General features: G+C 16.8%; 1 non-coding gene and 2 pseudogenes across 1 annotated transcript; 2 read left to right on the forward strand and 1 right to left on the reverse strand.

Annotated features, from left to right (window-relative positions):
* Positions 1-9464: 9464 nt before the first annotated feature.
* LOC125290535 lies at positions 9465-10448 on the reverse strand (annotated as a pseudogene).
* A 14805-nt stretch (positions 10449-25253) lies between these two features.
* On the forward strand, positions 25254-66549 carry LOC125290533 (annotated as a pseudogene).
* A 35999-nt stretch (positions 66550-102548) lies between these two features.
* On the forward strand, positions 102549-102619 carry trnaf-gaa. The gene has a single exon. It is a non-coding gene; the product is annotated as a tRNA-Phe (tRNA).
* The last annotated feature ends 5584 nt before the right edge of the window (positions 102620-108203 follow it).

A 108203-nucleotide genomic window follows, 5' to 3' on the forward strand; every position in this document is an offset into this window, starting at 1 on the left:
ATAAAAAATAATAAGATATAAAATAGAAATATAATATAGATTATGATTCACTAAAACAAGTGAATGAAAAAAATTAAGTTTTTTACAAAAATACAATATTTTATTAATTTTATTTTTTGTGTTAAATATTTTTTATATTTTTTAATTTAATCCGATTTTATTCTGTAATCATTAGAATTTTTTTTTGTAAAATCATTAACAAAAATTAATAATTAACTATTTTTATTTTTTATAAAAAATAAATTTTTAACAATAAAAATAAACTTTATAAAGGAGTTATTAATTATATTTATAAAAATATAGAGGCAAAGTATAAAAAATAATAAATTTATTAAATTATATATAATTAATATTATTAAATCTTCCAATTACTATTTATTTTTATATTAGATGAAAGTCTTGATAATAATAATAAATAAATAGATGACAATTTTTATCAGAACAATTGATAAAAATTTCTATAATAATACATATTATTAAATTAGAATATTAGTCAAGAGGAAAAATATATTAAAATATTTTTTAGATAGATTATAAAAAAATAAATGAAATATTTATAGATAAAGTAATATATGTTGTAGACCATTGCGTTCAGTGTCCACTGGGTTCCTTTAATAAATCAAAGTTAAATTAAAAATAAAATAATAAAATAAATCTTATATTAAAGAATATAATAAAATCTATATTCTGTATTTTTTTTTTTTTTAAATAATTAAATTTTAATATTATTTTTTTAATTTAAAATTTTTAAAATCTCAAATAGTGGGTAAATCATTGTGTTCCTTCTAAAAAAATAATATTAAAATTTAATTATTTTTAATTTAAAAAAGATTATATTGAAGTTTAAATAATGAACTTGATTTTTCTTTTTTTGATTTATTAAAAATAATTAATTTTTTATATTGTTTTTGATTAATTTAAAATTTTGTAAGTTATACTGTGACCATTAATTAGGTTCTATAAATAATATAAAATATCACAATGTTAAAAAGAATTAAATTTACTGAAGAAGAGTATAAAATAATAGATAATACTATTAGTTATAATAAATTATCAAAAAGAAAATATAAAGATATTAAAAAAGAAGAGTAGAATTATTATTTAAATAGCAAAAGGATAAATATTTAGCTATGAAGAAAAAATTAACATAATTAAAAAAGAACATAATAAAATTCATTCATGCCGTTCTAAAATTAAATGAGTATTAAATAAAAAATATATAAATATCCAAAGAGATAATATAATTAGGGTATTAGATAACTGTATATACTGTCAAGTTAATAATCCCATAAATGTGACTAAAGAAATATTCTATAATATCTAGTCACTAGTTCCTCATTAGCATTTAATGATGGATTTAATATATATGAGAAAATATAGTAATAATAAATATAAATGAGGTTTAATATTAATATATATTTTCTCAAGATACTCTTGAGTAATACCTATATATAGAAAAACAGCAAAATATATAATTAAAAAAGTTAGAAAAAACATTTTTATTATTTGGAACTCCTAAAATATTACAAAGTGATAGAGGTAAAGAATTTATTAATTCATTAATAAAGGAAGCTTTTAAAATTTGAAATATTAAATAGATACACTCATCAGCACATACACCATATACTAATAGAAAAATATAAAGATTTAATAGAACAGTCAACGAGTGTATAAGAAAATGTCAATTTTTTGATTGAGTAAAAGAAATTAAATTTTTAAATCATAATTATAATAATAGCTATCATAGAGCAATCAAATCAACTTCAATGAAAATTTATTTTGGAAGAAATGTATCTAAATAAAGAAGAATTTTGAAATAATCAAAATAAATAATAAAAAAAGAGATCAGAAATTAAATATAAGAGATAACTGTATTAGTTAAAAGAAAAGAATATTCGAATAATCATGGAAATAAATTGGATATTTATGAAAACAGAAATTAAAAAGGAGAAATATTAGAAATTTTTGATAGAATGTATAATATTTTATTTTATGACACAAATGAAGAAAAAAAGTTGCTTTAAAATTAATAAATAAATAAATTTTAATTTATAAAAAATAATTTCATTTTAATTTAATAATTTTTATATAATGATAAGTAAACTAGAGCCAGGTTAAAGTCAGGTTCAATTTAGAATAAAATATATGTCATTGAATTAAGGATAAATATATTAGATTTAAAGTTAATTTAATTGGGGGTCGAATCTTAAGAATTAAGGTTTAGAGTAAAGGAACCCAATAGCCACAAAACGCAATGGTCTAACAACACATATATAATTAGAAATAAAATAAAAAAGAATTTGTATTATTATTAAAAAAATATAATAAAATATTAAATATATAAATTATTTTTTATATGTTGAACTAACTATTGAATAGTAAAAAATTTTTATTATTCTTTAACATAAAAAATAAAAAACTATGAATAGATTTAAAATTTTTAAAAACATTATATCAAAACATAAATCTATAACATATTTTATTTCTATAAGATAATTATCTAAAGATAAATTTTTTACAAGATTTTATAAATTAAAAAATATATAAAATAAAGATAGAGTACTATATTATTATGAATATTTGTTTATTAGTATATAAATTAGAAAAAAGATTCTTAAATAGAATATATAATTAATAATAAAGATTATAATTTATTTAAAAATCTATTTGATTTTATTATAAATACTTATAATAATATAAACCTAAAATGAAATTAATATTATTTTCTTTTAATAATATAAAAAATTATATATATTTTTTACTACTTATTGAATATAAAGAGATATTTTTGATATAAAATCTTAATGAAATAATAAGATTAATTTAAGTTAGTAGATAAAAATAAATTTATAAAAAATATGAAGAAGAACATAAGAAGTTTATTAATCTATATGTAGGAATTATAATAGGTATGAATATAAGAATATATTCTTTATCCCATTGAGAGCTAAAGATGTTATGTATATAATAATGAATAGAATAGATTGAAGATAAACAAGCTACTATTAAAAAAGAAGATAAGAATGATAATGCATATTTTAATTTATTCATACCTATTAAATATATATTAAATAATAATTATAATAAATTTTATTATTACAATTCTCATTATAATATAATTAGATTTTTAAAACCAAAAATTCAATAATTATAGTATAAAATAAAAAAATTATTGACTAATTAAAATCATTATTTTATAAAAAATTTATAATAAAAATTCATTATTAATATTCTTTATTATACTACTAAAATTTCTTTAATAATATTAAAGTTTATCTATATCTAAATATAGATTATAATTAATAATAATAAATTATATAACTATAAGAGTAATATTTTAGATAAGTATATACATACATATACATATATATAATTTAATTAGAAATAACTTAAAATTAATCTACTTAAAAACTAAATAAAATCAATTAGATAAAATATAATTATATATATCTTAATTTTTTTAATTTTTTACTTAAATTTATATATACATATTTTCATAAAGATAAAAAATATTAAATTTATGAAAAACACAAAGTATATAAAAATAAATAAGAAATGAATAACACCATTAATAAAAAAGCAAAAATAATATCAATAATAATTTTCTTCATAATAAAGATATTGTTAACAAATTATATTATTAATTATATATTGTTATATAGAAAATATTAGTATAACAGTGGTTCTGTATGAGAAGATTTGAAAATTATAAAAAAAGATACTAATATTATAAAAGTATAGAAAATATGATTATATTTATATAGAAAAACATATTTTATAATTATGGCTTTATTTAATATATTTAATAAAAATTTTTGATATAAAATATTTAATTCAGTATATGACTTTATTATTAATAATAAAAATTTTAAAAGAAAACCAATTGAAGAAATAAAAATAGTTGTTGATGATAGTTATAATATAGAGAATAATGAAATTAATGAAAATAACAATAATAAAAATAATAGAATACAAATAGATATGTAAATAAGTAAATTTTTAATTATTTTTAAATATAAATATTATAAATTATGTATGCAATAAGTATAAATACATAAAGATAAAAAATGAAATTTAATAAAGTTAATAATATTATAAAATAGGAAATGTACCTAGTTCCATATACAAAAATTAATGAGAATGAATGAAAAAAAATTAACATCATAAAAAAAGAAGTATCAATAACCCTTATATAGACAACCATTAATGTTGATTAATATAATATTTGCAGAAATGAATAAATATTATATGAATGGTTATAATAAAAATGAAAAATTATATAATGAATATTGAACTACAGAAGACATATCATATAGAGATGATTTATTAACAAATAAAATTTTACATAATTTCAATATACTAAGAAAAATAAGGAATTATAAGAATATAATGTTAATAAAATAAAAAGAATTAAAAAAAGTAAATATGTGAAACATAATAATAAAATGAAAGAACATAGAGAATGATTGATTCTTAATAATACAAGTAAATATAAATAATTAATAATAGTAGTAAAACCCCCAAAAAAACAAAAAAAAAGAAATAGTAATAGTATATATAACAGATACAGAAGAGAAAATAAATAAACTAATTGAATGAATAAAATAGGATACTAATAATAAATATATAGAAGGAAGTAGTAATAATGATAAAAGAAAATATTAAACAAAGAAAATAATTTTAATACAATATCCAAAGATAAATCAAATCATATATATAAAAAATTTAATTAAAAACAAAATTATTAAATGAAAAATTAAATATATGTTAAAAATATATTATATATAATTAATAATAATTTTTCTACTAATAATAAAATTTTAATATAGTAGTAATATATATTATTTTAATAAGATTATTTTTCATAATATTTTAAATATAAATTTAATTTCTAAAAAATATTTTAGAAATTAAAAATAAATATAAACCATTAATAATTAGCTTATTTTAATTAAATATATATTATTATTATAATAATAATAAATTAAATTAAATACATAAAAAAATATTCAAAAAAATATTTTTCTAATATCTCATAAAATTTCATATTAAACCTAATCTAATAAATAAATAATAATATTTAAAATTAAATTAAAAAAAATAATTGTAAAATTTTAAATTATTATAAAAATTGAAAATAAACTAATCTATAAATAAAAAGTTTATATAACTTAAATAATATATCATATAAAACAATTATATCATTATTTAATATATAATTTTTCATAATAAAAATTATATACTAAATCAAGCCAAAAATAGATGAAATATATAAAAATATACATTAGTTCAATAAGAAAAAAGAATATCTAAACATATATTAGACAATAACATATATAAATATAACTATTATAACATAAATATTTATAATAGTTTTTATAAACATAAATTTAAAAATAAAATACTCCATTTCTCTCATAAAAATAATCAATTTATACCAAAATAAATAATATATATACTCTTATTCTAATAATTATACCATAAATTAACTATTCCTTCTTTATCCTGCTCCTATTCAATCATATAAATAATTCATATTATCTTTCATATATAATATAAATATAATTTGTGATGATGATAATTATTTTATATTTTTAAATTTTATCTTAAATAAAATAATAAAACTTGATATAAACGATAATGAATTTTATAATTTATTAAAAAATAAAACATATAAACCTGTTATAATACTGTTTTATAATCCAAACTGCCCTTACTGTATTGCAATAGATAGTCAATATAATAAACTTGCCCATAAATATAAAAAATTTATATTAATAAAAAAATATAATATCACTATCAATAAAAAATTTGCCTCCATATATAATATTACCGGTGTACCAACAATATATCTTTTTAATGATAAATAGGATCCAATATTGATAAAAAGTAGAAATCCTAAAGAAATAATAAATATAGTAACAACTAATTGAACTAATCCCTTTAATATTATAGATAAAAATAAAAAAGATATTTTATTCTATTATAATAATGATAAAAAAATCTTCTTTCTAAATTTTAATGAAAAAATTACTTTGTTCTTTTTCTCAAAATATATAAAATTTAAAGGAATTACCAAAAATAAATTAAACATAAAAATAAATAAAAAATCAAATAATCGCTTATTCTTATTAAAAGATAACGTTTATTATTTTAAAAAGAAAAATAACTGAATACATATAATATATTTTTTATCTGATATCTACTGAAATCAAATAAAAAATAAAATAAAAATTAATTATTTATCCGATCCTATACATAAAAATATATTTAATAATAATCATATTATAATATCAAATGAAAATACAATTAAAAATATACAATTAAAAATAATAATTAATATTAAAAATATTTTCTTAGATAATAAAATAAAATATTTTATCTATTCTAATAATAAAAATCAAATAAATTATATCTTAATAAAAAATAATAAATCCTATATATTAACATTTGAAAATCTATTAAAATATTTAAACTCCAATAAAATTGATGGCGAAGAAATAAATATAGATAATTATTTTAATACTTCCCCTAATAACATAAATAATGATGAAGAATTATAATTTTTAATTTTAAACATTTATTTGTGTATAATAATAAATATAAAATATGATTTTTTTATTATTTGTTTTATTAAATTTTATTAATAATACTGATGAATCCATAATAAATAAAAATGATACCTTTTTACAATGAACAAATTTTATAAATAATATTGATAAAATAGTTAATAATTTAAATAATTATACAGATAATGAAAATAATATAACAATAAATAACTTATTACATGGATTCAATCAAAATTATAAAAATTATTTTAAAAATTCATTCCAATATGAAAAAAATAATCTTTTAATCTTCATATTAGATAATATCTCATTCAATAAAAATACTTCTTCTTTTTTAAAATTTAATACCAATTATTTTATTGCTACTATAGAAAATAATATCTATCAAAAATTCTCAACAAAACATATGGAAACATATAAAAATGAAAAAAGATATATTTTTAAATATCTTAATGATTTTATAATACCAAAACTTAACGCATCCAATGACGAAATACTAAAAATTATGTCATTTATAGATAAAAAATATAATTATTGAAATATAGTTTTAATATTCTCAACCCTAATCTTAAAATTTAATAATATATTCAGCTATCAAATAATAAATAATATAATAATTAATACTCATAATCTATATAAATATTATATTCGTAATTTAATACAAAAAATAATAATCGAAGATTTTAATTTTAAAGATTCAATAAAACAAAAAATATATTTAATAAATAATAATTTGCCTCTCCCTTATAGAAATAATATAGATTTATTAATTAATCATTTTAAATTAATAAATAATAATTAAATAATTTTTCTTTACTTTTCATCAATTTTATAATCCCCTACAATATATCTAATATTTCTAAAAAATAAAATATATACCTCTTCTCCTAAATAAAATTTATATCATAAAAAATTAAATAAATATTTTTATATATTATAATAAATTAATATAAATTTTTTTATGTATTTAATTATATTTTATGGATTATACATATATAAATGATTCTGACGATGAAATAAAAACTGAAATTGAAAATTTTAATAAAGAAGAAGAAAAAATAAATATTTTATTAATAATATCTTTAACAGCTGCTTCCATTGTTACTCTAATTTTATTCATAGTTTTTATTGTTTTAATAGTTTCATATATAAAATCGAAAATATTAGCTGATATACTAAGAGATGGTGTCGATGATATAATAAATAAAGAATTACAATGTCTCGGATACGGTACTCTCACATGAAGTAATATGCAAAAAGAACATAAAGTTTTATCCCTTGCTGAATCAATCAATATAGATTGATTAAATAGACATTTTCAAAATAAATCTCTTCATATAAATAAACAATATATAAATCTAATATCTAATTATTTAGTATCCTCTTACTGAATAGCTGTTTTTCTTAATTCTATAACCGCTATAGATACCGATGATTTAAATGAATTTAGAACTTCATTAGAATATACTTCATATGTAAATTCTATTGATATAATAAAATCTAAAAAATTATACTGAAATGAATTACCTAAATATAGAAATAATACTTCCGTACTAAGATTATTTCCAAATTTATTTAAAATAGATAATGAATTTCTCTCCCTAGATCATAAACAATCTATTCTGTTTAAAACCCCTATAAAATTTAAACTAGGAGAAAATATTGCCGTAAATTGAGATATCTGTGAAAGATTGAAAAAAGAAAATGATTTTTATATATTCTATTATCAAATAGATGCTTCAATATCTGTAGATGATTCTAATACTAACTGAAGTAAAATAAAAACTATAAATCTTGATAATTCAAATATAAAAATAATAGTCCTAACAAATAATTATTTCCTAATAAAAAAACCCATAGATGCTAAATTAGACATAAATGATGCCTATAATAAAGAACCAACATACGAATATCATAATTTTACCTCAACAACTCTTACAAATGTTAGAATTAGCTCTAATATGGTCATAGGTATTTATGAATTAATAAAAATAAAAGGTAAAAATATAAAAATTATATATAGATACGGAATAAAAATTATTCCCCAATCCGATAATTATTCTGATTTTAGAAAAACTAATAATTATTTAAATGAAAATGAAGACCTGTACTTCTATAAAAAATCAACCGATGAAAGTATGTGAAGAATGAACTATTAATTAATTATTTTGATAAATTTTAATAAATTTTATGTACCCATTATGTGACATATATATAAAGATACAAAGTCTTCCCATATAATAAACTCAGATGATGATTATAATTACGATGAATTTTTAAAAGAAAATAATAAAATAAAAGAAATTTTAAAAAAAGAATACTCTCAAAATATCTATAATAATTATATTGATATTGGAAAAGATGCTATATGAAAAATATACAATCAAAAAGAAGATAATGGCATAAAAAATCTTCTAAGTAATGATTTAACTAAATTCTGACAATCAAATGGGAATTCTCCCCATACAATAGAAGTACAATTTTGCGAACCAAAAAATATTAAAAAAATAATATTCTATTCTAATAAAAATGAAGATGAAACTTATACTCCTGTCTTAATAGAATTAGAATTAATTAATCTATATAAAGAATCTAAAATAATAAATATTTCCCTGATTAATAATTCCGGATGAAATCTTATAGATTTCTATAAAGAAAATCAAAATTTTCAAACTATTAAACTAAATATAAGAATTTTATTAACATATCAAAATGGTAAAGACGTAAGAGTAAGAGGTATAAAAATTTATAGTGAAAAAAATAATATTAAAAAAATATTTAATATAACAGGAATTACTTTCACTGATATAAATTTCATTTCCAATACAACAATTAGATAAATAATTTTGAAATTAATTAGTTATTTTAATCATCTGGATCACATATACCCTATTCCTATATAGAAAACATTGCTTCAGATTCCGGTAAACACGGTGAATCATATATTTTACAAATTCTATTATTTCCCTTTCCTTTTCTTAAATAAAGTCTAGTAGTAGATGCATGAGCCATTATATTTCCCCCTATAGGCTTCTTTAAATCTCCTACAAACATCATACCGCTATCAACCTATGCAACAACCTAATTAGTTATTAATACCGCTATCTTAAACTAATCCGCTAACTTTAATAAATTTCTTAAAAATGATGCTAAATGTATCTACCTAACACTTAACTCTCCTCTTCCATTATAATCTGTTCTATATAATGCCATAGCAGAATCTACTATTAATAAACCATACTTATTCTCCATCATAAGAGCACTAGCATGTATTAAAAGCTATCCCTAATGATCACTTGTATAAGCTCTAGCATATGTAATATTATTTAATACCTAATCATAATCTAAATCATACTTCTATGCTATAGGTACTATTCTATCTGGTCTAAATGTACCCTCTGTATCTATATATAAAACTTTATAAGATATACCATTTTCCTTCTTTAACTATGTAGTTACACATAAAGTATGACATAACTATGTTTTACCTGTTCTAAATTCTCCAAATACTTCTGTTATACTACAAGTTTCTATTCCTCCATCTAATAACTAATCTAAATCTTTAGATCCTGTAGAAATCTTTATAACATCTTTTCGCTATTCTAAATATTCACTAGCTGTAACATATCCCATATTAACTAACTTCATACATTCTATTAATATTTTATCAGCCTTATTATCTGATATTCCTTTTACTGTTAATAAATTCTTTCTTGGAGTCATTGCTATTCCTTCTACTGTACTAAATCCAGCTTCTTGTAATTTTTTTAAATCTGAACTTGATATTCCATAATTTTCTAATTCCATTATACTTATTGGTCCTTTATTTTCTTTATTTTCTACACTCTGACTGTCTTCTTTTTTTGATTTTTGTGCCATGAATATATATTTATAAAAATAAAATTATTTTTTTAATTCATTTTCTACTTTCTTCTTTAATTCTAATAATAAATTATATTCTTTATTTAAATAATTTAATGTATAGACTAAATCTTTTTTATTTATTTTTATAATTTTTTTATCTGACATTTTTTTTATATTTTTATATTTTTATTTTCTTCTTAAATTTAAAACAAAAAATGATAGAAAATAAAAAAATTTTATTTTTAGGTGATTTTAAAGTTGGAAAAACGAGTATAATAAATAAATACATATATGATTTAGAAGATGAAGAACCATATGAAACTATCGGTGTTGATCTAATTAATTGTACTTTAAAAAATGAAGAAGAATAGATTAAATTATATATATGAGATACATCGGGAGATAAAAGAAATATTGATTCTTATTTCTTTTATATAAAAGAATCTCAAATTCAAATATTAGTATTTGATGTATCAAATAAAGAATCATTTTATAGTTTAGAATTTTGATATAAACATATAGAAAATAAAGAAAATATTATAATAGTAGGAAATAAATTAAATGAAAAAATTTCTGTTTATAAATCTGAAATATTAAATTTTTTAAATAAGAATAATATAAATGTTTATATTGAAACATGTGTAGATTCTAATAAAAATATTTAGTTATTATTTTAGTATATATTAGATGTATTAAAGCAAAAAAATATAGAAAAATAGTTTATATTTATACAAGAAAATAATTTATTTTATTGTTGTTGTTATTAATCATAAATTATTAACAATTTATATTTATTAATTATTATATTATTATTCATTATTTCAAATTCTCATAGTATAATTTTCTAGAAAATATAAAGAGATTCATTTTCCAATTTATAAAATAAATCAATTGCAGTTATTTGTCCTAATCCATTATTTAAATTTATTTGATATAATTTTCTATTTTTTTCATTTTCATTATATAAAGAATTTCCTATATCTAAAATAGATTCAATTTGAAACATATACTAATCATTATATAACTAATTATTTATAAATAGATTAAAATTATTATCTATTTCTGATACCATATTATTCAAATCTTGTTTTAATATTAACATATATAAGTATTCATTAATATCTAATTTATTTTGTTTTATTTCATTAAAATTTTTATTAATTATATTTAAAACTCAGTTTTTATCTAAATATATATTCAATTTTTTATATATTTCTATTATATCATTACCAATAGTCTCCATTTAAATAAAAATAAAAATATTATAAAGTAATATGTTATATAAAAATATCACAAATATATAAATTTAATATAATGCAAATATTTGTTAAGACATTGACAGGTAAGACAATAACTTTAGAAGTTGAATCATCAGACACAATAGAAAATGTAAAAGCTAAGATATAGGATAAAGAAGGTATACCTCCTGATTAGTAGAGATTAATTTTTGCAGGTAAACAATTAGAAGATGGAAGAACATTATCAGACTATAATATACAAAAGGATTCCACATTACATTTAGTTTTGAGACTTAGAGGTGGTTTTAATTAAGTATTAAATTTTTTATTTTTTATTATTATTTATTTTATAAGATAAGGTTTAAATATATCGAAATTAATTTATTTATTTATTTATTTTTATTAATTAAACTATATAAATAGATATTTTCAATATTTTTTTTCTTAAATTTAAATTTATGAAAAGAATTAATTAATATATATCAGATTCAAAAAAAAATTAAATCATCAACATGATAATTAAAAAAATAACAATTATTTAATTTTTGTTTAATATATTTAATTAATATATCACAAAATTTTAATATGAAAAAAATTAATCTCTTATTTATTTTTATATTTATATTATTTATAACAAAAATAAATAATTCATCTAATAGAGAAAGCAGTTTGGAAAGACCTTTTAATATTAGCCCAACTTCTTCATCAGATGAAGAAGAAATAAATGAAGAATTTGAAAAATATTTAACTAAAAAAGATGCTGTGACTTTTGAACAAGAATTTATAAAATGGTTTGAAAGAAAAAAAAGATTAGAAAGGAATAAAAACAATAATTAATTTTTTTTAAAAATTATAAATTTAAAATATGAAAAAAAATATAATTTTATTTATTATTTTAATAATAGAAATAAAATTAATAAATAGTTTGTCAAATAAAATTAAATAAAAATTAATTTTATTAATATTAAAAGTATTAAAAATAATAATTAATTAATTTTTGTTTTTATTTTTAAAAAATTATAACTGAAAATCATAAATTTTAAATGAAAAAAATTAATATCTTATTTCTTTTTATATTAACAATATTTATAATAAAAATTAATAATTTATCTAATTCAGATCAGGTACTAAAAGTACCTCCTAATTCTCCTGAAAATTTACCGATAGAAGATTTAAAAAAATTAAATAAAAGAAAAAATAAAGAAAAAGTAGAATTACAAAAAATTATTGTATCAAAAAAAGCAAGAAGAACAACAAATAATTAATTTTTTTATTTCAATTTTTTTTAAAATCATAAATTTAAAATGAAAAAATCAATATCTTATTTCTTTTTATATTAATAATAAAAATTAATAATTTATCTAGATGAAATAAAGTAGTACCTTCTAATTCGACTACTCCTGAAAATCAACCTGAAAAAGAAATAAAAACAGAAAAAGAAGAAACTAAAAAAAACTATATAAAATTCAAAAGTTAATATATCAACTAGTAAAAATAATAAAAGATAATTAATTATTTTTTAATTTTTTTCATATTTTAAATTTATGATTTTTTAGATATGGTTTTTAAAAAAATATTAACGGAAAATTAAATTTTTATGAAAAAAGTATTTTATTTATTAATTTTATTTATTAAATATGGGTGTGGATAGGATAATGAAGGAGAATAGGAATAGAAAGGAGAATAGTAGGAAGGATAGGAATAGAAAGGGGACTAGTAGGAAGAATAGGAATACCCCCCAAATTCTATTTTTTCACCTGATACTTATAAAAATTTATATACTGAATATATAAATACACCTTTAGGATGACTTATTACTATTGCATATATAATAATAATATTTATATTATGTTATATATGTAATAAAAATAATGATTAGAATTAGTTATATAATATTCCTAATAATATGCCTATAGTATAGCCAGGAGGACAATATTCATATTATTAATCAAATATTTTTATAAAGTTTTTTATAATTTAATTTATATTATTTTATTTTAGAAAAACTTACAACTGTCTAAATACTTAATTAATAATATTAAAGTTAAAAAATTATTTTTTTTAACTTTTTTAACTTATTTCATTCTCATTTCTATATTTTCCGTTTATATATTTTACTCAAATTTAAAATAAAAATTAGAAAAATTTATTTATTTATTCTTTCTTCTCAGTAATATTATACTTTTCTTTATTTTTTATTATTAGATTTAATGGTTTATTTTCTTCTTCTTCTAAGTTTTCATTTTCTTCTTCTAAAATATTTTTTTTAGAAATAAATGGATTTGGATTTGTTGAAAAATTATTATTATTTGATATATTTTTTAATATTATCTCATCATCGTCATCGTCATCGTTTCAATTTATTGTCCAAATATTATTATTATTTGTTATACTTTTTATTTCTTTTAATATCTTTTGATCATTATATGGAATTGTAAATGAAATATTATTTATTTTTAATTCGTAGTCTTTATCATCTGGATTATTAATTTTTATTTTTTCTAAATTTTTATTTTCTTCTTCTGATAAATTTTTATTTGAATTTATAGGACTTGTTAACCAACTAGTATCTCTTCTTTTTATTTTTTTTAAATTTTTATTTTCTTTTTTTGGAATATTTTTATTTGAATTTATAGGACTTATTAACCAACTAGTATCTCTTCTTTTTATTTTTTTTAAATTTTTATTTTCTTTTTTTGGAATATTTTTATTTGAATTTATAGGACTTGTTGTTAACTAAATAGTATTTCTTTTTTTTATTTTTTTAAATTTTTATTTTCTTTTTTTGGAATATTTTTATTTGAATTTCTAGGACTTGTTGTTAACTAAATAGTATTTCTTTTTTTTATACTTTTTCTTTCTGTTTCTTCTATTTTATTATCTTTCGGATTATTATTAATTTTTATTATTGATTCTTTTCTAATTTCATTTTTTTCTAAATTTTTAGTTTCTTCTTCTGATAAATTTTTATTTGAATTTTTAGGACTTGTTAACCAACAAGTATTTCTTCTTGATATATTTTTTATCTTTATTACTAATATTAAAGAAATAAGTAAAATTATATTTTGTTTCATTTTTTAAAAATAAAAATACGGTTATATTAATTTTAAAATAAAATTGAAATTAATTAATTAATTATTATTTTTAATTGTATCATCTGATATATTAATTACTGCCATATTTAATTTCTTTTTAGTAGTATTTGTTTCTTCTGGTTTTTCCTCCTTTGGTAAATTTTTTGGAAGTTCTGTAATAGTTTTTCTTCTCGATGAATTATTTTCTATTCCTATTATTAATATTAAAGAAATAAATAAAATTATAATTCTTTTCATATTTTTAAATTTATGATTTTTAGATATAATTTTTTTAAATAAAATAATAAAATTAATTAATTAATTATTATTTTTCATTAATTATATCCAATGTAGTAATTTTATTTTTTTCTAATTCTTTTTTATTTTTTTCAATTCTCTTTATTTTTTCTAATTCGTCTTCTCTTGATGAATTCTAAGGCGATTTAGATGGACTTAATGGTTTCTAACTTTGATCAGATAAATTATTTATTTTTGATACAAATATTATTATTATTAATATAGAAAGAAATAAAAAACTAATTTTTTTCATATTTAAATTTAAGTTTTAAAAACAAAAAAATATTATTTATTTATTAAATTATACTGTTGAAGATTTGTTTTTTGAAGTTAATGCATTTTTTTCGGATTCTGATTTTTTTAAATCATCATTCATTGATTGTATACTAAAATTAGAAGATTTACATGTATAACTTGAAGAAAATAAACTATCTGAAGAAAATGAACTATTTGAAGAAGATGAACTATTTGAAGAAGATGAACTATTTGAAGAAGATAACGACTAACTTGGCATAAATAAGGAATTTAAACTACATGTTGTCCAATCTGAACTAGATGAATTTTTTATAAATATTATTAATATAGAAAGAAATAAAAAACTAATTTTTTTCATATTTAAATTTGTGATTTAAAACGGAAAATGAAAATAATTATTATACTGTTGTAGCTCTATTTCTTAATTTTGGCATATTTTTAATATATTTTAATTCTGCCAATTTTTCTGAATCATCACTTGATGAAGTTATACTAGAATTAGGAATACTTGATGTCTAACTTGAACTAGATGAATTTTTTATAAATATTATAAATATAGAAAGAAATATAATATAAATTTTTATCATCTTTAAAATTTATAATTTTAAAATGAAAAATAAATAAATAATTATTTATTCTTAAATTTAAAAAATGAAAAATATAATTTTATTTATTTCTTTAATATTAGTAATAAAGATAAAAAATATATCAAGAAGTGATACGCCATAATTAATAACACCTGAAAATTCACCTATAAATATAGATGATGATGATGAAAGTTTAAAAAGAGAAATATTTATACCTTTAATTAATGAAGTAATTACTCGTATAAATAGAACTTAGTAAATAATTATTTTATTTATTCCAATATAAATTTTATTAATTATTATAAAAAAATATTATTTCTGATTCTCTTTTTTTTTAATCATGACATAAATGCGCTTTCGAAAGTAACAATATCTTTATCATCTTTATTATTTGAATCCATATTACCATCTTTATTTGATTCTTCTTCTGATGATGAATTTTCAGTAGATATAGACGTAAAAGGTAATTCTAAATTATTATCTGAACTAAATGAATTTTTTATAAATATTATAAATATAAAACCAAATATAATATAAATCCTTTTCATTTTTAAATTTTGTGATTTTTTAAGCATATTTTAAATTTAAAATAAATAAAAATTATTTATATTTTCTTTTTAAAGTTCTTTATTTTTTTTTCTTCAAAATTTTCTTCATCAGATTCCGTTAATAAAATAATAGATCTTTCTCATAAATCTTCTTCTTCTTCTTCTAATTTTTGTTTTTCTTCTTCTAATTTCTTTATTTGTTCTTCAAGAATATCAATATTTATTTTAAAATTATTATTTTTATTAGATGAATTTTTTATTCTTATTACTAATATTAAAGAAATAAATAAAATTATATTTTTCATTTTTTAAATTTAAGAATAAATAATTATTTATTTATTTTCATTTTAAAATTACAAATTTTAAAGATGATAAAAATTTATATTATATTTCTTTCTATATTTATAATATTTATAAAAAATTCATCTAGTTCAAGTTAGACATCAAGTATTCCTAATTCTAGTATAACTTCATCAAGTGATGATTCAGAAAAATTGGCAGAATTAAAATATATTAAAAGCTATTAAAGATATGTTAAAATTAAAAAATAGATCTTCGACGGTATAATTTAAAAAATAAATAATTTTTTGTTTAAAAATCACAAATTTAAATATGAAAAAAATTAGTTTTTTATTTCTTTTTATATTAATAATATTTATAAAAAATTCATCTAGTTCAAGTTAGACATCAAGTCCATCTAATTCACCTGAAAAATTACTAAAAGAAAATTTAGAAAAAATTAAAAAAGAATTAGAAATAACAATTAATACAATAGATAAACTTAAAGAAGATAATTAATTATTTTTTATTATTTTATTTTTTTAAAAATTATAAATTTAAAAAATAAAAAAATATATTTTTATTTATAAGTTTAAATATGAAAAAAATTAGTTTTTTATTTATCTCTTTAATATTAATAATAAGAATAGAAAATACATCAAGAAAAGATACACCAGTAGTATCTCCTATTAATTCACCTAAAAATGAATCAAAAAAATTAGAATAGGAAGTTAGAAAAGAATTAACATTAGAAGAAATTAGTATATCAGAATATGATGAAATTGATAAAAAATAATTTAAATAAAAATAATTTTTATTTTCGTTTTTTTTTATTTTCTTAAATTTATAAAATGAAAAAAAAAATATAATTTTGTTTTTTTTAATATTTTAAGAATTTTTAGATTATTTAACTTCTTAAATTTAAAAAAAAGTGAAAAAATTAAAATAATATTTTATTTATTTTTTTAATATTAGTAATAAGAATAGAAAATACATCCAGAAGTGATACACCAGAATGAATAACACCTGAAAATTCACCTAAAAATGAAGAAGAAAATAAACGTAAAATAAAAGAAATATTTAAACGTTTAATTAATGAATCAAATACTCGTAGAAATAGAACTTAGTAAATAATTATTTATTTTTTTTATTCTTTTTCAATATAAATTTTTAGGCATTATAAGGAAATAATTTATCTAATTTTTCATATATTTCTAATCATGACATAAATGCGCTTTCAAAAGTAACAATATCTTTCTTATTTAAATCCATATTTTCATCTTTATTTGATTCTTCTTCTAATGAATTTTCAGTAGACATAAAAGGTAATTCTAAATTATTATATGAAATAGATGAATTTTTTATAAATATTATAAATATAAAACCAAATATAATATAAATCTTTTTCATTTTTAAATTTATAATTTTAAACGGAAAATGAAAAAAATATTTTTTATTTTCGTTTTTTTTATTTTCTTAAATTTAAAAAATGAAAAAAATTATAATTTTGTTTATTTTTTTAATATTAGTAATAAAAATAAAAAATACATCTAAAAGAGATAGTAATATAGAACAACCTAAAGATATAAGTAAAGAAGAAGAAGAAAATAAATAGAAATAGAAAGAGATACAAACTAAAAGAGACTTACATATGTCAACAATTAGTATACCAGATTTAGTTAAAAAAATAAATAATAAATAATTAATTAATTATTTTTATATTTTTAAAAAAATGAAAAAAAATATAATTTTACTTTTTTCTTTAATATTAGTAATAAGAATAAAAAATTCATCTAATAGAAATAATAATTTAAAAATAAATATTGATATCATTAAAGAAAAAATGAAGAAATTTGAAGAAGAAATCCAAAAATTAGAAGAAGATGAAAATGAGTTGTGAGAAAGATCTACTATATTATTAACAGAGTCTGATGAAGAAGATTTTAAAAAAGAAAATAATAAAACTTTAAGAAGAAATAAATAATTTTTTTATTTTAAATTTTTTAAATTTTTTAATAACTAATTTTAAAATCATAAATTTAAAGATGAGAAAAATTTCCATTTTATTTATATTTATAATATTTATAATAAAAATAAATAATTCATCTAGTTCAAATTAGACATTATTAAATTCAAATAATTCATCTAGTTCAAAATTCAAATATCTAGTTCAAATTAGACATTATTAAATTCAAATAATTCATCTAGTTCAACTTGTAGTACGTGTAGCACATGTTCAACTTGTAGTACTTGTACAACTTGTACTACAAGTTTTTCTACTTCTAGTATAACTTCATCAAGTGATGATTCAGAAAAATTAGAAAAAATAAAAGCTAATAAAGATACATTAACAATTTCAAAAAATAGACCTTCAACGGCATAATTTAAAAAAATAATAATTAATTAATTTTATTTTCCGTTTTAAAATTATAACGTTTAAAAATGTGAAAAATTTCTATTTCATTTCTTTATAATAAGAATAAAAAATTCATCTAATAAAGATAATAATTTTAAAATAAATATTAGTACTATTGAAGAAGAAATGAAGAAATTAGAAGAAAAAAAAGATTTATCAAAAAGAGATACTATATTATTAAAAGAGTTTGATAAAGAAAATTTTAAAGAAGAAAATAATAAAACTTTTAATAAGAAATAACTAATTTATTATTTTAAGTTCAAAATATACTTAAAAAATCACAAAGTTTAAAGATGAGAAAAATTTCTATTTTATTTATTTTTTTATTTATAATATTTATAATAAAAATAAAAAATATATCTAATAATTCAACTTGTAGTATTTGTAATTCAAATTATTCATTATTTAATCAATCTAGTTCATCTTCTAGTAGTTCAGATTGTAGTACTTGTAGTTCAAATTAGACCCTATTTAATTCATCTAGTAGTTCAGATTGTAGTACTTGTAGTTCAAATTAGACCCTATTTAATTCATCTAGTTCATCTAGTTTAACTTGTAGTACATGTAGTTCCTGTACTAGTTTTTCTAGTTTTACTTCAGACTCATCCGATGAAAATTTAAAAAAACTGCAATATGATAAAGAGAAATTAATTTTATTAAATAAACCTTAAACAGTATAATATTATATAAAAATAATTAATTAATTAATTTTATTTTTCATTTTTAAATTATAACATTTAAAGATGAGAAAAATCAATACATTATTTCTTTCTATATTAATAATAATATTTATAACAAAAATAAAAAACTTATCTAATAAAGATAATAATTTAGATTCATCTTCTACTTCTAGTATTCCAGAAGAGGATAAGAAAAAAGAACAAGAAGAAAAAATTAAACAAGAATTAATCATATCAAGAGCATTAGATAAAATCAGTAAAAAATAAATAAATAATTATTTTATTTTTTAAAAAAAATTTATAATTTTAAAAACTTAAATTTAAATATGAAAAATATAATTTTATTTATCTCTTTAATATTAGTAATAGGAATATTAAAAATAAATAATTTATCTAATCCAGATTAGACACCATCAAGTCCAACTGAATCACCTAAAAATTCACCAAGAGAAAATTTAGAAGAAGTTAAAAAACAAATAGAAACAGAAATTAATAAATTAAAGAAACTTAAAGAAAATAATTAATTAAATTATTGTTTTTTATTTATTTTATTTTCATAGTTAAACTTTGTGATTTTTTTAAACATATTTTAAACTTAAAAAATAAATAAAAATTATTTATTTTATTCTTCAAAATCTTTTTCATCAAACTCTGTTAATAATATAGTAGATCTTTCTCATAACTCATTTTCTTCTTCTTTCAATTTTTGGATTTCTTCTTTAAATTTCTTTATTTCTTCTTCAATAATATCAATATTTATTTTTAAATTATTGTTTCTATTACTTATATTTTCTATTCCTATTACTAATATTAAAGAAATAAAAATTATATTTTTCATATTTTAAAAAATAAAAATATAAATTTTAACGAAAATAAAAAATATATTTTAACGAAAATAAAAAATATATTTTAATATTTTTAAAAAATAAATTTAAAAAAAATAATGAAATTAATTTTTATTTATCTTATAATACTTATAAAATTAAATGATAATCCAGAATTTGTATCAAGATTTTCCTTAATAAAACAAGAACAAAATATAGTTGAAGACGACCCTATAGAAAATAATATATTCTTCCCATTAGTAATACAAATACCAATATCACAAAAAAAAGAAATAAATCAAGAAAATTAGATAATAGAAAATTATTTTTCTATTGATAATTTATCTTCTAGTCCAAAAAATAAAAAAAATAAAAAATTTTTTTAAAATAATTAATTATATGATTTTCTTAAATTTAAAATAATAATAATAAAATTATTTTTATCATTAATTATAATATTATGCATCTAATTCTTTTTCTAATATTTTTCTCTATAAATTCAAATTCTAATATAAGACCAAATACTATTAGCATTTATCCAAAAAATCAAAATGAAATTGATGAAAAATTTCAATCTGATACTCTTATATATTCTAAAAAAATAGAATCCTTATCCCCTATTAATGATACTATTAAAAATTTAAATTTAAATAATGATGATGATGAAAATGAAAATGAAAAAAAATAATTAATTATATCTAATTTTATCATAAATTTAAATTTTAATAAAAAATGAAAATTATTTTTATTCTAATACTATTCTTAATAATTAAAATTAATCCTTCCAGTGATAATAAAATCATAAGAAGAGAACAAACCCCTCATCCCTCAAAAATAAGAAAACATACAGTCTCATCAGATATAAAACAATCAGATATAAAACAAATAAATAAAATAGTAGAAAAAAAACAAGAAAAAGCCGCTATTAAAGATAAAGTTAATTAATATCTACTTCTTTTAAAATTGCTTCTTCCTCCCCTTATATATCCACCAAACCCTCTTCCCCTATTCTCTCCTCCTCTAGTTCCAAATCCTCCCCTAGATGAAGAATTAAATCCTCTTCCTCTACTAGAATTAAATCCTCCTCTAGTTCCAAATTCCCTATTCTCTCCTCCTCTAAATGAAGATCCTCTAAATACTCTTCCCCTAAATCCTCCCCTAGATGAAGCTCCTCTTCCTCCTCTAGTTCCAAATCCTCTTCCTCCTCTTCCTGTAAATCTTCTATTCCTATTTCTTCCTGTAGCTATAGGCTTAGAATTAATTCTTGCCCATAACTTGTCCTCATTCTCTGTTATTTCTTCAACCGATATTAAATTATTATTTACCATAATATTCTTATCTAATATAGCATCTTTAATTTTATTCCTTTCCTCTTCCGTATTATTTATAGAATATATCTCTGTACCATTCTTATTTCCAAATACAAATGAATTTATATGAACTCCATTCTCCTTTAATATCTTCTTTAATTCTATCTTTATATATCTTAAATTCTAATAATCTAATTCTAATGATTTAAATCCTGTAATTTTTAATAAATATTTCTTCTATTCCTTAATCTTATCCCTTAAATAAGACTAATAATCCGTATATAGTACCATACCATACTCACGGTTTATTTCCTCCTTTATATCATATGATTCTCCCTTATGTTTCTTTAAAAATTCATATAAATTATCCTTATTATTAAATATAATATAACACGCATATGCTAATTTAGTCTCATCGTCTCTCTTACATTTTACTGCTATAATATTTGAATCCTAATATTTATCCTTTATTATCTAATATGTAGAACTTGGATCTATATTAAACATAAATAATATTTTATCTGTTATTTTCATCTTCTCATCATATGGAACTTTTCTCTTAATTTTTCCATCTGCCATTATTAAACTATTAGATTTTTCTAATGCCTTTTCTATATCATCCTATGTATTTCCTTTAATATTGTTAAATTTTAATATAGTTTCAACTGGAATTCCTACTAAATCCTTCACTTGACTTACCATAAAATTGTCATTGAATAAATTTTCATCTGAAAAATAATACTCTATCTATTTCCTTAATTCTTCTTCTGTTAATTTCATTCTGATAAAAATAGAATTAATTTTTTATTTAAAAAATAAAAAATTTCTCATAAAAATTAAAAATAATTCCTCTAATTTTAATATTTTCTTCCTATAATAAAATTATTTATTTTCTTTTATATTATTTACATACTTTCTTATCTTCTATATTAATTCAATTTCTTCCTTATCTATATCTAAACATGTTAATTTATGAAAATAAGACTATCCTTTTAAAAATCATATAATATGCTCCATAAAATTAATAATTGTTCACTTATAAGCAGCTAATGCCCCTATTAATAATAATATTTTAATTAAACTTAAACTATATATATCTGCATCTACAAATACTGTTATTAATATACCATTATACTTATAAACTTTTCTTTTTATATTTATGTTATTAGATATAGATCCAAATATTCCCGCATATTCCTTTATATAAACAGGTTTAATCACTGAATATCCTTCTGTCTTAGATATAGCACTATCTTGATCTATTCTATTATATGTAGTCTTCTTCTAATAACAATATGTTCCTATTATAGTATAACAAACTATTTTCTTCTATATACTAAGTGCTAATCCCTTTTCTGGTATATTATTTATACCTATCTTATCTAATAATTCTCTTAATATTATAGTCTCTTCTATAGTCTCATTACGCTTCTACTCTGGATTAAATAATGGAATATATACTTTAGAAATTAATTTAAGTTTTGAATCTAAAATTCCTATTAACTTCTCCTTAATAATATTATTACTCTCTGAACATCATCCATAAATTTCACAAAATTTATTCTTTAAACATTTCCCTGTTAATATACCTTCATTTGTACTCTAATTTTTTATACATAAACTATCATTACTACATGCATAAAATTTAGATGAACATTTCATAGACTCTTTATTCTTAGAAATTCCCGATGAACTAAACTTTTCTCTACTCTAATAATCTGTTATACTATATCTTATAGGTATAAAAATAGTATTACTAACTCAACCCTTTTCTACTAAATCTAAACTATCATATTTTCTTTTACTTATATCAGAAATAGCATTTCCATGAAATTTAATTATAGTTAAACCTGATACATACTTAAAATAAAAAAAAGAATTTTCATAAATAACTGATATACTAAAAAATATCATAAAAATAATAAAAAAACTTCAATAAATATATTTTATTCTAGGATCTTTAGCTAATGTTAACTATTCAGTCTAATAAGTAAACATATAAATTTATGTTATTATAAACACTGAATTTTATGACAAATTTAATAATTTTAATAGGCTCTCCTGGTGCAGGTAAATCAGTTGTAGGAAAAGAAATTATGAAAAGAAATTAGAATTATATTTACTTAGCTACTGGTGATATTTTAAGAAATATTACTAAAAATCCAAATAATAGATATTGTATAGAAATTACTGAAATTATATCTAAAGGATTATTATTAGAAGATAAAAAAATATGTGAAATTTTAAATGAAGAATTAAAACAATATAAAAATAAAACAGTAATATTAGATGGATTTCCAAGAACTTTAATTCAATCTAAATATTTATCAAATACTTCACATAAAATATTATTTCTTTTATACATTTCATGTTCTAAAGAAAAATCTTTAGAAAGAATTCTTAATAGAAAAAATGATAGAATAGATGATACTTCATCTGCATCTATGAAAAGATTAGAATTATATGAAAAAGAAACTATACCTGTTATAAATTATTATAAAGAACAAAATTTAGTAAAAGAATTATAGAATAATAATATAACTATAGAACAATTATTAAAAAATTTAAATAATTTAATTTAAATTATTATTTATTCTTTGTGATAAATTATTGTAATAAAATAAAATGGGAAAAGAAATAAAAAGTCTTAAATTTAGTATATTTACAGATGAAGAGAAATAGAAATATAGTAAATTAATTATTAAAGAAGATAATATTTATTAGAATGGAACATTAATACCTGTAGAAGAAGGTGTTTTAGATAAACATTTAGGAATAAATGTAGATGATAATACTAAATGTTTAACATGTAATTAGTATGGAATAGATTGTTAGGGTCATTTTGGAATAATAAAATTAAATTTACCTATATTAGAAATTATGTACTATAAAGATATAATAAATTATTTATCAATAATATGTAAAGATTGTTCAAGAATATTATTAACAGATATAGAAATAATAGATTGAATAGAAAAAGTTAAAATTAAAAAATGAATAACAAATAAATTTAAGTAGTTAGTAATATATTGTAAAACTAAAACTAAATGTCCTTATTGTAATAAAATATAGGGAAAAATTAAAAAAGTAGCAAATTTATATAAGATAATACATATAAGACCATTATATTATAAGTAGAAATATAAAAATAATGAATTTTTATATTCTAATATAGATAATATAAAATATATTAAGAATATAATAGAAGTATTAGATCCTATAAGAATAAAATATTTATTTGAAAATATACATGAGAAAGATTTATGTATAATAAATTGTTTATAGAAAAATAAAAATATTAAATTAGAAAATTTATATATAAAAAATTATATTTTTGTATCACCACCATGTATAAGACCAACAGTATAGTTATCATAGATATAGACAAATGAAGATGATATAACAATAATAACAACAGATATATTAAAAATAAATAATATATTATTTAATTAGATATAGAAAGGAAGTAATTTATCTGTTATAAATAATCAATGAGAATTATTATAGTTACAATGTGGATTATTAATAGATAGTAATTTATAGGGATATGGAGATGGAAAAAAATCAACAAAGAATATTATATCATTATGTCAAAGATTAAAAGGAAAATTAGGAAGATTTAGATAGAATTTATCTGGAAAAAGAATTAATTTTACAGCTAGATCTGTTATAAGTCCAGATCCATGTTTAGATATAGATGAAGTTGGATTACCTATATTTTTTGCAAAGAATATGACTAGAAAAGTTATAGTTAGTTAGTATAATATGGAAGAAATAAAAAAATTTATATATAATAATACGGAAAATATTTATCCATATGCTGTATTTTATAAGAATAAAGATAAGAGTAATAAAATATTTTTAAAATATTGTAAGAATAAAAAATTTATAATTGAAAATTTAAAAATAGGAGATTCTATAGAGAGACAAATAATTAATGGAGATTGAATATTATTTAATAGATAGCCATCATTACATAGAATGAGTATAATGGGACATAGAGTAAGAGTATCTGTTGATAAGATAAATACATTATCATTTAATCCATGTGTATGTTCACCATATAATGCAGATTTTGATGGGGATGAAATGAATATACATATACCATAGACATAGAGAGCTATAGTAGAGATAAAGAATATAATGTCAGTAAAGTATAATTTAATTAATCCAAAGGATGGGAGTTTAAGTATACATCCTATATAGGATTATTGAACAGGATTATTTTTAATAAGTAGAAAAAATACATTTTATAGTGAGAATATATATAAGAAAATAATTAATATGATTTTTATGAGAATAGGATAGAAGATATTATTAAAGCCTGTAATTATTTATCCTGTAATTAGATATACAGGGAAATAGTTAATAAGTAATATATTAATTAATGATAGGATTAAATTAGATATGTAGATAGAGACTAAGTTATATAGTAAGAATAAAGAGTTTTGTATAAAGGATGGATATTTTAGTATATATAATAATAGGATAATATCTGGTACTATAAGTAAGAATATTATTATATCTAAGTATTATGGAATATTATATAAATTAGTTAAGGTTGGATTAGGATATGAATTTATGAATGGAGTATCTACATTAACTCATTATTATTTAAAAGAGTATGGATTTTCTATAGGATTATCTGATGTTATTTTCAATGAGGAATTTAATAGGAAGAAATAGAGAATAATAAGGGAAGCGATAAGGAATAAGAAGAATTTAGAGAATATTAGAGATATTATAAGTAAGGAATATATAAAATATTTTAAATAGACGGAGAATCCTATTACAGTAATGATATTATGTGGGAGTAAAGGATCTAATATTAATTTATGTTAGATGGGAGCAATATTAGGATAGTAGACTATAGGAGGGAATAAGCCTAAGAGTGAATTTAGAGCAAGTATTAATTTTAAGAAATCTACTAGTAGGACATTACCATTTTATTATGACAATAAGTTAGTTGAGTCAAGAGGATTTATTAATGCATCATTTTTATCTGGATTAAATTGTATATAGTTTTTCTTTCATGCTATGGCAGGAAGAGATGGATTAATAGATACGGCAATTAAGACATCTAAGACAGGATATATGTAGAGAAGAATAATGAAGGCAATGGAGAATATTATTATTAAGTATGACAATACGGTAAGGGATGTTAACAATAATATAATATAGTTTATATATGGGGATGATGGAATGGACAATATAAAGTTTAGTGGGGATTGGAAGTATGAATTTAATATGATTAAGGGGAAAGTTAATGATTAGTATAGGATGAGTATGGAAGAATTTTATTAGAAGACTATGAATAAAAAATTATATTAGGAGTTAGAGGAATATTTAAATTTAAATTTATTATTATAGAGGGAATATTTTATATATAATGTATATTAGTTATATAAGAGGTATTAGATAGAGCCAGGTACATCTGTAGGATGTATAGCAGGATAGTCTATAGGAGAGCCTACTACATAGATGACATTAAAGACATTTCATTTTACTGGAATAGCGGATATGAATATAACATTAGGGGTACCTAGAATTATAGAGATAATTAATGGTACAGTATTATGTAAGACACCAATTATTACGATTAAGGTTAAGAGTTTATAGGAGTGTGAGAGGATGAAGAAGATAATTAAGGGATTATATATGAGGGATATTGTAATGAGGATAGAGAGAATTATTAGTAATTAGAGGTATGAGATTATTATAAGATTATTAGAATAGGAATTTGAATATGGGGTAATAATTAACAATATGACTAGAGTATTAAGGCATAAGTATAATATTAAGTAGGAGAAGATATTAGTATATGAAGAGGATAGTATTAGGATAAATATGATTAGTTTAAGGTAGAAGAGTATTGAGATAATAAGTTTTATAGATTTTATATTAGGAATAGAGATATATGGGAAGATAAGGGGGGTTAATAAGATAGCATGATAGGAGGTTAATGAGGAATATAATGTATTTATAGAGTGTGACAATAAGATGGATAAGAAGAGGATGTTTAAGGAGATTATGTAGGTATTTGATTATAATTTTAAGAATATATTTACTAATGATATACATTAGGTTTATAATGTATTAGGAATAGAGGCAGCTAGGAGAGTTATTATTAATGAGATTTAGTATACTATGTATAATTATGGGTTAAGTATAGACATTAGGCATTTAAATATATTAGCGGATGTTATGACATCTAGGGGTATTATATTAGGAATGACAAGGAAGGGGATAAAGGAGATGAGTAATTCATCTATGATGTTAGCAAGTTTTGAGAAGACTATAGAGACATTATATGAAGCAGCTAAGTTTAATAGGGAAGATGAGTTAAAGGGAGCGAGTGAGTGTATTATTTTTGGGAAGACTATAGGATTAGGAACAGGGATGGTTGAGATAATAGATAATTTTTATGTTTAACACTAATAATAAAGAATGAGATATAAATTTAGGAATAATTATAATTATAGAGTGATTATTTTAAATTTTTTATATATAATTAATGGAATATGTATGATAGTAATTAATATATTATATGTGATTGCAATGATTAGAACATAGAAAAATGTTTATAATAAGTAGATTTGTTTATATGATTTAAGTGACAAGATTGGAGAGAGAATATAGGAGATTAAATTAAAGAGTAGGAGTATTAAAATAACTAATAATTTAAGTATTAAGGCAATAGATTTAATATCTAATATTAGTATTTAGAATAGTTAGTATTTTATTTTATTAGAGAGATTTTTATTGACTGGGGATTATTATTATGTATTAGTTATTAGGAATAAATTTAATGATTTAAAGGAATTATATGATAAATTAAGGAATACAAAAGGTATATCAAGGATAGATTATGATTTTAATAGGTTAATTGGTATATAGAATGGTGGGGTAGAATGTTTTTTTATATCTTTTATATAGATATTTTTGCATACGCCTGAGTTATTAATAAATGTGATGATAGATAAGAAGAATGACAATGTTATTATATAGTTATTAAAGAAATTAATAAATTAGTATTAGAATGAGAAAGGGAATAGTATAAGTAATGTATATGTTAAGGAGATATTAAAAAAGTTAGGATGAAGGGGAGGGTAGTAGGATTCATTTGAGTATATGGGACTTTTATTTGAAAATATACATGAATATATTAAATAGATATATTTTAAAGAGAAGAGAAAAAATATATGTAAAAAATGTGATAATACGACAGTAATAATTAATAATTAGTTTAATATATATTTATATATAAATAATGATAGTTAGGTTTTATATATGGATGATTTACTTAAGTCATATATTTCTATTTCTCTATTATCGGATTATAATTGTGTGAAATGTGATAAGAATACAGAAGGTGTATAGATATTTCAATTTAAAACATTACCGGATATATTAATTATTTATTTTCTATTAATTGATGATGAAATGAATAAGAGAAATATTAATATTGGGGTTATTTTAGAATTGAAATTAGAGGAATATTTTCCTAATGTTAAGGATAAGTATATGTTATTTGGAGGGATAGAGCATATAGGAAATAGTATTTATTCTGGGCATTATAAATCGTATATTAAGATAATGAATAAATGATATTGTTTTAATGATAGTAGTGTTAATTAGGTGAATGAGGAGAGAATATTAAATACGACTTTTTATATTTTATTTTATAGAAAAATTAAATAATTATTAATTTTTTATAATATATTTATATAAAACACTATATTAATATGTTATTATGAATAATTTTTATGATAATATTATTTAAATTTTATTATACTTATATAAATTAGGATTATATGAGTATTGATTTTAATATATTTTTTTATTTATTTTATGATTAAAATTTTTCTTTTTTTATTATATTCTACTATTAGGTATTTGATGTGGTATATAATTTTTATTATTAGGGAATTATATATTGGATTATGATGGGGATTATATTTATTTTTGAATTTATATATTATATGATTTAAATAATTCTTATCAATAATATTAATACTATTTTTATATTAATAGAATATTTTTCTCTTTATTTTATATATATATATTTATTTATTTGAGTATTTAATTTGAATAAAAAATATTTAAGTGACATAGAAATTAATTTGAATTATAGAGAAATTATTATTTATTATAGATATATTTTATTATGAAATAAATTAAATAATATAAAAAACTAGGCAATTTGAAAAGAAGTAAAATATAAATAACTTTATATAAAAAATATGATATGATATTTAATTATATATAGTTCTTTTTTTATATTATATAATTAAATTAGAAAATATATAATATTAATGAATAAAATTAATTTATTAGTTTAAATAAAAAATCAACATAATAATGGAATAATTTATAGTAATATGATCTAAAATATATATTAATTTATTTGAATAAAAGTTAAAAAAATACAATTGATATAATCATATATTAATGAATGAATAAGAATATAAAAAATAAATATTATAATTTAATCAATTTTTATATTATAATTTTTTCAAAATAAAAATTATAATATGAAACAAGAGAAAATAAAGGATAATTATTATATAATAGAAAGAATATAATAAGATAATAAGACATTTTGTTCTAAATAGAAATTATATGAATATGTATTATACTGATATAATATTATAACTATAACAGTATTTTTAAACATAAATTTAAATTACAATTGTAAATAAATATTAATATAGAAATAAAAATTTATATAAAATATCAATAAATTATTAAATAAAACTATTTAATAAATATTTTTTAATTTTATATTATTTTAGAAATAAGTATAGGATTATACAAAAGTACAAAAATAATTAAAAAATATTAATATATTATGAATTTTATATGAATTTATTTTATTTTTATTTTTTTAAATTAATAACTAATAACTAAATCTGTGTTTATTTATATTATTAAGAAAAATAAATAAAATAAAAATTAACAACATTATATAATCGTTAAGTATATAAATAAGAATAAATATATATTAAATATAAATATATATGATAAAATACAATACAATATTTTTAAATTTATGTTTTTAAATACTTTATATAAACAAAAGTTATATAAGTATACATATATAAAATATATAATCTAATATATAAAAATATTTTTTATTATCTTATTGAATTAATATATATTATTAATATATTCATCTATTCTATCTTGATTTAATATATAATTTTATTATTAAAAAATTATATTATAATTTCAGTTTAATAATCTATTAAAAATAATTAACTAATAAAAAACTGATATAGATATTAAAGAAATACAGAGTTAGATAATATATGTAAAATTATCAAAATATTTTTATAAGAAATAAGGAATAATAAGATAATATTTATTTATAATTAAGAAAAATCAACAAAAATTTAAAAAAAGATTTTTATTTTTATATATAAAGAATTTTGCGATAATATATTTTTATTTTAAATATAGAATAAAACAAAAGAAATTTATTTAGAATGAATTTAAAAAACAGTAATAACTTTATAAATTTTATTTATTTATTAAAATTTATAAATAGATATTATTATATATTAAACATAAATTCTATAAATTATTATAATTTAGAAATAATATGAAATTATAATATATATATATATATATATAAATTAAATAATTAATTATATTATATTATATTATAAAATGAAACATATATTTTCAATATTTTATTCATTTTTTTAATGTATATATATTGATTATATAAAGATATATATAATTTATTATTTTTAAATTTTTTTCATATAATAAAATATTTCTTTTAATTTACTTATTATTATAATAATATTCAATAAAACATTAATATATAATTTTAATAAAACTTAATTATTATTTTTATTTTCTATATTATTTCATTTTATATATATATCTGGAATATTATAAAAATAAAATTCATCATCATTTTCTAAATTTTCTAATTTTATATTATTCTAAGTAATATTTTCATCACACTAAAGAAATATAGAAATATGCATCTAAACATCGAAATAAAACTAATTATAAGTAGTATTTTTTTGTAAAAATACCATATCAATAATACAAATACCTATATTTTTATTATTATTATATAATATTTTATATGTTATTCTTCCCATAAAATTATTATTTTTAAATAATAATTTTTGTCAGTTTTCATTTATTTTTTTATTATTTATAATAGTAGTAATATTTGGAATGCTAATGGGTTCAATTATAAAATTATCATACTTCAAACCATAACTACAATTAACATACTAATCTTTCATTAGTAAATCATAAAAATATATAATATCTCAATCAACACTTTTATCTGTATATTGTATATTATTACTATAAATTTTATTATACTAAGGAGAATCTATAAATTTTGAAAATAATATTTCATTATAAATATAATTAGACTCTGGATTATTAAAAAAACCAATACTATATCTACAAAATCTATATATATTTAATATATTAGGAAAATTTAAATAACGGTTAATTTTATTTATTATTATAGATATATAATTATTATATTTTTGATTAAAATTTTTAAAATTTATTGGTTCAATAATTAATGTCATATGTTTTAATTCTATATTTTTTTTTCTTTCTATTTTAAATTTTTTATATAGTTTTTCTAAAATATCTTCATGTCTATCTAAAAATTCATTTAATTTTATAAAATAAAAACTAGTTTTTTTATTATTAGTTTCATGAACATTTATTAATTTTTTATCTAATATAATATTGTTATCATTTAATATTTTATATATTTCATATTTTCCCTTTTCTATAATATTAATATATATTACATAAAGTATTAAAATAATTATTGATAAAAATACTACAAAAATATTATATATTCAAAATTTATTTCATTTTTTTGGATTTATTATCTATTTGGTTTTCATAAAGTATTTTAGGATAATGTTTTTTATAAATTACGGATAATATATTTTATATTTTTATAAATTATATATTTTATTATTTATATTATTTTTAAAATTTATTTAAAAAATAAAATAATTAAAAGTTCTACTAAAATTATTTAATATTATTAATACATTATTCATTTCATTCTAGTTTATTCAAAATAATTTTAGTTTTTCATTTTATTTAAAATTTCTATTATTTGTTGATTATTATTCATATTTATAAAAAAAACTATAAGGTTTTTGTTGACTTATCTTTATTATTACCCTCAATTTTTATAAATTCTACAATAGAATTTATATTTTCTTTTAAGTATTTTATTTTATCATTAAATATTTCTAATAATTCATTATAAATTTCTATAAGTTTTACAATAGTTATTTCTTCATTATAAATATCTTTAATTTTTATATTATTTTTATAAAATATATCATTGAAGTTTCATCTAATTAATTTATAATATTCTTTATTTAATGTATCTATATCATTATATATAATTAATAATTTTTATTTTAAAATTTCATCCTATAAATTACACTAAGATGAAGAATATATAGAATTATCCTTATTTTTATTTTTTAAAAGTTCTGAATATTTATTAAAAAATCTAATTTCATCTTCTGGATTAAAACAAGGTTTAATTCTGATAAGAACATAAGATAATTAATTATACAATATTTTATTTTAATAGAATAAATTTAGGGATTATAAAATTTCATTAATATAATATCCGTAAAAAATGCTATCATTTTTCTGAACTAAATAATTTTCCAATTTCATAAAATATTATTATTAAAGGTGTAAATGAGTTTTGTAAAATAATCTAAATTTTTATATATATTTAAAATTAATAAATTTCTTTTAGTAATATGATATTTTAATTTTTCTTTATATTTTTTTATTTAATTATCTGATAATGATTTTCATATGTTAGTTATTTTGGATAATTAATATTGTCATTCTTTTTATTAAATAATTTTATAATTTTTATAGTACAATATTCATCTTCATTATAAATTAATGTATTAACTTTACTAATATTTATTTATTTTTCATTGAAGTATTCTATACTTCATTAAAATACTAGTATTGTTTTAATATAGTATTACAAGAACTAATGTAATCTTATAATTTACTATCTTTATATTTATTTATAAATTGCATTAATAAAGATTGGGGTTTTTACTATCATATTAAATTTTCTTCTATAACTACAATATTTTTTTATTTTTAATAAATTTTAAAAATTCTATCTCTTTTGATATATTATTAGTTTTTCATATATTAAAAAATTTAAAAAATTTTTTAACTTAATTATCAAGATTTTGTTAATAAAATTGTTTTAGTATCTTTTCTATTTTTTTTTTAATTCTTCATTCAATATTATCATTTCAATAATATATTTGATCTTTTATGATTATTGGAAATTTAAATTTTTTAAACTATGCTATTTTTTCATAAAAATTATACTTCTAATCAAAATTATATTTTTTATATTATATAATTTTAGGATTTATTCAGTCCATTAATATATCTGTTGTTTTATTATCTTGAATATTAATTTTTTTATTTAAAAAGTTTCATATAAATTCTTTACATGCATATTCATTATATAATAAGTTATTTTTAAATTCTTTTATATTATCACTAGTAATTTTATTAAATAAATTTCTATAAAATTCTCTATATTAATAATACATTAATAATACTATCAAAAATAATGTATATCATATAAATATTCTTTAAAGACTTCAAATATATTATATCTTATTTATCTATATATTTTTTATTATTCTAAATATCTAAATGTTTCATTAAAAATATTATTAGTAATAGTAATAGTATAATTAATAGTAAAATTTTCTTTTATTATTATATTAATAATTTAACTATAAATCTATGAAAGAGAAAAAATATTGGAATCTATCAACAACTTACAATTTTTTTTCAACTTTAGATTGAAAATCATTTATAATATCTATATCTTTTAATAATATTTTTACATTTCAATCATTATTCTAATATGTATTATATATAAAATATAAAAATAAATAAACTTTTATTATTAATATTTTTATAAAAAACATATTATAATTATCATTAAAATAAATTATATTCTAATAATAAATTAATTTTTTATATTTAAAAATAAAAATATAATAAATTTAATAAATATTATTATTTTAATTAATTATTTGTTTTATTATTTTAAATAATAATTTTATTCTTTTTCATTTTCCTTTTTTTATAAAATATAATAATAATAATAAAAATTATTCCTAATATAACTAAAGATCCTATAATCCATTCCTTTTTATTTATAATATCAAGAGATATATTCTAAATTTGAGAAATTTTTTCATCTATTTTTTCTTTAATATTTAATAAATTATTTTTATATGTATTTATTTTTTCTTTTATAATAAATTCTAATTCTTTTTCTAAAAAATCATTTATATGATAAGAAATATTTAAAAAATCTCATACAAAGTATCGATTATTAAGATTCTTAAGATTCTTAATAATATTATCATATTCTATATTAAATTTTTCAGAATCATCTTTATTTTTAGATTTTACACATTCTTTAACTCCATCTACTTCATCTTTTATAAATAAACAAAATCCATCTAACTTATCTATAAATTTATGCATTATACTATTTTCTTCAGATTGTTCTTTTATATTTTTTGCTATTTTATATAAATTACTATTCTAAAAATTATCAGGTTTATCAATTTTATTAATATAAATTTTTATATTTATCTTTTTTTGATTTTTAATCGATTCTAAAAAATCCATAATATTATTATTTATAAATATATTTTTAAATTTTTTCATTGTTTCTTCATTATTTAAAATATTCTTTATAATTTCTAATTTAAAATCTTTAAATGTATCATCATTAAAAGAAATATTTAATATTAATTTGTTTACTAATTGTTTTAAAGAATTTTTATATTGATTATAAGTTGAAAATTGATTCTTAACTTTATATTTTGTTTTTATATTATTTACTTTTATTTTCTATATTATTGAAATTTTATTACTAAATAATTTCAACTTAAGTATTAATGGTCTATTTTTAAAATCAAATTCCAGAGATTTATAATAAAATCCTATTATTGATTGATCTAATATTTCTTCTATTTTTTTCTATGATAATGTTCAATCAGATTTTTCATCTAATTTTATATTATTTATTATTAATAATAATTTTTCTAATTCTATTTTATCTTCTTTTTTAATTCCCAATAAAATTATATCTTTAATATTCTACTTAATATCATTTATTTTTTCTTTTATTTTTTTATGATTTATATTAGATGTTTTTTCATCATATCAAATTTGGATATTTTGAGATACATTATGTAAATTTCATTCTTCTTCATTTAATAAATTTTCATCATTTATTATTTTTTTCAGTTCATTTAACTTTTCACTAATATTGTTTTTATATTGTTCTAATTTATTTTTATCTGTAATGTTTTTTATCCTATTGATAAGGAATATAATTAATATTGATTTTAATTTTAACTACATGTTTTATAATAATTTTGTGTTAAAAAATTGAATTCATACAAATATTATTATTTTAATTAATTATTTGCTTTATTATTTAAAATAATAATTTTATTCTTTTTCTTTTTCCTTTTTTTATAAAATATAATTATAATAATAACAATAATGAAAATTATTCCTAATATAACTAAAGATCCTATAATTCATTTCTTTTTACTTATAATATTAATAGATATAAATATATTCTAAATTTGAGAAATTTTTTCATCTATTTTTTCTTTAATATTTAATAAATTATTTTTATATATCTTTATTTTTTCTTTTATAATAGAGTCTAATTCTTTTTCTAAAAAATCATTTATATTATAAAAAATATTTGAAAAATCTCAACCTGTATATTCATTATTAATATCTTTAAACTCCTTCATAATCTTATCATATTCTATATTAAATTTTTCAGAATCTTCTTTATTTATAGATTTTACATATTCTTTAACTTCATCTATTTCATTTTCTATAAATAAACAATATCCATCTAACTTATCTATAAATTTATGCATTATACTATTTTCTTCAGATTGTTCTTTTATACTTTTTGCTATTTTATATAAATTACTATTCTAAAAATCATCAGGTTTATCAATTTTTTTATTATAAATTTTTATATTTATTGTTTTTTGATTTTTAATTGATTCCAAAAAATTTATAATATTATTATTAAATATATTTTTAAATTTCATTATTGTATCATCATTACTTAAAATATCATTTTTAATTTCTGATCTAAAATTTTCAATTATATTATCTTCTAAAGCAATTTTTAAATATAAAATAGTTACTAATTTTTCTTTGTTATTTTTGAATTCATTATAAGATGGAATTTGATCAATAAATACATATTTTATTTTTATATCATTTATTTCTATTTTATATAGTAATCTAATCTGATTATTATCTATACCTAAAACAAAGTTTAATTCTTTATTATTTTCAAAATTCGTAATCAAAGATTCATCATAAAACTCTATTACTGCTTTATCTAATATTTCTTCTATTTTTTCCTATGACAATACTCAATTAGATTTTTCATCTAATTTTATATTATTTATTATTAATAATAATTTTTTTAATTCTATTTTATCTTCTTTTTTAATTCCCAATAAAATTATATCTTTAATATTCTACTTAATATCTTTTATTTTTTCTTTTATTATTTTTTTATGATTTATATTAGATGTTTTTTTTCATCATATCAAATTTGGATATTTTGAGATACATTATGTAAATTTCATTCTTCTTCATTTAAAAATTTAAATTTTTTTATCATTTTTATTATTTTTTCCAGTTCATTTAAGTTTTTCAATTATATTGTTTTTATATTGTTCTAATTTATCTTTATCTGTAATGTTTTTTTTATCCTATTAACAAGGAATATAATTAATATTAATTTTAACTACATATTTTATAATAATTTTGTGTTAAAAAAAATATAAAATTTTATTATTTTAATTAATTTATTATTTTAAATAAATAATTTTATTTTTTTCTTTTCATTTTTTTTATAAAATTCCCATAAAATAATAATAATAATAATAAAATTATTCCTAATATAACTAAAGATCCTATAATCCATTCCTTTTTTATTTTATAATATCAAGAGATATATTCTAAATTTGAGAAATTTTTTCATCTATTTTTTCTTTTATATTTAACAAATTATCTTTATATGTATTTATTTTTTCTTTTATAATAAATTCTAATTCTTTTTCTAAAAAATAATTTATATTATAATTTATATCTAAAAAAATCTCAGGAAATGTATTCATTATTAATATTATTAAAATTCTTAATAAGATTATCATATTCTATATTAAATTTTTCAGAATCATCTTTATTTTTAGATTTTACGTATTCTTTAACTTTATTTATTTCTTTTTTTGTAAATAAACGATATCCATCTAACTTATCTATAAATTTATGCATTATACTATTTTCTTCAGATTGTTCTTTTATATTTTTTGCTATTTTATATAAATTACTATTCTAAAAATTATCAGGTTTATCAATTATTCTAATATAAATTTTTATATTTATCTTTTTTTGACTTTCAATCGATTCTAAAAAATCCATAATATTATTATTTATAAATATATTTTTAAATTTTTTCATTGTTTCTTCATTATTTAAAATATTCTTTATAATTTCTAATTTAAAATCTTTAAATGTATTATTATTAAAAGAAATATTTAATAATAATCTAGTTACTAAATATTTATGCGGATTTATATATGAATTATAACTTGGAATTTGATTAATAGTTTTATAATTTATTTCAATATCATTCATTTCTATTTTATATAATAATGAATTTATATTAAAATATAATTCTATAATAAATAGTAATTTTTTATTTTTAAAATCCATTTTCATAATATCATGATAAAATCCTATTATTGATTGATCTAATATTTCTTCTATTTTTTTCTATGATAATGTTCAATCAGATTTTTCATCTAATTTTATATTATTTATTATTAATAATAATTTTTCTAATTTATATTTATCTTGTTTTTTAATTTTTAATAAAATTATATTTTAATATTCTACTTAATATCATTTATTTTTTTTTTTTTATTTTTTTTATGATTTATATTAGATGTTTTTTCATCATATCAAATTTGGATATTTTGAGATACATTATGTAAATTTCATTCTTCTTCATTTAAAAATTTATTTAATAAATTTTTATCTTTTATTATTTTTTCTAGTTCATTTAAGTTTTTAATTATATTGTTTTTATATTGTTCTAATTTATCTTGATCTGTAATGTTTTTTATCCTATTAACAAGGAATATAATTAATATTAATTTTAACTACATATTTTATAATAATTTTGTGTTAAAAAAAATATAAAATTTTAATTAATTACTTTATTATTTTAAATAATAATTTTATTCTTTTTCATTTTCCTTTTTTTATAAAATATAACCATTCCCATAATAACAATAATAATAATAATAAAAATTATTCCTAATATAACTAAAGATCCTATAATCCATTCCTTTTTATTTATAATATCAAGAGATATATTCTAAATTTGAGAAATTTTTTCATCTATTTTTTCTTTTATATTTAACAAATTATCTTTATATGTATTTATTTTTTCTTTTATAATAAATTCTAATTCTTTTTCTAAAAAATCATTTATATGATAAGAAAGCTCTGAAAAATCTCAGAAAAAGTATCGATTATTAATATTATTAAGATTCTTAATAAAATTATCATATTCTATATTAAATTTTTCAGAATCATCTTTATTTTTAGATTTTACACATTCTTTAACTCCATCTACTTCATCTTTTATAAATAAACGATATCCATCTAACTTATCTATAAATTTATGCATTATACTATTTTCTTCAGATTGTTCTTTTATATTTTTTGCTATTTTATATAAATTACTATTCTAAAAATTATCAGGTTTATCAATTTTATTAATATAAATTTTTATATTTATCTTTTTTTGATTTTTAATCGATTCTAAAAAATCTATAATATTATCATTTATAAATATATTTTTAAATTTTTTCATTGTTTCTTCATTATTTAAAATATTCTTTATAATTTCTAATTTAAAATCTTTAAATGTATCATCATTAAAAGAAATATTTAATATTAATTTGCTTGCTAACTCTTCATCTGGATTTATATATGGATTATAAGTTGAAACTTGATTCTTAACTTTATATTTTGTTTTTATATTATTTACTTTTATTTTCTATATTATTGAAATTTTATTACTAAATAATTTCAACTTAAGTATTAATGGTCTATTTTTAAAATCAAATTCCAGAGATTTATAATAAAATCCTATTATTGATTGATCTAATATTTCTTCTATTTTTTTCTATGATAATGTTCAATCAGATTTTTCATCTAATTTTATATTATTTATTATTAATAATAATTTTTCTAATTTATATTTATCTTGTTTTTTAATTTTTAATAAAATTATATTTTTAATATTCTACTTAATATCATTTATTTTTTCTTTTATTTTTTTATGATTTATATTAGATGTTTTTTCATCATATCAAATTTGGATATTTTGAGATACATTATGTAAATTTCATTCTTCTTTATTTAAAAATTTATTTAATAAATTTTTATCTTTTATTATTTTTTCTAGTTCATTTAAGTTTTTAATTATATTGTTTTTATATTGTTCTAATTTATCTTGATCTGTAATGTTTTTTATCCTATTGATAAGAAATATAATTAATATTAAGTTTAACTACATATTTTATAATAATTTTGTGTTAAAAAATTGAATCAATACAAATATCATTATTTATTATTAAGAAATATAAATAATAATTTTTAAAGAATTTAAAAATAAAAATTATAATAATTTTTTAGAATATTATAAATAATTTATAATTTATATATTTTTAATAAAAAAGAGAATAAATTGTTTTTTAAATTCAAAGTTTTAATTTTATTTAAATACATAAAATCTTGAATATAATTAAATTTTTAAATTATTTAAAAAACATATATTTTATAAGTTTAATAATATATAATAAATCAAAATTTAAAATAAAAAAAAATTAGAATATTTATGAAAAATATTTAAAATTAAATAAGAATAATAAATTATAAATATAAATTATATAAATAATAAAATAAAGATATATAATATTAATATAAAATTGTTTATTAATAAGATTTTAGACAATTAAATATTAAAAAATAAAAGTATTATAAAATTTTAATATATATATATATATATATAATTTATAAAAAAATATTAAAAAAGTAATTTTTTAATTTAGTAGTAAAAATTATAATCTTAATTATTAAAAAAAATATTTTGAATTTAAATTTAAGTTCCTAATTATTTCTAAAAATTGATTATTATTAATAAATTTCATATTAATTATTTTATAAAACATAATAAATATTTAGTTATAAATAATAAGCTAGATATTACTTATAACAAAATTGAAATTATTTGAAATTATAATTTTAAGTAAAGTTTTTTATAATAATAATCAAATATATAATAAAAAATTAATTATTCTATACTATTTAAATATGTTGAAAAAATATAATTTCTATTTTGATTTTCTAAACTTCCTAAATATAAAGTCTATATATTAATTTTGACTCTAATTTTTTCTATATACATCATTACATTAATAGAATAATAATATGCAATATAAAGTGTTATATTTTTATATTTTATTTTATTATTTTGACCTAATTTAAAAATTATATCTTTTTGACTTAATTTATAACTTTTTTCATTAATATTTAAATAGGAATCTCTATTATATAAAATACCACCGCTAAAATATTTTATTATAATTAAAAATTCAAATTTTAAATTATTACTATCTTTTTTATTATATTTAATAATAGATATATCTACTAAATGAATATATGGAGAATAATATAAAAAATCATTTAGAAACATTGCATCATAAATTTCTGAATCAAAATTTTTATATTCATTTTCTTTATAAAATCATATTCCATATTTAGCACTATTTAATGAATCATAATTCATATCAATAATTTTTATTTCTAATTTATATAAATTCTTTTTTGTATAAATATTTTTTATATCAAAAAATGATTCAAAATTATTTCAAGATCTATTCTAATAAAAACTATATGTTTTATCTGTTTTATAATATAATGAAATATTATTTACTTTTTTATATATTTTCAAATATTTTTTTGGTAATTCAAAAATAAATATATACTAATTTTCTTCATTTTTACTATAAAATACTATAATAGTTTTAGATAATGAAAATAATTGTAAATAAATTCTAGAAGATAATAATCCTCTATTCTAACTTAATATATAATTCTATTTACTATTTCAATTATGTGCTTCAAATATTATATTAATATTTTTAAATTTATTTAAAAAATATTCTGATATCTTATTTTCTTCATATAAATATACTATTATACTTGTATTACTTATTAAGATAAAAAAATCAATTTTTAATACAAAAATACTATTTCTACTATTTAATAAGATAATAATAACAATTTTATCCTTTATTAATGATTTATAATCATTTGTATGAAATAATAATAACTTTGTATATCCTCTTAAAATAATATATTTTTCATTTTTTAATAGTTCTTTATGTTCTTCTATTATTGTTTCATTAGAAGATATTACAAATATTGAACCATGCTTTTGATTTGTAGTTAAAATATCTATAAAAAATAACTATATAACTACTTTATCTGATAAAACTCAACAAAATAAAAAATCATTATTTATATCCTTATATCCTTTATAAATAATCTCTATATAGATCCTTTTACTTCACTTTCTTCTTCGCTAATAATATTATTTATTTTATATGTTGCTAAATAATTATATACATATCCTATATTATTATATTTATCATTAAATATTTTATTAGATATCATTATATTATGTATAGTCTTATTATTATAAACATCATTAGTATTATTTTTTATTTTTAAAAATAAATATAAATTCATATCATAGTTTAAAAAACTAAATGCTAATTTATATTTATAAAATAATCTCTAATTATTATATACTATATTATTTTTTGTATCAAATTTTAAAATTTCTCTATTTGTAATATTATAAAAAAAATATAATATTATTTAAATAATAACATGTATTTATATTATTATTTATTTTAATATTAAAATTTAAATATTCTTTTAACATAAGTTGATAATTTATTATTATAGTTTTCGTTAATTTTTTATTATTAAATATTTCACATATCTACCCTAATTCTAATTCATTATAAACATACTAACTCTTATCTGTATTAAAATAATTAATTTTTATATTTGTTATTACGGCTATATTTAAAAAAATAAAATATATTTTTAACATACTAATTATTTTAATAATTAATAACACTAATAATAATTATTTTATTTAATAATTTAAAACTACAAAAATATAACAACGATATAATTAAAGATTTATAATAATCTAATTTTTAATTTAATATAAATAAAATTATTTTAGAATAACTCTAAATATATTTATTATAATAGATTTTGAAATAAAAATAATAATTTCTATTTATTATTAAACAAATTAATTCATTTAAATTAAAATATTTTGTAAATAAATTAAGAATAAATAATTATATTTTTTATTTTAAACAAATCAAAAAAATAAAATAATTTAAAAATTTATTCTATACTATTTCAATAAGATGAAAAAATAAAATTTCCTTCTTTAACACTTTTATCACCTAAATATATTATCTGTATATTAATTTTAATCCTATTTTCTTCAATAAACATCACTACATTAACAGAATAATAATATGCAATATAAAGTGTTATATTTTCATATTTTAATTCTTTAATATCATCTAGTTTTAAAATAATATCTTTTTCTAATATTGTATATATATTATTATTAATATTTATATATGAATTTTTCTCATATGGATCTTTAGAACTAATATATTTTATTATAACTAAAAATTCTGGACTCAAATCATTTTCTTTATTGTCATATTTAATAATATTTATTTCTAATAAATAAATATATTGAATATAATATAAAAAATCACATAAAAACATTGCGTCATAAATTCCTGTATTATCAGAATTATTTTTATTTTCTTTATAATAATAAATATTATACTAAGCACTATTTATTAAATTCTAATTCATATCAATAATATTTATTTCTAAATTATATAAAAAAATTTTCTTTCAATATCTTTCAACATAAAATATAATATAAAATTATTATTAGGTCGATACTAAGAAAACCCATATATTCCAACAGGTTTATATAATAACATATTATTTATTTTTTCATATATTTTAACTTCTTTTTTAAATAAATCAAAAATAAAAATATATTTATTATCGTGATTTTTATTATAAAATACTAAAAATATTTTAGACGCTATAAATAAATTTAAATAAATTCTACTAGATAATAATCATCTATTCTAACTTAACATATCATCCTATTTACTATTTCATTTCTATGCTTCAATTACTCTGTTATCATATTTATACTAACTTAAAAAACATTCTGATACTTTATCTTCCTCATATAAATATACCATTACACTTATATCACTTATTAAAATAAAAAAATCAACTTTTAATATAAAAAACCTATTTCCATTATTTGATAAAATAATAATAATAATTTTATTTTTTATTATTTATTTATAATCAGACGTATGAAATAATAATACTTCAACATATCCCCTTAAAACAATATATTTTTCATTTTTCAATTCTTTACTGTATTTATGCTCTATTATAAAATAATTATTAGAAGATATTAAAAATATTGATCCTAATTCATGTTCTTTGTAAAAAATATCAGTAATCACTATTGTCTAATTAATTTCAAAATTTAAACCCCAACAAAATAAAAAATCATTACCCATATCCATAAATCTCTAAATAAATAATCCTTGAATTAATCCTTTTACTTCATTTAGTCTGTTTTTAACAATGTTATCTACTTTATATGTAATTAAATAATTACATAATACTCCTCTAATTATATAATCGTCACTAAATATATTTTTAGATATTTTTATATTATGTAAAATCTCCCCATTATTTTGAATATTTTTTTCATAATTTAAATAACTAAACGCCATTTTATACTTATAAAGAATTCCCTACCTCAAATCGAAAACTAAATAATTAATCGTATCATACATTAAAATCTCACTAGATAAACTATTAAAAAAATACAAATTATTACCGAAATAATTACATACATACATATTATTCCTTATTTTAATATTAAAATCAAAACCTACATTATCCATAAATCTATAATAATTTATTATTATAGACTCCTGTAATACGTTATTATTGAATATTTCACATATCTTATCTAATCCTAACTCCCCATAAATAAACTAATTCATATCATTATGAAAATAAGTAATATTTATACTTACTATTAAACTAATATTTAAAAGAATAAAATAAGCCTTAAACATAAAAAAAAATTATATTAATAAACACTAATGATAAACGAATACAATATAAAATCTAAATTCTTTATAAATAATAATTTAAAATAATTAAACTATTATATATCAATAATTTAAAATCATATATAAATTTTAAAATAAATATTAAAAGATTAATAAATACTCTTAAAAAGTTTATAAAAGAATAATGATGATTAATATTCGTTCCAAAATCTTCTTTCATAAAAATTTATATATTCAATTTAAATAATAAATATACTTTATTATTTTATATACTCTATTTAAAATATTTTTATAATATATAACGACATCTTTAAGTATTATTATATTTCAATATAAAAAATATTTCAAAAGTCTTTTAATTTTTATATTTATAAATTTTGATTAAAAATATATTGTTTATATAGTATATATTTTTATCAAATAATATGATTAAATATAATAAAGAATTCTTAATAATTAGTTTCATAAAGAATATTTAGAATAAATATATATTAAATATAAAAAAATATATTTTAAAATACAGGATCTATTAAAGACAAGTTAACATATAATATATCAAAAATATATTATAATAATTTAGAATTTATTGTTAAATGTTTTAATTAAAAGTTTCAAAACTTTTAGTATAGAGGTTAAAATACTTAAATTAATCTTATCTAAAATATTACAAATAAATATAAACCATATATAAAAAAGATAATATATAATTTAAATGAAGATAATCAAAATCTCGAAAATTGAATATAAAAATTTTATTATATATAATAATAATAATAATTTAAAAATTTAAAAAAATATCAAACGAAACTATTTAAATTAAACAATATAATAAATACACATAATTATATATATTATTCTAAATAAAATTCATATAAAAAAAGAATAAAATAATTTAAAATATTAATGTATAAAATATTAGAAATTAATTTATCTATACATTTTTAATAATACTAGTAGCTATATAAAAATATTATATATATATATATAAATATATATCCTAAAATAAAACAATATAAAAATTATTATAATATTTATTTTATGAAAAATAGTTTCATAATAGTATTATTCAAATAAATAAATAAAATATTTAAACAGTAAATATATTATATGAATAGAATATAGGATACAAATGTATATAAAATAATCAATAAATATAATATATTTTAATTTTATATTAATAATTTTTTATAAAGAATTATTAAAAATAAAGTAAAGTATATTCTTAAAAATCCCATTAATATATAATTAAACTTAAGTAATATATATTAATAAAATTAATAATTATATTAAAATACTATCTATAATTATTATTAAAAGAAGATTAGTATTTTATATAAAATAAGAAAGTAATTAATTTTAATAATTTTTATAATATTTTTAAAAACCAAAAGACTTTTGAGATACTCTATATATTTAAATTAATAACCTTAAATAATGAATTTTTTTTATTTGACTTTTTTAAAATATTTTTATTTTATATTATTTAATCTATATAAGATTTATAAATTTAAATAATCATCATTCTATTAATTAAATAAAATAATTTAACTTATAAAATTATATATTAAGAATATAGATTAAACTTATATTACAATTTAACAATATTAAAAGAAAAGATATTATAAACATTATTATTTTATCAATAAATAAATTTCATTTACTTTTGAAGAATATATATATATATATATATATATATATATTCTAACTTATAATATTAATCTATAATTTTAAGAAATTTATTATATTCAAAATATAGAATAACTAAATTACAAGAAATTATATTTTAATAAAATATAATTAAATTTACTAAATTTAATCCTAACTCTAAGTATATACAATTAATATTAAATATTTTAAAAACTTCTAATATATATATATATATAATTAAATTAAAAATAGTTAATAATAATATTTATAATATATTATAAAATATTAAAAAATAATTAAAATAATATTATATAATTAAAAATGAGTATTTGTGATAAATTTACTTGAACGAATTCATAGGATATCTATGAAAATCAGAGAAATGCGCTTTATAAAGATTCCAAACATCCTGTTATAAGGATAGCTACTTGAAATGTGTGTTCCTCTATTCAATAATGCAAAGATTTATAAACTTATCAATATAACGAAGAAACTAAATATAAAAATTATGTGTATATAAGAGATAAGATGATCAAAAACAAATAAAATAACACTTAGTACTGGAGATATCTTTATATTTTGTGAAAATGATAATCACATAGGTAGTACAAGAATTTTGATAGATAAAAGTTTGGCTAATAATATTTTAAGTTATAATCAAGTAAATGATAGAATAATATCTATTAGATTAAGAGGTGATAAAGTTAACTGATTTATTATTAATGTATATACTCCAACAAATGTATCAGATGAAGATTTTAAGGATAAATTTTATTCTGATTTGTAGAATGTACTGAATAATAGGAAAAAACATGATGGTACTTTTAATATGCGGTGACCTTAATACAAAAATTGGTAATGACAATAATACTATACAAAAATACATGAGAAAATATAGTTTAAAAGGTAAAAATGAAAATGACGAGAAATTAATATAGTTATGTATTAAGAATGATCTATTTATAGGAGATACTAAATATAATAGAAAAGATAGACATAAAGATACTTGAACTACTCTGGATAACAAACATTGAAATCAAATAGACCATATAATAATAAATAACAAGTGAAAAAATTCGCTAAATGATGCTAAAACCTTTAGAGGATAGAATAGAATATAGACTCAGATCACTTTTTACTAGTAAGAAAACTGAAATTATCATTAAGAAGTAAAAGAATTTAGAAACATATTAAAATTAACTGAACAAAGACAAATAAAAATTTATTGGAAACTTTAGGAAATAAACTAGAAAACTTTCGATTTAATAAAAATTATAACATTGATCAATAATATAATCAATTCAGTAAATTTTTAATAGAAAATACAACAAATAAATTAGAGAAATTATTCCATCCTAAAAAACATTGATTATCATATTACCTGATACATGAAAAGAAATATAGATAAAGAATAATTTATGAAGAATATTTAATTATAAAAAAGATGCTAATTCTAAAAATAATTATATAACATAGAGAAAACTTGTCAATAAAATGATTAGAATAGATAAAACTACATATATAAATAACTTAGCAAGAGATAGTGAAAAGGCATATAAAACTAATGACACTAAAACATTATATAAAATTGTTAAGTAGCTTAAAGTAAAAGAATGGAAGGATGATCTTAAACCCTTAATAATTTTTGGTAAAATAATTGATGATTTAAAATAGAATAGAAAAGAATGAGTTAGATATTATAATTCATTATACAACAAAAAAAATGAATACTAAATCTACTATTACGCAATTAAAACTAAAAGCTTAGACAGAAATAAACAATAATAAATTTACTTTAGAGGAAATTATTTTTGTAATCCAAAAACTTTCAATAAATAAAAAAGGTTGTCTTGATAAATTATCAAACGAAATGTTTAAATTAAATATATTAATTCAACTGCCAAAATACTTTATATATTATTTAAAGAAATATATTAGATGGAAAATACCCATGTTATTTAAAATTTATTCTAGATAATCAATATTCCAAAAAAATAACCTTAATCTATTTAAAAATTGAAGAGGTATATCTATTATATCATCGACACAAAAAAATTTTCAACAAATTAACAGAAATCCGAATTAAAGAACATATCGATCATCTTTTAAATGAAACTTAGTCAGGTTTTAGGACAAATAGAAGTTGTTCAGGGCAAATTATGATTCTTCGAAATACTATTCAAAAATATTACTAGAAAAATAAAAAATTATTCATCGCCTTTATTGATTACAAATAGGCATTTGACAATATTAATAGACAAAAACTATTCAATATAATAGAATAGTATAAAATAAATGGAAAAATTCTTAAATTAATAAAATAGTTATACAAGAGGAATAAAGGAATAAAGGTTGCATTCAAATAGAAAATGAAAATAGCAAATTCTTTAATATTAATAATGGTGTTAAATAGGGATGTGTGCTTTCACCGACCCTATTTATTATAGTTATGGATTGGATAATCAAAATATTTAATAAAACTATAGAAACTCAAGAAAAAATTTTTACATATACGCTTGAGTTTGTAGATGATCTCTGTATTTTTGCTGAATCTCACAAATATTTGGTAGATAAAATTAAGTTAATTAAATCATTAAGCAATAAGATAGGACTAGAGATAAACTATTAGAAAATTAAATGTATGATAGTTAATGATTCTGACAACATTAATTCAATTAAAATAAATGTAGTTAATTTATTCACTTACTTAGGTGTTCTAATATATAAAAATGGTGATTGTTCACAAGAAATAAATAGAAGAATTAGTATAGCTACACAATCAATAAAAAGCATTAAAAGAATATTTATTAATAAACATATAAATATTAAAACCAAATTAAAAATCTACTGTAGTAACATAATGAGTATATTATTATATGGTTGTGAGTAGTGACATCTTAATAAATCGTCGATCAAAAAATTGATTAGTTTCAAAACAAAATGGAAAAGAACAGTTCTAAGAATTAGATGGAACCAATTTATTTCTAATGATATAATTAATTATAAAATAGAAATAGAAAATAATGTAATAGATAGAATAAAAAAAGATTACTCTAGAACTTTGGTTATGTATGTAGATTAAATAATAATAGATTAGAACATATGATTATAACATGAAATCTTAAACTAAAAAAAATAGAAAAGACATGCCAAAAAATAATTATATAAACAACTTAAAAAACTTATTAATAGAGAAATTAGGGAATGTCACATTTCAAGAAGCTATATCATTAACTTAAGATAGAGATGTTTAAAAGCAAAACGTACATGGCAACCATCAAATGGTCAACCATAATTAATTAATTAAAAAGATTCTATAAAAATTTATTTAATTAGAATAAATTAAATACATATATGAAGATAACTTAACTATAACAATAATAAAATTAATAATTAAATAAACTTATATTTTCATTCATTATTTAACTTTAATTTATATCAGTTCTAAATAAATTAATAAAAAATATAGATAATAAAAATTAAAAGGTGAAAAAATAAAATCTTTATTCTCATTCTCATTATCCTCACATAAATATATTGTCTATATATTAATTTTAATTCTATTCTCTCCAATAAACATTAATAAATTTATAGAATAATAATATGCAATATAAAGTTTTACATTTTCATATTTTAATTCTTTAATATCATCTAGTTTTATAGTAATATCTTTTTCTAACATTGTATATATATTATTATCAATATTTATATATGAATTTTTCTTATATGAATCTTTTTTAGAACCAATATATTTTATAATAACTAAAAATTCTGGACTCTAATCATTCTCCCTAATTTCATATTTAATAATATTTATTTCTACTAAATGAATATATAAAACAGAAAATAAAAAATCAGTTATAAACATTCCGTCATAAATCTCCATATCATTAATTCTATATTTATCTTTCCTATAAAAATAAATACCATACTAATCACTATTTATTGAATTATAATAATTATTTTCAATAATACTCATTTCTAAATGATATACAACTTCTGTTGTATCAATATCTTTTAATAAAAAAATTGATTTTATATTATTATAACCCTAATCCTAATAATAAAGATATTTTCCAATATATTTATAATGTAATAAAAAATTATAGATTCTTTTATATATCTTAACAATCTTTGCAGATAAACGAAAAATAAAAATATAATTATTGTTCTAATTTTTACTATAAAATACTAAATCGACCTTAGATGTCATATATAAATGAAAATTAATCATAGTAGATAATAATCCTCTATTCTAACTTAACATATATCCCTACTTACTATACCATTTCTATCCTTCAATTGCCTTATCATCATTGGATTTGAATCAAGTTAAAAAACATTCTGATACTTTTCCCTCATCATATAAATATACCGCTATACTTATATCATTTATAAAAATAAAAAAACTAACCTTTGCTACAATAGTACTATTAACCCTAGAAGTTCATAAAATATTAATAAGAATTTTGTTTTTAATTAATGATTTATAATCATTATTAATATGAAATGATAATATCTCTGTATATCCCCTTAAAACAATATATTTTTCATTTTTTAATTCCTCATGATATTTATCTATTATCATATTGTTATTACTAGAAGATATTACAAATATTGAACCTAATTCCCATCTATTATTAAAAATATGATCAACTTTTAATAAAGAACTATCATCATCACTTAATCCCCAACAAAATAAAAAATTATTATCCTAACCTATATAGTTCTATATAAATAATCTCTTAATTGTTCCCTTTACTTCATTCTCCACATTTCCTAAATTATACGTAGCTAAATAACTACAAAAACCCCCTCTATTATCATAATAAGTAGTAAATATATCATGAGATATCTTTATATTATGTAAAATCTCCTAATTACTTATAATATCCCTTATCTTTAAAAATAAATAAATATTTTTTTCATAATTTAAATAACTAAACGCCATTTTATACTTATAAAGAATTCCCTACCTCAAATCGAAAACTAAATAATTAATCGTATCATACATTAAAATCTCACTAGATAAACTATTAAAAAAATACAAATTATTACCGAAATAATTACATACATACATATTATTCCTTATTTTAATATTAAAATCAAAACCTACATTATCCATAAATCTATAATAATTTATTATTATAGACTCCTGTAATACGTTATTATTGAATATTTCACATATCTTATCTAATCCTAACTCCCCATAAATAAACTAATTCATATCATTGTGAAAATAAGTAATATTTATACTTACTATTAAACTAATATTTAAAAGAATAAAATAAGCCTTAAACATAAAAAAATTATATTAATAAACACTAATGATAAACGAATACAATATAAAATCTAAATTCTTTATAAATAATAATTTAAAATAATTAAACTATTATATATCAATAATTTAAAATCATATATAAATTTTAAAATAAATATTAAAAGATTAATAAATACTCCTAAAAAGTTTATAAAAGAATAATGATGATTAATATTCGTTCCAAAATCTTCTTTCATAAAAATTTATATATTCAATTTAAATAATAAATATACTTTATTATTTTATATACTCTATTTAAAATATTTTTATAATATATAACGACATCTTTAAGTATTATTATATTTCAATATAAAAATATTTCAAAAGTCTTTTTAATTTTTATATTTATAAATTTTGATTAAAAATATATTGTTTATATAGTATATATTTTTATCAAATAATATGATTAAATATAATAAAGAATTCTTAATAATTAGTTTCATAAAGAATATTTAGAATAAATATATATTAAATATAAAAAAATATATTTTAAAATACAGGATCTATTAAAGACAAGTTAACATATAATATATCAAAAATATATTATAATAATTTAGAATTTATTGTTAAATGTTTTAATTAAAAGTTTCAAAACTTTTAGTATAGAGGTTAAAATACTTAAATTAATCTTATCTAAAATATTACAAATAAATATAAACCATATATAAAAAAGATAATATATAATTTAAATGAAGATAATCAAAATCTCGAAAATTGAATATAAAAATTTTATTATATATAATAATAATAATTTTAAAAATTTAAAAAAATATCAAACGAAACTATTTAAATTAAACAATATAATAAATACACATAATTATATATATTATTCTAAATAAAATTCATATAAAAAAAGAATAAAATAATTTAAAATATTAATGTATAAAATATTAGAAATTAATTTATCTATACATTTTAATAATACTAGTAGCTATATAAAAATTATATATATATATATATAAATATATATCCTAAAAAATAAAACAATATAAAAATTATTATAATATTTATTTTATGAAAAATAGTTTCATAATAGTATTATTCAAATAAATAAATAAAATATTTAAACAGTAAATATATTATATGAATAGAATATAGGATACAAATGTATATAAAATAATCAATAAATATAATATATTTTAATTTTATATTAATAATTTTTTATAAAGAATTATTAAAAATAAAGTAAAGTATATTCTTAAAAATCCCATTAATATATAATTAAACTTAAGTAATATATATTAATAAAATTAATAATTATATTAAAAATACTATCTATAATTATTATTAAAAGAAGATTAGTATTTTATATAAAATAAGAAAGTAATTAATTTTAATAATTTTTATAATATTTTTAAAAACCAAAAGACTTTTGAGATACTCTATATATTTAAATTAATAACCTTAAATAATGAATTTTTTTTATTTGACTTTTTTAAAATATTTTTATTTTATATTTAATCTATATAAGATTTATAAATTTAAATAATCATCATTCTATTAATTAAATAAAATAATTTAGCTTATAAAATTATATATTAAGAATATAGATTAAACTTATATTACAATTTAACAATATTAAAAGAAAAGATATTATAAACATTATTATTTTATCAATAAATAAATTTCATTTACTTTTGAAGAATATATATATATATATTCTAACTTATAATATTAATCTATAATTTTAAGAAATTTATTATATTCAAAATATAGAATAACTAAATTACAAGAAATTATATTTTAATAAAATATAATTAAATTTACTAAATTTAATCCTAACTCTAAGTATATACAATTAATATTAAATATTTTAAAAACTTCTAATATATATATATAAAAATTAAAAATAGTTAATAATAATATTTATAATATATTATAAAATAAAAAATAATTAAAAATAATATATTATATAATTAAAAATGAGTATTTGTGATAAATTTATTTAATTAGAATAAATTAAATACATATATGAAGATAACTTAACTATAACAATAATAAAATTAATAATTAAATAAACTTATATTTTCATTCATTATTTAACTTTAATTTATATCAGTTCTAAATAAATTAATAAAAATATAGATAATAAAAATTAAAATATTTTAATTATATAATATTAATTCCTTTAATCGTCAATAAATTTTATACTATACTATTTCAATAAGGTGAAAAAATAAAATCTTTATTCTCATTCTCATTATCCTCACATAAATATATTGTCTATATATTAATTTTAATTCTATTCTCTCCAATAAACATTAATAAATTTATAGAATAATAATATGCAATATAAAGTTTTACATTTTCATATTTTAATTCTTTAATATCATATATTTTTATAGTAATATCTTTTTTAAATATTTTATATATATTATTATCAATATTTATATATGAATTTTTCTTATATGAATCTTTTTTAGAACTAATATATTTTATAATAACTAAAAATTCTGGACTCTAATCATTCTCCCTAATTTCATATTTAATAATATTTATTTCTACTAAATGAATATATAAAACAGAAAATAAAAAATCAGTTATAAACATTCCGTCATAAATCTCCATATCATTAATTCTATATTTATCTTTCCTATAAAAATAAATACCATACTAATCACTATTTATTGAATTATAATAATTATTTTCAATAATACTCATCTCTAAATGATATACAACCTCCTTTGTATCAATATTTTTAACAAAAAAAAATGATTTTATATTATTATAACCCTAATCCTAATAATAAATATATTTTCCATCATACTTATAATATAATAAAAGATTTCAAATTCTTTTATATATCTTAACAATCTTTGTAGATAAACAAAAAATAAAAATATAATTATTGTTCTAATTTTTACTATAAAATACTAAATTGATCCTAGATGTCATATATAAATAAAAATTAATCATAGTAGATAATAATCCTCTATTCTAACTTAACATATATCCCTACTTACTATATCATTTCTATCCTTCAATTGCCTTATCATCATTGGATTTGAATCAAGTTAAAAAACATTCTGATACTTTTCCCTCATCATATAAATATACTATTATACCTATATCACTTATTAAAATAAAAAAATCAACCTTTACTACAAAAATACTATTAACCCTAGAAGTTCATAAAATAATAATAAGAATTTTGTTTTTAATTAATGATTTATAGTCCTTAATATGAAATGATAATATCTCTACATATCCCCTTAAAACAATATATTTTTCATTTTTTAATTTCCTATGATATTTATCTATTATCATATTGTCATCACTAGAAGATATTATAAATATTGAACCTAATTCCCATCTATTATTAAAAATATGACCAATTTTTAATAAAGAATTATCATTATCACTTAATCCCCAACAAAATAAAAAATTATTATTCTAATCCATATAGTTCTATATAAATAATCTCTTAATTATTCCCTTTACTTCATTCTCCTCATTTCTAAAATTATTATCTAAATTATACGTAGCTAAATAACTACAAAAACCCCCTCTATTATCATAATAAGTAGTAAATATATCATGAGATATCTTTATATTATGTAAAATCTCCTAATTACTTATAATATCCCTTATCTTTAAAAATAAATAAATATTTTTTTCATAATTTAAATAACTAAACGCCATTTTATACTTATAAAGAATTCCCTACCTCAAATCGAAAACTAAATAATTACTCGTATCATACATTAAAATCTCACTAGATAAACTATTAAAAAAATACAAATTATTACCGAAATAATTACATACATACATATTATTCCTTATTTTAATATTAAAATCAAAACCTACATTATCCATAAATCTATAATAATTTATTATTATAGACTCCTGTAATACGTTATTATTGAATATTTCACATATCTTATCTAATCCTAACTCCCCATAAATAAACTAATTCATATCATTATGAAAATAAGTAATATTTATACTTACTATTAAACTAATATTTAAAAGAATAAAATAAGCCTTAAACATAAAAAAATTATATTAATAAACACTAATGATAAACGAATATAATATAAAATCTAAATAAAATACCCTTCCTTTAAATCTAAAAATTTAAAATTTATACATAAAAATTATCCCAAAAATAAATTTAATTGTAAAATAATCCTCCCTATATAAAAATTAACCCTAAAATAAATTTAATAATCAATTATAAATACTTAATAAACCATATTATTTAACTTATTATATATTTTTCCATATATAAAAAATCAATAATGCTTTTCATATATAAAAAACAAAATAAATAGTTGATAAAAGAATAAAATCAAATAACTTCATAATAAGATACTAAAATTTTCATATAAAAAATAAAATACATACCTAGATACATAACAATAATATTTATATATCTATCATAGAAAACACAAAATAATATAAAATATAATTATAGTTATAAAAATATTTTCATCCTATTCTTAAAATAAATTTTAATCCCTAACTCATCAATGTCAATCACAATCTTCTTCATATCAATTAACTCATCCATTATCCTCTCCATAATATAAAAATCGATTCTAATCTTTCTATATAATCTCGATATAGATATCCCCTCCCTACTATTAAATATAATCCTCTTAATTTTTTTCTTTAATCCCCTATATCTTCTCCCCTTCCTTATCATATTAAATATTTTCTAATTATTTATCTATAAAATCTCTTCATAATGTAAAAATGTTAAATCCTTATTGTTTTTAAAATATTCCATTAACTATCCATAACAAAATATATTATTACTTCTTATTATCTACCCCATATCCCTATCTATCTTCCTATAATGCTTCCTATCCTTAATTTTATTAAACTCTTCTTCAATTCATTCCATATTTATGATATTTTATATTCCCGTAATAAATAATAAATAATAAATAATAAATAAATTATGATAAAAATATTATATAATGGAAAATAATAAAATAATAGAATTGTTTAAATAGACATTATCTGGTAATAATGAAATAATAAAATAGTCAGAATATATATTGAAAAATAATGTTAACTTAGAATCTCTATTTAATATTATTTTTGACTTTAATTGTGATGAATAGATACTCTTATTAATTAGTATATATATTAAAAATGAAATAATTAATATATATAATACAATTAAAGATCCTTCTGAAACTAATAATAAAATTTTAATAATATACTAGAAATTATTATTACTTCATAGTCAACATAAATATAAATTTATAAATAATATAATAGAATTATGAAACTTAATCATAGAAATAGCCTGCTATTATACCTTCCCTGATAATTGAAAATCTCTGTTGCCAACTCTAATAAATCTATTAAATCAATTCATTAATAACCAAATCTTCATACTAAAATTATTAGACTCAATTTTTGATTATTATAATACCCTAGATATAAACTTAAATGAAAATGATGAATTAATCCAATTAGTTTCAGAATTAAATTATGTTACAGAAATATTCGATGAAACTCTAAATAATCTATTAAATATAAATCTTAATAATATTTCATTAAATCTTTCCTATATCTTTAATATTTGATATAAACTTCATCTAAATAAAATAGAATTATATAATATAAATAATAAAAAACAAGAAAAATTGCTAATATTCTGAAACTTAATAAATTAGTTTTTTCAAAATAATAATAATAATAATAATCAAATATCTTTCAATATATATAAAATATTAATTAAAATTGTTTCCATCCTATTGCAATTTGACTTTGATAAAAATCTAATTGTAATTTTAAATCTTGAATTTTATTCCATTAAAATATTAAATGATTTAGAAAATAATAAAGATTTTGTTCTAAATATTTATAAAATATTAAATACTTATTGATCCTTGTTAAATATTGATTTTATCTTTAACCTATTAGAAAAATTAATTATCCCCCTATACTATTCAAATATAAAAATAATTTCTAATGAATCAAAACAATTCCTTACTAAAATAAAATTAAATAATAAAATAAAATTTATAAATTATATTCAAAATACTATTCAAAAATCATTTAATGATGATACCCTAACCCTCTTCATATTCCTAGAAAATGAAATAAATATTAATGACTTCTTCATAAATAATATATTTAATCATGTTAATAGTACCTTCATAAAATTTTATCTAAATTATAAAAAATATATAATAAATCAAGAATTCTCTAATAATTATCTACTTAAAATATTAAATTATAATAATAAAACCGAAATACCTTATATAAAAAATTTGCAATTTCTTCTCTTTCAATTATTACTAGAAAATAATAATATTCTAGAAAAATCTAATATAAAAATTATTCTTTTTTCCCAATACTCTTTTCTATTAAATTATCTTCTCTATAATAATCAAGAAAATTATCAAGAATTCATCCTAGAAGATATTCTTACTAAAATTCTAATTAATATTAAATACATAATTAATAATTCCGATATCTCTAATCCTCAAATAATCTCCCTAATGAACCTAATCCTTAATAATAAAAATAATATATTAACTAAATATATTAATAAAATAAAAGAAAAAGATTATAAATTAATCTTTAATATACTACAAATATTAAATATTGATCCCCAATACTATATTCTACTCTTAAAAAATCATCTAAATTTAATCCAATCTACCGAATACTATAAATATATAATCTCCCTAATAAATTCAAATATAAATAAAAATAACGCTCAAATTATAATAAATATTTCTAAAGAATTAATTAATACTAATCCTATATACTGAATTAAAATTTTTAATAAAATTTTTGTCTACTTTAATCATATCGTAGATCTTCCCTTTAATATAAAATACTTAGAATATTATTCCCTAATAAAAAAACAAATTAATATTCCTTTAATCGATATCTTAAATCCAATACATTATAATCTTTACCTTATTATATCCCAAAATAATAATAATATTTTATTAGAAAATGAAATAGATATATAGAATCTATTTAAATATTACTCTAATTTTGTTATCTATCTCTTCCTTATAATAATAATTAATCAAAATAATAAAAAATTGTTCATATTCTTCATAAAAAATATTAATTATAAAAATAATATAATCCTCGATGAAAATAATGAATTCCTTTTCTATACTAATAAAATGAATGAAATTTGAAAAAATATTCTTCCAAATATTGATCTAAATATTGATCAATTCTTTGATTATAAAGAAAGAAATAAATTGATCGCTTCCTATATTAAAAATAATTTAAAATATAATAAAATGAAAATAACTGTTCAAAAAAATAAAAGAATTATCAATTTATTCATTAAAAATAATTTAATTAATTAATTTTTATCTTTTAAAAAATTATAATAAAAATATAAAATAATGAAAAAAGATATTTCTGTTGAAAATTATTTTGATTTTATAAAATCCCATTCAAATAATACTAATGAAAATAAAATTATATTGAAAAAATTAAATATAAATACCATAGAATTATTCATCTCAAATGAAGATCATACATTAGGTAATATACTCTCCCATTTCTTAAATAAAAATGAAAATATAGATACTGCTAACTATATAATGCCCCATCCAAGAACTAATAAAATAATTTTAAAAATTAAAACAAAAAATAATATAGACCCATTAAAAATATTAAAAGAAACTATTTCTAATATAATCTCATACTCTGAAATTAAATTAAATAATCTCTAATTAATTAGTGCTACCTTGTTCAAATTTAAAAAAAAATAAATGAAAAAAAATTTAAAAATTATTAATACAAATAATATCATATTAAATAAATACTGTAATAAATATTGCTATATAAAAAATAATCAATTATACTTATTTGATTCCTCCCTAAATAAATATACTGGTAAATTTAATATAAATTCTACAAATATATTCTGATTCTCTAATTTTATTGCAATACTTGATCATAATACTTTCTATATTCTAAAAAATTTAAATAATTTTTATGATATATACCTTAAATTTACTAATATTTATTATTTTTATAATAAAATAATCCTAATAAATAATAAATTTATCTTAACAGATCATTTAAACTCCTCCATTATGATAATAAATCTTCTTACTAATAAAATTTTTAGAATTAATGAATATTTCCCCTATAAAAAATATTTTCATTATAATCATACTAATAATCTATTCATTATAATCCTATTTAAAAATCAAAAAAATATCCTAAGAATATATAATACTATCTCCTGATCCATTATTAATGAAATAATTATAGATAATATTTCCTCCCTAGAAGTATTAAATAATTATATAATTCTAATAAAACATTGTAATACAGGCCAAATATTAATCTATAATATTAGAGGATACTTTCTATATACAATAAAATGTAATACCCATATTCTAAACTCTTATACTAAATATTATCTAGTAAATAATAATAAATTAATTTTCTATAATAATAATCATAATATAATCCATATACTAGATACCTCATTAATGAATTTCTTTCATATAGATATCTGATTATTACTAAATAATGGTAAAATATATTCCGAATTTTATAATAATATTACTATATCTAAAACATATATAAAATCTATTCACTCCTTAAATAATAATAATTTAATCTGCATACTAAATACAAATTATACCTACATAATAATATTCTATATAAATGAAAAATTAAATCATTCTATCCTATATAATAAAAATAATTTACTCTCCTTTTATATACATGATAATAAATTCTATTATTTAACCAATAAAAAATTATTTATTAATGATTTTAATAAAGAAAATATTCTTCTTTATGATATACAAAATATGAAATCAATCGATTATGCTAATAATGATATAATAATTTTATCCAATAATAATATTAAATATATTCTACAATAATTATTAAATATAATTTTATAATAAAACTCTTATTATCTATTCATCATTACTATAAAATAATCATCCGTTTACCATCCATATATTATAAAAATTATTATAATAAAATTTGTTTATTATCCCTATCTTATTAATTAATCTCTAACTAAATGAATATATTCTTATATTGTTTTTACATAATATAATAATCTATTCCTTACTTATATAAAAATCATAAATTATTTCCTCCATTATTATTCTACTTTCTTCCTTATCCTCTAAACTTATTATAATTATCTCCTAATTGTTATATAATATATAAATATACTCCCCATATACCTTAAAATTAGTATAAAATCCCTTACAATTATTCTCTTTATTTAAATTATAAAATTTTTTAACCTAATTATTACTCATATATTTTAACATTATCTTCTAATATGTTGGCATAAAATTGTAATAATATAATATTATCTCATTGTTAATAATACATACAGGTGTTATTCTTTCAGAAAAATTAATCTTAATAATATTAGACTTCTCATTGCTAATATTATACACATATGAATTCTCATTGTTTCTTATAAATATATAATAATAATTTTCATTATATAAAAAATAATAATTATAAGACTCAACTTTAAACTCTTCATTTTCTCCTAATTCAAACTATATTATATCAATATCTTCCATATTGTTATAATATAATCTATATATAATAAATCCAGAAAAACAATATATATTATCATTATAAATTTTTATATTATTAATATAATAATCTCCTCTCTCTATTAATATTTTTATTATCTTATTGTTATAATCATACTACTCTATTTTACCATCCAAATATCCTATTAAATATATATCATATTTCTCATAATAAAAAATACTTGTTACTAACTAAGTATTCTCTAAAAATATTTCCATTTTTTTATTTAATCCCATAATATAAAATTAAATATTTGTGTGATATTTACATAAACTTAAATAATAAAAATAATAAAAAAATACTTGAAAATAAAAAATACTTAAAAAAATTAACTTTTACATAATTTATATATAAAAAATCCAACTATTATTACAATAATTATTACAACAAATATTTTTAAATTTCTTTCTCTACTTTCCATATCTACTCTAACTTCTCTTGATCTAGTTCCGAACTATTCTGCTCTATTCTATAATTCACCACTTCTTGTCTCCATATTTTTTATTTGCTCTGATCTATCAAGTGCTTTTTCAATATTCTTCTAAGCAATATCACTTGTTTGCTATATTTTTTCCTCAATAGTTGTTAATTTATCTTTATTTATTTCCTTCTTTTCTCTTGCCATTCTTAATTCTTTTTGTGTTATTATAAATACATAAATGTTACCATTAAAATATAAAATAATTCAAACTCCATCAAGAATTTTAACCTTTGAAAATAAGGTTTTTATTAATAATGAAAATTTGGAAAATTTATCCTCTTGTACTAAACATAATTTCATAATTATAAATAAAATAGTATACTTATTAGAAACTTGTAAAGATATAGACTTAAATTCTATTGCTTTAAGTAGCCAATAGAGACAAGATTCTTCTGTTTCCTTATCTGATATAATAAATTTAACCTATTATACCCATGAAATAATTCCTATAATTAACCATATAGTACTAAATATAAATAATATGCTAACTAGAATAATACAAATAGATGAAGATGAAATTTTAAATTATTTAAATAATAAATATAATAATATTCCTTGAAATAAAGATCAATCCTTTATTATAGACTTTAACGGTAATCTATTAAAATTAAATATATGCCAAATCTCTACTAATATAGAAAATATTTTTCATGGTATAATTTCAAATGATACCCATATTACCTTTGATATAACTAATGTAAAAAATATAGAATTAATCCAATCCTCTAATACAAGAAATCAAATAAAATTATTTAATTCATCCTTTGATTTTCAAACTTTAGGCATAGGTGGTTTAGATAATGAATTAAATAATATTTTTAGAAGAGCTTTTGTCTCTAGAACTTATTCTCCTACCATGATTAAAAAATTAAATTTACAACATACTCGCGGTCTATTATTATATGGTCCTCCCGGTACTGGTAAAACTTTAATAGCTAGAAAAATTGGTCAAATGCTAAATACTGTAGAACCTAAAGTTATTAATGGTCCAGAAATATTAAATAAATATGTAGGTCAAAGTGAAGAAAATATAAGATTATTATTCGCAGATGCTGAAAATGAATATCATAATAAAGGTGAAAATTCTCAATTACATTTAATAATATTCGATGAAATAGATGCTATATGTAAAGCTAGAGGTAGCTCTTCTGGTGGTACTAATGTTCAAGATAGTATTGTTAATCAATTACTCTCTAAAATAGACGGTATTAATGCCTTAAATAATATATTAGTTATAGGTATGACTAATAGAAAAGATTTAATAGATCAAGCATTACTAAGACCTGGTAGATTTGAAGTACATATAGAAATAGGATTACCCGATGAAGATGGTAGAATTCAAATTATAAAAATACATACAACTAAATTATATGAAAATAATATGATTAATAATGACGTTTCTATTAATGAATTAGCTAAATTAACAAAGAATTATAGTGGTGCTGAATTACAAGGTATGATAAGAAGCGCAATATCCTTTGCTAGTTACGGTGAAATGAATCTACAATAGAATATAGATGAAAAAGATATTAAAGTAAATAAAGAAGCTTTCTTAAGAGCTATTCAAGAAGTAAAACCAGCTTTTGGTGTTTCAGAAGATATTTTAGAAAGTTATGTTAGAGGCGGAATAGTTTTTTATAATAATATGTTTAAAGGAATATATGATAATATATTTAATTTAATATCATAGTTTAAATCTAATAAAAATACTTCCTTAATAAGTCTATTATTATGTGGAGATTCAGGCTGTGGTAGTACAGCTTTAGCCTCTTATATAGGATTAAAATCTGAATTTTTATATACTAAAATGATAAGTAATGAAAATATGTTAGGTGCAGGTGAATATTCTATTGTAAGTAATATGGTGTCAATATTTGAAGATTCTTATAAGTCAGAAATTTCCTTAATTATTATAGATAATATTGAAAGATTATTAGGTTATGTTCAAATAGGTCCTAGATTTTATAATACTGTATTATAGTCACTCATGGTATTATTAAAGAAATTACCCCCTATGAATAGAAAATTATTAATAATAGGAACAAGTTCTAATCTTAATGTATTAGATGATTTAGGTTTAAAAAATATTTTCGATTTATCATTTTATTTACCTACATTAAATAATAAAGAAGATTATAAGAAAGCATTAGAAGAAAGTAATATTTCATTCACAGAAGAAGAAATAAATGATATATTAGAAACATTAGGTGATAAAAAAATAACAATAAAGAAAATGAAATTATTAATAGAATTATCTATAGATGAAAATAGAAAAATAGATCCTATTAAGTTTAGAGTTAATATGTTAGATTTAGGAATTTTTTAAATAATTTTTTATTTTTAACCACTAAAATAATGGTAATTTATATTGATGATATTTTATATAAAGAAATACAGAAAGATACTATATTAAATATTATAAATAAAAATAAGTTTAAAATAATAACAGCAAAAGTAAATGATAAATTTGTATCCATAAAATATGAAGTGAAATACAATGAAGATCTTTATATGTATACTATAAAGAGTTAGATAGGAAAAAAAGTTTATTATAATACATTAGGATTAATATTAACTATATCTATATAGACATTATATAAGAATAGTATATTTATTAAGTGTAATATTATACCATATATAGACAGATATTATTTTTACTGTGATTTTAATTTATTTGGTGAGACTATATTATAGTCTTAGTATAAAGAGATTAAAGAAATATTATGAAATTATATAAAGAATATTTCTCATAATAATTTTGATATAGAAGAAGAAAATATTTTAAAAATAAAATATAAAGAAGAAAATAAAATTTATTCTTATATATTAGATTATCCTTTATCATTTAGATTATTTGATTATAAGAAGATTATTATAGACATTATAAAAACATGTTCTATTAAAGAAAATAATTTATCATTTTAGAGAATATTTGGATTATCTTATATTAATTAGACAGATTATAAAGAATTTTAGATTAAAGAAAATGAAATTAAAGATAGAGATCATAGAAAGATAGGAAAAGAATTAAATTTATTTTATTTTGATATACATAGTCCAGGATCAGTATTTTGATTACCTAAAGGTACAATAATTTATAATAAATTAATAGATTTATTAAGAAGAGAGTATAAAAAGAGAGATTATAAAGAAGTTAATACACCTAATATATTTTTATAGAAATTATGGGAAAGTTCAGGACATTTAGAGAATTATAAGGATGATATGTTTTTATTTTAGAATTAGGAATAGTCATTTGGTATTAAACCAATGAATTGTCCATCTCATTGTCTTATATTTAAGTCATAGTTTATATCTTATAAGGATTTACCTATAAGATATGCAGATTTTGGAGTATTACATAGGAATGAAATAAAAGGAGTATTAACAGGATTAACAAGAGTTAGAAAGTTTAGTTAGGATGATTGTCATATTTTTTGTAGATTAGAAGATATAGTAGAAGAGATAAATAGAGAAATAAATTTTTTAGATTATATTTATAAAATATTTAAATTTAAGTATAATGTAGTATTAAGTACAAGACCAGAAAATTATTTAGGAGAAAGAGAAATATGAGACATAGCAGAAGATTATTTAAAAAAATCATTAGATAATAACAATATATCATATATATTGAATGAAGGAGATGGAGCATTTTATGGACCAAAAATAGATATTAAATTATTAGATATATGGGATAGAATGCATTAGTGTGCTACTATATAGCTTGATTTTTAGTTACCTATTAGATTTAATTTATAGTATTAGGATTAGAACAATAATTTTCAAGTACCTGTTATTATACATAGAGCAATATATGGTTCTATAGAGAGATTTATAGCTATAATATTAGAGCAATATATGGGTAAATTACCATTTTGAATTTCACCATATTAGATTATGATAATAGGTGTAGATGAGGTAGTATAGGATTATGTATTAAGTATAAGAAATATTTTAATAGAGAAGTATGAAGTTGATATAAATAATAGTAATGATAGATTAAATAAGAAAATATATAATGCAGAGAAATTACATTATAATTTTATAATAGTATTAGGGAAGAGAGATAAAGAGAACAAATTATTAAATGTAAGAAGAGAAGGAAAAGTTAAAGAGATGAAATTAGAGGAATTTATTAAAGTATTAGAAGAGATGAAAATTTAAATGTTTTATTTTATTATAATAAAATTAATTAATTAATTTAACAGCATCATCAATAAGATTTTTCTATTTTAACTAAAGAAAAAGTTTTATTAGTTTTTTTAGTTTTATAAATTAATGGACCCATAGTATCAGCATATTTTTTAACTAATTTTTCAAATGCCTAATATACATTAATAGCATTTTTAACGCTAGTTTCCATATAGGTTATTTTTCTATCATTACAGAATTTAGTTACAGTAGGTATAGGAACAACTCTTTCATTTTCAAGATCTATTTTATTACCAATAATAATCATTTCATAATATTGACCTATACAATTCTTTTCTGCATCATTTATTCATTTTTCTAGATTATTATATGATATTTCATCAGTAATATCATATAATATCATAATACAATGAGCACCTCTATAATAATTAGAGGTTATTGTTCTAAATCTTTCTTGACCAGCTGTATCTCATATCTATAAATTAATTTTCTTATCATTTATATTAAAGGGAAACATTTCAAAATCTACGCCAATAGTTGTTATATATTCGGATTTATATTCATTTCTTATAAGTCTTTTTAATAAGCAACTTTTACCAACACCACTATCACCTATAATAATAACTTTAAGTAAAGTATCATAATCTTCAGACATTTAAACACTAAAATTAATTAAATTTTCGAATAATTTTTTACTGCTTTTTCTAATTTATTATTTAATTGAATTCATTCTTTAATATGTTTAATAAAATAAAAAGTTCCTAATAATAAGACAAATATTAAAGAAATTACTAGAATAATTTTAAGTATTCCTCAAGAGTAATTATGATAATTACTACCATCACAAGCTGTACAAGTATCTAAAGAATCACAAGTATGAGTATTAAAAAGAGTTTTACATATAGGAGGTAAATTAATTGAAGAATAAAATTTACAAAGTGTTTCTAATATTGGGCAATGTTTATTATCTATACAATTTGTTTCATTTTTATAATAAATATTATTTATTTTTATAGTAGGAATAAAAGTAATAGAATTTTGATAATATTTTTTTATATATAATTCTAATATAAAATTTTGATTTTGATCAAAATTATTTGAATTATTTATACACTATTTTAAAGTATTATTATTAATATTATCTATAAATAGATTAGATTTTTGAATAAATTCTTTAGAATCATTTATTTTATATAATATATTTAAATATTCAAAAGATTTTTCTAAATTATTAGGAGATTCTAATTGATTTAAACAATGTAAATAAATTATTGAATAAATTATTCTTTTATCTTCTATACTAGTACAATAAAGACCATTATTAGTACAAAATTTTTGTTTCATATCATCTGAATAAATAAGTGAAGATAATTTATGTATATCATAATTTAAATTTATTTTTATATTTTTATTTAAAATATATTTTAAATTTATAAGATAATTTATATTATTATTATCAAATAAAGGTCTTATTCATATATCTATAGTAACTATATCTGTTTTTATTATTTTAGGAATTAATAAAATTTGATTTATATTATTAATATTATAATTTTCAGGTCAATCATTACTATCTATTAAAATAATATGTTTTAAATTTTGATTATCTAATATACCTTCTTTATCAGTATCTTCTAATGAAGAGATTATAATAACAGCTTTATAATTAGCATTAGAAATATTTGATATTTTATTATAAAGAGGACAATTATGAGAATTTATTATAATAATTTCATTATCATTAGCTTTAGTATTAATAGATGAACAAGCATCTGAAATTATTTTATTTTTAAAATTATATTTTATTTTATTATATAAAGGAGATGAAATATAATCTAATAAATCTCCAAAATAACTAATAGAATTATTATCATTTCCTATTACAATATTAATTTCTTGATTTTTTATATATAAGAATAGAATAAAAAAAATAAACATTGAATTAATTTAAATAAACACAAAATAATTTTATTTTTTATTTTTTATTTTTTATTTATTTTTTATTTTTTATTTTTTAAATAATTATTTTTTATTTTATTTTTTTAAAAATATTTTTCGGACAACTTTTTTATATATTATAAAAAAATAAATTTTATAATATAACATAAAATGTTTAACAATTATGATTTATATAATATTTCAATATTTAACAATGGACAATCGTGTCATTATTGTAAGATAAAAAAGGAATATAATTATTTAAGGGTATGTAATAATATAAAATTAGGAAAAATATGTATGAAAAAATATTGTACTAGATGTTTATCTAGATTTAACATTTATATAATAAATATAAAAATATTATGAAAATGTCCGTTATGTTTAGAGATATGTGGATGTTCGTTATGTAAAAAAAGAATTATGAAAAAAATAAGTATTATAAATGAGGAAAATAAATTTAGAATGGATTAGAAGAAAGCAACAGAATTAAAAAAATTAACAATAAAAAATATGAAAAAATCAGTATGTTTACCATATTATATTACAATAGAAAATATGAGTTTATATAATGGAATAATGAATGAAATAAGATAGGAGTTATTAAATTTTTCAGATAAAAAAAGGCAATATATTTTCAACAATAGAATAATGTATATTATTAGTAATGGATTAATGGATTGTGAAGAAAAGAAGATTATTATAAGTGCATTATAGTATATATTAAAATATCCGAATATTTTAGATTAGATAGATATAATATTATAGAGTGATAAATTAACAGAGAATGAATAGGTAGGATGTATAACATATTTAATGGAAATGGTAAAGAGTACAATGGAATATATATTAGAAAATAAGTAAATAAAAATTATTTTTATAATTATTATATAATTAAAGAATGGCAACATAGAAAAAAGAGTAGAAAAGTAAAGCAGCAAAAGCATTAGCAGCATTACATGGAAGTAAAAGAGGAAAAGCAAAGAAATGAACAAAGACAAGAAGTAAAGAGTTAAAATAGTTTAGAAGTTATGTTGAAGAGAGTGAAATAGATAAGATGAGAGAAGAAATATGTAAGATGAAATATATTACAAGTTATATAGTATCAGAAAAATATAAGATATATATTAGTATAGCTAATAAGATAATTAAAGATTTAATAATGAAGTAGAGAGTAGAAGTAGTAACAAAATTAAAGACAGGTTTTGTATGTACTAAAGTGGTATAGATTAAATAAATTATTTAGTTAAAATTTTTCATAAATTTTCTTCTTTATTTTTAATATTACTAGATTTTCTATAGGGTCTATTTTTTATTCTTGATCCTTTTTCTTTAGTAAATTTACTTTCATTAATTGAGGATATATAAGATATAGTAAATATAGAAATGAATACAATACAAAATAGTATAAACATAGTTAGTTTAGGATTTTTTAATATATTTATATACGTATTTTTTACAAGATCCATTTTTATATATTTTGTGTTTAGAAAAAGATAATAATTTTATTTTTTATTTTAATTTTAAATTAAATTATTTACTTTTTAATTTTAAATTAAAAATATTATAAACAACATACCAAACGGGAATTGAACCCGGAATCTTCCGTATAGGAAACGGATGCTTTATCCAATTAAGCTATTGGTATTATAAAATATTATTAAAAAAAATTCTAATATTTTTTTTTTTTTTTTAATAATATTTTTTTCTAATATTTTTTTAAAAAAATTATTATTAGCGTAATGGGGATAGATCAACCACAAAAGAAATAAAAATTATTTATGAGTATAATTTAGTTTTTATTTAATAAGATAAAGACATATGAAACAATGAGATATTTAGAGATAAGAAATAACAAGATATAGATGATATATGTTATTTTATGTTTTTTATTATTTTTTAGTTCTATATTTCTATCATATTAGAATAGTGAATATTTAAAGTTTACGTATTAGATGAATTCATCGTGTAATATTAGTTTATATGGATCAGCATATTATGAGAATAAAGAAGAGATAATTGTATATGACAGTGTTGATTTAAGATATCCGCCAAGGGAAGAAAATGCATTATTTATAAAGACTAGTATATAGGTATAGTACAATTAGGAGGAGAAGATAAAGAAATCTAATATTCAATGTATTAATGACAGTGATTGTAGTAATAGTAAGGTTAAAACATAGGGTAAATTAATTAATAAATGTTAGGATAAGTATTGTTAGTTATTATCATGATATCCTATATTAGATTTAAAGAAAGTTAATAAGATTATACTTAAGGGTATAGAAAATCTCAAGATTTTAATTCAATTAAATATATATTTTCCGGTTATTAATTTTAGGAGAGAGGATAAATTTTAGTATGAATTAAGGGAAATATTAGAAATATTATATACTAATATAGATGAGATAAGGGAGGATGGAATTATTATAAGGATGGAAGTAATATATGATTGTGTAAGGAATAGTAAATGTTAGGGATAGGTTAAATTTTATAGATTGGATAGAGATACTACATATTAGAATAAGCCTGGATATAATTTTAGATATGCGATATATAGTAATATTGACAATAATCATTATAGGGATATATATAATGTTAATGGGGTTAGAATATTAATAGATGTGGATGGAAAGTATGGGGAATTTAATATTATATAGTTATTATTAACTATTAGTTCTATATTAGGATTACTTAGTATTAGTTCTAGTATATGTGATTATATTTTAGAGAATTTTTCTAAGCATAGTGAATATTATATAAAGAAAAAGTATATTAGTCCTAAGGAAGAGATGGAAAAGATTAAGGGATGAATAAGGGATATTATTAACAATAAGGAAATTTAGATAGAGATGGGAGAGGACAAGATAGGGGATATAAAGAATTATTATTAATTTTAACACGAACAACATAAAATGTATATTATTAAAAATTTTATTCCTTATTATGATACTGTTAGATATATAACAATAGATAGTAAATTTTTAGGGATTATTTATTTTATTTTGGTTATATGTACGGTAATATTAATATGTTATTATGGATATTTCAATGAAAAATATGTTTATTTTTCTAATATTACAGGAAATTCTAGTATTATTGTTAATGGAGGGGCATATTATGAGTATTAGGTTGAAGATGAGATTAGATATGGGTTATATGATTCGCTTGATATAAGGGAGCCATAGATGGAATTGAATGGGGTTTTTATTATTACATCATTTATGAAGAGTGAGGAGTAGATTATTAATGATGAATGTTAGGGGAATATAGTATGTGGATAGGATATGGATTGTGATTTGAATATTGAGAATATATTTAATAATTGGGAATTTTTATCGGGAAAATGTAGGAATAATAGGTGTGAAGTATAGACATGATGTCCTAGTTAGATTAGGAATTATGAGTATATTCTTAAGGATATTGAAGAAATTAAATTAAATTTTATTATTAATATAGCATTTCCTAATAGTTATAGTAAGAATAAGTATTAGGAGAGGATAAGTTATTCTATTAGGGATATATTGGATATATTAGATATAGATATAGAGTAGATTAATAGTAAGGGGATAAATATTTTAATGAATTTAAATTATAATTGTAATAGTAGTAGTAATTGTAAGGGTTAGGTTAAGTTTGAGAAGGATGAAGATAATTTTTAGTTTTATTATGGGGAGTATATGGAGGATTCAAGGGAGGTTTATAATGTTAAGGGTATAAGAATTAATGTTATGTTAAGTGGATAGTTTTCAGATTTTAATTTAGGTATTTTATTATTATATTTAGGGGAAGTTTTTGGATTATTTGATGCATGTGCATTATTATGTGATTTTATTCTTTTAAAATTTTTAGATAAGAATAAGTATTATTATAATAAGAAGTATATTGATTTAGATAATAATGAGAAGGAGTTAAAGAAATTAGTTAGTGAGATATATGATGAAATTAAATAATTTTTTATTTGTTTTTTATTTTTTTCATAAATTTAAATTTTTACTTTTCAATGATTATATGGGTATGTAGTATGATATATAAAAAAATATTTGATGGAAAGTATAAATTTATGGAAGGGATTAATTTATTTAGTTAAGGGGTATTATAAAATTTAATTTAATATTAGATTTTTTTAGGTATAGATTTTGAATTATTAATATTGGATTATTATTTAAGGAGAGTGATAATATAAAAAGAAGATATTGAGTTTGATTTCATTCATTTACTTTATATAATGAATTAGGTCAGAATTCTTTATTAGGAAATGTTTCATAAATTTCTTCCATGAATTTTTTTTCTGATATATTAAGTGTATTGTATATTTCTAGGTAAGTATTATACTATTGTTCTAAATAATTTATTAATTCATTTTGTATATTATTTTCATCATTTATTTTTATATCTAGATTATCCATAAAATCATATTTATTTAATGAATTTCAATTATATTTATCTTTTTTTAATAATTCTATAATAATATAAGTTTTTTCAATATGTATTGACAAGAAAGGAAAAAATGCACAGCTATATGAAAATTTAAATAATCCTGGATTTTCTCAGGATCAATCATTTGATGAATTTAGATTCTTAGTAATTTTATAATAATCTGTAAATATATATTTTCTAGTAAGAATATAATCTATTATATGTCTATCTATTATTTTATTTTTATTTATTTTTAATAAAATATTATTATTAATATTATCTAATTCAGAGTATAGTATATTAAATTCTGATACAAAGTTTTTTTTAATATTTTTTAATATTATTAAATATTTTTTTACAGTATTATTTTTAATAAATTTTTTAGGGTTGGAATAGATTAAATAAATTTTCATATTATCAAGTTGATTTATTATATTTTCATGATAAATAAAAAAATATTTTTCTAATCAAGTATATTTTCAATTTAACATATCTAATTTTAATTCTATTTTTTTATATTTTTGTATATAATTTATATATTTAATATGTAAATTTTTACATAATTTTATTTCTTTTTTTAATTCTTGATTTTTATTTATATATATTTTTTGAATAGAATTTATTATTTTTGTTATTTTTTCAATTAAAAATTCTTTATTAACAAGAAATAAGGGTTTATTTTTAAAAATTTTAATTAGACATTTAAATTCAATATTATTAAAGTAAGACATAAAATATTGATTTATTAAAATATATTTATTTTTTAATAGATCTATTTCATTATAATTAAATTTTTCATTAATTTTAAGAATGGATATTTTTCTATAATTTAAAATTATAATAAAGGTAATAATAAAAAATAAAATAATAAAAATAAAAAGTATTATTAACATTTTTAGTTTTGAATTCTTTTTATATTTATTTGTTTTCATAATGATTATATGATATAAATAATAAAATTTAATTAATTATATATAATCTGAAAAACTTATTTTTTTAATAGTATTTGAAGATTTTCGATATTTTATTATTGATTTATGAGGTTTTTTATCATATACTACTGTTAAATTTTTAACTCTATTTAATGATTTAGTTGATATATCTTTTATTAAATTATTTTGATTTTCTATATCTGCTGCCTATTTATTCTATTCCTCAATAATATCATCATCATCATAACTACAACGTCAATCATATAAAATTTTATCTATATATGAATATAAAAATAAAATTACTACTAAACTTAAATAAATTAACATATAATATCATTTTAATACTGTTTTTTTTTCAACTACAAAAAATAAAATCATTTTTACTAATAAATTCTAAAAAATAACTTAGAATAGTTTTTATATGTTATAAAATTAAAATATATAAAAAGTATATTATTTATTTTTTATTAAATGAATTTATTATTATTTATTTAAGAACAAATTTTAATATTTTTCCACATCATCGATTATTTTATATTCGTTTTATTTTTTTTTATTTTTTGAATTTAAATTTCTTTATAAATTTTAAAATTAATTAATTTTTTTATTTGAATTATATTGATTTATTTTATAATCTTCATCTGATTTACTAGATGTTCTTTGAAATATTATTATATTCTGATCTTTATTATTATTATCTTTTATTTTTTCATCTGATAAATTTTCATTATCTCCAATAGAACAAAATTTTAAAAAATAATTATCTAATAATATATATATTATTGTAATTATTATTATAATAATATAAACCATAATCATAAAATTTATTTCTGCTGTTTTCATTTTATATCGTTTTTCTTAAATTTAAAGTTCTAATTAAAAACTGTTTTCTAATTATTATAAAAAATATAAAATTAAATTAAATTTATTCCGTGGAAATATATATTACTAAAATTCATTAAATAATGTTATATCCAACCATATTTCTAATTATAATAATAATAATATAGATTATAATAATAATAAAAGAAATTTGTGAATTATATTATATAATACAATATCCAATTTATAAAATTAAAAAAATTTATTATTTAAAAATTTTATCAATATTTTTACTATCAATCATTAATATATTACTTCTTATATTAAAAATACAAATAATTAAAGCAATGTATTTTTTTAATTATCAATTTATAATAACAAATAAAAATATTAAATCATACTATAGAAGCTTATTAAAAATAATTATTGATGATATTTTCGGCTTTTTCATAATGGTAATTATTATAATTATATATACCTCCCTTAATATAATACAAAATAAATCTGATCAAGAATCTCACACTTTTTTTTGAAACTTTTATAAAATTAAATTGTTTTTTAGATTAATCGATTTCATAATAGATATATTCGTTAATGTAATATGATCCTATATTAATAAATCTTGAAAAATTATATATTAGTCCTATGAAGTAATCTCAGAAATAATTTCTTTTTTTATACAAATATTATTGTTTCATATCCTTTTTAAAATGTTAAAGAAAAATATGAAATTAAATCTAAATAATAAAATATTTCAATTATTCATACTACTAATAATATATAATGTAGTTATTTGAATATTCGCATTTGTTAATATATATTTTTATACAAATAATATAAAATTTACTCAAATAATTATATCTACTATATCCTATTATGATATACAAATAATATTTTCAACCCTATTTGTTATAATATTCTCCCTAATATATGATTAAATAATTTTAAAATCTAATTATCTTTTTTATCTCAGGTATATATGTTGCTAATATCTTGTTAACAAATATATTCTTCCTATATCTATCATAAAACATATCTATAAAAAAATCTGTAGACGCATTAATCTATGAATATCTTCTATCTGTTGGCTATAATAATAATTTTATAAAATCTAAAAAATCCTCCATTAATTCCTTCTTAATAAATGATGATACAAATGTTATATTACTCATATGAAATATTAATGTATTACTCTAATTATCTATATTAATACTTGATACATCTCTTATCCCATTTATCGGTATCTTAAATATTAACTCATTATTATTAAAATTAAATCCATATAATGCATCCGTAAATAATATATATAATATTTTCTATCTTAAAAACTTATATAATGATGTCATCTCTGTACTAAACTCCTCATCTAATATCTTAAATACCCCTATTGTTAAAAATATTCTTCCAGGATCTATTAACTATGCATATAATTTAATCTCTAATAATCTTATTATTCTATTGTTTATATGTGTCTTATCCATATTGTTAACATGATTTAAACTATTCTCTAATAAATGTAATGTCTTAATTAAATACTCATAATCACATGATTCCTTATTAGTATACTTTATAAATTCCTTAACTAATAATCTATATCTTGTTAATCTCTATGTAGGTAATATTAAAAATCCTCCCATATCAACCCCCTCTAATTTTTCCGAATTCTCTATCTCATTAAACTTCTTGTTTAATTTACTAAATTTACTCTTCTCTCTAATCTTGTTTCTTACATCTAATCCCTCCATATGTAATACTATACTCTCTCCATATATCTTAAAATATGATACATACTCTACTAATATATCCCCTATCTTTCACTCATCAACTTCACTCCCTTTTCACTCATCTAATCTCCTGTTTATATCACTTAAAAATAAACTATTTATATTGTAAATATGCTTAAATGATTTGTCTAATCTTTTTAATAACTTACCTAATCCCTATATCTCCTTCTCATCTATATACTTTAATACAACCTCTAAATAATTTTCAATAAATAAATTACATTTACTTAAAAATGTCTTCTCTGTCTCTATTAATTCCGTTAATATATATATCCTTTTTTTAATATCCTTCTTTTTCTCTTCCATCATTATTATATTATCCTTTGTGTTTTTTATATTGACATAAATGTCTCATCTAATAAATCTTTTAAAAAAAATAAAAATAATTAATGAAAATATTGAAAAAAATATTCTTTTAAATTATGATTTAAAAAATAGAATTATTTTCCCCTTTATTTTTAATAATACTTGTAATACTTGCAATAATATCAATCTATTTAAAAATAAATCAATCATATTTAATTGTGGCCATCTATACTGTATAAAACATATAAATAATATTCACTGTCCTAAATGTAATTATTAAAATAATAAATTTTTAAAAATAAATTTTACTTATATAATGATTTAAATGTCTTACTGTTTTTATCTGCTCTTCTTATCACTTTTATCTTCTTTATACATACATTTCTCATTCCAAATATCTTATTACATTTACTCTCCATTCTCTTGTCTATTTCCTTTAACATTATCTTCTTTAATATAGTCTTTATATCACAATTCATCTACTTCTATACTATCCTATTCATTCTCTTCCTTATTAATACTTCATGCCTATACTTAGTTCTACAATTATTCTTTACCTAATTCTCTCTATTCTTACTAAATCCCATACAAAATACTCTTAACTAATACCCATCATTAGTCTATATCTCACACTCTGACTCTATTATACTACACTTCTTCATAACAAATGACTTCATCTTATCTACTGATAAACGATATCCATAAAAATTAGATAAACAATTCTTACCCTCTATCTTATCCACTACAAATTTAAATAACTAATAAGTACTGTCATCTGAAATATTCTTTAAATCTGCATGTGATACTTCAAATGTTCTATTAATAAGTGAATCTTCACTAGTAAATGTTCCATGTGTTCTATTTACTGGTATATCAGATATCTCATTTTTCTCAAATATATATGGTACACATAACTAATATCATTCCTTCTTATTGAACTTATCTTCACTTTTTTTCTTATTTCTCTATTTTGTAAATTTCTTACACTTTCCTAATGTCATTATACTGATAAAAATAAATTATTAATTTTTAGTGCTTATGGAAAAAAGAATAAATAAATTAAATATTTTAATTAAAAAAATTGAATTAATTAATAGAGAAACTGAAGAATTTCTTTCGCAAATGAATATAATTGATACTGAAATTAATGAAATAAATATTATCATTAATAAAAATCCAATAAATCCAATAAATCATGAAGAATGAATAAATACATTTTTTATTATTAAAGAAAGAATTAAACAAAAGAAAAAACAAATGAAAATATTAAAAGAAGAAGAAGAAGAACAATTAACTAAAGTTTGAAGAAAATATGTTCATTGTATCTATAAAAAAGATATTAAATCTATTGATAACTCTCTTGGTATATGTATTAAAACTAAAGATATGGGATTAAAATCTCTTAAAAAATTAAAACAACAAAAAGAACAATTATAGTATATTAGCGATGAAGTATATGCAATAGATGATGAATTAGAAAGAGCTAAACTTATATTAAATCAAATATATAAAAAATTATACTATGATAAACCTTTAATAATATTAATTTCATTATTTGTTATTAGTATAATAACTAATATTACTATAAATATAATTAATTAATTTTTATTTAATCTACAAATAATTTCTTTCTTATCCTATTCATTTCTAAACTTTAATAAATATTTATTATTATTCTACAATAAATATATATTCTTATTATCAATATCTTCTCATAAAATATTCTTTATATTACTATAATCAATTATTTTTCTACTAAATCCTACTTTAAATATCAATATAATATCATCCTATTTCTATACTATCTATACTATTAATACTCCTATTTCTTTCCAATTTTTTTCTTCAAATTTAAATACTTTACTTTCAATTTGAGACAAATTTTTATATTCTTTTTCTATTTTATCTTCTTCTCTCTTCTAATAATTTAATTTAAATTCTTCTGATTTATCTATTTCTTCATTAACTTTTAACTCTTTTTGATTTTTTTTTTTTTCTTTTAAATTTTCTAAAAAAATATTTTTTTCTTCTTTATTTTCTTCTTTATTTTTTTCTTGAAATATTTTTTTCATAATAAAAACACAAATTTTATATGTTAATTTTTATTATAAAAAGAACCGTTATTTTCTCTATTTTAACATAAAGCTATCTTTTTTTAAGTATATCATTTAATTTAATTTTTTTAAAAATAAAAAATATTTTTTATTATTAATTATTTTTAGTAATTATTTTTTATTTTTTAGTAATTTTTTTATATATTTTCAAATTTTTTATAATATTACATAAACTCATTTAATTCTATTTTTATCACAAATTTAAAATAAGAAAATATGGCAAGAACTAAATCAACAGCAAGAAAAAGTACAGGAGGTAAAGCACCAAGAAAACAAATAGCAGCAAAAGTTGCAAGAAAAAGTACACCTGTCAGCTCTTAGTCAGCATCATTAAAGAAAACACATAGATATAGACCAGGTACAGTTGCATTAAGAGAAATTAGAAAATATTAGAAATCTACAGATTTATTATTATAGAAAGCACCTTTTTCTAGAATATTAAGAGCATATGCATAGTCATTAAAGACAGAATCAAGATTTTAGTTAGATGCATTAAGAGCAATACAAGAATCAACAGAAGCATATCTTGTGGAACTATTAGAAGATAGTAATGTATGTGCAATACATGCTAGAAGAGTTACTTTAATGCCTAAAGATATAGCATTAGCAATAAGAATAAGAGGTGACAGATTTAGAAGTAAATAATTAATTTTATTAAGAGAATTCCTTATGTTTAATTATATTTGTTAGTTATATAAGTTGAATTTATAATATTTGATGACAATAATATAATATTATCTTTTTTACATAATTTATTAATGGAGAAATATTCCTAATATGTTCCAGAATTTAAAAAAAATATTATAATTTTTTCAGGATTATTATTAATTTGTTTATTTTTATTATTATATAAAATAAATTCATTATTTTTATTATTAAAAAAATTTATTATTTTTTCTACTAAATATGGAATATGATTTTTAGAACTTATATTTTTTAAAATATTTTTTATATAAGATACATTAGGAAAAGGATGAATTATTTCATTTCTTTTTAAATTTATTTTTAATATATTATTTATCTATTCTAAATGTATTTCTTCTATATTATTATATTTTAATATAAATAATATTGATATTTTCAATTTTTGATTAAAATTATTAATATTATTTAAAATTTTAAGTAAAGATTCTAAATGATTTTTATAATCATTTATATTATAAATTGAATTTTCTAATAAATATAAATCTATTTGAGACTAATCTAATAAAAAATCTAATTCAGTTAATATTTTTAAATGATTCTATAAAATATTATACTAATTATTTTTAATATTATTTTGATTTAATTTCTAAATTTTCTAACTTATATTTTCTATTACATCCTAATATTCCATGTACTAAATTTCATCTCATAATTCATTATTAATAATATTTATTTTTTCATTATTATTAGTAGTAATAGTATTATTTATATCGTTTAAATCAAAAAATTCTTTTAATAAAATTTTATAATTTCTATATGTTATTAATGGAGAAATTTCATCATAATGTCTATTAACTATTAACATAATATTATTATTATTCTATTTTAATTTTAAATCTTTAATATAATTATTAAATTTATCTACAAATAATTTAGATTCATTGTCTTTCTATAATATATAAATATTAGGAATTGAATTTAATATACTTAAACAAAAACAAGATAAAGATTCAAAAATATTTTTACATAAAATAATTTCATTTTTTGAATTTAAATAAAAATTTAAATAAAGTTCTTTAATTTCTTTTATAATATTATTTTTGTCATTTTTTGCTAAGTTTATTAAATTTTCTTTATTAATAATATTTACAGTATAAATACTAATATAGATTTTATTAATAAATTTTTCAAATAATAAAAAATGTTTAAATATATGAAAAATATTATTTTGATTTATATAATAAATAATATGACAATTATACTAATCTAATTGATTAATATTTAATTTATTAATATTTTGAATAATAAAAACATTTTCTTCTAGAAGTTGAGAGAAGGAGATAATATTTGATAATTGTTCAGTAGTAGTATCATCTAATATTAAGCATTTAATTTCTTCTTTTTTATTAAGTAAATTTTTTATTAAATTTTTATATGTAAGTATAAGATTCATAATATTATTACACAAAATAATGGAAAATTTTTCATTTAATAATTATGAAGGTACAAGTCAATTAGATATAAGTAGTATTAATAATAGTATTAATACAACTAAATTAGTATATACTAAAGAGGAAGATAATATAAGTGAAGAAGAAAAGGAGGTTAGAAAAGAGTATATATGTGAATATATTGATTATTCATTGCCGTAGATTTCTATATATTTAAAAAATAGAATAAATATAAATAATTTCAATTTTACATATTTTTATATTAATAATGAAAATAATAAAATTAATATAATAAATGGAGTAATAGATTTAATATAGAAGTATGGAAAGGGATAGATTTAGTTTTTTTATATTTTGACATAGAATTATAAGATATTTGTAAGTAATAAAAGGATGTTTATATTGGGAGTTAATAATAAATTAATAGTATTTTTAAATGAAAATAATATTAAATATGATTATAACAAGAGTAAAAAGAGAGAGGAAAGTAGTGAGGAGTATTTAAATACTTTATTAGATTATGAAAAATATTAGACGATTACATATAGTATGAAAAATAGTATAAAATTAATTAATATAAATGGGGAGAAAAATATATTATTTGTATTATAGTTTATATTAAATTATATAACAAATGAAGAGATTAATATAGAACTAATAAGTCCTATAATGATTAATAATAGTAAAGTTATTTGTATTAAGGATTATATTAATTTAAAAATTGAGAGTAATGTATTTATATATAGTATAAATTGTTATTTATTATATAATTTTTTAATAATATTAATAGAGAATATAAAAAAAGAGAATGAAAAATTTAAAATATTAGTAGTTAGGACTAAAAATATTTTAAATTTTAATTATAAAATAGAATTATTTAAAAATAATATTTATAATAAGAAGGATATTTTTTATATTAATTTTAATAAGAATAAATTTATTATTTATAACTAAATCTAATTTTTATTTAATTAATGCATTTGATAAAATTGTAAAGTAAAAAAAGTTTGCTATATCCAATATTAGGAAAGTTTGATAATTAAAAATACCTGGGCATATTTTATTTTTTATAATGGATGGATAAAAGGTATATCTAACAATAAATTCTATAAGTATTAGCATAAAGAATATGCAGTATAATTTTATTCCTTCTTTTTTTACAATTTCTATTTTTTCTATATTTAGATTAGCGATACGAGAATCATATTCTGTTGAGCCGTAGGTGTTATATTGTTGAACAGCTACTTCTATTATATGTTCATTATCTTTAATAGTTTCTGAGATATTATAGCTTCAAAATTTATATTCTAGGATTAATATAATTAAGATAGAAATGCAAGAAAAGGAAACATTTACTTTTCAATATTCTATGAAATAACGTGATTTAGAATTATAGATAATTATCATTTTTGTTATAAATACTAATATAGTTATTATGATAGCTTTATAATAGTTAATATTTGATTTAATAGAATAGGATACTTTTGAAATTAAATGTCTTGATAATGCAAAGAATAGTAAAGATAATAAAAATTTAAAGAAGAAAAAGAAGTCATCGATTAAGAAAATATATATATATTTAAAGTTTGAATATTTTGGTTTATTAAAAATGAATATGATTGATTTAGAAAAAATGTATGTTAAAGTAGTACAGGCTATAGTTAATCTATAATAAGGATAGTTAGCGATATTTTTTATCATTAGGAATATGTTTGTTATGAATGTTAAAGATGAAACTGCAATTAGAGCAAATTTTATATAGGTAACAATAGTTATATATTTCATTAATAAAATTTCCGAAAATAATTAATTAAAATATCATTATTTTATGTTATTAGTGTTTAGTATGATTTATTATTTAATTTTATGTTGTATTTCTGGAGTAACAGTATTATGAATGATATGAAGATTATATAGTTTAAATAAGAGATTATTTGAAACAAATACGATTATTTAGTTAGAATTACCTAATTTAATATTATATACGGGATGAATATATTCAGTATAGTATTTTATGGGATATTTAGAGGATTATAATTTTTTTATGAGATTTTTCAATAGTTTATCTATATCTATGATAAATATATGGGGATTATATTATACATATTTATGAAAATTTAATTATAAGGAAATAATAAAGGTAACAGAATATGAATTAGATATGTATTTATTTACTATGGTAGTATTTTTATTAATATATAAATCATTATAGATATTTACGGAGTTAACATTTGGGCCGATGTTTTTAGTATTATCATATATGTTTGACACATTTTTAAATTTATGTATATGTACAAAATATTTTTTTGATATATATAAGTGGATAAAGAAGGTAATGAATATTAATAAAAAAATAATAAGGAATAAGGTTAATAAGTAGTTAAAAACATATAATGTAAAGATCAAAGATTTATATAAGAATAAGAAGAATATTTATAGTGTATGATTTATATCGTGAATAATATATATGTTAGAAGTTATTGGATTAATAAGATTATTATATAATATATAGACGTTATATGTGACAGAGGATGTAATTATATTTTTATATAAGGGATGATTTCCTGCATTTTTATAGACTGTATAGTTATATTTTTTATTATTTTGTTTTTTATTATGTTATATATAATTAATTAATAATTTTTTATTATTTTGTTTTTTAAATTTTTTTATTAGGATAAAGATTATAAATAAAAATAATATTAGAAATAATAGAAATCATAAATATATTTTATTGGATTTTTGGGGTATTTTTAAGGTATTTTTTATGGGGATAATGGATTTATTCTAATTATAAATAAAAACGCAGTATGTACAGAAAGTATTTTGAATTATATTTAATAGAATATCAAAGGAATCATTTTCATTTAATTTTAATTTTTTAATTTTATTTATTTCGATAGATAGATTTTTTGAATTAAAATTTAATGAAACATCATGTTTAATTGTTTTTTTATTAATTATAAGATATTTATCATAAATTAATTTTATTAGGGTTAGGGTGATAGCGCCTGCATTAGTTTCTTCTAAATTTTTAAATATTTTTAAAATATTTTTTTCTTTTTTTAATTCTGGGATATATTTTTCTATTGCATTTTGTTTTTTAAATTCTTCTAATCAATTAATTAGAATAGATTTTTGGGACAATAATCGTTTTATATTATTAAAAAATTCAATTTTTAAATTTAAATGAAATTGCATATTTTGTTTTCATTTATCAAAATCATTATTATATAAAATTTTAATAATTTCCATTAGTATATCATCGAGATTTATTTTTTCATTTTCATTTATATTTATTATAATATTATTTATTAAATTTTTATCTACTTGTTTAATTATAAAATATCTATCTATATCTATGATTTGTTTTACTACTACGGGTATGGATGAATAAAATATTTCGTATAGATTATATATATTTCCTATCATTTCTAAATATTTATTATTGAATATTATTTTACTATATAAAATTAATGATCATATGGTTAGAATTAATATATCTTTATTTTCTAAATGTAAATAATTATAATTATATTTTATTGAAAAATCAATTTTATTTGAATCAATTTTTTGATTATTTATATGAAAGATATATTCATTATTTTTTTTTAAATTTAAGTATTTATATAGGATTAATAAATTTTTATAAAATTTATGATTAGAAATTGAAATGAAATCTTTTTTTTGTTTTTCATCTATTATTCCGAATTCGTTTATTATTTCGTTTATATTTATTATTTTTTTATTGAAGATATTATTTATTTCATTATTTATTTTGAGCATATTTTCTTCTATAATAGAGATAAGATGATTTAATAAAATATATGTTCAATCTGACCTATTTTTAAATTCAGGATTTAAATTATATATGCAAATTCCATTTATATTTTTTAATGAATTAAATAGTAAATTTTGAATTAAATCTTCTGCTTCAATTTTGTCTAAGGTTGAAATTATAAAGACAAGATAAAAAACAAACATTTTTTTAAGTTAAAAAATAATTATTATTTTTTAGTTAATAAAAAATTTTTATAATTTTTTTTATTTCTTTTTAGAAATAAAATAATAATTAAAAATAATATTAGAATTAATAAAAATCATAATAAATATGTTATTTTATGGGATTTTTCAAATATTTCTAAGATATCTTCATTTTCTGGAGAAATAATTTCGTTATTATTATAGGATAAAAGAATAGAATAATCATGAAGTATATCATGAATTATATTTAATAAAATATCAAAAAGATCATTATTATTTAATTTTAATTTTTTAATTTTATTTATTATATTATTATTTAGGGGTTCTATATTAAATAAATTACCATTTTCTTTTTTAATATTATTAACTAGTAAAAAATTATTATGTATTAATTTTATTAGGGTTAGGGTGATAGCGCCTGCATTAGTTTTTTCTAAATTTATTAATAAATTATAAAGTTTATTTATATTTTTTATATTAGGTATATATTTTTGTATGCTATTTTGTTTTTTAAATTCTTTTATTCATTTATTTAATATTATATTATGGGTTTTTATTTTTTGTATTTTATTATATATGAGAATTTTATTGGTTAAATAAGTATTTAAAGATATAGAGATATCGATATTATTATTAAAATTATGAATAAGAATATTAAAAATTTCTAATATTATATTATCATTAGTTATTTCATTATTCTATTCTATTATTATTTTCATATTTAAATCTTTATTTATTTTTCTAACATACTTATTTTTACTTTTAGTTATATTTACGGATTTAAATGTAATATTATAATCATTTAAATTATATAAATTATATAATTCAAGATATTCAGAATTAAATTCTATAATATTATAATATATTAATGATCATATGGTTAGGATTAATATATCTTTATTTTCTAAATGTAAATAATTATAATTATATTTTATTGAAAAATCAATTGTACTAAAATCAATTTTCTTATATTCTATATAAAAAATATATTTTTCATCTTTTCTTAAATTTAAATATTTATATAGAATTAATAAATTTTTATAAAATATTTTATCAAAGATTGAAGAAAAATAATTTTTTTGTTTTTTATCTAATATTCCGATTTCATTTATTATTTCGTCTAAATATATTTTTTCTTTATTGAAGATATTATCTATTTCTTCATTTATTCTTAACATATTTTCTTCTATAATAGAAATTAAATGTTCTAATAAAACATATCTTCACTCTATTTTATTTTTTATTTGAATATAAAATTCATTATAATTTAACTCAATTGTATCTTTTAATAAATTAAGTATAAAATCTTTAATAAGTTCTTCTGCTTCAATATTGTCTGAAGTTGATATTATAAAAATAAAATAAAAAATAAACATTTTTGTAAGTTAAAATAATAATTATTATATTATTAAAAACATATTTTTTTTTATTTAATATTGTTTTTTTTTAATTAATTAAAAAAATTTTTTTGTTTTTTCTTTTTAATTTTGAATATAATAACAATTAAGATAATAATTAATAATATGAAAATAATTAATAAAAATCATAAAATTTTTATTTTATTGGATTTTTTAGATATTATAGAAATATCTTTTTTTGGAGAAATAATTTTAACATTTTCATCATATAATAGAAAAATAGAATAATTATGAAATATATTTTTAATTACATTTAATAAAATATCGAAAAGATCTTTATCATTTATTTTTAATTTTTTAATTTCGTTTATTTTATTAACTTTTTTTTCTATAATAAATAATTTACATTCTTCTGTTTTCTAATTATTTATTATTAAATATCCATTATATATTAATTTCATTAAAGTTAAAGTAATAGCTCCTGCATTATTTTTTTCTAAAATTTATTAATGTATTATAAAGTTTATTTGTCTTTTTTATATTAGGCATATATTTTTCTATACTATTTTCTTTTTTAAATTCTTCTATTCATTCATTTAATATTATAATATAACTTTTTATTTTTTCTATTTTATTATATATTAGAATTTTAATAATTAAATAAGTACTTAATAGTGTCTTTACATTATTATATGTTTTATATTTTAAATTATTTTTTAAAATTTTAAAAATTTCTAATATTATATCATCATTATTTATTTCATTATTCCATCCTATATTTATTTTAACATATATATTTAAATTTTTATTTATTTTTTTAATATAATTATTTTCAAATCTTTCTTTTTCTATATATTTTTTAAAATATTTTTCTTTTGTTAAATCATGTAAGTTAAGATATTCATTATTAAATTCTATAATATCATAATGTATTAATTTTCACATAGTTAAAATTAATATATCTTTATCTTCTAATTGTAAATAATTATAATTATATTCTATTGTAAAATCAATTATACTAAAATTAATTTTTTCAAGATTCATATGAAAAATCTATTTTTCATTTTTTCTTAAACTTAAATATTTATATAGAATTAATAAATTTTTATAAAATGTATTATCAGAAATTAAAATAAACGCTTCCTTTTGTTTTTCATCTATTATTTCTATTTCATTCATTATCTCATCCAAATCTATTTTTTCTTTATTAAAGATATTATCTATTTCTTTATTTATTCTTAACATATTTTCTTCTATAATAGAAATTAAATGTTCTAATAAAACATATCTTCACTCTATTTTATTTTTTATTCCATTATAAATTAAATAAAAATCTAAATTTATGTTATCTTTTATTAAATTAAGTATAAAATCTTTAATAAGTTCTTCTGCTTCAATATTGTCTGAAGTTGATATTATAAAAATAAAATAAAAAATAAACATTTTTTAAGTTAAAATAATAATTATTATATTATTAATATTTTTATTGGGTAATATTGTTTTATAATTAATTAATTAAAAAAAATTTTTTTTTTTTATTTTGAATATAATAATTGTTAGATTTCACATCCATTCCAAGCTATATTTTTAATAATATTAAGATTATAAGATTATAATCAAATTAATTATAAAAATATATGAAAAGTTTTATAAAATATATTTTTTAAAATTAAAAATAATTAATTTTTTGATTTCTTTTTTTATGGTTAAAATTTATTTTTGTGTATAACCATGGGGACCAGATCTATCTAGGGTAAAATATTATATCAAAATCATATAAATATTACAAAAAAAATAATATTTATTAAAAAATCAATGGAAATATTTAGTTATTATTTAGAATTTATAAATATTTTCAATGAAAATATTAAAAATGTTAGAATTTATTTTAGTAATGGTCCACATTCATCCCATTCCATATAAATTGAAAAAAAACATAATAAAATTAAATACTAATTAAATATTGATAATATTATATATATATATATATATATATAAATTATTAATTATATATATATAAATTATTAATTATTAATTATTTTACACAAATTTAAAAAAAAAATGATAATAAAATTAAATAAAAACAAAGAGAAGAATATATTAATTATTTAAAAACAATAATATTTTTCAGATATAATTTATCAATACAATAGAATAGAAATATTTATTAAGTTTAAATGAAAGATATGAAAAAGGTATTATAATATCTATTGATAATTAGATTTTTAAAATTAATAAAAATAATATAAAAAAAATATTATAATTAATTATTTATTTCAATTTAAATAATAAAAAAATATCATGATAAAATATCATTTATAGCCCGGGATGGATGTAGAACCCAACAATATCATCATTGTTTATTTCATTATTCTATTCTATATTTATTTTAACATATATATTTAAATCTTTATTTATTTTTTAATATAATTATTTTCAAATCTTTCTTTTTCTATATTTTTAAAATATTTTTCTTTTGTTAAATCATGTAAGTTAAGATATTCATTATTAAATTCTATAATATCATAATGTATTAATTTTCACATAGTTAAAATTAATATATCTTTATCTTCTAATTGTAAATAATTATAATTATATTCTATTGTAAAATCAATTATACTAAAATTAATTTTTTTCATTATCTATATGAAAAAATCTATTTTTCATCTTTTTCTTAAACTTAAATATTTATATAGAATTAATAAATTTTTTATAAAATATTCTATTATCAGAAATTAAAATAAACGCTTCCTTTGTTTTTATCTAATATTCCTATTTCATTCATTATCTCATCCAAATATATTTTTTCTTTTTATTAAAGATATTATCTATTTCTTTATTTATTCTTAACATATTTTCTTCTATAATAGAAATTAAATGTTCTAATAAAACATATCTTCACTCTATTTTATTTTTATTTGAATATAAAATAAATAAAAATTTAAATTTATTTTATCTTTTAATAAATTAAGTATAAAATCTTTAATAAGTTCTTCTGCTTCAATATTGTCTGAAGTTGATATTAAAAAAATAAAATAAAAAATAAACATTTTTGTAAGTTAAAATAATAATTATTATATTATTAATATTTTTATTGGGTAATATTGTTTTATAATTAATTAATTAAAAAAATTTTTTTGTTTTTTCTCTTTAATTTTGAATATAATAACAATTAAGATAATAATTAATAATATGAAAATAATTAATAAAAATCATAAAATTTTTATTTTATTGGATTTTTTAGATATTATAGAAATATAAATATCTTTTTCTGGAGAAATAATTTTAACATTTTCATCATATAATAGAAAAATAGAATAATTATGAAGTATATTTTCAATTACATTTAATAAAATATCGAAAAGATCTTTATCATTTATTTTTAATTTTTTAATTTCGTTTATTTTATTAACCAATTTTTCTATAATAAATAATTTACATTCTTCTGTTTTCTAATTATTTATTATTAAATATTCATTATATATTAATTTCATTAAAGTTAAAGTAATAGCTCCTGCATTATTTTTTTCTAAATTTATTAATGTATTATAAAGTTCATCTAGTTTTTTTATTTCAGGCATATATTTTTCTATACTATTTTCTTTTTTAAATTCTTCTATTCATTCATTTAATATTATAATATAACTTTTTATTATTTCTATTTTATTATATATTAGAATTTTAATAATTAAATAAGTACTTAATAGTGTCCTTGCATTATTATATGATTTATATTTAAAATTATTTTTTAAAATTTTAAAAATTTTTAATATTATATTATCGTTGTTTATTTCATTATTCCATCCTATATTTATTTTAACATATATATTTAAATCTTTATTTATTTTTTTAATATATTTATTTTCAAATCTTTCTTTTTCTATATATTTTTTAAAATATTTTTCTTTTGTTAAATCATGTAAGTTAAGATATTCATTATTAAATTCTATAATATCATAATGTATTAATTTTCACATAGTTAAAATTAATATATCTTTATCTTCTAATTGTAAATAATTATAATTATATTCTATTGTAAAATCAATTATACTAAAATTAATTTTTTCATTATCTATATGAAAAATCTATTTTTCATCTTTTCTTAAACTTAAATATTTATATAGAATTAATAAATTTTTATAAAATGTATTATCAGAAATTAAAATAAACGCTTCCTTTTGTTTTTCATCTATTATTTCTATTTCATTCATTATCTCATCCAAATCTATTTCTTCTTTATTGAAGATATTATCTATTTCCTCATTTATTCTTAACATATTTTCTTCTATAATAGAAATTAAATGTTCTAATAAAACATATTTTCACTCTATTTTATTTTTTATTTCATTATATTTTAAATAAAAATCTAAATTTATGTTATCTTTTATTAAATTAAGTAAAAAATCTTTAATATATTCTTCTGCTTTAATATTGTCTGAAGTTTTTATAAATAAAATAAAATAAAAAATAAACATTTTTGTAAGTTAAAATAATAATAATTATATTAAAATCCAATAATTTTACTTTTTTTTTTTTTTATATATAATAATATAAACAATTAAAACCAATAAAATAATTAATAAAAATCATAAAATATTTTTTATTTTATTAGATTTTAAAATAATATAATCATTTTCTGACTAAAAAATAATTTCGACATCATTATAAATTAAGTTTTTATAATTATAAAGTATATCTTGAATTATATTTAATAAAATATTAATAAGATCCTTATCTTTTATTTTTAAATTAATAATTTCATCTATACTATCAGTTAAATCTATCTTATTAAATTCAAAAAAGTTAATTACTTTTTTATTAAAACCATTTATTTCTAAATATTCATTATATATTAATTTCATTAAAGTTAAAGTAATAGCTCCCGCATTATTTTTTTCTAAATTTATTAATGTATTATAAAGTTCATCCACCTTTTTTATTTCAGGCATATATTTTTCTATACTATTTTCTTTTTTAAATTCTTCTATTCATTCATTTAATATTATACTATAACTTTTTATTTTTTCTATTTTATTATATAGAATATTTTTAATAATTATATCTTCTGATATCTTTTCTATTTCATTTTTATTATTTTTAAAATTATTTTTAAGAATTTTTAAAATTTCTAATAAAATATCATCGCTATCTATTTCATTATTCTATCCCGTCTTTATATACATTTTTAAATCTCTATTTATTTTTCAAACATATTTATTTTCAATATGTATTTCCTTTACAGAATTCAAAATAATATCTTCACTATCTAAATTATATAAATCATACATCTTAAGATATTCAGAATTAAATTTTATTTTTTTATAATATATTAATTTTCATATAGTTAAAATTAATATATCTTTATCTTCTAATTGTAAATAATTATAATTATATTTTATCGTAAAATCAATTGTACTAAAATTAATTTTTTTAAAGATTCATATGAAAAATCTATTTTTCATCTTTTCTTAAACTTAAATATTTATATAAAATAAATAAATTTTTATAAAATGTATTATCAGAAATTAAAATAAACGCTTCCTTTTGTTTTTCATCTATTATTTCTATTTCATTCATTATCTCATCCAAATCTATTTCTTCTTTATTAAAGATATTATCTATTTCCTCATTTATTCTTAACATATTTTCTTCTATAATAGAAATTAAATGTTCTAATAAAACATATTTTCACTCCAATCTATTCTTTGTAATAATATGTACTGTATAATTTACTATTGATATATTATCTTTTATCGAATTAAATATAAATTCTTTAATAATTTCTTCCTCTTCAATATTATTGTCAAAAGTTTTTGTAAATAAAATAATATAAAAAATAATCATTTTTTAAGTTAAAATATATTAATAATTTTTTTATTTATTATAATAATTATTTTTTTCTATAATAAATTCATATTTATGATTTTTTCTTAAAATTAAATACTTATTATAAATCTTTAATTTTTTAATCTAAATAAAATAAAATATTTTTTTTATTTTATAAAAAATAACATTAAATAATCCTAAAAATAATTATTTTTTAACTTAAAATATAAATTATTTCATTCTTATATCGTAAATATGATGAATTTAACACAATATAAAATGTGAATATTATGATTGCAAATAGTATTAATACTTGTTTTAATAATAACGCAACTAATAATTTATTATAAAAATATAATGAAAAATAGAAAAAATATAATGACAAAAAGAATGACCCCAATAACTCTTTTAATTCTATTCATATGATTAATATAGATTTTAATTATAAAAATAATAAAACAAAAAAGATTAAATGTACTATATATAAGTAAATTTTTACAAGGTATAACAATCTTATTGATTTATTTTCAAGTTTATTTCTATATATACATCTGATCATACTCATTAAAAAGCGAAAATCTTATTAAAATTTCTAAATTTAAAAAATATTCTTTCTATTTCCTATTCTTTGGTACCATATATAAAATATTATAGTTTATTCTTGAAATTAATCTAGATATAAATGTACTAATAATATCTTATATAATAGATTGTAGCACTGGAATCGCTCTAAATATACATAAAACTATAGAAATAATTTTTCTTATTAATTTTCTTAAACAATATAGATTAAATAAATATTATACTAAAAGAGTAAATAAAGGAATTAAAAAATTAGTTATTTTACAATCTATTCTCTTCCTAAATAGCTTCATAGAAATTTTTAATACTAATTTTATTTTAATCTATAATTCAGATTATTATAATAAATTAAATTTTTTAGAAGATATTAATAATAATTGAATATTTTTATTAGATGATATATTCCGATTTCTATTCATTGCTTATATGCAATATATAATTAATTAATATTAATCGTTTGTGTTTTTATTACATAAATATATGAATATTAGACAAATATACATCATAATGATGACTGGACTATTCAATATTACTCTTCATAAAATTATCATGCTATTTATTATCATCATATATATAATATCTTCACCGAAAATAAATAACTTTATGGAAAAATATATTAATTTATTTACTCCAACCCCTGAAGAATGATCTAATATTATCTTTGATTCACATATTATTCAAAAACAAAATATAAATATAATCGGAAATGATGATATTTTAAAAAATTTTAATAATTATACTAAAAATAAAAACTCAAATATAATTTTTAATACTGATACATTATTACTCCAATTTAAAGATGAAGATTTAGATTATTTATATCCCGCTAATCTCATATATGAACAAGAAAGAATTAATGATTATATAGAACCCCCTGTAATATACGATATACACTCAAGAACTAGATCCTTTAAAATAATATTTAAAGATAATAATAAAATAATAAGAAATATAAATACTTTCTATAATACTATCTACGCTATAAGTAATAATAGAAACTCCTTCCATAATATAATAAATATTAATTTAAAATTAAATAAAATGGAAGATAATACATACTGACCATATAATATAAGTATAAATAATATAAAACATTTTAAACTTCAAGAATTGATATTGTGCATTCATCTCACCCTATTTCTTGATATGGATGAAATGGAAAAAATTACAAAATTTTTTATTAACGCAGGTGTTTCTCATTCTAATATATACATAGCCGTATTATTATTTGGTATCATAATTTGCCTACTTTATTCCCTACTTTATGCATTTATTTATTGATGCTATAATTTCCCATTTTTAAACTGATTTGTTATACTATTCATTCAAAGCTGAAGCTGTATTAGCTGATGAACTGCACCCTATCATAAATATTCCTACTTCATAAAAGTATGATGAGGTATTATAATAACCGGATTAATGTGCTGAAATTATTTCTATCATATTAAAAATGAAACCTGATTAGAATACCTTATGCCCGGTCTTCTCTTCATTAGAATTGCTAAAATGATAGAATTGCTAAATAAAAAAATAAATTTTAATATAACATATAATTCAATTAATCTATATAATTTATTAATTAAAACATTAATACAATCTTTCACTCTACATCTCATCTTTCTATCACAAAATATTTGAAATATACTCCTTTATTTTAAATATAAATTCACCCTATATAATCATAATAAATATAAAATAATAATAAAAAATTTAACTAAAAATTATAATAATAATCAAGGCATATTCAATATAAATTTAAATTTTCAATTAAATAATATATATGTTATCTGCGGCTTTAATGGTTCCGGAAAAAGTACCTTCCTAAATTGTCTAATAGGTCAAATCTATAGCCAAGGAAATATAATTTTATTCAATAAAAATCTATACTGTAATTATGATGAAATATCTAATATAACAGGATATTCCCCTCAAACAACTAAATTACTAAAAAATTATACCGTATATAATAATATGATAATTTATTGCTATATAAAAAATTATAATATAAAAAAAGGAATAAAATACGGAAAAAAATTATTAAAAAAATTTCAAATAAATCATAACTCTAAAGTTTCTACTCTTAGTGGTGGCCAAATTAAAAAATTTACCCTAGTTCTAACCTATATGTGTAATCCTAAACTTGTAATTTTAGATGAAATAACTTCCGCTATAGATATAAAAGGTAGATTAGAAATAATAAATTTCATTAAAGAACAAAGCTATAATAGAATAACAATAATAACTACCCATATAATGAGTGAAGTTTGAGATTATAGCTCCCATGTAGCCGTATTTTCCCTAGGTAAATTAGTAGAATTTGGTGATGTTTATGAAATAATGAATAAATTAGGCTTTAAAATAATAACAAATAATAATGAAAAAATATTAACTCAAGATATAAATGTAGTAACTAATATTATAAAAAAAAATAATTTTAAAAATATTAATACCGTATGCATAACTAAAGTAATGGGTAAAAATAAAAAAAAAGATATTACCAATACATTGTTGAAAATTTTTGATCAATTAAATATAAAATTATTTAGTCCTAATATTCTAAGATTCTATTATAAAATGAAAAAACAATTAATTTTTTCATATATCTATATAATGATATTTAGCCTCTTGTTCATGTTAATTTGCGTCTTCTTTAATAATCCTAAAACAAATCATAAATTATTAAATTTTGATAATATGCTTTATAGCTTCGGTAATAAAATCTCTTGCGAAATAATAGATAATTATGATAATAGTATAAATAGATCAATCCTAAATAATATTATATTAAATTTAAAAAAAAATTGCATAAAAACTGACGGTAATGCAATATTTCAAATAATTTTTTCTAATTCTTATAATAATCAAATTAAAATAAATTTATCCTCCTATATAAGCCATATAGGATCAATTTATAAAATGATTCAATGAATATTCCAAACAAATATAAAAGTAGAATATAAAAATAAAAACAACCTATTCCAAATATTTCATAATATAATATTTCATCTTAAAGATTATATCTCTTATATCTCTTTCGTATCATATTGAGTATTAGGTATACAAATATACCAAGAATAGAAAATTCAAGGATTCTATTATCTAATGAAATTAATGGATATAAATCTATACCAATACTTAATAATAGAAATGTTCTCTAGCGGATTCTTATGCCTTATCTATATAACAATCTGATCCATATTTAAATGATATATAGAAAAAATGAGATTAATCTGCATAAGAAGAATCATCTGCCTAATAATCATATCTCAAATATTTAATCTACATTGCCTTCTCCTAAATAGATTAGGCGGAATATTAAGTAGCTCTAGCGGTGTATTCATTCTTCAAGGAATAAAAAAAGGAATCGAATTAATAAATTTATTTTTTAAATACGGATTCTTAATTTTTAAAAATGAAAATACTTTATTTGAAATATTTGCTAATTCAGATACTACATGATTAACCATAGATGTATCCTATTATCTACTAATAGATAGTCCAATGCTTTTATGAAAAAGAAAAGAAGAATTAATTATATTATATTTCATATATCTATTTTTAGTTGTTTTATTATATTCCGTAAATAATATTTGAGATAATTTATGAAATTTTTTATTTAAATTTTTTATAAAATTAAAATTAATTAATATAAATAATATCGCAAATTCTTCCTTTAATATAAATAATCTCTGAAAAATAGTTTATATTCCCCTATTCAGTAAAAAAGAAATTTTAAAAGGTGTTAGCTTCTCCCTAATAAATAATAATTGTAATATAGTATTAGGTAATAATGGTGCAGGTAAAACTACAATAATGAATATTTTAAGTAAAAAATTAAATAAAACTCACGGTAAAATATTCCTAAAATATAAAAGAAATGAAGTCTTTTATCTAAATCAACAATATATTTATTTACCCGATATGACTTCTAAACAAATATTTATTTGAATATTAAAATGTTTAGGCTATAATAATGTATATTTCATAGCTGATAAATTACTCTTTATCCTAAATCTAGAAAAATGAAAAAATATTTCCATAACTAATTACTCAGGTGGTAATAAAAGAAAAGTAACCATAGGTATCTGCATAATATTTAATAAAAAAATTTGATTATTAGATGAACCTACCGTTAATATAGACATAGAAGGTAGAAGAGATATTCAAGATATTATAAATATTTATAAAAAATTAAATAAAACAATATTAATCTCAACTCATTTAGCCGATGAAGTAGAATATTGCTCTGATCAATTCATGATCCTAGATAAAGGCATAATAAAATTAATCCAAAATAATAATTTAGAAGAAATGGAAAAATATTTTGTCATAAAATTGAAAATAAAAAAATGCATTTATATTAATGAAATAATAAAATATTTTGATGATACTGAAATATTATTTGAAAATATCGTCATTATTAAAATTATTAATAATTATAAAAATATTTATAATCTTTTTATTATATTATCTAAAACTCAAGAATATATTCATTCATATTATATATATAAATCAACCATAACAAATATTTTTCTTTCATAGATTAATAAAGATAACTAAATTTAATTACTTAATTCTAAAAAATTTCATTGTATTAATGAATAACAATTTATCCCTTCTAATATCATAATAAATAACATAAATAATGATGAATAATATAATATTAATGTTAATATTATCATCACAATATGTACTCCTATATATGACTATTTTCTATATAATATTTTTAATATTTCTTCTCCTACTAAATTATCCAAATATTTAATTTCTAATTCTATAAATATTATTATTAAACATGGAAATAATAAAATTATTCCCTTTCATCCAACTGATAATGTATTAATACCTATTCCAATTAATAATAAAATCCATATAATTAAATTAACTATTTTCTATATTTTTTTTGTCATTTTATTTTCTGAATTTAATACTGTATCTAAATATACTGCTTTATCTCTAAAATCATTAGAATTCTTTAATGTCTATTTCATTTTTGTTTATTTTTCTCCCTTTTAACACAAATATACAAAAATAATATGGAAGATAATTTGAATATATATTTAAATTTATTAAATGAAAATACTTCAGACTTTGATAAATAGTATAAAATACAATATGATAATATTTTAAATGAATATAAACAAAGTCTTATCGATTTAGAAAGAAAATATAATTATAAACTTAAATCCGTTTCAATTGTTTATGATAAATATATTCAAAATCCAAAATTTTATTTTTATTTGAAATTTAAAAAAGATCTTAAACGATTTTATAAATTATTAAATAATTAATTTTATATTAACACAAATAAAACAATAAATAATGTTTGCTGTTATAGAATTTGGTGGATTTTCTATTAAAATTGCCTTGTCTAATAATATTGAAAATTTTGATAATATTATTTTATTTAATTTTAAAGTTGAAATTAATTTAAATTTTATTTTAGAAAATATTAAAAATATCTTAATCAAAAATAATGTATCTTCTCTTACTATAGGTTCTATCGGTCCTGTTTCTTTAAATAAAAATGATCCTAATTTTTCTATTATAAAAAGTACCACAAAAATAGAATATAAAAATATAAATATTATCTCATATTTTTCTATTTTTAATCCTATAATAGTTCATGAAGTAACTTTAGGAGCAATTTCTTATAATTATTTTTTTCCTCAATTTAAAAATATTATTTATATTACTATAGGTAGAGGTGTAGGCGCTTCCTATATTATTAATAATAAAATTATTCCTTTTAATAAATCAACAGAAGCTGGTCATATTTTTTTAAAAATTAAAAAAAATGATAAATTTTTAGGTACTTGTAAAGTTCATAAAAATTGTTTAGAAGGATTGATCTCTATGGAAGCAATTAAAAAAAGAACAAATATTAATCCTGAAAATATAAATAATAAACATAAAGTATGAAATATTGTTTCTTATTATATAGGCCAATTTTGTTATAATTTATCTCAAGTTATTGATCCTGATTGTATTGTTATAGGCGGAGGAATTTCTGAAAGAAAATTTATTTTAAAAAAAATAATAAAATATTTTAATAAATTCAATAATAATTATCAAGAAACAAATATAAAAATAACATTTCCGAATTTTTCTTATAAAATTAATAATTTAATTGGTGGTTTAATATTATCTCATTATAATTCTTCTAATCCATATAAGTATTTTTTATAAGAAAAATTACAGTTTTTATCATAATAAAATTCTATTATATGTTTATATAGATATAACATATCTATAGTAATATACTAATTATAACTTCTTATTTTATATTCTTCATCTACGCAATTAACAAATATTAATAATTGTTTTAAATCACATATATTAGGAAATAATAAATTAACATATTCTTTAAATGAAATAAATGTTTCATATTCCCTTTTACACAATATATTAACAAGTATACAAATATCAAAAGATGAATCTATAAAAATAAATTCTATTTTTTGATTTAATAATATACCAGAAATCATAATAAAAGAGAAAAATTCCGTAGAATTTATTTTATTATTATGTATTTTTTTACCTAATATATTATTTTTTATTTCCATATCATTTATATAAAACAATAAAGTTGTATAATTGTCAGTTTCATTATTTCAAAAGGTAAATTCTACCTATTCTATATAAATAAAGGGCAAATTTAATTTAATATTCTAATACTTATACTATTCTTTATTCAGTAAATTATTTAAACTTTTTAATATAAAATTAGTACGTGATACATTAATAAAAATATTAGTAGTTTTATCTACAAGATCTATAAATATTTTTTGACCTTCAATAAAATTATCTTTAAAAACTTTTAAAATTTTCATTATATTTTTAGTGTTAAATGTATATTATAGATGAATCAATTTATGGATATTGTATATTTAAATATAAAAGAATAGAAGGAGAAATTAATTATGAAAAATTTAATTAGCATTTTAAATTAAAGTCACATTATAAATTTAAAGATAATTAGGAATTATATTAGTCTTTATTAGAATTAAGTAAAAATATTATACCAGATAATTATATTAATTTTATAAAATTAATATTAAAAGACAGTAAAAAGGAAATAATAGTTTCAGATCATAGTTTAATTAAAGCAATAAATTAGATAGTAAATAATACAGTAAAAACAGATATATTTATAAGTAAAATAATTAAAAAATATTTAAATAAATTATTTAATAATCCAATAAATGTTTTTAGTATAGCAAGTAGAATAGCAAAAGAAAAGATTTAGTATAATATAAGAAATATAGACAATATGATAATATAGACAATAGGTACAATAGACAAGATGGAATTAGATATAAATAATTTAAGTATGAGATTAAAAGATATGTATGAAATACATTTTCCAGAATTATATAAAAATACAAATAATAATATTTTTATTAAATTTATTTATAAAATAAAAAACAGAAAAAATTTAGAAGAAAATAGGGAAAAAGTAGAGAAAATATTAAAAATAAATATAGATGAATTAATAGAATTATCTAAAAATTCATTAGGAGCAAATAGAATATTAGAAATAGACAAATCATGTATTAAGGAATTAGCAAAAAGAATTTATTTATTATATAAAACAAAAGATAAATTATTTATTTATTTATAGGAATAGTTAAGTATATTATGTCCTAATTTATTAGAATTATTAGGAGTATAGGTAGTAGCAAGAATGATATAGAAAGCAGGAAGTTTATATAGATTATCTATGATGCCATCGAGTACATTTTAGTTAATAGGAAGTGAAAAATCATTATTTAAATCTTTAAGAAAGAGAACAAAAACTCCTAAATATGGATTTATTTATAATTCTATATTATTATAGAGAGTAGAGCATAAGTAGAGAGGAAAATTAGCTAGATTAGTGGGAAATAGTTGTGCATTAGCGGCAAGAATGGATTATTATGGAAATAATAAAAAATATGGAAAAAAATTAAAGAAGAATATAATTAATAATTTTAATTTTAATTAAGAAAAAAATTTATTTATTTCATTTATTATATCATTCATATTATTGTTCATTTCATTTATAAAATTAATATATAAATTTATTTGATCATTATTTAAAGGTTTTATTATATCTGATTCTTTTTTTATATATTTTAATATTCTATTAGTAATAATTTCCTTTTCTATAAGAAAAAGATTTTTAAATTTTTTTAAATTTTTATAAATTTTATTTATTTTTTTATTATTATTAATTAAAGATCATTTATAAATATAATGAAAATATATTATATAAGTTTTGAATATATTGGAGCTATAAAATAAAATATATTTTTCATCTATTGTATTAAGTAATTCTTTAGTAGGTATTATTTTTTCTAATTTTTTTCTAAATAATATGGCTGGACAAGAAGTAAATAAAATATCTTCATTAATTTTTTGAGCAATTTCATTAATTATTAATAGGGTATCTTTTATATTCTATTTATTTTTATTTGAAATAAAGGAATTTTTAGCATTTTCTAATATAGTACCTCAATGTAAAAAAGTTATATAAGAATAAGGAATAAACATTGTAGTATTAACATCTATTCAGTATCAATTAAATATTAATAATTCTACAATGGATGAATAATATTTAGATCAACTATTATTTAAAATAGAATTAAAATTTTCATTATTTTCATCTAATTTATCAATAGTTTTATTTATTTTTAAAAAATTAATATTATATTGGGTTAATAATTCTTGTTTATATTTTATATTTTGTAAATATAAAAAAAATAAAGTATATAATATAGGAACAATTATAAATAGAGTTATTAATGAAAATATTATTTTATTTTTTGTTGTTATTAGCATATTTAATTCTTTTTGAAAATAATTATTTATTATAAAAAATAAAAATTCGCATATTATTTTAGTGATCTTATTAGATAAAATATTTGTGTTAGAATGAAAAGAATTAGAAAGAAAAAGGATGAAACACTTTTATTTAGTCCTATAAAAATTAAAGAATAGATTATTGAAAGAGAAGAAAGTATTATGGACAAAACAATTAATAAAATTAAGAAAAATTTAAATGAATATGATAAAATAATAATAAGTTTAATTATTTTAATATTTTTAATTATAATAATAAGATTTTTATTTAGTTTTAATAGAGAAAACAACGATAAAAATAAAGAATTATGAGAAGAAATAAATAAAATTAAGAAAAAATTAAATGATTTAAATAAAAATGAAAATTTTATTGATGTTAATAATGAAATAGACAAAAAAATAAAAAAATATTTTTGTAATAATTTTATTAATAATAAAAATGTTGAAATAATAGAAACTTCTAATATAAAATATAATAATTTTTTATCTAAATTATTTTATAAAATTTAGATTATGAATGATAGGAGTATAGGTAATTGTATACCTTTAACAATGAGATGAAATAAAGAAACATTTATAATATATAAATTTAAGCAGTAGATAAAGATAGAATATATTGATTATAATCATTGTGATAAGGAAATAATAATAAAATATAACAATCGGAACTTTAGTGTACCTAAAAATATGAAAATATATGTTGGAAATAGTCTTAAAAATATGTATTTATATGGAGAAATGAAATATGAATGAGAAGGTAAATAGACTTTTAATAAAATTGATAATATGAAAGAAGAATATATTTAGTATTTAAAAATTATTATTGAAGATAATTATGGAGAAGATTTTACATGTTTTTATTAGTTAGGAGTTTACGCTTTTAAATTTAACTAACATTTAAACTTTTAAATTTAACTAACATTTAAACTTTTAAATTTAACTAACATTTAAACTTTTAAATTTAACTAATATAATTATTATTTAAACTTTATTATATTTTATTTAAGATCAGATAGCTTAACGGTAAAGCTTTAGACTGAAGCTCTAACTACCATGGTTCGACTCCATGTCTGATCATTTTATTTCTATTTTATTTTTTTATAAGAAAATAAAAAAGTAAATGTAAAATTATTTTAACTATATTTATTTTGATGAATTTTTTCTTTTATCTATTAATTCTTTTATTTCTTTTTTTATTTCGGAAGAAGTTTCTTCTATGTCTTTATCTATAAGATTATTTTCTATTTCTTCTATTTCATCGGATATGGAAGTGGACAAAGTATTTGATAGATAAGAAACAGAAATTGCATTATTTAAAGACATATGAAAACTTTTTTTCATTTTTTTACCATTTTGAGATCAATCTACAATAACATTACAGAATATTTCTGATTTATTTATTATTTTATTGATTGAAGAGATTGTTTCTGTATTATCTTTTGCGGTTAATCTTGAAGAGGAAACATTAACAAGAACACCGTGAATATTAAAATCTAAATTTGTCATTTTTGAAGCAACATTATAGATTATAGGGCCTAATCCCATTATACCGGAGGTGATACTTGATAATATTTTCAATGATTTTAGGGATACTAATTTTATTGATTTTTTTAGTTTTAAGAGGGATTTTTTTCTGTATAAGCTTATTAATAATTCATCTTTTTTAATTTGATTTCAAGGATGCATTTTTCTATATATTTTAGATTTAAATTTTTTTCATTTATTTTTCATATTATGAAAGAATTTTTTAGTTTTATTAAGGGAATCTAAGTATTCAAAATATAATTTTTTTTGTTTTTCTACTACATCGGAAAGATCAGCGAGAGATTGATTTTGAATAAATTGTTGAATTTGTTCTTCGGCGTTTCTATTCATATTAGTTATTTCTAATTTTTTCAATTTCAATTTTATATATTTATAATCTTCGTATGAAATTTTTGATCTTTTTTGTAAGTATTCGGTTCTTTCTTCTATATCATTTTCTATATTTTTTAATTGAACTTCTATATCATTTTCTAGTACTATCAATTCTTTATTTGCTCAGTCAGATAGTTTTAATACTTTTTTCTACACGGTAGAAAATATTTTTTCTTTAGTAGCTAATACGTGATTTTCATCCATTACAAGGGTAAAATCAAAAGATTGAGGAAGACTTCAAATAGATTCAGAAATTATTTCCATACGCATTGTATATCTAATTAAACCTATACCTTCGCAATATCATTTTCAAGTTTGTCCTTCTTTTTCTATATATGAATCAAAGGAGAGAATACCTTTAAGAAAACTTACGGAACCAGAAGATTGAAAATCTTCAATATTATTATCTTTTATAATAAATTTAATTATAAAATCTTTATTTTTTTTCAATTTAAAAAACATACCATTTTGACCTATTGAAAATTTTTTAAGAATAATATTTATTTTAGTTTCTTCTTTAGTATTTTCTATTGATAAATTATTAATTTCTATATTATCGCTAATTTTTAAATCTTTAAAAAATACGTGATTACCTTTTTGAATAATATTTTTTTCTTTTTTATCTAGAGATTTATGGGGAATATTATTTTTTATAACAACATCGTAATCATAATTGTTTATAGTAAAATTTAATTCTTTTAATTTTATGTTAGGAAATATTTTTTTTATAGATTTTAAATTATGTTTATCATTTGTAAAGTCATAAACAAAATTTTTAACATTACATATTACTAAAAGATTAGAAGGTTTATCTAAATCTAAGTAAGCATAGGCATATAAACTATCATATTTTAAAATATATTTTTTTAAAATATTAGCACTACTTTCACCTGAAATTAAAATATTTTTCTATTCATCATTTAAAGTAAATATTAAATTGAAATTTTTCAATTTTAGTTTATCATTAACTTTATAAATACTATTAGCATGTAAATTAACTAAAATATTATAATTATCTTCTATTATAGAGATATCTGCTTTACCAGAAACTATAACATTATTAAAATTAGCTTTTATTAAAAAATTTATTTTTAATTGTTGACTTAAAGTAGGTACAGAAGATAAAACTGAAGAAGGAATTTCTACATTTAAATATAATTCTTCTAATTTTACTTTAAAATTTTTCAATTTATCTAATTGCGATGAATTATAATTTGTTATTTTTGATTTAAAAGTTAAATAATTTATATTATAACTAGAATAAAATACTATATCATCTGATTTTGATAAATCTAATAAATCTGTAGCTTTTTGTTTTTCTTTATAAGATAATATATCAATAGTAAAACATATATTCATAATATTATCATCTGTATTATTATAACAATCATTCACATCAGGAATTCGATTTATATTTTGAGTAATTCAAGTAGAATTAATTTCATTTTTAAAATAAAATATAAAATTTTTTAATTCTACGGCTGAAGATAAAAATGGAATATTCGCATCTATTTTTTTTGTATTTAAAGCAGTTTTTAAATTAATTTTATTAATTTTAATAAACATAACAAATCCAATATTATTTTTTTTCTTTTCTAAAAATAAATAAAAACTTCCTTGATACATATTTAAAAATTAATTTTCATTTCTAAACTTATTATTAAAGATTTATTATTTTCTTGTATTACAAAATGTAATTTTTTTATATTAGTATTTAATATTTTATATATTATAGAATTTTCAACATTTTTCATTTTATCTACAGGTAATTTATTTAAAATATCTTGTACTTTTATATCTCTAATATCCTATTTTATTTCTATATAAAGTTCATTTTTAGTATTTATTTTACCATGACATTTTAATTGATCTTCTATTCCTCCTTCTAAAATAAATGAAGTTAAAACATTGTTTGTTATTACTAAAGATACATGTAATTTATTAATATTTATTATATTATAAATCTAATAATTTTCTATTTGCGCAAATCATGTATCTCCATTTTTAGATAATTTAATAGGTTGTTTTTCATTAAAATTTACTAAAAATAATTCCGCATAAAATGTTTCATCTTGTTTGTTAATAGAAAGATAAATAGTATCTGTTATTCTTATTTTATTTGTTACAATAGTTGTATTTAAAAGCGCTTCTGATATTTCTTTATTTAAATCTATATCTATTGAAATATAATTATTGTCATCGCTAGCAACAAATAAAATAGTATTAATAGGAAGAACTCCTAAACTTAATGATTTTAATATTGTAGGCTCTATTATAGATAATAAAATTTCTTCATTATATTTTAATTTTAATAAAGAATATTCATTTAATGCCTTACTACTATAATAAATAACATATGATAATTGTTCTACTAATCCCTATGTAACTATAAAAAAATCATCTTTTTCTTTTATAAAAAGTAATGTTATTTGAGAAATTGTAGTCTATATAAATATATTATTATTGTTAATATATAAAGTAAAAGATGTTAAACTCATATTTAAAATTTTTTCAACTTTATTATTTTTAATTAAATTTTCTACAAGTTTTAATTTATTTTCAGGTATTAAACTTTTGATAAGATTTCCTAAAGTTAAATTCGTATCTATATTTGTTTTTTCTATTATTATATCTAAATTATTATTTATTATTATTTTAGCATTTGTTTTTAATAATACCTAATTAAATGAAGATAATACACATATTGATTTTATATTAATATTTTTACTTTCATATTCTATCTCTAAATTACTTAAATCTATTTTTAAATTTATAATATTTATAACTACATTAGGAAATATAGAATGAAATGATAATGGATTTAATTTTAAATCTACATCATTCTTAATTTTTAAATACTCTGATTCTATTTCAAGTGTTCCCTTCATATTTTTATTATTTAAATTTAAATTTTTTATAAAAACAAATTTATTAAGATTAAGCGTAAAATTATCTATAACTATCTCTTCATTCTCTATATATAATGTAAAATGAAATGTATTGTCAAATATTTCTAAATCTAACTTTATATATAATATAAAATCACTATTCTATCTAAGCTCTAAATAAACATATGAATCAGATACTACTTTAAATTCATTGTTTGAAAGAAAATTTTCCATTATACTTTTATTTATCATTGATTTAAATATAATTTTATCTTCTTTTATTTCAGCATCTAATGTTATCTTATAATTTTTTATCTTTATATCTACTTGCGCTAATAATTTTTTTGTATTTCAATATATTTTAAAATTTTTTAATAATAATGAATTACCTAATTTTACTTCATCCAATATTATATAATTATTTTTCTTATCATCTGTCTATATTGCCATATTAGTAAATTCAATTCCCGCTAATGATCCTGATATACTACATGCAATATAAGATGTTATATCTTCTAAACTAGTACTTAATGTACACATACTTTCAGATAATATTTTTAATATTTCCGTATTTTCTATTCTTATAGGAATTTCTATTACAGAATTATTGTTTTTCATTCAATCATTATATACTATATTATATCTTTTATTAAATAAATTTAATGTTCCATCTATATAAATACATGATTTATTAATCGATGATTTTTTTAAACTTAATATATGTTGATCCGGATCAACTGATACTGGTCCTCCTATAATTTCTTTACATTTTATCTCATTGTTTTGATTTATTATCTTATTATTAAGAAGATCCTTTTTCATATACTAAAATTCTTCTCCATCTTTTATTGTACCATCTAATATTATTTCAATAATTTTATATTTAATTATTTTTATACTAATTGATACATTAACTAATTCCTATTTTTCAAAATTCATAATACTTTTTGTTAATATTATATCAAAATCATTTCCCTTTTCACCTAATATTAAACTACCTGACATATTTCTTTCAATAATATCTGTTTCATTTATATTTAATTTAACTTCCGCATTCTTTATTTTAAAAATATTTTTCTCATTATATATTATAAATTCAGCATTCTTTAATATTATTGTATTATGTATTATATTCATATCTATTGTAAACATATATCTTGTACTATTATCTCTTATATCTTCTATTATTTCAATCTCTTTTTCTACATTAAATAAATCCTATATTTCATTATTATACTTAGAAAATACATATAACTTTAATATATTTGTCTTAGTACTAATATTTATTTCATTCTTAGATATAATAAATTTAAAATCTAATAAAACATTAGAAATATTATGCTAAAATATATTCAATTTTTCATTCACATGACTTAAATACTTTACAATAGTAGTCTACTTACTTATATATAATTTATATTTCTTATTATTTGATATCTCTAATTTAAATTCATTATCATAATATATAACATTTATATCCTTATCTATTATTATATCTATACTAAATACTGTTTCCTTATCCTTAACTAAATTATAAATATTCTTCGCATGTTTTTCTATATATTTTATTAAATTTTTACTCATAATTTTCTATTTTACAATAACTTTACATGATAAATTCTTAGTATCTACTGGTATAGAAACTATATTATATTCTTCTTCTACATCAAACATTACAAGTATTTTAGAATTTGAAGGATTTAAAAAATTAAAATCCTTAAAAGAATACATTCCCTTATCACTTGTAATTTCATCTATTTCTAATTTCTAATTAATTTTATTACTATACTTTCCCTCTATTAAATTCATCTTTATCTACGCAATTTTATATTTTCCCTATATTATTATATCATCCT

The sequence above is a fragment of the Alosa alosa genome, unplaced genomic scaffold (genome assembly GCF_017589495.1).
Source record: "Alosa alosa isolate M-15738 ecotype Scorff River unplaced genomic scaffold, AALO_Geno_1.1 AALO_1.0_unplaced_6, whole genome shotgun sequence".
Classification (NCBI taxonomy): Eukaryota; Metazoa; Chordata; class Actinopteri; order Clupeiformes; family Clupeidae; genus Alosa; species Alosa alosa.